Source organism: Lepisosteus oculatus, chromosome 13 (genome assembly GCF_040954835.1).
Source record: "Lepisosteus oculatus isolate fLepOcu1 chromosome 13, fLepOcu1.hap2, whole genome shotgun sequence".
Classification (NCBI taxonomy): Eukaryota; Metazoa; Chordata; class Actinopteri; order Semionotiformes; family Lepisosteidae; genus Lepisosteus; species Lepisosteus oculatus.
The window spans coordinates 28,676,792-28,820,970 of record NC_090708.1 but is presented as its reverse complement, the minus strand read 5'-3'; the positions used below and the strand labels follow the sequence as shown (position 1 = coordinate 28,820,970).

The 144,179-nt window shown below is 40.7% G+C and overlaps 5 protein-coding genes and 1 long non-coding RNA gene across 13 annotated transcripts; 4 read left to right on the top strand and 2 right to left on the bottom strand.

Moving 5' to 3' along the window:
- The first annotated feature begins 3,106 nt into the window (after positions 1-3,106).
- Positions 3,107-6,892, top strand: LOC107079230 (uncharacterized). 4 transcript variants are annotated; one of them, XR_011191480.1, is made up of 4 exons: positions 3,107-3,184; positions 3,297-3,343; positions 5,959-6,048; positions 6,363-6,892. It is a non-coding gene; the product is annotated as an uncharacterized lncRNA (long non-coding RNA). The 4 variants fall into 4 exon arrangements; XR_001480182.1 differs by having other exon boundaries at positions 5,956-6,048; XR_001480183.1 differs by lacking the exon at positions 3,297-3,343 and having other exon boundaries at positions 3,111-3,184; positions 5,956-6,048.
- Positions 6,893-31,505: 24,613 nt separating this feature from the next.
- On the top strand, positions 31,506-37,612 carry urp2 (urotensin II-related peptide). Its single transcript, XM_069197473.1, has 5 exons — positions 31,506-31,753; positions 35,080-35,214; positions 36,121-36,155; positions 36,463-36,622; positions 37,367-37,612. Exons 1-5 carry the CDS (start codon positions 31,657-31,659, stop codon positions 37,396-37,398), a joined length of 459 nt encoding a protein of 152 aa, XP_069053574.1. The 5' UTR covers positions 31,506-31,656; the 3' UTR covers positions 37,399-37,612.
- On the bottom strand, positions 37,609-86,757 carry LOC102683754 (chloride intracellular channel protein 5-like). Of its 2 annotated transcripts, none has more exons than XM_015361826.2 (7): positions 85,790-86,757; positions 74,410-74,519; positions 72,240-72,365; positions 71,960-72,066; positions 44,643-44,824; positions 44,043-44,238; positions 37,609-39,630 (listed from the first exon to the last, which is right to left on the bottom strand). In XM_015361826.2, exons 1-6 carry the CDS (start codon positions 86,570-86,572, stop codon positions 44,077-44,079), a joined length of 1,470 nt encoding a protein of 489 aa, XP_015217312.1. In that variant the 5' UTR covers positions 86,573-86,757; the 3' UTR covers positions 37,609-39,630; positions 44,043-44,076. The 2 variants fall into 2 exon arrangements, with proteins under 2 accessions (XP_015217312.1, XP_015217313.1); XM_015361827.2 differs by having other exon boundaries at positions 44,053-44,238.
- An 898-nt stretch (positions 86,758-87,655) lies between these two features.
- mrpl16 (mitochondrial ribosomal protein L16) lies at positions 87,656-94,254 on the top strand. The gene is made up of 5 exons (XM_006638071.3): positions 87,656-87,891; positions 88,866-88,937; positions 91,526-91,674; positions 92,247-92,540; positions 93,534-94,254. Exons 1-5 carry the CDS (start codon positions 87,834-87,836, stop codon positions 93,723-93,725), a joined length of 765 nt encoding a protein of 254 aa, XP_006638134.1. The 5' UTR covers positions 87,656-87,833; the 3' UTR covers positions 93,726-94,254.
- A 2,995-nt stretch (positions 94,255-97,249) lies between these two features.
- cenpq (centromere protein Q) lies at positions 97,250-112,087 on the top strand. 4 transcript variants are annotated; one of them, XM_015361831.2, is made up of 10 exons: positions 97,250-97,580; positions 98,026-98,091; positions 100,654-100,716; positions 103,138-103,189; positions 104,557-104,668; positions 105,317-105,385; positions 108,808-108,937; positions 109,452-109,571; positions 109,992-110,069; positions 110,899-112,087. In XM_015361831.2, the coding sequence occupies exons 1-10, from the start codon at positions 97,569-97,571 to the stop codon at positions 111,094-111,096; spliced, it is 900 nt and encodes a 299-aa protein (XP_015217317.1). In that variant the 5' UTR covers positions 97,250-97,568; the 3' UTR covers positions 111,097-112,087. The 4 variants fall into 4 exon arrangements, with proteins under 4 accessions (XP_015217317.1, XP_015217319.1, XP_015217316.1 ...); XM_015361833.2 differs by having other exon boundaries at positions 110,830-110,918; XM_015361830.2 differs by having other exon boundaries at positions 97,251-97,580; positions 110,893-112,087.
- Positions 112,088-112,592: 505 nt separating this feature from the next.
- On the bottom strand, positions 112,593-119,991 carry LOC102683338 (C3a anaphylatoxin chemotactic receptor). Its single transcript, XM_015361829.2, has 2 exons — positions 119,903-119,991; positions 112,593-114,253 (listed from the first exon to the last, which is right to left on the bottom strand). Exon 2 carries the CDS (start codon positions 114,239-114,241, stop codon positions 113,186-113,188), a length of 1,056 nt encoding a protein of 351 aa, XP_015217315.2. The 5' UTR covers positions 114,242-114,253; positions 119,903-119,991; the 3' UTR covers positions 112,593-113,185.
- Positions 119,992-144,179: the final 24,188 nt, after the last annotated feature.

The window sequence follows — 144,179 nt, the reverse complement described above, 5'->3', positions numbered from 1 at the left end:
TGGTCAACTAAATATAGTTTTGTATGTTTGTAAATTAATCCTAAAGTAGAAGCTCTGTTTAGTTTTCTTTTCCACTGTGAAAGAGGTGTTTTTTAATCTTTGTATAAAATAGGGGGGATAGGGTATTGAATGCTGTTCTGAAATTTTTTATTTCACAAGTCGTGATGCACCTCATATGTGCTATTAGATTTAAAACAGGAATTTTCCATCCTGGTCCTGGAGGACTGTAGTGTCTGTAGGGTTTCTAAGTCTCATTAATGCTGCAGCACCTGCAAAGCTGGGTAATTTGGTGCAATTAAATCTATAACAAAAGACAGTAAAGCTTGTTAAGACCTGAGTTTCTTTAATTTTAGACACATCAGCTTTCCAAGACATCAGGCATCTCCCTTGTCAGTGACACAGTGTCATTCTTGGTAGAGAGGGTGTTTATAGGAATGTCCTATACTGACGGGCTCAAAGAAATGAACCTTAATAGTCAATATGGCAGCATGAACAGTGAAACACGAACAAGATTTAGTGGTGAACCATTTAAATCTTCAAAACTGATTTAAATGGTGAAGAAGATAATTTAAGTTCCAAGAATTCTGTTATTGCCTAGTTACAGTTTTAAATAAGCAAATTTGTGTCTTTAAAATAAAAGAGGTCTTTGAATGGGTCTTTTTAGTCAGTGTTTTATTATAGTATCTTGTGAGCAGTAGGTGTACGAATGTCAAGAAGGATCAAACCAAATAACGTCGAGTGACATCACAAGAAGCCCTGCCACATGAAATTGAGGTCATTTGCCAGTAGTTTCTCCATCTATGTTCCCAACAGTTTTGACAGAGTTCCTGTCTCTTTTGATGAGAGAAGGAATTATAACATAATGATGCCACCAGCATGCATGACAGCAGGGTCAGAGTTCACTAAGTGATGTACTTTTGAATTTCTTTCAGATACAACCAAAATGATCTACTTTCATTTTGCCTGACCGCAAAACTGCTTGCTTTATGTTTGTGGTATCACTAAGGTGTTTTATAGCACACCTCATGTGGATTTTGATATATTAGTGAACAAGTTCACCATCCTCAAAGAGATATTAAGAGTCTTTGAAATGCTTTTTATACTCTTCTTCTGATCTTTTATACCCTTCAACAGATCTTTGGTTAAGATTTAAGTTAGTCACAGCAAAAGGTTTTAATTTTTATGCAGTTGTGGGTTTTCCAGTTTTCTTTCACATTAGTTTTGTGTTTATGTCTTTCTTCTTGCTTTTTCTTTGTGTGGAGTAGGTGGAGCACATAACAAATATTAATTGCTACTTCAAAGTGTCATGATTGCAATCTTTTGGGGCAACAAAAACTGAAAATTGTGCAAGAGTCTGAATACTTATGTAAGACACTGCCAAACTAACAAATACTGTATGCATACTTTGTTTTTGGGCTTAATATTGTGCATCATAGGTACTTTCTGTTTGTAAAGGCTGATGTTTTTATTCAGGCAGGGCCATGTATTTTAACAGTATTGGCTTTGCAATGGATTATCTCAAGTAGTTTTTTCTTTATAATGTGAAAGATATGCCTGCTGCTGCTGGAGTCCAGTCAGGTGATGTACTTGTATAGATTGTGGTTTAAACCTCTGGTGTTGGGGGACCAGTCAATATATCCTCATTTTATTATATCCACTGAATGTGTTATTACGTCTATTAAAATGTCTACCAAAACATATTTCAGCCATATATTCCCAGAATCTGAATGAGCTCAATTCAGCTGAGCAGTAACTGAGTTAGTACTTCAGATCAGACCAGATGCTGAGATATTGCTTTGATGAAAGCCCACAGAAAAACTTGGACACGCTGCACATGTAGGAGCCTTTCTCTTCCTTTTTCTCTCTGTTCCAACAGGCAACCTTCAGTGACCCAGGCTGTCTGAGATGAAAGATATGATATCAATAAGAGGCAATATTTTTAATGATATAAATTGATTGGGCAGGAAGGGGGTGGCAGGGTCAGAGTTAGCTATTGCTCTCACCCAAGGGTGTCTGGGAATGAATTAATGATGAGGATGGTAGAGAGACATCTGCATGCTGGGCTGTATTGTTAAAAGTTTTCATAAGAAGTCAATTGTACAGTATGAGACAATTTCATGTGTTGACTGCTTGTTCACCCCTGCAAACAAAGTGCTCAGCTGAGCTTCTCTTTGCTCTGCCTTGTTGTTACTCACACTGGATATGCATCACCATCTTTCCTCAGCACTTCGCCACACACAGGCTATGGATTCAACCTTTTCAGACTGATGAACTGCTGTTAGGAATTTGCTCTCCAGACATATTGTTCAATCAAACATGACAGTACAGTATGTCTGCAGGTTAACATGGACGCAGTTACTGCTGTCAGTGGTCATTACAAACTGTTGTGGCAGACTGGGCTGTGGAGGAGTTTCACTTTGTTTCTGGGGAACCTTCTGGCATCCCCAGTAAGTCATACAATAAGGATTCCTAACTAATGCCACACATCTCTCTGCAGCAGTGAGTTGGACAACCTTTCACTTTCACAGATATTCTCAACAGATAAGTGTATAAGCCTATCTTGTCTTATGGAGAAAACCAAGAGATGTTTATTTTCTTTCAGGAAGGGTTAGTCTTACCTGTAAAATAAACCTTTCCTTTACCCTCTACTCCAAACATTAGATACCTGGTCCAGTAGAATATCTTTCTTAATCTGTCTCACAATGATGTTTTATGTGATATATGTACTGTGCATGTCCAATAATATGTTTGTACTGTAAATGTCAATAAATATTGTGTTAATTGTATCTGCCTTGGCTACACTAATTCTTCAATCATGCTAGAACACTCTTTGAATTTGAATGTAAAATTATTTTATCCTTAAGTTAAGGAGCATTCACTGCAAAGAATCTGTCTGTCAGTCCTCCACGTCATCCAGCCTTCTGGTTAGTAGATAAAAAAGTCTGTGGCACACCTTTAGTCACAGACACAGTTTTATACTTATGCCTTGACATTCTTATCTTACAGCAATGAACAACAAGATAGGAAGGTTAATTATCAACATTTGGAGGGTTTTGTGGTATTTATAAGTCAGAAAAAAATGGATTATTAATTGCTGGGGGAGAAAGGGTGATCAGAGTTCTGCTGTGAAAGGTGCTGGAGATCAGAGGCTTTGAAGACATACAGCAGGTGGCTTGCAAGCCAGGTAAGCACAAACACAAACAATGGAGTTGAAATCTAAAGTCACTTTCTTGTTCATTTATATTGGTTTTGTAGTGTAATTGCAGAATTGACTGACTGAAATATTGCCATTGCAGAGTGGAAGGAATCAAAGAAACAGGCCTTCTGCTCTATTCCAGAAGAGGTATTATTGAACATCTTAAATATCTAACTGAACAAATGAACTGCAGTACATTCAATCTGGAGAGTCGGGTAATTCTGTGACTGATGTCACAGAATGCACACAGAAAAAAGAAGAGATAAAATAAATGGGGGAAATGCTGTAAAATATTCTCTGTGCTGCAAAGCAGGTATCAGGTATAAGAAAAGGAAAAAACAGCAATTTTTGAAGTTCCTCTTTACAATTTATCAATGGTCTCCAGCTGTGGTCTCAGTCACACCTCAGCTACTAATTATTTAAATAAAGCAGTACATGGCTTAATAATAGAGATGAAGGTGAACTCTTTTTACTACTCGAATACAACTGTACAATCCCAGCCATGTGTTTCTGCTGCTGCCACCGCTCATCCTCTCTGTGTCAGTCATATTTCCCTGCCGGGTTGTCTGCTGTTCCTGGACTTCACACAACCAAACTGTTGGGAAAACAGGATAACTAGTCTGCAAATTAACAGTCTTAAATATTTGCAATGTGGGGGTACCTGAAGCAAAGGAAACAAAAACAGACGGGTTCTTGGGAAGACAGAGGAACATTGTGATAATAGGAAAAAACACTGTGAACCACAGAAATTTCTTTTTGAAACTGGCTGTGGTACAAAATAAGAAGGTTCAGTTGACTCCCAGCCTATTACATTACAAGACAGACACTCAGATTCAAATTAAAAAAAATCTATTGGTTTGAATGATGAATTGTGTTGCCAAAGCAATAACAATTAAAAAAAAACATTAACAGACATTTGCAAATAACATTAATATTTGGAAGGCTCATTCTCTGTTCCTCAGGTTTTGACAGGAGATCATGTACTAGGCTGTCAGCACTACTGAGTTTCTACTCCCCTAACTACTCTGTGCTCAGTTCTTGGCTTAGCAAGGCTTTATTGTAGTCACTGATTTTTAGGTTTAGCTATTATTTTGTTGATCTATGTTATATGGTAATTAGCAGTGGATATCGTCATACAGTAATTCGTCATTCATCACTGTAAACATTATTTGCTGTTTCTCTTTGCAAACAGAAAACGTTTTTAAAGAACACTGTGTGCCTAGCTTCTATGGGGCTTTTATCCTATTTAGTGTTATCCTGGTCTGTGATAGGATATTACAATTCACTGTCATAAACAGCAATGTGTTGGATTACATTTTCAAATATTTAGTCACATTTTGGGGGTAGGTTTAAACGGATTGGTATTGTAGAGCCTCCTTCTAATGGAGCGGAAAGCCCTGCATTACATTTTCATCTCTCCTTAGTCGACACATCCAGATTAACTGATCTTCCGATCATGCTGTATGTAACTGGATGTGTTTCCCAATGTAGATTTGTGTGTTCCTATAATCAGCCTCTGCAATCCCAAGTTTATAGCAATTAGCGACATAAAGGTGTCAGTGTAATTACAGGGCAATTAATACCAGTGTCTCAGGAACCTGATACACAGACTTCGAAACACCAGGAGAAAGAGGAATGCTTACTGTTTCTCAATTCAATTCAGTTCTGTTTCTCTCTCTCTTTCCCATTTCTTTCTTTCTTCTCATTGTTTGTTTCTTGCCTTTTCTATGGAACTTACTACACTCTGATTTTCTCTCAGAGGTGTTATCTCTTCCTTAAATGGGCACAATTACCTGAGGTGATGATCAATTATTAATGGCAGAGTTAATAATTCATGTTAATTGCTGCATTAAATTTCATTCACTCCCCTCTTAGAAATTGAGCAAAGGTCACAAACTAGACAATAAAAAATGTGACAATAAGCTTTTATTTTGGAGATGAAACCAGGCTGGAGAGTGGCAGTGCATTTCCAGGCAGGGCTACAATCCAGACTCAGAGTATCGGTATCACTGTAAATTAGAAACTATTGTAAGTGATTATTAACAGTCTATAAACAAGTGATGTTCAATGGTATTTACAGTCCTGGAATATATGACTAGCATTGTCTGGAGTCTTGGGTACAAGTCCTGGAGTACTATCTTTATTTGTGTGTTCTCCCCCATGTTCACATGTTTTGGGTTGGGTGCTCTGGTTTCCTCCCACAGTCCAAAGACATACTGGGAGGCTAGTTGGCTTCTAGGAAAATTGTCCCTAGCGGTAATGTTTGCGTGTATTTGTGTGCCCTCCACTGGACTAGCATCCTGTCCAGGGTCTGACATGTTTTGCACCCAGGATCTTTTAAAAAACAGGGAGTTAAGCTTGTTCTGAAGCAAAGCAAGATAGCTCAGAATCACCCTAATAGCACACTGTCTGCTATGGTGCTTGCTTTGTACTTAAGACATAGAACAGTTATAAAGAAAGTAGGTCTTTTGACCTATCTACCCCTTTTGATACTTAGTAGCTAACTGATCCAATGATTCAATCAAGGTGTTTCTCACTCACCCCTGTTATTGGCTTCAATAACATGGCTAGGTACTGCATACTGTTATATGTGTGGGATTATCTTACATTGGGACCAAACCATGAGGATTAAGGCAGTTCATTGGACAGCTTGATATACTGTATGCTACAGTATGACTAAGTTGGAAAGTAAGTAATTGAAAATGTGAAGTGTCACGTCTCCAGGAGGCAAATTATTTTTTCTTCTTTCTAATACAAAGCAGCAGGTTTGACTGAAGCCTCAGCACCACTGGGACCTTAGAGGCCTCTCTCTCTGTAAGAGGAGCACAGGACCACTCAACTCATCATACCAGGTTAGCATAAAAACCTTTTTGCTTTTATTGGTTTTGTAAAGCTTTTATAGAATTAAAAATCATTATTGTTGTTCCTCATATCAAAACTGCTTTCACAAAGTAGAATTAAGCTGCTGTACGTTAAAATATACAGTAAATACAAATTTATTGAATTAAACTGTGAGTGTTTATTTCTTTTGAGTTGCTTTCTTCCTTTTATTTTTTCTTCAATAATGATGCTTGTGTTAGTTGAGGAAAACACTAAGATAAATAATAGTCTAGAAGATACTGATAGTTTCTGCCTTTATCATTTGTACATCTGTGTATCTTAACAGACATGCAGAATCAGGAGCACAGTCTGGTACCATCCATCTTGTCACATTCCATGTTGGGGTCCAACACCAAGGCCTTCTGTTGTCAGTAACAAGGATTCATCCTGCTGTGACTATGTGGTGTGGCAGGGAATCTCTGTTACTGGGGGCAGGGTGCCACCTTGGACATGGCCACTGCACAGATAGGAGACATACAGGGTACTGGAGATGCTCACAAAGCATGGCCATCCAGTATCCGGAGCATCTGCTAGGCTTTGAATCATCCTGAAAGCTCAGGCATTGCAGTGTGTAGACTGTACCTCCTGTACATTTAATCACTTTTCCCGGGCACTTGCTGAGTGTTGTACTGCTATGCATTATAACTGGTCCTTTTGATATGTTTCCTCTGCTGTATTTCCATTTGCCCTTTGCTTGTTGACTTTTGTTCATACTGTAGCCCACACTGAAACTGCAATCTGTATTGTCTGACATTATTGTACAATGGAAACTGCTGCAGTTTTATTGAACGTAGTCCAATACATCAGAAAAACAAACTAGTTTCTTATGTCTTACTTCAAACTTCTTTAAATGGCCTAAATTGTTTTTTTTAGATATATAACATAAGTGAGGCCTTGCTGAGACACATGGAGTGCTTGATGTTTCCTATCCTGTTCTGTACAGAATTCTATATCAACACTTTGGCTTCCATGAATGAGCTATCATTAATGGACACATTATTAAGTGGTTATAATCTTGGTAATAAGAAGGTTTTTTATCATTTTATGCTAATTATAGTTCAAGAATATTTTCATGATTAACAATATGGGTGGCTCAGTGGCTCAGAGGAGCCTTGCAGCACTGGGGCCCTGCGTTCAATTCCTGAGAGCTCATGATGCTCCTGTTTCTTCACACAGTCCAGGGATATCCTGGTAGGTAAATGGGCTTCTGGGGAAATTGGCTATGCTGTAAGAGTGTGCCTATGTCTGCCTTTTAATGAACTGCTGTCCTGCCCAGGGTGTTAAACTGCGTTAAACTATGGTTTGCCGGGATAGGCATCGGCTTCCCCACAGTCCTGAACTGGATTAAGCTCTTAGAAAATGAATGAATGGAATTAATAATAGAGACTATTTTCTTTGTGACCTCGCACAAAAAGGAAAATTGGTAAATGATTACAATGCATAAACGATTACAATGCTTGTGCTATGTATAACAATATAAACTGTGTGCCGATTGTTTGTAAGTGCTTGCATTGAAATGCTATGGGCTTGAAACAGGAGATGCTGAGCAGCTGGAGTAACTCACTGTGATGAGTGATGTGCTGGAGGGGTTCTCAGCAGCACTGTGGTCTGGGCTGTTCTCCAGCTTGCCGGCACAGAATTTCGCCAGATAATTCTGTTTACCTGCTCCAGGCCAGGAAGGAAGTCCTCCTGAAGGGATTTAGGCTTTGATTGTTTCCTGCATCCTAGCCTCCATCAGGCCCCTCCTCTGCCTGCCTCCACAGACAGCACTGGAAAGCAGCTGCAGTGGGGAGAGTATCTCTCCACATCTGCACAACATCTGGCAGCCCAATGCCCTAAGACAGCTGTGCGCAGTAGCAGCCGTCCTCATCGCCATTACCATCTTCTTCTTCATTCATTGGCTTTTAAAAATGACATTGTAATAGAGACATGAAAGTTCTGGCAATCATATTTGAAAGCTGGAGAGGGCTGTAATGCAATTGAGGGCCATTGCTTTTAATTGAACAGCCAGTGAATTTCCTCTGCCATGTAAGCCTTGTTGATATTTTGTTCTCTTTGAAAATTAAAAGCGTAATCACAAATTACATAATATGTAAAGCCAAAACCTAGGCAAAATGTGCTTAGCTTGTAATATATTTGTTATTTAGAAACCTTTGAGAAACCATTAGGCCTTTCTTCTGACCCTATTGTCCAGCCTGTCTGACTCCACTGCAGAGCCAGGCTCTGAGAACAGAGAGCTCTAGCACAGTGAGGTCTCCCTGGGTAGGACAGGAGGGTAATTGAATAAATCCCATCCTCTGGCAGGGGAGAGGGAAGGTTAATCTCTTTCAGCAGCATGTTTTCTAGTATAAACCAGCAAAAGCAGCAAGCTGAGCTGTAGAAGGTGTGTGTGTGTGAATAGCCAGGGTCAGGGAGCCTGTGTGCTGAGTGGGCCTGTTATTTTCAGTGTGATGTAATGTCAGCTTGTTATCCCCCTAACCTTCCCCACCATCAGTAGGCTGCGCACCGCTGCCTCCTGGACAGGCACTCCTGTACCAAGCTCTCCATTCTGCAGCTCTCAGATTTCACCTGTCACTGTCTGCACGCCTGTTTGCCTGCTGTTAATTGCTGGTCCCCCCTAGGGGGTTAATTATTTGTTCTCCTTCTCCTTAATTCCTCAGGACACAGAGAAAGATTGTTTGTTGTTGTTTACTCTATGACCTCATGCAGCCTCCCACGAGCTTGATTCTATGATGAAACAGTGGGCTCTTGCTGGGCCTGAGGTGTGACTAGGCAGGATGGGTCCAGGCTCAGAGTTTGGTCTGTGGCCTAGACAAGTACCAAAGAAAATTGGACACTTGCCCACCAGTAGCAGTACCTGAATTCTTTTATTTGGACTCTCTATGCTGGAAACCAAAGGGAAAGGGTGATGAGAGCATACAGTGCCTTGCGAAAGTATTCGGCCCCCTTGAACTTTTCAACCTTTTGCCACATTTCAGGCTTCAAACATAAAGATATAAATTTTTTATTTTATGTGAAGAATCACCAACAAGTGGGACACAATTGTGAAGTGGAACGAAATCTATTGGATTTTTGAAACTTTTTTAACTAATAAAAAAATGAAAAGTGGGGCGTGCAAAATTATTCGGCCCCTTTACTTTCAGTGCAGCAAACTCACTCCAGAAGTTCAGCGAGGATCTCTGAATGATCCAATGTTGTCCTAAATGACTGATGGTGATAAATAGAATCCACCTGTGTGTAATCAAGTCTCTGTATAAATGCACCTGCTCTGTGATAGTCTCAAGGTTCTGTTGAAAGCGCAGAGAGCATCATGAAGACCAAGGAACACACCAGGCAGGTCCGTAATACTGTTGTGGAGAAGTTTAATGCCGGATTTGGATACAAAAAGATTTCCCAAGCTTCAAACATCCCAAGGAGCACTGTGCAAGCGATCATCTTGAAATGGAAGGAGTATCAGACCACTGCAAATCTACCAAGACTTGGCCGTCCCTCTAAACTTTCAGCTCAGACAAGGAGAAGACTGATCAGAGATGCAGCCAAGAGGCCCATGATCACTCTGGATGAACTGCAGAGAACTACAGCTGAGGTGGGAGAGTCTGTCCATAGGACAACAATCAGTCTTACACTGCACAAATCTGGCCTTTATGGAAGAGTGGCAAGAAGAAAGCCATTTCTCAAAGATATCCATAAAAAGTCTCGTCTAAAGTTTGCCACAAGCCACCTGGGAGACACCCCAAACATGTGGAAGAAGGTGCTCTGGTCAGATGAAACCAAAATCGAACTTTTTGGCCACAATGCAAAACGATATGTTTGGCGTAAAAGCAACACAGCTCATCACCCTCAACACACCATCCCCACTGTCAAACATGGTGGTGGCAGCATCATGGTTTGGGCCTGCTTTTCTTCAGCAGGGACAGGGAAGATGGTTAAAATTGAGGGGAAGATGGATGCAGCCAAATACAGGACCATTCTGGATGAAAACCTGTCGGAGTCTGCAAAAGACCTGAAACTGGGACAGAGATTTGTCTTCCAACAAGACAATGATCCCAAACATACAGCAAAATCTACAAAGGAATGGTTCACAAATAAACGTATCCAGGTGTTTGAATGGCCAAGTCAAAGTCCAGACCTGAATCCAATCGAGAATCTGTGGAAAGAGCTGAAAACTGCGGTTCACAAACGCTCTCCATCCAACCTCACTGAGCTCGAGCTGTTTTGCAAGGAAGAATGGGCAAGAATTTCAGTCTCTCGATGTGCAAAACTGATAGAGACATACCCCAAGCGACTTGCAGCTGTAATCGCAGCAAAAGGTGGCTCTACAAAGTATTAACGCAAGGGGGCCGAATAATTTTGCACGCCCCACTTTTCATTTTTTTATTAGTTAAAAAAGTTTCAAAAATCCAATAGATTTCGTTCCACTTCACAATTGTGTCCCACTTGTTGGTGATTCTTCACATAAAATAAAAAATTTATATCTTTATGTTTGAAGCCTGAAATGTGGCAAAAGGTTGAAAAGTTCAAGGGGGCCGAATACTTTCGCAAGGCACTGTAAATCCAGGGAGAAAAAAGTTAGGAAAGTGGTCAAGTGGGAAAAAGATTGCAAACTGATGTTGACATTTTCTGCCATAAGACCTATAAATTGTTTTTGACAGCTAGAAACACACAGAATACTAAACTATGAGGCTTTTTATCAAAATTATGTTCCCTTTTTTGAAAATGGAACACACATACATACAAACAAAACATAAGAAATTATGTATCCACCCATTTTCTATTTTATCCAATTCAAGGTTTAGGGGGAGCTAAAGCCTAAGCAACAAGCTCAAGACAGAATACACCTTGGACAGGATACAAGTACATCAAAGGGCACACTTGGACACAAACACAGACATGTACACACTCACACCAGGGCCAATATACCCAAAAGCCAATTAACCTACTACTATGTTTTTGGCCTTTGTGGGAGGAAACCAGACAAACACAGGGAGAACATTCAAATGACACAAAGAAATAAAGAAACTGATTTGTCAGTATACAAAAAACAATACATCACAACAGCCTTAGCTTGGGTGTTATAAAACGGAGCTGCTCTCTCAGTCCTCTAATTGAGAGTCAGTACTACTGTATATGGAGAGGAAATGCTTGCTGGGGTCCATAACTGAATCATCAGACAATAAGAACATGAATTCCCAAATTTCCAAGCTGCTCATTCTGTGTCCCAGAGAGACATCATCTTGCCCCATTTTTAATTTTTAATTGCAGTTCGGATATCACTATTAAAAAGAAATATCTTACTTTTCCACATGTTGAAATTAACAGAAAGTGCAAATAAGATTGAAAACAGCAGAAACAAGGGTTATGAGGTTATGAGGTTATGTAAAGCAAACTTCCCAGCACTCTTACTGTAGCTTACTGTTCTCTATGGATTCCACAGACACAGTAAACTGAGTAAACCGAATGAGTAATAAGGCCCCCTCTCATTTGTAAACATTTTCTATATGCTTAAAGAAGTACAGCAAATGTCTTTTAGTAAACTGAGAGATCTTTACAGAAAGTCAGAGACCTCTCACAGTCCTGACCTCTCCATGGCCCAGCACCCACACCCTGCTCTCTGCAGCCCTGCTTCAGTTAATTACTTGTTATCTCTGTTTTGGTTCACAGAGACCCACATCAATTATCCTCATTATCCAGGGGGATATGAATCCAGGCATGACTGCAAACCCAGCACGAATATGCTGCATTCTCCCCAAACTCATTGGAGTAACTCATTAAACCTCTCTGCTGGGTGCTTTTCAATTAAAAATGACATTTTAATTCTGCTTGAAGACTTCAGGGTAGTGAGCAGCACAGGGGTTAGCATTGCTGCCTTATAGTGCCGGGGCTCTAGGTTCAATTTTGGACCTGGGGTGCTACCTGCATGGAGTTTATATGTTGTCATCATGTTTGCACGGGTTTCCACCCACAATCCAAAATCATACTGGATGGGTAACTTGCTTCTGTGAAAACTGACCCTGGTCTGAGTGTGTGCTGTGTTTGGCCTGTAAGGGACTGGCATCCTTGTGCCATTGGCTGGGATACGCTCTGGCTCCCCTGTGACCTAAAATTGGATGAAGCATTTAGAAAATGGATTCGAAGGTAACAACATGTAATATGTGACCTTCATTTTGATGAAAGGATATAAAAATGCAGAATTATCTATATTATGAATACATGCCGAGTTGATATTTAAATACAGTTATACTTCATGCACACCACCTGGACTACAGAAATTCACCTTAAGAGTGTTACCCAACAAAGTATGAGTACAAGGACCTATTATAATTACAAAAGGCTACATTGACACGGACAAAATTTGACACAGAAACAGTCTTAAACACATGTACAGATGGAACCTTGGCCTACAGTATGTTGCGTAGGGCTTGCTGCAGAAAGTCAAACACAAGTTGAGGAAATGCAATACAGTATATAAGTAAGCAATTTGTGAGGAACATTGTCTCAGTATTTGCAGGGCTGTACCTTAGTGTACTAAGAGAGTTAAGGGAAGTATGAAGGCAGGATGCCAATCCCACCAGGGTACCAATGCAGTTCTCCCAATCATGTAATACCCTCTGTAAAGCCTGTCCCTCGCTATGCTGAGATACATTCTGAGGGGGTTTCCCATTCATCCCTCCATCCAAGCCTGGCTATAAATCATCCAAATCTCATTTTAGTCTAACCTGATTTCCAGCTGCATCCTAAGAAAATGGGCGCTATCCCGACTGCGGCACATTGTCTTGACCAATAGGGACATAGAATAGCAGCCTCTCACTTCTTTCCAGTGTGTTGGTGTTCTCTGTAACTGTCACATCACATTCCAAGCTGTATTCATAAACCAAGAAAAACGCATGTTACAGGTGCACATCTTTTGTTGCAGTGATAAATCAGATATCATAACTTGACCAGCATTAAAACAAAGTTATTAGAATTCTAAGTTCTATACCCGAGGAAACTGTAAGTCCCTGCTTTTCCTGTGGGCAAACCGTTGGCACTGTAGCAAATAGATTAAATAAGTAAATTGCCCACAGTTTGACCTCTAGAAAATCTAGTCAAGTGTGCATCTGAAGACTTTGACTGATATTGTTTTATCTACTACTAAAACAATTTATTATATTATTTTATACCTTAAAAAGAAATTACAGAAAATGTATACCTTAAAATGATATTAAAAATATCTAAATTATTTTTAGATAAAGTCTTCTGTACATTATCATTGTTGATATATTGGAATTTTAGGTATTTTTAACCTCACTAAGATACTAAGACCTTTACTGGTAAATGCATGGATGAATGGATTCTGTAGATTTTTTCGATCGGGATGTCTCAACACCAGATCATAGAGAAACCCTATCAAGCAGGTTTTCTAGTCAATAAATCTTCAAACCTTCTTTAACACTGTAATAATTAACTGGGATAAATTAAATGGACAATTTGTAAAAAACAAACTGGGGCTCTCTAGGTAAAAGCCTGGAGTCCCCTGATTTAGACACTTTGCAGCATACATCCCATGATTCATAGCAACGTCTAAGTGCTCCCAAAATCACCACAGCCATAAAACCCTGTTAGACAGAAAAAGCTTGAATTTCAGAGTTTCAATTAGCTTTGCAGCAAGGAAGAAGACAGGAACTGAAGACTTTGTACATCTCCCCGCTAGGAAAGATCGTGTGTACTTTTTGAACAGTAAGACATTAGTCACTATCACACGAGGACCAGACTGTGGGACCAATAAGATGGTAAAGGGTATGAAGGTCTTGCAAGAGAGGAAGACTGGTACGAAAGAGTTATTGACAGTACTGAGAGTGTCCCGGACCATTGTGACACACAGCCCCAATTATACACAACTCTCTTGTTTTGTGTGTTAATCCCTGAATCATTACCATTGGGTTTTTAAAAGTGCAAATCAATCAAAGATATTAAAGATCCAGGATAAGCACAGCTCCTAGCAGAACTTTTCCTCAATCCATTTGTCATAGCTGCCTTTCTTTTCTCTTTTCCTCTGTCGCTTGCCAGAAGAGAGCCCAATAATTTCATTCTTTTTTTTCTCTATGCTGACTTTTATTAAAAAGATCAATAGCACAAGTTTCCAGAGAGTCTCGCTGCCGCATAAGATGGAGATGTCCTGTAATCACACATGAAAAGTATTGGCTGTCATTAGCAAACCCATTGATTGGAAGGGACAGCGGGACGTGTGCTGAAAGCTTTCCCAGTTCCGCCATTGGATGGAGGGAGCCCAGCGACCTCTGACCCCAAAGATAATTATGGTATGGATAACAGATTAGTGTATTAGGGGAGAGGTATTGGACCAGATGCATTCAATATCTCTCCCTTGCTTACATCAATAATCTTCAGGCAGGAGAGCACAGGGCAGGGTCAGGCAGGGGAGTGGAGAGGTTAGACAACTGAAGAGACAGGAACTAAAAGGTAGATAATTCACTTTCACACAAAAAAATACCACCACGTTCTCAAAATTGCATTCTGCATTCCCCCACTGTAATGGCACTGGGGATATAACCACTCAGTGAGCAAAAAGCTGGGATCATTTATGTGGGAGAAATAAGACAACAGGCTCCTGATTCCTAAGTGAACTGTGTGTTTTTTGGTCCTAAACAGACTGGGATTGTTTTTAAATCATGTTCTTAAAATAATAAAATTATTATTTTAGTGTCCTTTAAATAAAGTAACTTATTTTTAAATTCAATCCTTGTTATAAATGTAAAGATATCAATATAATTAATTAATCGATTTTATTACACATACAGGCTACTATATTAATGTTCAGCTTTTACTGCTCTAAATAGGTTCGTATGTTAATACATTTTTGCATTAAAAAGTCCTTAAAATGCAGTTTTAAGGATTTATGTACCAGATAACTTATTACACATTAAGTAAGATTGTTAGGTTTTTTAGACTTTTGTTAACAGCTATATTCCAGGTTGTCTTGTTCATCTTCGGTCATCTTTATGCCAGATCTTTATAGTGGCCATTCAAGCCCCAAAAATACTAGCATTTGATATAATCTTTTTAGTTCATCTGAATTCTAGCGTAGTACTAGCGTAGAACAACACACAAGTATTAAAAAATAGAAGCTTCCATATAGATACAGTATAATAAACAACTTTCAGGTATAATGAACTTTAAAAGCATGTATTTCATGTGAATTATGGTAACTAATATGAATTATCTTTTGCTATTTCAGAGTGCTGAAGGGGAGTCTAAAACAATTCTTCTAACTGTTAAATGTCAAGATCTAGTTAATATTCCTTCCCATAATTCATAGATACAGATAAATAGATGGATGGAGCAAGTTAAGGCAAATCCTAGAGGAAAATCTGTTCAGTCCGCTGAAGACCTAAAACTGGGCCAAAAATCTTTCAGCCAGACAATGACCCAAAGTACAAGGCTGAAGGTACATTGGAGTGGCTTAACAAGTAGAATTGATGTTGAGTTTACCAAAGTTCTCACTTAATCCAATATAAAATCTGTGGTAAGACTTGAAAAGAATGTCCATTAATGGAACCAACCTGAAAGAACTTGAGCAAGAAAAGAAAATAAAAGTAAAGAAGAAATGCTGAAAATTGCAACATCCTAGTGTCAAAAGTGATATTGAATTGCACCAACTGTAATTGCTGCAGATTTTTTAACCATTTTAGGTATAAGCAAAGAAAATTCAATGATTAATGGTCAGCATTTTTCATCTATGTCAGCTATAGTGAAAAGCATGGCCAGATTGCTTGACTTCTGGGTTTGATTGGTCATGCCTTCAGGGTTATACTGTATGCATGTTGGTCATAAACTAGCAGATATGGCAATGCACACATATATACTAAAGAACAGGTACAGAGCTAAAGAGGTATGGATTTGGATATTTTGACACCTAATCAAATTACCTTGCGATATTGTGTAAATTGTGAATGAGTGGACATGTGCACTACCTCAGACTGACTACATCATGTTAAATTCTCAAAAAATTAGACCCTGAATGGTAGTCCTGTGAGAGAGCTGGCCAGCCAGTGTGAGACCTTTTCCATCAGCCATCAAGGTTACTCTAAGCAATCTCCTGTGACTTTGCTTCATTTTCTTTTTCTTACAGATTTCTCTTAGCCACCTGGCTTGCAGCTCCACGTTGAAGCCCCTGTACAATAAAATGTATAATTTATATGTGCTAATGGGGTTCCTCTTAGTGACAGTGTGAGAGAATTAGAGCTGCTGTATCCGATCTCTACCTGCCATGAGATCCCCCTGTGCATGGTAACATATACTTTAATTATTGTTCCTGTTTTCCAGGAGCTTGGATGTCAAGTGACTTTGAGATGTGTCAGAAAAGGCAGTTTGCTCCCTGGCACTGTGCTGCACTGTGCTGCACTGTGCGGCTAGGCGGTTTTCCACACGTCAGCCCTTTTGGCGGTGATTCAATCCAGGTTCTTGTGAGGAAGGAGTGAGGGGGGATCGTTGGGAACAATTTCTAGTTGTCAGTTTTCATTAGCTCTGATGGGCCCCTGACATGTGCCCGCAGTTCTGAGGTATTGAGCAGTTTTGACTGAACATGAGATTAGCTGATTCCCATATTACTCCTTGTCTTTTCTACAGTCTCTCTGCTCTCTGTTCCCTACTATCCTCACTGTACCTACAGTATTTTTTATTTCACCTCTGGATATTCCAATATAAGGATGTTTTCTTCTCTTCAGATGTGAAATTGTGCCATTGCCAAGGTCTTCATCATGCTTAAAATCACAGGACAAAACAGAGCCTGAAGCATGTTGCAGTGTTTTTTCTTAGTAAAAGTAAGTCTTGTCTGTTAGAGATTTAACATGTGCTCTGAAAAGACCCAATAAGACGTGCAAATCTGTATAAATTCTTCCTTTCCAACTCCTCATCTCTGCCCTGTGGTTGGAGTTGCATTTCCTCAGATCCCAGAACAACAGAGACTGAGCTGCACATACAGACCACAGTATCCCACATGAATACCCACACAACCCCACGAAACCGCGCAGACCCAACAAACCACACAACGCAGACACCAGGACCTGCACAAGCCACAGGATAAGTGGCAATAAAGCCTTGAATTAAATATTCATATAAATCAGCAGATATAACTAAACCTGAGTGCTAGGAGTAGTGCTGCAGAGAGATAGAGTCTAGGAGGCTGAGGCTCAGACCGGCCAGTGATAGGGAGAGAGTCCCTAACTCAGTGAACTGCCTGACTCAGCTCACTGCAAGACCTTTGGATACCACCAGCATTATTACTAACAAGCAGAGGTTATTTCCACAATCAATACAGAAAAAAGACAAAAAATTAAAATTTCTGCTGTGTGCTGTGTGTCTTCAGGTGTGCATGCAGTTCCCCACTCATTACTATTAAAATGTAAATACTTATTAACATTTGAATTCCCCTGTACCTGTACATGGTGTTCGTTAGGTTCCTCATAGTTCAAACACAAGACTGAGCCCCCTGTAAGAATGAGTAACTTTAGTGTGAAACTTTGCTCTTTTCCTTTCTCACAGGAACCAGTGATGGGTTTGTTCCTGTGTAAGGTAGGAAAAGAAGACTAGATAAGGTTTTGCTGGGAAATGGTCATGCTTGAGGTATCATCAGGCACATACAGTATACAGGATGTAGATTTCAGGTATTTTGTTAATAAAAAAGGAGAAGATAGTCTATGAGCTTCTGTCCCCAGGAAATATAAATCTCTGCTGCCTTCATGTTTTTTTATAACAGGCTTATTATTAAATTTAACAATAAGTTTATTTAAGCAAGAACCTTTGTGTTAGCTGTATTTTTAAAACAGGGTATTAAATATCTGTAGTTTTTTTAAAACATGGATTTTCTGAAGACATATTACACAATTTTGTCAGCAACTAAGAAAGTGACAGTATTGAATACTACATACTGTAATTAAGGACAATCCCTTTTTATGGGTTTTTGGGCAAGTTCAAATAAACTGTTTGGTTGTGGCTAATAATAGAATGAGACAGCAATGCCTCTTTTTTGAGATGTGGTTTACCCTTTTGACCACACATTGATGGCTAGATGTCATTGTCAGCTACCAGTGAGTTGTATTTGGGAAACGGTGACACACAACTGGTCCTGTGTAGACAGATTATAGTAGGTGGGCTTGCATCAATCGGTGTGTCCATAGCAACTGTGACTCTGTGATCCTATGTTGTTGTCTGCAAGAGCTGCAGAATTCCTGTAACTAACGCTATCTCAACTCTTAATACATCAAATAGATAAATAGATGTTTTGGAAAAAAAAAACATTAGGAATAGAAGTAAGGCTGCTTTGACTAAAATTTTGCTTTGTGCAAAAATGATATGAGACTCCAAATTGGAGGAATTCACTTTGCCTGTCTGTCTTTGGCAAAGGTTCTTCATTAGGGAAGGACAAGGCTAGGTGTTAAAAGAATCAAAATAAACAGGTACGCCAGCAGCCTGTGTACACAGTGAAAGAGGCACGAATGGATCTCTGCTTGTGCTAGGACTGCTGTTGGTTTCGAGTTGTGTTGCAGCACCAGTTTTCCCAGTGGTGGCTCTGACTGGGAGCTCTCTCAGCAGAGTTCAAGGACAGGAGCATGGTTCCTGATGAACTGTGCTGTATCACAAAGAGAGACAGCGAGAGCGAGGGAGGGGGCTGGAATGGGGGGCAGAGTATGCTGAGATAATTTCTTCTCTTTTTCCTCCTTTTCTCCCTTTTCTTTTTTAAAGCTGATTAAAAATTTACAAACTTGAGGGAACCCAGTCCGAGTGCGATAATGATTGATGGCATAACGAGAGTGCAGCAGTTAGCACTAAAAAACACGCTATCAGGTTACTGTCCTCATCGATGTGACACCCATTAGTGTCTGCTAATAGTAACCAATCACTTGTTCTGTCTTCCTCAATTTCCTCAAGGGCCCGTCTCTTCTTCCAGCCTACATTCAGTGGAGGACTGCCTCCTTCCTTCTGTCTCTCTGTCAGTGAGGCCTCCGAGGCTGAGGCAGGTTCTCAGTTTCTGAGTCTATCCTGCTGTTTCATAGGCCGGAAACTGGAAGACATCTGGCTGGTAATGTCCACTTCCTTTAAATTTCATTAATTTTTTCCCCCCATTTTTTTATATTTTGTATTTGTATCATTTATTTTCAGAACTAAACTGGACAGTTTCAGAACCACTATGAAAACTGGTTCTTTTCTTTTAAGTGACAAGCTGTCTTGGTAGATGAAATTGTTTTATTCTAGAGAAGAAGGCTTTGATGATACCTTAATTGAGAGATTCATTGGATTGTGCTAAAAGTTTTATGCTATAGATTCGTGGTTTAAATGGTAATAAATGTATATTTCCAAGAAACACTTGTGAATCATAAGTTTTTTTCCTTAATAACAAAGGAATCTCCAACAGAGGTCATTAGTGTCAAACTGCTAAAATTCTGTTACTACGGTGCTTGGCAAAGTATTCACACCCGTCCCAAGGGGTCACATTTTGTTGAAATACAAATTATGTTTACACATCTTTTCAAAGAGAATATTTTCAATCAGAACTGGTATGCTCAAACTAAACCCTTTCACGGCTAAAGATGTTAAACTACCAGCAAAATCTGCAAAAATAAATAACTAAAACATCTAAAACTATTTTTTTTAAATTGTGTGTATTCCAGATATCCAGAAGAATATGTACTGTATGTGATGATCAATTTCCATTCTTGAAAGAATGGGGACAATTGAATATAAAATATTTCACTGGGGAATTTAGCTAGCCCAATTGTCACGCCCTCTGCAGCCAGAGGGCGCTCCTTCTCTGTCCTGTCCCTAGTTTCCGGTCTGCTATCCTTCCTGTTCCTCACTTTCCCTTGGGCTATATATTTCCGGGTCATGCACTCTGTCCTTGCTCAGCATTGACGTTCGGATGTCCTGAGACCCGCCTAGCACCAGGGCGCCCCACGTCCGCTCCCTGAGGGCATAGGTTTCTATAAGGCATTCCTGAACTCTTTGCACTAATGAGCCTGGGCCCTTTTCCCGTCTTGCCGCTACGCATATGGGTCTTTTTCCGCTCTCCTGCTCCCCACGGTTAGTCCCTTTGGACGTCCGTGACACCAATGTGTTGTATTACCTGTTTTGTGTATATAGTTGTGTGTGCTAAACCCCTGAGACCCCTTATAAAACTTTTCAAGTGTTTGCCATTAAAAGGTTTTGTGCCGTGCTGTCAAATTTTTCTCATGTTGAAATACATTACCATGTTTTCTCAGTTTCATTGGTTCTGTACCAATACTGTCTTGTTCATTACCATGTTGATACCATGATACACTCTGAAATGTGGCACTTTTCTCTGCTTTTCCTGTGGTATATCACAGTAATCCTTTATAGGGTTTGCTGCCTCACTATGGCTTCACCAGAAAATGCTAGCTGCAGAACAGTGCCATCACTATGTCACAGAGAATAACTTCACAGCCTGTAACCAGATCCCCAGTCACTTGTTTTTCCCCGTGTGAAAGTCTCTCCCCAGCTGTGTACACTGGGTCCTGCTGAGCTCCTGGGCCCTATGCTGTGGTTAGAGGTTTCAACACCCCGGCGAACCACAGAGCAGTCTGGTGTGCCACAGATGCCACACACCTACCGTACTATGACAGCTGTCCTGCCTGGCAAACAGTGCCTCTCTGTGGCAGGACTTGGTATAGCACCTTATCCCACACAGTGAATAGTGCAAAACCAGGACTGTGTGTAGCTCCTCTGTTCAGAACTCCTTGCTGTACTGTACTGATACACACAAACCTTCTATGGGCTTTAGTCTCTTTGGGACTCTCACTCACTTCTTTTATGTTTTAATGAATAGCTCCTAACATCACTGTTCCAGGACTCAAGGTGCAAATAATGGCAAAAAAATCTATATTTATTTTGTTTGCTTAATGTTTTGCTTGGCAAAATGAAAAATGTACAAGGTAAGAACCTTTTCACATTTAGTCGATTTTTTTTCTTTTCTAGAGTGGCTACCTTTGTTGTATTTTTTTTCTCCGATTTTGAGACTGATACCTTGACCACATACTGTCGCTCACACACACTCACACAGGCACACTCCCTCACACTTTCCCCGCTAGGTCGTGCCCTTATTGGGTTTCGCGGGTTGGGTTTCAGCCTGACAAGTGGTAATTGATTCCGCTGTAGGTTGGCCTGGTGGTAAGTGGGGGGGATTGAGTTACACTGAAAACAAATCGCACTTTACTGAGCTCTGACCTTCTCCCCTCCACCTCCTTTGTCCAGCCTCTGCTCCAAGCCCTCCGTTTACACCTCTTTACACCTCTTTAATTGCCCCCTCTCTTATGCTTGGTCCCTCCTGTCCTCTCTGCTTGCACTGTTTTTTTTTGCTCTTTCTCTCCCAACCTACTCTCTCTCAAAAGCCCCTCCCCTCTTTGCATCCATTTCTCCAAGGCCGGTTTGTGCTCTGGATTAAGTGTCGTCATGGCATTCATATCTCCTAGTGCCTCTCTCGGCATTTTTAAATCCACACAGAAAACAAATTTTGCACCCTGATTTATTCTCATTTGCTTCTCCCATTGTGAAGAACATATTTTAAATCATGGGCTCCCAATCTTGGTCTTGAAGACCCACACACCTGCTGGCTTTGATTACAATTGAGTTGGATATTGAATTGATGTCTTAATGGACGTATAAATGGTATTAATTTGAATGGTTTGACTGTTTTCAGCTTCTAAAAATGCTGGTGAATGCTTTTTTTTACAATTGCTTTACCAAAGCAAAATATAATCCCAAACCTTTGAGCTCAGAAAATATGCAAGTATTTAAATCAAATAACCTTTTTAGTTCAATTGAGGCTTCAATTAAGTATTTAAGCTCACCTGGAATGAAAACCAGAAAGTTTGTAGTTCTCCAGGATCAGGACTGGGAAATCATTTGTTATCTGAAAGGTATGATATAATGTAGAGCAACAATTATTATTGCCATTATTGTGTTTTTTGCTTTTCTTTGTCCTATTTGGAGGGAGAAGAGTGAAGGACTCTATCTTCCCCTAATTAATATATTCCACTCCAGAACCAATGCAGGAAATAATACGGTGAGAAAGTTAATTAATAAAAATTAGAAAATGCCCACATGAGATTCCAGAAGCTACATTCAGGGAATGTTTTCGCAAGAGGAGGCAAAGGCTTTAATCAGGTGTCTCTAGAGCCTCTGGAGAGCAACCAGGACAATTACTCTGTACTCTTTACGTAGTACTGAAGAAAACACCTTTGAATACCCCTGTGATAGTCTAGTTCATATTATTACACATTGATTTATGCAGTATTAAAATTGTCAAAGTCATTAAACCAGTTCCCATGACTCACACTATGAATTGCCTTGAGGTTAAAAAACAAAGCTTTGTTGATATCAAATCAGAGAAATCTGGGTGCTAGATGCAGTACAAGTGTTACCACTAAAAAATCATTACAAATTCGATTTTTTATTTTTATTTTTCCAAACATAAAAACATTCAATGCAAAAGTAACCATTTCCCAGCACACATCAGTGGTATCCCTTCTAATCAACAACCCCTGATAACATAACAGTCACAGGGCTGTAATAAGGTTCCCTGGTGCATTTACGTCTCTCTAGGATCTAGTGAAGACAGGGAAAGGAATATGGATGCTCCAATCACAGTTCACTTAATAATAATAATAATAATAATAATAAACTTTATTTTATATAGTGCCTTTAAAGGTGGCTTCTCAAAGCGCTTTACAGGATGACAATAACAATAAATAAGAAGACTACAACAATAAATAAGAAGATTTCACAAGATAGGACACAGTTATAATTACAACAATACAACAATAACAATAGAGGAGACTGTGGAAGGTGGTATTAAGAAGAGCAGAGGAGTGAAGAATGGAACCAGTTAAGTAAAGGCTTTTCTGAAGAAGAAGGTTTTGAGTCTGGATTTGAAGGAGTTTAGAGAAGGTGACTCTCTAATATCCTTGGGCAAAGAGTTCCAGAGCTTTGGGGCATAGCAGGAGAAGGCCCTGTCGCCCATACAATGTAGACGGGCTTGGGGGACAGTAAGGAGGGCAGAATTTGAAGAGCAGAGGTTACGAGGTGGGGAGTAGGGCGATAAAAGTTCAGACAGGTATTGAGGTGCCAAGCCATGTAAAGCCTTATAGGTGAGCATGAGGATTTTAAAGTCTACGTGGAATTTGACCGGAAGCCAGTGCAAGGACTCCAGGATAGGAGTAATGTGAACACTTGCACTAGACCTGGTCAGGATTCTGGCTGCTGAATTTTGGACATACTGCAGCTTGTTGAGAGTAGATTTAGATACCCTAGGGAGTAGAGCATTGCAGTTGTCAATTCGAGAGAATACAAATATGTTGATCAGCTTTTCAGCCACAGTTAATGATAGCGTAGGGCGTAGTCTTGCGATATTTCTTAGGTGAAAAAAAGATGTTTTGACAGTATTCTGTACATGTGGGTCGAATGTTAAGCCAGAATCGAATATAACCCCAAGGTTTTTCAATTTTGATTGAAGCTCAAGTACAGAGCCATCTACAGACAGGGTTACAGGACTGGCTTTACGAAGTTGATGGGGGGTACCAATAAGCATGACTTCAGTCTTGTCACAGTTAAGATGAAGGAAATTTTGAGTCATCCAAATTTTTATGTCAGAGATGCAATTAGATAGAATAGAGACAGCCACATCAGTGTCGGGTTTGGTATGGATGTATATTTGAGTATCGTCAGCGTAAAAATGAAAGCTGAGGCCATGTGATCTTAAAAGCTGACCAAGTAGGAACATGTAAATGCTGAAGAGCAAGGGGCCCAGTATTGAGCCCTGGGGGACACCAGACTTGACAAGAGCAATTTCAGACCTGTACCCATTGAGAGAGACAAAGTGACAGCGATAAGTGAGGTAAGACTTAAACTATTTGAGGGCAGTGTCAGAGACTCCAAACACAGTCTCGAGACGAGAAAGTAAGATGTTATGGTCAACAGCGTCAAAGGCAGCACTGAGATCAAGAAGGATGAGTATGGAAAGAGAACCAGAATCAGAAGCTATTAGGAGATCGTTGGGGGATCGTTGGGGGTCACTTGGGGGTTTAATATGTGCTTGAGGGGCTCAATGCAAAGCAATAAGATTAAAATCAAGGGAGCTGTTCGGCAAGCGTCACCAAGCCCCATCCAGAATTGAATCATGCACACCTTAATAGCTGCAGTCAGACAAGCAAACCACCACTCAGAGAAGCCCAAGTTAGAGTCATCATCACATTCTGTTCCCTGTTCACATCCATTAAGAATGTCGAATGCAGACAGGAAAGGTCCCTATTAATAATAATAGATGGACAAAAGCATCCAACATTTTTCATTCACCAACCTCTGGGCACTTCAAAGACATGAATGAAAACATCCCCATACTGTAAATCTTAGAGATTTACAGTATGGGCTCAAATATACTTTCTGAAGAAAACACAAATAGATAATTTGATGGTTAGGATTTTTGTTAGGTAGAAATTGTTATACCAAATATTGTCTCAGGAAATGGCCTTATCTGCAACACTCAAGGCTATGTGCCAAATAGTCACCACTCCTAAAAGTTTAAACCAGGCCTCTAATAAAAAGTCCCACATGGAAGAAATAAATCCCTTTGTTCCAGGCCTCATATCAAAAAGGTTAATTGTTGGTTGTATGGAAAACATTTCCCTCTAGGGGATGCTAGCAAATTGAAATCAGTAATACTGTATGTATTAAACCACATATGCAAGTTTCTGTCATAAGGCAGATAATTCATTCATTTTCTGTATAGTACAGTAGGAAGCACATGTCACTGCATTTAGAGTGCAGTCCCAGGATACAAAGATCCTGTATGAGCTAGCCACTGAGCACCATCCTTAGATGCCTAAAGATTGTCAGTGTTTTAACTTGATCAGTATCTCCAATAGGACTAGTAGGCCCCAAACTGGTCTGGAAAAGCAGAAGGATCCACTAATACCAAATGTTATTCATTATAGCATTAGAAAAGTTCTGGATGAAAGGAGCTCCTTTTTGCCTGTGTTCAATCTTTTGATTAATCAGCCTTTCCATCCTCCTCTTGCTGCTTCTTATATGAACCTTGTGGATTACAACATGGTGAGATACATGCTTTTAGGAAAGACATGGCTCCTATTTCCTGTACTAAATACTCATGTTCTTCATTTGTCACTTTATTGGTTAAGTCTGAACCTCCAGTTACCTTTGTCAACCAAAGAAATTGAAATGACAGTGCCTGAAATAACTCACCAGCCTAAACAAGGACTCCAGCACAGGCTTTCCAGATTCCCACGAGTGTCCAACAGCACTCATTCAGGTATCCTGCAGGATGTTTCCTGAGGAAAGAGTTCTGAACTGTGTGTCCAGAAGAAGCACTCCAGGTTGTACATACCACATGTCCTTGCAGTCCATATATACAAATCTGTTTCCACTGGCTCTCAGCATCACATAGAATGAGCGCTCTGCATTTCAGCTGGAATAGATCATAACAATGTATGGCATAACTGAATCATGGTAAAAGCATTACACTGTCCAGAGGTGTAAGATGGAATTCTTTCAAATCAATGTGAAAGCAGAATGTAGAAATGGGAAGAGTAATTATGCAATAATAATAAATAATTTATAATCATAAATTTATAATAATAAAATGCAAAAAAGAACACAGAAACTGTTTTTGAAGGCAATGCCACATGGTTGTCTTACTCATATCATTCTCATTTGCTCCGCTCCAAAAAACTAAGAGCATTGTTATCTTTGATTGTAGTGGGGGTGGATATTGGTTGCTGGTGTTGCTTATTGGGGCGTTCCATTGTTTGATTTTCCTTTCCTGGAGGGCATTACAGCAGGTGTGCACGATTCAACTCTGGATGGGGCTTGGTGACGCCTGCCGAACAGTTCTCTTGACTTTAATCTTATTGCTTTCCATTGAGCTCCTCAAGCACATACTATACACTCCAGTGGACAACACAACAGTCTGGAAGTTTTCCTTTCCAGTACTGTGCATTTAATTCCTGATTTCCCTGTTTTGCACAGTGTGCATTACCATGCCTTTACTAGCCATCAGGAGTGCGAATCCTGGTCTGTCCAACTGCGCCGCCTCCCCTTGACAGAATTGTCGCGGAGAAGACCACAGTGCCCTCTGCTGCCCATTCTTCAGACTGCACTGCACTGGCAGAGTCCATACACAGGACTGACACAGCCTTCTCTAAAATAAAAAAATAATAATCCCAGAATAATTCCACAACTGCTATGATCACAATAGCTTTGAATCCTACACAGGGAGTTGCAAGATGCTCAGTGGAGCTGGTAGGCCAGTATGTGACCTACACAAGGCCCAAGGTACAGACAGTGAGCCTGTATCACAATGTTTTATGTGATGTATGTAAAGGTTCTATAATATACTTCTACTGTAAATTCCTGTAAATCCTGTGTTTTGTTTCTCTTTGGTAACACTGAATTCAAATATGAATTTGAATTTGAAAGTGGATCTTGAAGGCAAGGGGGAACAAAAGATTGTTAGGTGAACAGTGACATCTGGTGGGTGTTAGGAGTGCTGTATGTCAGTATGAAAATGCATCTCAACCGTTCCCTCTCCACCTCCAATAAGAATAGTAATTATAATGTTATAGCTATTGTTAAATTCACATTTTTTTCAAGAACCTCAAAGCTGGTCTATCTTGGCACATCACAGCCCTGAGACAGGCCTGGACAGGACAACAGTCCATCACACAGACACAAACACAGACCACACACTCACACCAGGCCCAATTTTCCTAGAAGCCAATTAACCTACAAGCATGTCTTAGGACTGGGGGAGGAACCTGGAGCACCCAAAGGAAACCCACGCAAACATAGGAAGAGTATACAAACAGATTCAAAATGCTAGTATATGCTCTCTCAAAAAACCGAGTGAAGTTTGCATGACTTTTTTGACTTGACAGCTTACAATATTATGAAGACGCAAAGAAGAAACAAGACACAGGTAAAATATAGATGATGCTTAAAAAAAAAGAAATACAAAATACTGCAAAAAATGAAACAGGAGTGTCCAATCCTGATCCTAGAAGGCTGGTGTACCTGCATGGTTTCCAGGTCTCTTTAAAACAGCTGTGTGTCAGAACTCTACTCCTCCAGAGGAGTGTTAGAAGTCATTCTCAGCTACAGGCCAGAAAAACTAAATTGGTACATAGAAGTAAATAATTGGTTTATCAACCTGAGAAAGAGTTCAGTTAAGAGTAAGAACCATAAGACTCAATGTCTCTGGAGCACTGGAGTGGCAGACTCCTGGTCCAGCCTCTCCTCACTGTAAACACTCACAGATGAGTTGGGTTTTGGCTCACAGAGAGTTTATTCATTGCAGCCAAAGAAAGAATAAGTCTGTTTTGGGAAAGAAGTATCTGTAATGCTGGAGACCCAGAGATGGCGCCTAGTGTAAGTTAAACAGAGAGAGTGAGTTTGTGCAAGGGTTTGTGAGGGAAGAAGAATGGAATAGAGAGAGAACAAATTCATGTAATCAAAGGGAAGGCTCCTAGAAACTCAAGAGAATGGGAAAGACGGAGTGCTGGCTGACCTATGGAGGTTTAATGAAGAGACGCCATGTCAGACGGTCTGTCTTCTATTTAGGGAAGTGGGTTTGCCAGATGGTGTGCCAGGGCCTTTGATGCTTGGGAAGGCTGAGAATGGGCAAAGAGAGACAGACGGAGCAGACTGGCAGGAAAACACAGTAGAAAGCAACAAAAAAATAGATAAATTGAAAGAAGAATGCATGCTTCTGTATGTTTATAGCATTCTGCCTCAGGGCCAGAGAGACAGAAACTAATCTATGCTAATGTCACATCTATTTTGTTGCCTTCTCTAGTGTTGCATATCTTTGGCAGCTTTTCTGTGACCAATGAAGTAACTGAACTTGAGACAGTGGGAAAGTAACAAAGACAGAGGAAGTGGATGGGGAAGGTGAAGAGAGAACAAGAGAAGGAAAAAAGGAGAAAATGTGAGAAAGAGGAGAGGAAAAAGACACAGACACAGAGCAAGTGAGAAAGAAGAGGTGAGAAAGAGTGTAAAAGAGGCCTGTTCTTCCCCAGGCTCAGTGCACAGAGACACTGAGACAGTTTGGGTAAAATCCAGTCACACACTTTCTATAGGAATCATCTCTGTGCTGACTGCTTCACAGATCTCTTCTCGGGGTTTAGACAGACACAACACTTTAATTAACTCCCTATTCATTGAGTTCTAATTAGTTTCACAAGGATGCTCTGAGGTTGGATTATGTACTCCCAGCAACTGAGGAATAAAAATCCATTCCTTAAAGCACTTTCCCTAATTCTTTATCAGTGTCAGTGCCCATTCTCATTCGTTAACATTTCCACTTCAGACAGAGGCTCAAGAATTCTGCACCAACCTCTCAAAGATTGCAGTCAAGTTCTTTTCTTGATTAAGTCACACTAGATGATTAAGAAACAGGAGATATCGCAATATATTAACATTCAGAGAGTCCAAATTAATTAAAAGCTGTTGGAGGAGATTAGGAAAGTCCGGTGATGACAGATTCTCTGACATCACTGATGTCCTGTGTATCATACTAAAGTGTTACGAAGTGTCTTTCAGGACCCAATGCAGACAGCACAATCCGTAAGGGAGTGAACAGAAACGGGGAGGAGACGAGGAACTGGGCTTGTAGACAAACAGGGGGGCATGACGAAGGTGTACGTGGTAGGGTGTGGTCCAGGCAAACAGTCCAGAAGGGAGTCCGAAGGGAAATCCAGTACAGACCAAAGTCCAGGGCCGGATGATCCAATCTGAGACAAAAAAGACAAAGTTAAAAGCCGGAACGGTATCCAACGAAGGCTCGGGGAGAAAAAGGGGTAACAGGACCAGGCGCTCCAAGTCCCGGAGTGGCTGGATTGGAACGCCGATAGGAGGCGAATGCCCCCCAGACCGTGGACGTAGGGCGACTTGGTGGTAGGTGGGCCTCCAGGCGTTCCATGTTCCATGGCAGAGCCCGGAACAGAGTGAGCGTCTGGCTTTTAAAGGTGGGCTGGAACAGGGAGCAGATGCAGAAAATCAACTAAAATGTGGAAGAGCTGGGTGCGCTTAAGAAGGAGGTATTACAATCATGACATAAAGACAGTCTTTGTAAAGATACAGAGAGCATCCTGCAAATTTAGCCCCACAGAACCTCTCCTACTATTGATCAATTAATTAATCAATCAACCTGTCCAAAGATCTATTCTTTTTTAACACAATTTCAAATTCATCCATCCATCCATCTATTTTTGAACTTTAATTCACATTTAATTCAGTTCAGCTGGAAAGCAATCTATCTAAGCAAGCAACAGACACAAGACAGGGTACACCCTGGAGGAGACACCAGTCCATCAAAGGGCACACAGATATGCACACAATCACTTGAGACCTAACTTCCCCAGAAGTCAATTTTCACACCAGAAAGTCTTTGGACTATGGGAGGAAACTGGAGCACCCAGGGGAAAGTCACATAAACATTAATAGAACATAAAAAAACTGAGGTCTGGTATTGAACCCATGGCCTTTGATTTATAAATCACAGTAACACTTATCTACGTATCATTGGATGGAACACATTGATGTCTTAATTCATTTCAGACCTTTCAATAACTGAATGATTCTCATTTTAAAGGTTTCAGAATAAAAAGTAAAAGACAGGGAAATGGCTAACATACAAAAATAAAAGTGCCAATAAAGGAAAAAACATTAACTAAAGTGAGGTACTGTAATTAGATGAAAACTGCAAGAGTCTATATTAGGTCCACTACTCATATTATTTTATATAGACTTCTTGACTTGTTAAATTTTTAAACTAATAGAAAAGCAGAGAGTTGAACACTGTAGAAAACACAAATTAAATGCAAAGAACTTTAGACACTATTTAGGAATGGGCAGATTCAGAAAAACAAATTTACTATAGACAAGATCATGCCTCTACCATCATGGTTGCCTCTATAGGGTGCTCCTACCTTTTTGTACTGTTCCCAGTTTTATTAGTCTCAGCTGTGTCTTATCCCCTTTTTGTTATTAAAGTCCAGTGTCTCAGCAGTTCTGGGCTCAGCTTTGGAAGACAGACTCCCAGAAGCCCGCCTACCACCGGGCACAGGAGTGGCCTGATGGCACAGGATTCAATCACGGCATCCTGATCTCTGAGTCCAGGTCTTGGAGCACTTTGCCCCGTTATGCTTTTAATCTTTTGTGTTCCTGGTCCCAGTTCCCTGTCCCTGTTTTTAACCATCTGCATCTTAGATGGACCTGCGTCCTAACTACCCCTTTGGACATCCTTTGGACTTGTTCACTTGCACTCCCCTCAAGCACTGGATCACCTCAGTCACTGCCCCCTGTCTGTAACCCCAACCTAACCCTGCTGTGTCATCCCCAGATGTCCTCCTCCAGAGACTTCCGGATTATACCGTCAAGAATAGGGCCTTTAACAATGTATTTCATGGGAGTCTGACCTGGCTTCCGTGACATCTGGTTAATATGAATGTCAACCATATATCATTAAATGGGTTCATGAATTTGAAGAATACTATACAAAAGATTTAGGTGTATAATGTGATTTGCTTGGTTGTCACCTTTAGCAGCAGGGAGAACAGATAAGAAAACGCTAACTAAAAAAAGGAAAAAAAGTGATAAATTGATATACAGTGAAGACCATTCTCAAAGCACTAAATGACAAGTCAAGAAGACCCTAAACTAATGGAGAAGTTAGTGGAAACATAAAGGAGAGTCTAATATTGACAGATATTTGCATATAAGTCAATATATCTCCGAGAACAAAACTAGACCCTGCAATGGAAAAGGGCTCAACTTATAAGCTGGCTGCCTGGTTGGCAGATTCCTCCCCCCTCATTTCTCGGAAGAGGGGGTTTCATGGCGTTGTCAAGAGAGTTGCCTGTCTGTAAGCTTGATCAGAGCCTCCCGGTCTGCCCGCTGTGCGTCACACTGCCCTGGGAATGAGACTCACCGTTGGCATGGGTTAGATGGGGACAATAGGGGAGAGGAAGTGGTGGAAGAGTCCAGCATGACCCTTGACCCCCCTCCCTCCACCAAACAATGCTAGCACCCTCTCCCAAAGTAGAAAGCTGGACGCTGACTGAGCTGTCCCTCCTGTGCAAGCAATGATAAGGCGCTCTTAATGTGTTTGCTCAGGGGATGAGAGAGAAAGGCCTCTGACGCAGAAGGGCCCATTGCCTGCAGTCCCTTTCATAATAGTCCCCGGATGCCCAGCACACAGACAAACACCTCTCCAAATGTCACAGCAATGGATTGTAAAGTGTAGTTTGATAGGCGCTCTTTGTGCCTGTGTACCAGTTCCCCCAGAGCCAGAGCATTTAAATAGCAGGCCCTTACCAACCAGCCCTGGCAGAAATCAAGAGACCACGGTAGACACACACAGTTACCTGACAAGCCTTGAAGACAGGCGCTCAACACTTGAGGGACGACTGTGCACTTACAGTACGCAGAATCTGACAACGACGGAGCCATACCAGTCTCCGAACAAGAAATTAGTATCCAGGAGAAAGGAAACGGACACAATGCAGTGTGGAGTGCTCCTCGGTGCCTTGGTGATGGTGATGGTGTCTGCAGTGGGCAGTGCCCCTCTTCACACTGATACGTTCCTGACACAGGGAGGTAAGACACACCCATGCTACTCGTACACAGTGTCACTACATGCTCCTCACCCAAGACGAGCTGGTGGGGTTCAGATTCCTCATTTTCTTAAATTATTACCTGGCAAATCCATTATCAAAAATCAGCGGTGTTCATAACTTAGCATGATAATGAATCTTTAAGAATGTTTGATTTTTATGCTCATTGTCTTTTTTTGTATTTTATAATGAATAGTACAATTGGTTTCCTGGCACATGCATATTTCCAACCACCACGTTTTGTTAGGACAGCCAGACTGTCACACGGTGATCGTGCCACCATTCACACAGAATGGAATAGTCTCTCCTGATTGGCAACTAGGATAAAGCGGAAGTCATCTGCAAGAGTGGAAACATTACAGCCTTCACGTGGGCTCTTTCTGGAGTAGATCCTACATTAGATAGATCATAATACCTTCTCTCATGGGGAAGGAATAAACTGTGCTGAAGGCTTTGTGCTAGGAAACCACCTTATCTTGTATGTTATGTGGTTTTCTATAGTTTCATCATGCTTTCACTTCATAAGGTTTTGATTTTTTTTAACAATTTGTAATGTACAACATTTTATCCATCTTATTAACAAGAGAAAAAAGGCAGAATAAAACCTGGGTAGGGGTGTAACTGTACCCTGTCAATATCCTTTGGTTTAATTGTGTAATGGTATAGATTTTGCTAGAGACTCCACAAGGTCCCCTTCATATAAGTGCTATAAGAAAATGAATGGCTGCAGAATTTGCATTGCTTGATTCTACTTTTGAGAAGCCGTTATTGTGTGATTTTATGGTTCTTACTTTCTAAACAAATTTGTGTGGCCTGGGATAGAAAGGTAAGATGTGCACATCAATTTCAAAGTATGATTCATAACTTCTTTAAGTGATGCCTTAATTCAAAGCAGCTAATATTTGTACAGCTCCAGATTTTATTTAAGAGAGCCAAAGTGAAATGACCATGCTGTACCCCTGGAATTCAACACACAACCTTATACTTCCAAAAGCATAGCATTGACCACTCCTTCACCCTGCTGTCTACATGCTCCTAATAGGGAATTGCACACTGCTTATGAAATCTTTCTAACCTTTAACAATAGGAAGTAGTCTTAAAATAACAAAGGAACAAGTAATAGGTTTATTCCATGCTGAAAAAAAGAGGAAAGAGAAAACAACGTTTCGGCCGTGGAGCCTTCTTCAGGTGTGGCTCCACGGCCGAAACGTTGTGTTCTCTTTCTTCTTTTTTTCAGCATGGAATAAACCTATTACTAGTTCCTTTGCAGCCTATGCATGCTGACGCAGCTACCCACCTTAAAATAACAAAACCTGTCCAACATCATAGATTACTGTAGTTTTCGAAGTGGTGGTTTAACTTTAAGTGCTGTTTTAATGAGGATGGGTACTATATACTGTACAGTATGTATGTTTTTAAGAATTTAATAGATGTAGATGCAAGCATTTTAGTATTTACCAAATCACTTTTGACAAAGCCAGATTTAATATTATAATCACGTAAAAAAGCAGATACTTCCCAAGGAAATTCTACTAGAATGTTCAGCACATTATTATTATTGTTTACACAAAAGATCATTAACATAACATTTCACTACTTCAATCTAACCCAGGAAAGGCCTAATTTCATTAAAAAAATAAAATGATTACTTCATAAATTATGCCAATAATGTGACTGCACAATAACACAGTCAAGTGTATCTTATTGTTTGCCATTCATGGAGTGGAAAGATAACAATTATTATTATTGTTGTTGCTGCTGTTGTTATTGTTGTTGTACACAATATGAAAAACTCCAAAAAAGCAAGGAACAAGATAATCAAAACAGTGAGGCAAGAATGTATAAGAACTTGTAATTTTCCTGGGAAGCTAGCAGTTGTGCTATACAGTGATGCTCTTAACTTTTCTTGTTTTTAGTAAGCTTTTTTATATTTTCCTCTACTTTTCTATGGTGAGGCTGTATCCCCAAGGCCCATAATGATGCGCCACCACAACAAATGTAATTATTCTGCAATATTTTCTTTATTATTCTTAAATTTTCTTTAATTATTCTGCAATATTTTACTGCTTTATCCAATAAGCAGCTCTTATGGGCGAGAGCCCATTCCAGCCAGTAAGAGGCACAAGGCAAGATACACCCTGGAAGAGATGCCAGTCCATTGCAGGGTACATACAGTACATACACAAACACACACACACACCAGGGCCAGTTTTTCCTAGAAGCTGATCAAGTTAACAGTATGTCTTTTGACCATGATAGGAAACCCACATGAATACGGGGAGAAATATATAAATGACACAGACAGAGCATCCCAGGAACTGAACCCAGGACCACAGTGTTGCAAAGCAACAATCCTAACCACATTCCCAATCCAGAATCCCCTGGCCATTGACCACTTCAAGCCAATTAAACACTGTAATCTCAGTCTGCCCTGAGTACGATTTGGCCCCAGCAGTGATACAAACAAAGACTGATTCCAGGCCAGGACTGCCTGCATAGCAACCACACCACATCACTATTCACATGGTAAATAACAACGTAGTCAGGGAGTGGGGTGGTGTTACGAGGCTGTGAAGTTTAATAAGCAGTGTTGTTGGTTTAATCCTGGTCTGCCTAGTGGAGTTGATCCTTATTGTACATGCAAGGGGTTAATGTAGAGAATATTTCACATACATTTTGATGACAATTTGTCGGTCTGATCTGTTTGGTCAGTATCAGAACTATAGACCTTAGGACAGCCTAACAAACTTAAAGACATATGACACTAAAGACACCAGACGCTGTCACTTCAGTGATGAGGAAGTTTGAAAGCAGCGCTTCATAATTATCCATTCAGGGTCATGACAACCTCTTTAAATGGAAAGTGATTCAGTCCAGCTGAGTAGCCATGCCAGGGGTTAAAGTGATAAGTACTACCACAGAGCTGTAGGAAGTTTATATACAGTACAGTACATGCAGAAATTATGAGTCAGTATTGTTGAATGATAAGCATGCAGTAAAAAGTATCAAATGAGAAAAATAAAATGCTAAATGTTTGCATTCTTATCTTCCTCGTGGTTAGTAAGGTTACTTCCTTCAAATTGTTGTTAAGGGCTGTTTTGTATTTTTTTTGTGCTGGAAGTTTCTTACATTAAATACATGATATTGAATATCCTGGTGCTTTGTTCTTTGGCTGATATTTAAAACTGAAGATCAGATAAAGTATTTTTGTAGCACAAGGTCTTGATTCCATAGTTTGTCTCTGATCTCTTCAAATTACTCTAGATTAAAAGTCTTTGCTAATTGAGAAATTTGTGTTCTCACATCCAGATGAGAGGAAACCCCATGTCTCCACGGAGAATGGTATAGAGCAGCTGGAGAGGATCCTGAAGATTCTGTCTGCACTGGAGGAGATTCACAGGAATGCTAACATCACACTGGGCACCAGGATCACTGGAACACGGGGTGAGGGAGAGGAGGGAAAAGTGAGAAAGGGAGAGGAAGTGTGAAACTGGGAGAGAAGTCACAAAGATATCAAGACAGAAAACTCTTCCAGGTTTCTTGGTGGATCTTGCATTGCTCTATTACAATCCTGGCCTCCTAATAATCCCCATCTATGAATTGGCTACATTAATCTGCTCTCCTCCCCACTGATAGCTGATGTGTGGTGAGCGTTCTGGCGCACTTTGGCTGCCATCGCATCATCCAGGTGGATGCTGCACATTGGTGGTGGTGGAGGGGAGTCCCCATTACCTGTAAAGCGCTTTGAGTGGAGTGTCAAGAAAAGCGCTATATAAGTGTAAGCAATTATTATTATTATTATTATTATTATTATTATTATTATTATTATTATTATTATTATTATTATTAATTATATGGCTGAAGACAAGTTCTCTTAGCGCTAGCTAATTGTGAAAGTCATCACTAGAATGGAGGTGGACTGGTGATGTGGCTAACATCATGTCCAGTTTACAACTGTTGAGCCCTGGATACAATGGCACCTTCTGTGTGCCAATTGCATGTTCATCCTTTATTCACATGGGTTTTCCCCAGTTATTCCAATGTCCTTCGACCTCCCAAGTTCATGATCTACAGTGTGTTTGACTGGCTATTCTAAACTGTTCCTATATTTATGGCCCCGTAATGGTCCTATCAGTCTTTCTTCGTGTCCTGTGCTGTATGTTGCCATGACACTAGAATGCCTACAGACTGATAGATGGAGTTCTGTGCTCTCTGATTTGTACTGTGAATGGAGAACAGTGACTCATTTCCTTTAGGTGAGTTTGGAGACAAAGTTAGAAGACATAAGAGTGATCAGTGAGTAACTGCATTGTGAATTCTGTGCTAACTAATCATTCTATTTTCTCGCAGCTAATTTCCGCGCCGCGGGGAAGAGAAACCGAATGGTAAGTTTCTGTCATGCTTCTTTCTTCTATCTGGTGCACCTCTGTTTCATTACATGCCAATAGTAACCTGCCCCCATTCTCTGCTTTCACCATTTTTACTCAGGTATAATAAAGGTATAAGGTATAATTTCTTAGTTCTGTAGCTAAATAAACAAAAGCCTGAAAATTAACCCAAGAACAAAGAGCTTGATGGGTGCAAACTTAAATACCTTCCACAACCCATGGAGAGTATAAAGATTTCCTGTTACAGCAATAGCTCTGTCTGTTCTCCTTTCTCAAAAGTGTCTGTATTGTGAATCTCTGACAGGGGGCATCAGAAGAAACTCACAGAGCTGCCACAGCTCCCCCTGTGGATGAGACAGGAACTGCAGCACGTCCAAGTGATGACCTCGCTGACTCCCAGACCTTGCCAGGGAGAAGTTTCAAGAAGTCCCTCCCTCAACCACCAAAAAAACCCAATAAACGAGGTAAGTAACACCTTGAGTGAGTTATATTAGTGTTCTATATTCTATCATTACATTCCAAAAATAACAGAGTGCGCATTATGTAGACTGTTTTACATAATTGTTATTTAAACTGTTTTATATGCCTTTTGTTAGAAGCCCATACCAGAGTTACCTTGGATAAAGCCTATAAATTAACCTCATTATTCTAATTTGTATTATTGCTTAACTTCTTGTGTAACTAGATCATAAACAGCTGCCCAGGCTCTCTGCAGTATTCAAGGATCTGTACTGGTTTGAGTGTAGAGATCCATGTTGTGTAGGGTCTATATGTATGTCCTTGAATTACAACTTATTTGTTTTTGTGGTGTAAACAACTGGTACAATGATGTAATTACGAGTTTGGGTGGAATATCAACCAGAAGATCCTGTCATTCTCCAGAACAGAGTTCTACTATTGATCTAGTGCCCCTTGCTGATGTTGCAATAATGAAAAATTAGAACAAAATCGAAGCAGAATGGGAGAGTTGAGGTGACTGTGTCCACTTGTTGTCCTACTGTATATTCCCCATCTCCAGACCTAGGTTTCCACTAACACTCCACTTTTTTGATCTAATAAGTAATATATTTAATGAATTATGCTCTTTGTTGCAACCAAACCAGTGAAGTTCCTTTAAAATATTACATGTCTGAAAGGCAGGGAAGAAGTTGAACTTAGTGTTGCTTTGTCTCACTGTACTTCTCTGTCTCCTTTTCCTTTTCCTACAGTCTGCTTCTGGAAATACTGCTCCCAAAACTGACTCCTGACCTTTGACCCAGGACACTCTCTGAAGAGTCCCTAACTCAGCACTTAGCAACGACGGAGAGAGCGCTAACAGCGACCTTTTCAATAGGCCAATAATAACATTACTGACATCTGTCGGCACACTGTATGTCCCAGACCTGTGTACTGCCACTGTACTGTACATCAACCACTACTGCAACCTAAAGATCAAATAAATGTTACAGTATAAAAGCGAATAAACAGATTTTTATTTTTATAAGATTGCCAGGTGTCACTTGCAGAGTTTATCAAAGCAAACAAACAAAAATGTTGTAGGCTCTGTTACCAAGGCTACAGTGTCTCATGGCCTGAAGTAGGGAATTTATTTGGATCCTACCCTTTTGAAGAAAGGTCTCTCACTCTCTCTTCTTGTTTGTTTCCTCTTTCCACTCTTTTCTGTTTCTCTTTTTTTTGGAAACTGACACAAGTTCCCTATCAAAGCACCATGCTGTCCAGCCCTGTAAAACAGTTTCTTCTGAGCACTAAAGCACTGAACGTGTGTCCAGGCAGTTGTCAGTCCTGACATTACCCCAACAACTCAGTAATTCATAAAACAAAGCCAAAATGCCAGCAATGAGTATGCTCTGGGAAAAACCAATAGAGATGGGTAACTGGCAGCTCCCTGCTCGCCATGTGTCTCAATTAATGCTGCAAGGGGTTGAGACCTAAGTCTGAGCACACTCAAGCTCTCAGACTCTCCTGTCCCCCTGGTGGAGTCTTGGTGATTCATGAGCAATAGAGATGTGTATTACAGCAGCATTCTTCTTTTCCACTTGGAATGGTCACCAGTATAATTTATCTCTCAAAACCTTTTGATTAATAAAAAATGTAGGGTTTTCATGCCCACATTTTCAGGCAGACCTAGAAGGTGTAGGTGTGAATTTCTTTAAGGAGTTGTGTTGAACAACATACTGTAGGTTACAATCACTTTGGATCTGTAACATTTCTGTAAAATCTAGGATTTTTTTATCTCACTGTGTATCACAATTCAATTCTATACATACAGTCCTGGGGCCTATATGTAATAGAGATGTTTAATAACACAAGGCTTCTCAACACTAGCTGTCCACATGGTACTGATTTATCCTGCTCATATAAATTTGCTAAAAAAATCTACAAATCCATGTTTTACATGTAAAATTCACAAACCAAGTTGACAAACTGCCAATTCAGGCAGAGGAGGCTGTGTCCCACTTTCCATCTTTTTGGCCATTAATACTAATATATCAGTCTTCTTTGTTGTTCAAGCAGTGGGATTCCTCTTTTACCTCTCCCTTCCACAGTTTCAGTAATCTTTCCATCTGTGGAACTTTGAAAGAATTCATCATTTGAAAAAATGCATCAGAAAACTTCAACTTTGATCACACCTTACACTATTCTCCCTCACATGTAAAGATACGTACTGTATATGTTATTTTTCTGTTCTGCTTTTCAGCCTGCAAGTAGTCTCCATTAACATTTGCAGCCTACACCCTTACACTGCTCTTCACTCAAACTACAGTAAAAATGTATGCTAACTACAACAAAGAATTTATTTAGAATAGTAATTTATATGCATTTTATACAGTCATCCTAACAAAAATTCGGGACTCATCTTTTGCAAGTGCCTTAGCTCTCCTACTTTTTATTGAGCATCTTTCCATCAACAGTCACACATGCTACGTTATTGTATCAGATGATGAGTTTATCATTAGTATATCAGACAGATGTGCCCTTGAATTACATTCCCAAAAGGCCTTTAGATTTTTTAAACTTCATTAGTACTACAACATTGGAAAGTCCTACTGCATTTAAACATGTTGTCCATTGTGTGCTCATGTCTGAATAGTATAATAATATTCAATTTTTCGTTGTGTAACCACACAAGGATTTAAACCACTTTTTAGACTGGAGGACTAATCAACCTAATATTTCTGAACTTTTTTTGGGATGGTTTTTGCTTGTCTCATCTTTAAAGTGAACAGGAAATTCTCCATAAAAAGGACAGTGAGCTATGTATCATGAGGAAGGCTTGACAATGACTCATGAGGTTGATACTCTCTTTTTTTCTTTTGCTCTGCTGATCTGCCCCTGAACAACTCTGGTCTTTTTGAGCTGTATGAATCACTTGTCCTCTGAAGAAGATGTGGAATGTTGATGGCAAGCACAGATCCAGGGATCCTTCTTCATGTCTGTGGCTCAAACATCTCTATAGACTCCAATGAATTCACTGTAAATTAAAACAAAGAGAGCTGAAAACACAGCCCTTTGAATCAAAACAAATTTTTGTGTTAATGTTCATCTTCACAAATCATCTACAAAACACTATTTGAAATATATATTTCTTTTTTTATTTTGTGAGATTTGTAAGGCATTTACACACAGGTTGCTTAAGTTGTGTTAACAACCATACCTACATAGATATGAAACAATCAACTCAAATTTGCAAACGTTGCATTAGGCTGCTAGTTAAAAATAAGCTTATATATGAGAATACATTTTTATACATACTACTATTCCTTAGAAAGATATAAAAGTATCCAAAGGAATAAACAAGGAAATGACATAAAAGAAAAATTAGAGTATCTCGATACTTCTTGTTAGCATAATTCTAAAATTGTATAAAGACGTATATATATCATGTATATTGTAGGGTATGAAATCTGAATTGTCCAGAGATTTGATTCAAACAATGGCCTTTAAGAGTGTCTTGTATGTGAAATTACTGATATTCTTACAATCTGAAGAGACCTGGGGGAGTGGGAAGTTTCATTGTATCAAGCCCATTTTACATTTTACATGTTGCAGCAAATATGTCCAACCCTGTAAGTGGAGGGCCACAGTGTAGTAGGTTTGACCGTCTCTTCAAATTATCATCACCTAAAGCAGGGGATCCCATTCACCTGCGGGGTGTTGCTCCAGCCAAGCACTCAATTACACAATTGAAAACTTAATTAACTTCATAATAGGTATTAATATAATATACATATTAGGTATTCATTTGATCTATTTGACTCTTTTCAGCTCTTAATCATATTGGAGGACACCTTTGAACTATTGCATTTCATAAGTAAAATAAAATCCCAAAAAAGGTGGACATATCCAATCGAGAGACTAATTTGTTAAATTAAGGCTGTAATTAGATGATTGAGCTCAGCTACATGAAAACCACCAGGTGTATGGTTCACCAGGACCAGGACTGGGGACCTGTGATCTAAAGGACTGGGAAAAAAATTAAAAAAAGTTCAAATAAAACAATAATTAGTGGAACTGGGCAGATAACAACTGTGCTACAATGAAAAACTGCAGACACAGAAGTCATCTAGGACCAGAACTGGACATTCCTGTGTGGGACACACAGCAGACGTTGGGGAAATACAATCATGCTTCCATCATATTTGTGAAACAGACTGACATCTGGTTGCTCCAACTCTCTCTTTGATTCACGACCTTTCCTCTTTCCACTATCAAATATCTTATAGACAGAGGACAGGCAATACAAGAGGCAGTCCAGTACCTTGGTTGTGTGTAGTATAGACAGAGGATAGTCTATACAGGCCAGTATCTTGATGATGTTGAGTATAGACAAAGGACTGTTGGAGCAGTTCAGTACCTTGATGAAGTGCATGATAGATAGAGGACAAGTATTGGAAACAATTCTACAGATCTAAGTTGTGAACCACATACAGTGCCTTGCGAAAGTATTCGGCCCCCTTGAACTTTTCAACCTTTTGCCACATTTCAGGCTTCAAACATAAAGATATAAATTTTTTATTTTATGTGAAGAATCACCAACAAGTGGGACACAATTGTGAAGTGGAACGAAATCTATTGGATTTTTGAAACTTTTTTAACTAATAAAAAAATGAAAAGTGGGGCGTGCAAAATTATTCGCCCCCCTTGCGTTAATACTTTGTAGAGCCACCTTTTGCTGCGATTACAGCTGCAAGTCGCTTGGGGTATGTCTCTATCAGTTTTGCACATCGAGAGACTGAAATTCTTGCCCATTCTTCCTTGCAAAACAGCTCGAGCTCAGTGAGGTTGGATGGAGAGCGTTTGTGAACAGCAGTTTTCAGCTCTTTCCACAGATTCTCGATTGGATTCAGGTCTGGACTTTGACTTGGCCATTCAAACACCTGGATACGTTTATTTGTGAAACATTCCTTTGTAGATTTTCCTGTATGTTTGGGATCATTGTCTTGTTGGAAGATAAATCTCCGTCCCAGTTTCAGGTCTTTTGCAGACTCCAACAGGTTTTCATCCAGAATGGTCCTGTATTTGGCTGCATCCATCTTCCCCTCAATTTTAACCATCTTCCCTGTCCCTGCTGAAGAAAAGCAGGCCCAAACCATGATGCTGCCACCACCATGTTTGACAGTGGGGATGGTGTGTTGAGGGTGATGAGCTGTGTTGCTTTTACGCCAAACATATCGTTTTGCATTGTGGCCAAAAAGTTCGATTTTGGTTTCATCTGACCAGAGCACCTTCTTCCACATGTTTGGGGTGTCTCCCAGGTGGCTTGTGGCAAACTTTAGACGAGACTTTTTATGGATATCTTTGAGAAATGGCTTTCTTCTTGCCACTCTTCCATAAAGGCCAGATTTGTGCAGTGTAAGACTGATTGTTGTCCTATGGACAGACTCTCCCACCTCAGCTGTAGTTCTCTGCAGTTCATCCAGAGTGATCATGGGCCTCTTGGCTGCATCTCTGATCAGTCTTCTCCTTGTCTGAGCTGAAAGTTTAGAGGGACGGCCAGGTCTTGGTAGATTTGCAGTGGTCTGATACTCCTTCCATTTCAAGATGATCGCTTGCACAGTGCTCCTTGGGATGTTTGAAGCTTGGGAAATCTTTTTGTATCCAAATCCGGCTTTAAACTTCTCCACAACAGTATTACGGACCTGCCTGGTGTGTTCCTTGGTCTTCATGATGCTCTCTGCGCTTTCAACAGAACCTTGAGACTATCACAGAGCAGGTGCATTTATACAGAGACTTGATTACACACAGGTGGATTCTATTTATCACCATCAGTCATTTAGGACAACATTGGATCATTCAGAGATCCTCGCTGAACTTCTGGAGTGAGTTTGCTGCACTGAAAGTAAAGGGGCCGAATAATTTTGCACGCCCCACTTTTCATTTTTTTATTAGTTAAAAAAGTTTCAAAAATCCAATAGATTTCGTTCCACTTCACAATTGTGTCCCACTTGTTGGTGATTCTTCACATAAAATAAAAAAATTTATATCTTTATGTTTGAAGCCTGAAATGTGGCAAAAGGTTGAAAAGTTCAAGGGGGCCGAATACTTTCGCAAGGCACTGTAATCTTCAGATGGGGAGCAGTCATTGGCCAGGATACAAGTGATACATTCTGTAAAGCCTGCAGGGCTGTATGAATGATGTTCTTGGAATTAGCCTAATGCACATGATAAAACCATGGAAATACAAGAGACTGTGGCTGTCCAGGCAACACTGGGCTAAATTAACTGAACATTCTGTTCAGTTTACACTGAAATTAAAGGCATGGTCTGTTGATAACAGAGAAATCTCAGTATTGCAGTGTTCTGCCTGTGTGCGCAGAAGGAATAAGTTGGTTACACCATCATAGTCTAGGGTATTCCCCTCCCCATATGGGTCAAAACATTTCCACCTGCCCACTGGCAAAGATGAGGCAGCAGTGGAAAGCCAGAGAATTTAGTTAGAATTTGCTAGTACTCCTGCAGACTACTACTGGTACACTGGAAAATTTTGCTCTGGAAACTCTGACAATACCCCTATTAATTATTATCACTGTATTGTTTCTCATATTCACTGTCTCCAGCATTGCTGGCTCAGAGGAAAGAACTGTGTGTAGATTGCAGTGGAGTGCTGTAACACTCCGTGTAAAACTCTACTGTGGTATCCTGTGTTAAATGGACAGTAAAGTGGAGCATAAAACAACATCATAAAACCTTTGTAAAATACAAAGATACAGAGTTAACTAAAAAGCATTGTAAAGAAAAGTTAATGTGTATTATAAAAGAGAACTAACAGGATAAACTGTAGCATGAAATTTGAAATGTAAAATGTTACCACAGTAATTGTTTTTTTTTTATGAAGACTGGCAACTGTATTTGTTTAATTGAAAAAAGGAACCAACAATAAACAAATAACACAAATGTTTTCCTAGGGTAGATTGGGAACACATTCAGCTGAATTTGATGCCTGTGACACCACTGCAGGGGAGAAACACTATTATCAGCCTCTCTGCAGTGCCACACGTGCATCTTGTGGGTCTGTTAATGCCCTCCGCTTGTCCAGGGGTATAATAGGTGGGCAATGAGCATCTTTGATCCACCACTGCATTGTATGAAGCACAGAGTCAGCCTTGTCAGATCCACAGCCCTCAATCCTAGCCTGGTCACACGATGACACGCTGGATGGGAAAAGCACTTTGGCACCCCAATGTTCCCTTCTTCCAACACTTAAAATAATAGACCAAATGCCACATAAGAGAGAAAATTGGATCTCTGTGCAACATGATCTGTGGTTCCTTAAAAAATGCTGCTAGCAGCGCAAAAGGATTGGTCTTCTGTCCAATGTGTTTCAGCCGGTGAGAGCAGAAACCAACGCACACAGACATACAGGGTCATAAACACCCATCTTACCCCCACCCACATCTGTCCCCTTGCCCTCAGCCGGCTATTTGATCCTCTTGGCCACATCCAGGTAAGCAAACTCAATCTCGCGGTCGGCAGGGCAGGTGTTGATGAATTCCTCTCTCAGGTACGCATTTTTCAGGTAACGCCACACCCCCATCATGTCCGCTGGGATCTCGAACTTCCGATATTTCCTGGCCACTACCTGGAAAAACCCCACAGGACTATGAGCATGACCAGGCAGGGAAAAGCTCAAGTTTGTATCTCTGCCTGGGTTTTACTTAATAGTTTCACTTTTATCATTTTTTCTTAAACATTTGTAGGCTATCATGAATTTGGTTCTTTTTAGAAATTTTTATAAAGACAGGATCTTGGTTGTACACAGTATAGACCAACAACAGGTAATAAAACATTGTAGCCTAATAATGTGCTATATAGACAGAGGACAGGCAATACAAGAGGCAGTCCAGTACCTTGGTTGTGTGTAGTATAGACAGAGGATAGTCTATACAGGCCAGTATCTTGATGGAGTATAGATGAAGAACAGATGGAGCAGTCCAGTACTGTACCTTGATGAAGTGCATGATAGATAGAGGACCAGTTCAGTACCTTGATGATATGCAGTTTTGGTAGCAAGTTGCAGTCGGCAAGTGTAAGCTCATCTCCATCCAGGAAGCTGCGGGTGGATGGCCCCGGTTCCTCTGTGCTGTCAGCATCAATCTCTTCAGGCAGTGGAGTGTTCAGGTGGTCATCCAGTCGTCGCAGTGCCTTCAACAGGGCCTTTTCTAGGGCTTTTGAGGAACAAACAGATTTAATTCACATAGAAGAACCACATTGCACTGTTAGTGCGACTCACTTGACTGGTAGACCAGTCTGCACTTTCAGCTTTGTATTGACAGTCAGACTCAAGCTGAAGAATATATCAAGAGGGTCCAGTTTCTAACACCATCATTCTCATTTTTCATTTTCATTTTCGTTTTTTTTTCACAATGTAATGTGAAACCCCTTGAGATGCACCATCTCATTTTCAAGGGGACCCTAGAATACATAAGCAATACTTAAACAAAAAAGAAATAAACAAATTATAACAAAAAAGAAGAAAAAGTAAAATAACACAAAGAAAGAAGAAAAACAAAAGTAAATAAAAATACAAACTATATAGATGCCATGCAAATGGAATAAATAATATCTGGAAATTAATAAGAGTAGAATTATTTCAATACAAGAACCTTCAGTTTTTTAAATACAAAATTAGTTTGTTTTAAAATACACAAATTAAACTCTGTGATCTTAATTCAAAGGGTAAGTTATGAAGTAAGACACAAGATGTAAAAAGGGTTAACTTAAGTTCTGCCTGAAAATTAGACTTCTAAGCAACAGGAAAGGGGGTTAACTGATAAGGATTCCAGATGCAAGCTAGGAACCCCCCTGGGTGTAATCTTAAACTGACCATTTGGCCAGGATCTCTTAACTGGCCAAATACCATGACCCCCCTCTTCACCATAAGGCCGAGTGACGTCAGAAACGGAAAAGAAAATACTATATAACCTAAAAGTTTGTACCGGCACATTGAACAATACTTCGGTTTTGTTTTTTCATTTGGGAAACAAGACTTCGGCTTTATTGTTCCTTGCATGCAATAAACTCATCTGTTTAACTCGGGATCCAGAACCTTATTCTTTCTGTTACAACAATTGTGGCATAGTCGGCTGGATGCTCCAGAAGGCACAGAACTTCCCATCGGCAGGAGAGACGGTCAGCACGCACATTACTAAGAGGTAAGGACTCCTCTTTTATTTAAAAGTCCCGACTCTCTCTGACCAATTGGGAAATCTCTGCTCCCTGCGAGAATCGCCCGAAATGACGGAGTAAACGTGAGTTCCTGGATACCTCTGGCCCGGGGAAGACACCGGTAATGGGTATGTAATGGGTGGTTTGCTGTAAGCCCAGAAGTTGGTCTGGCAGGCGGTGATTTGCGGTATGCCTTAATTGCACGTACAATATGAAACTGGGTGTCGGGTGTATGCCTTAAACTGGTATGTATGAAACTGGTGTCGGGTGTATGCCTTAATTGCACCGGGCTTTTGAATGGGTTTGGACCTTTACCGTGAGGCTCAGGATCGGTGTGGGCCTTAATTGTTCCCGGGGTTCTGAACCTGAGTGGTGCCTCAAGGTAGGCATGTAATCCAGGAATGGTTTGGGCCTTAATTGCACCTGGAGTTCTGAGGCTTGAGTGGTGCTTTGAATGCACATATAATTCAGGATTGGGTCCTGAGAGTAGCTACGTCTTGATCGTGCACGGATAGGAGTGGCATGGTTTTCTTTTGTTTTGTTTTAAAGGGAACAGGAAAGACGTAGATGATACATGTATGTTTTTCGTGTTTTCCTCCATTTAAAGGGAGCAGCAGAGACGTAGATATAGATGTATGTTTCTGGTGTATTTCTTGTTTGTGAACATATACACATGCACGATACATAAACCATAAACACACCTCATAATAAAAGAGCAAAGCACTAAGTAGCAGGATTTAAAGGATGTTGAGACCCGAGAATCGCCCTGATTGAGCTCAGTGTGTAAGTCCACCCAGGGGCAAAAGCAGCGATGCTGGCATTCTGGGGATGGTGAATTACTGATCAAGGAAGGGGGGTTTCAAGGTCTCGTTTCTTACCTGTGAACAGTGCGGTGTAAGTCCTCTTTAAAGTCTCTGTGAGGCATTTAGATCTGGAGGTAACAGACGCCCTTAACTGAATGAGTGCAGTAATGCACAGGATTTTCAAGTAAAAGCATCCCCGTACTGTATGAGCTGTTACCTCACACAAAGTAAACTCTTAAAGAGACTGAACATGTGTGCTAACTGATGGTCTGAGAAAGTAGTGTAAGGGTCCGTTTATATATCGGAAAAGTGTAAATTGACGGAAAAGAAGGAGAAAAATATGGAAAAAGCTGAGTTTGTCAGAGGGAGTTTGGGGCAAAGAAGCCTGTAAAGAAAGCATATGAGTATTGATTGCCAAAAGCATAAGCATGTAGCTCCCACCATGGTGCACAGCCGGCACCAGTGGTGGCAGATACATGAGAAAAAAAAAGAGAAATTGGGATGTGATTACTAAAAAGTGTGTTTACGAAAAAAAACTGAAAGAAAATATACTTTACTCACTACAAAGAGTATGAACAAAAGCGAAAAGAGGCAGTGCAGGAGAATCAGAAACTAAAGGAAGAATTCGTTCCTGGTCGCACTGCACTAGTTAATGTGTTACAACCGTCAACTAAATTATATCCTGTTCTCCCATAGGGGAACAGACAGGCAGGAAATGAAAATAATTGGGATCAATTCCCACATATGGAGACGGGGGGGTCTGAGTGGGATGACATCTGGTACGAGTGTAATAGAGACAGAACAGGGACTCCCCTCTTAAAGGGAGGGTGCCCGCAGATCTGTACTCTCACCCGAAGTGGGAAAGGACTTGATGTAGCGGGGGCTGGCGCTGTTGATGACAGCGTCACTCTACCTGTCTCGCACCCCGTCGAGGGGGTCCGCACTCACACCTACCTTCCCTGATTCTCCCATACGATCAAATCCAAAACCGGAAAATATTGACCAGTTGGCTAAAGAAGTACCGCATCCGAAATTAGGAATGCAGTGAACCTGGAGTGCGCTTCAGGAATTAAAACGATTCATGTAGAAGTGAAACAAAATACAGCGCATTGTAGTACGAAGAGAAAAAATATATTCTCGATGTGTATGTGTGTTTTATGAATTTGTGTGCCACCATGTATGTGTGTAACTGTGAGTTTTGGTATACTAAATGACGGTGCGAGTGTGTTTAGCCAGGGGGACTGGCTAGAGACGTAACTAAAGAGACTTGACGAAAATCAACTTAAGGAGATTGGAAAATATAAGAGCGTCTGAAACGTATAAGTACAGTACAGGTGGACGTACAATGAGTTAGATAAACAGTTTTTGTATGCATATACAATTCGTTGTAATAGTGGAAACAAGTTGGATTTATTTGAATGTCTCGAAACCAGACATGCTGAAATGCTGTAGGTTTAGAATCAAGACTGGGGAGAATAAACAGTCTTGTGAGAAGATCTGTTTACCTAACGATTAATAATAATAATAATAATAATAATAATAATAATAATAATTGCTTGTACTTATATAGCTGTAGCGGCAATGCTTGTTAATAAGACAGAATTAAGTGTTGCTGTGCTTTCCCAAATGAGGCCCCATCTCTCTCTTCATCTCTGTGGTGCCAATGAACGAGCTGAAGTTTCTCCAGGTAAAAACAGGCAACACAGAGCTCCAAGACTATTCTAGAGAATTCCAGTAGGAGAATCTCTAAGCAGAATTCCAGGGGTGCGAGACAATTCCAGGGTAGGACGGCCCAGGAGGGCAGGACATTCTCGCAGAGCGCCTCCTGACCATCCTGAGACAGCCCGGACAACCACGGAACGGCCAGTGGGTCCAAGTGCCAGAACTTTCCTTTGTTCTAAGAGTCTAAAGAGGTTGCCAGAGAGTAACCAAAGGATCCACCCGAGGTTAGCACCAGCAGCAAGCCTCGTGAACAGGTCGGAACTGTGGACAGCTGAATCACTATTCAGAACTAGCGCTTCATCAGGAATGAACCGGTCCTCTTCCTGACTTGCTGGGACCCACAGTCATCTTTTCTCCTGTGCACAAACTTTGCTAGTTAAAGCCAACACTAACTAGCCGGTCAGTGAGCATCAGCAGCGCACCGTCGCAAGCAACACAGCACAGCCTGGCACGGAGCCAGAGAGCCCGCAGGAGATCTGAATCCCCAGAGACTGGATGAGTATTCAACTTCAATGCATTACTGCTCAAGAATTCAATTGATATCCCAACTAGTTGATATCAATTTAATTCCTAAGAGTTATGTACTTGTTTTGAGTATCTAATGTAGAAGTTATAACCAAGTTCATTTACGAAACGATCTTAATATATGTAACTCTTCGTGACTGATTGAATATACAGTATACCTTTTGTATTCTGATAACCCTCTCGATAAGATCTGTTAGGTTTATATGCATATTTTATGTATTAATAAATGTATTCTTGTGTTTTAGTACCTGTGTGCGTTGTTTGAGTTATACCGCAAGGTTGGATTCTAAAGCCATTAAAAGAATCATTTTGTGAAATGCCCAAACCCTACAGAACTGGTGCCTTGTGAGAGCACACTACATAGTGCTTTTCTGGACACTCCACTCAAGGCACTTTACAGGTAATGGGGACTCCTCCACCATAACCAATGTACACCCCTACTCTCTTCGAGAAATGCTCTGGGATTTTTAATGACCACAGAGAGTCAGGACCTCGGTTTTACATCTCATCCGAAGGACGGCACTTATTTACAGTATAGTGTCCCTGTCACTACACTGGGGCATTAAGACCCACATGAGCCGCAGGGTGAGCACCCCCTGCTGGCCCCACTAACACCTCTTCCAGCAGCAACCTTAGTTTTTCCCAGGAGGTCTCCCATCCAGGTACTGACCAGGCTCACACCAGCTTAGCTTCAGTGGGTTGCCAGTTGTGAGTTGCAGGGTGATATGGCTGCTGGCAGATCTAAGAGATTAGATCTTGTTAATCCCTTGTAGCCTTCCTAAATCTGTCCCAGTCCAGTGCATAAAAGGAGTTAAACCTAAAATGTACTGTAAATAGGGTGTCAGTTTCTCTGTTATGGGATACTGGAGCACTACTGTCATCCTTGTTTCACTCCTCTGTTCAACAGTGTGCTACAGAGTAATGTATATGGGGAGACGGCAGGAGGCCACGGGAGTATTGGGGCAGCAAGTTTTACTTGCTGAGTACCAGATTTTAACATTCACGTGGATTTATCACTCGAATGTGGGTGGTTTTATCCCAGATCTATTGGGTTGGAATATGCATTACAAAGAATGACTATCCAGAACAGGGAATCACGTGGCTTCAACTGACTGTGATCACTCAGTATGTTGATGGTATTCTGATTGCTTCCCCTGACGAGGAAACCCACAAGTCTGAGTTGCTTCAGGTTTAGAGTGCCTAATATTAAGCAGTTATGATAAGGCCCTTTTGTGTCAAGCATTGTGTAATTTTAACAGGGCCTGGGTGCAATGTTTTTACAGGGTTTTACGTTTTAATAACAATGAATAGTCACCTATGTGTTACAAAATAAACATTTATATTGATTTGAATCACGTTTTGATTTAAATCGTAAACGCGCGTTTAAATATATGTGTTTAAAGGCGATATATAAAAGCACTGATTCTTATGGAATGTGTTCCGCTGGGGATTCAAAAAAAATATTTTTTTTAATCGCGTATCTAAGGAAAATAGCAGTATAACTTTGTTCATGCGCATCATTATACAGTATCTCATTTTGTATTTCTATTAAAAAAAAAAATCGTTTGCCCAGCCACTATTGTTGTTATTGTTTTTATCCTGTAAAGCGCTTTGAGGAGCACAGCTTTTTCACCAAGTAAATTACTTTTTGACACCATCCTTACACAAAGCAGAAACTGATTGAATTTTCCGATGACATACTGTACAAGTGCAAAGACTACAGATTTTAATCGTCTTTTTTCTGAACCAGGGAAAATCTGATCATGTTTCTCTATAACAATAATAAAAAAAAATATTTTACATATCTCCTTTAAAAGTGGCATCTCAAAACAATAAAGTAGATGTAAGCCACAGATTACAAAGTAAATACCCAGACAAACGTAAACGCGTTTTTAATAAAATGCTTTCATTCATTCAACAGAGAGAGAGCGTAAAACCTGAGTGTAACAGCTGTTCCTTTTTCTGATCACTCGCTCTCTGAGATACATGAGAATCCAGGCTTTTTTATCAACGCTTTCTTTTCCGTATACCAGATTTTATGGAACCACTTCAGAAGGGTGTCAGCCAGTCAGATTCCAGGAATCGGTACTTTAAAGGAAAAATACACACCGGTACTCCATTTTAAGCATCGAAGTATTTAACTAACATGTGAAATAGCGTGTGAAAAAGTGGTAGTTTTAAGCTTTTCTGCTAATATAATATGGAATCGCATATCTAAAGAATTAAATAACGATATGATTATATTCGTGTACTGCGACAGGGCTGTTTCGCCTCTCTCTTCATGTGACTGTACCAGGAAGAGGATTTCTTTCTATTCGAAATGTGTATTTTAAAAGTTTAAGAAGTAAAAACCTTACAGCGTACACAGATTTCTAAACTGATCAGGATCGTTATCTTTGTCTTATGCATAATAATGTTCACCGCTCTGTCCAGCAAATTAATAATAAACTTTATTTTATATAGCGTTTTAAACGAATAAGTAATTAGATTGCTCATAAACCTAATCACTTGCTTTTTCTTTTTATTTAGGCTCAGATTTCAACTATAGATCATATTATTAATAACCATAATAACAACCAACCAACAAAAACAACCATATAAACATAATACCAACCAAAAACATAGATAACGACCACAATACAAAATCAAATATATCAAACCATTATACTCTCGCAAGTCCCTCCAATTATCATAATCCCGCCCCTTATGCAAAAAAATCCACCTCAATTTTCAACATAAAGCATTAGACAAAATCAATACCTCAACACTCCATACTCAACAACGATAATTCACAAACAGCCAGAACATGTAACTCCACATTCCCAAACAGGCCTCATTTCCATAGCCCTGCCTCTTATGCAAAACCAACATCCCTCCCCTGGGGTTTGTAATCGTTTTTATTTTCAAATAAATTTTAGCAAAGTCATGTATTTTAAAAATCTTAAGATATTTATATTTATGTCTTTAGTGGTTTCATTAGTGAAAAAGGCTAAAAGGGCTTTTATGTAAACCATGTTTGCTATTAATTCACTCAGGGCTAAAGTATGTTAATTGTCTTCAAATGAAAGAAGGGTTCCTTTCGCCGTGGTCGGGTTGAAATTAGAAGCTTGCCACGCCCGGACTGTTACACCAACGTATTAGCATGTTAAAGCGATTTCATTGAGGAGCCTCACCTTTCTTAACTAGTACTGTACTTCCTTGGTTTTGGAGGGGGGGAGGTGTCTTTCGCTGGAAATCTCGCCTCCTTCTACTTTGAAAATACCTGTGAAACCGGTTTAATTCGTCACAGCCAGCACTCCTGCAGAGAGGGGGGTTGTACTTGCAGTGTATACAGTAGATGGGAAACGCTGCCCACGTGTTATGCTCTTCCTTAATTTCTAAGCCGGAACACATCATTATATCTCATTTTGTATTTCATTTAAAAAAAATCGTTTGCCCAGCCTAACAGTATTGTTGTTATTGTTTTTAACCTGTAAAGCGCTTTGAGGAGCCACTTTTAAAGGTGCCATATACAATAAAGTTCATTATTATTACTATTGTTAATTTGCTGGACAGAGAGGTGAACATTATTACACAGAAGACAAAGAAAGCGATTTACGTTGCATTGTGCATTGTGCTGCTGTAATACAGTTTTAAATAATTAAAAGTCTAAACAGTATCAGCTTTATTTATGGGTTTTAAATAAAGGCGATTTAAACGCGATTTAAATCAATATAAATGTTTATATTGTTACGCCTAGGTGACTATTCATTGTTATTAAAACGACTTAAATTCGAACATGTTGTGATATTTAGAAATATAAATTTGTTTGGTGCGAGTGAGGTTTTTTCCCCCAACAACCTTCCAGAGGAGCTATAAATATTTTAAATAAGTACATACAGTATTGCTCATAAGGTCTGCTATTTGAGGTCCAGTTATTTAGATGCATACACCTTATTTTATCTCAGCTTTTCAGCTGAGATACACAGATCATACATAAACAATGCAGTAAAAAATGTCTCATCAAGTATTTAATCATTAGGTATAACAGTTTCCCTTTAGGCCTCTGAAAACACCACCTTCTACCTTGTGAATACCAGTACCTCCTAATTGTCTAAAGGCTTTATTTAAAAAATTAAATAAAAAAAACTGATGTGCTGAAACAGTACAATTAAACACGCTCTGCAGAAAAGGGGATGGTTGTTAGGTCAGCTACAGTTTTACACGTACAGTACACATTTGATTTCATTAAAATTATGAGGTACCCTGTATCTGCAGGACTCAAGAGGCTCTCAGTCATGTCACTTTGCAGTTGATGTCTCCTAGAGGTTCCTAGATTCTTATTGTAAATAAAGGAACGGCATATAGTGGGACTTTTTTCAAAAACGGGGAACAAATTTCAACATCCGACTGCACCGAGCATACACATATTGGTTCTAGGCTCCTGAATTACCTTTGGTCCCTGGATCATTGCTTTTAACCATTTACACAAGGTTTTTACTGTAAAGCACTTTCACAGCTCAACATAAATGGACCTTCTGGGGCACAGGCTTTAAAGGAGCTTTTTTAAAAAAACAGACTTTGCCTTTCCTGTTATAAGCTTTTCTTTTAGCATATGACAAGCATGCCCTTATTATGGCGATATCCTCCTAAACATTGGAGAAATAACTCTAGAAGTTCAATTAAAACAGAAATGCTTCAAATCACTTGAGATACAACAAAAAAGTGGTGTATTAGAAAGTGTGTTAAAAATGTAGCTAGTTTGTTTTCATACCTTAGATTATAATAAAACCTCACCATTTAACACCAACAGGTGTTTGTCACGACCACCAGCCAGCGGAGATCAACACGTAAGCGAGCCAATCAGCACCAGCAGCGGATTACTTCTAACAAGCGCCGCCGCACGAGTTAACACACCTGCAATTGCTCTACCGTTCGGCACGCCAGGTTATTTATACCATTCGTACCTGATTCCCGTTGCTCGGTATTGAGTTCTCTTCTTGTTGCTCAGCCTAGCGTTCTCACCCCTCTTTTGCCTTCCTGGAATTCTGCCTGCACCTTTTGCCTTCGGACTTCGGATCTCCTCTCGCCCTTTGGATTGTTTGCTATCATTGCCTGTTTTGGATTTGACCCTGTAGCTCTCTTTTCGACTACGATTCTGTCTCACGTTTTGGATTGTTCGCCACCAGTGCCTTTACCGGATCTCGACTTACCTTCGCCTTCGGACTACGGCTCAGCTTCTGGATTTGCTCGGTACGTTTACTTACCTCCCTGTGACTCCTGCATCTGCATCGGATCCTTTTCACCTCTACAGAGCATCGTTACAGAATACCGAGCCCGATTATGGATCCCGCAGACGCACAGACCCTTCGTTCCCTTCTCCCGCAGCAATCCCAGACCATCGCCCAGCTTCAATCTTCTCTCCAACTGCTCACTAACCAAGTCGCCTGGCTTTTTTCTTCCCCTGTTTCGCCGGTTCCCGCACCGATTCCTACAACGCCTTTTTTACAAACACCTGCTCCAACCACCGCGGCCCCGCCCACCACTCCCTCAACTTTACCATTTGTTCTCCCGGAGAAGTATGACGGCAATCCTGCAGGCTGCAGGGGCTTTATTGCCCAGTGCTCCCTGGCTTTTCAGCTGCAGCCTGAGCGTTTTTCTACTTCTCGACAGAGGATCGGATTCGCACTTTCCTTGCTCACAGGCAAAGCATTGGATTGGGCTGCAGTATTGCTTGCTAGAGGAGAGCAGCTGTTCTCTGACTTTCAGCTTTTTGCTGACCTTCTCCAGGCGCGTTTTTCTCAAAGCAACCCGGATTTGACTTGCCTTCGGCTTTCCTCTCTTCGCCAGGGCGACAGACCACTGCAAGATTATGTGGCTGAATTCCAAGCCCTCGCCACGGAGTCTGCCTGGAACCCGGAAGCTTTGGTTTGCCTCTTCGCTAAGGGTCTCTCGGAGGATCTAAAGGACCACCTGGTGCTCATGTCCTTACCAACCTGGTCTCTAGAGGCGGCTATCACTGCGGTAGTTGAATTGGACACTCGCATTCGGCTGCGGAGAGCGGAGAGACACCCAGGAAGCAGACCTGTGAGGCCCATGGGTCCTCCCCTCGTGGCGCCCACCCTGCCACATGCACCCCTGTCCTTGGAGGAAAAGGAAAGGCGCCGTCAGGAGGGGCTGTGTCTGTACTGCTCTGCGTCGGGTCACCTGCTCGCTACTTGTCCTTTGAGACCCCCACATCCACCTCGAGCTCCCCCACTGCCTACTATTAGTGTCAGTAGTGCTGTTTTTTCACAATCCTCTTCAGGGCCTTTATTCCCAGCTGAGATTTCCTGGATGGACACGCACCTTCCCCTTTCGGTTTTGGTGGATTCAGGGGCAGCTGGGAATTTTATGGATGCCTCTTTTGCCAAGAAGTGGGATATTCCTCTTGCTCCGCTTTCACCCCCTATCTGCATTCAAACGTTGGATGGGTCACCAATCGCTCCTGGACGTATTTCCTGGCAGACCATTCCCCTATCCCTTACTGTTGGTGCCACTCATGTGGAGGACATTTCACTCCTTCTCCTGGACTCCCCTGCTTACCCTGTGATCCTGGGCCTTCCCTGGCTCAAAAAGCATGATCCCCACATCTCCTGGGCCAAGAATGAGATCATTGCCTGGAGCCAGGCCTGTCGTGACAACTGTTGTCGTCCTCCACTCAAGGTTGCTGCTTCAGTAAACCTCTTGGAAGAACACTTTATTATTCCCCCCCAATATGCACATTTGAAGCAAGCCTTTGACAAACAGAAAGCTCTATCGCTCCCCCCTCACCGCACCTATGACTGTGCAATAGATTTGCTTCCAGGAGCACTCCCACCCAAAGGACGGATCTACCCGCTCACTCAGACGGAGAATGAAGCCCTGCAGGATTATATCAAGGAGGCCCTGAATTCTGGTTTTATTCGTCCCTCCTCGTCCCCAGCCTGTGCTGGGTTCTTCTTCATAGGGAAGAAGGACGGCTCCTTGAGGCCGTGTATTGATTACAGAGGCCTGAACTCCATTACAGTCAAACATCCCTACCCCTTGCCTTTAATCCCAGCCGCTCTGGAGTCCCTACGTGGAACCTCCATTTTCTCAAAACTAGATCTACGAGGGGCTTATAATTTAATCAGGATCCGTGAAGGGGATGAGTGGAAGACAGCCTTTATGACCACGCACGGCCACTATGAATATCAGGTGATGCCTTTTGGACTCGCTAATGCCCCGGCAGTCTTCCAATCCTTCATAAATGACATCTTCAGGGACATTATTGGAAAATTTGTCTTGGTATACTTGGATGACATCCTCATTTTTTCCACCGACCCTCAGGAACATGTCCATCACGTCCAGGAGGTCTTGTCCAGACTCATCGACAACCAGCTCTACGCCAAGCTTGAGAAATGCATTTTTCATGCTTCTAAGATTCACTTTCTGGGCTACATTATTTCTCCTCTTGGAGTCGAGATGGACTCAGCCAAGGTGGCAGCTATCAATGATTGGCCTGTGCCACGTAATTTGAAGCAAATCCAACGCTTTCTAGGTTTTGCCAACTTCTACAGCCGATTCATCCGGAACTTTAGCTCCGTGGTGGCGCCCATTACGGCTCTGACCCGCAACCGTCGTAGTCGGGGTAAATGGAATCCGGAGGCTAACCAGGCATTCCTGCGCTTGAAACGTCTCTTCAGCTTCGCTCCTCTCCTACGGCATCCGGATCCCTCCCAGCCTTTCATTGTTGAAGTTGATCGCCTCCCTCATCCATGTGCTTTCTTTTCCAAGAAGCTCTCTCCTGCTGAGGTTAACTATGATGTGGGCAATCGGGAACTCCAAGCTATCAAGCTGGCCCTCGAGGAATGGAGACACTGGCTGGAGGGGGCTCAGCACCCCTTTGTCATTATTACGGACCATAAGAACCTGTCCTATATTCAATCTGCCAAGCGCCTCAACTCGCGTCAGGCCTGTTGGTCACTTTTCTTTTCTCGTTTCAATTTTGTTATCACTTACACTCCTGGCTCGAAGAATGGGAGGGCTGATGCACTCTCTCGGCTCCATGATCCCCCAGACCTGGACGACACACCTGAACCAATCATCTCTCCTAACAGAATCGTGGCAGCGATTCATTGCTCCATTGAAGATCAGGTCAGGCGTGCCCTCAACGGAACTACAGTTCCTCTGTGCTGCCCCCCGGATAAGCTTTTCGTCCCGAACAACTTACGTTCTGCGGTTTTGCAGTGGGGACATGATTCCCGGTTTGCCGGCCACCCGGGATGCAGACGCACTCTGGACCTCCTCACCAGGGACTTTTGGTGGCCTTCCATGCGATCTGATGCAGCAGAGTACGTCCGGGCTTGCCCGGTCTGTGCCAGGAGCAAGACTCCGCGCTCTAGGAAGGCTGGCCTCCTTCACCCCCTTCCAATCCCACACCGCCCTTGGTCCCACATAGTTGTTGACTTCATTACGGACCTTCCTAACAGTCAGGGTCATACGGTAATCATGGTGGTCTCCGATCGTTTTTCCAAAGCAGCCCATTTTGTCCCCCTCCCAGCATTGCCCACAGCCCAGGAAATGGCATCTTTGTTTGTACAACAGGTCTTTAGGATACATGGTTTGCCTGATGACGTTGTCTCGGACAGGGGACCGCAATTTATCTCGGCCTTTTGGAAGGCTTTCTGTCAAACTCTAGGGACTCATGTATCTTTGACTTCTGGTTATCATCCTGAGGCCAATGGTCAGGTGGAAAGGACCAATCAAAGCCTCCTGACCTTTTTGAGAGCCTTCACCTCCAGCTCACAGGATGATTGGTCATCACTACTTCCCTGGGCAGAATATGCCCACAATTCTCTTACCTCCTCCTCCACAGGTCTCTCTCCCTTCCTTTGTTCTTTAGGTTATCAGCCCACTCTCATCCCTGTCACACCTCCACTCACGGCAGTGCCGTCCGTGCAACAATATATTGCCAAACTGCGAAGGACCTGGAAAATGGCGAGGACAGCTCTTATTAAGTCAACCCAGCGCCACGCCAAATTCGCCAACCGACACCGCAGACCAGCCCCTCGTTTTCGGAAAGGACAGTTTGTTTGGTTATCTACACGGAACCTACCTATACATCAGCCTTCCAAAAAGCTTGGGCCTAGATATATTGGTCCCTTCCGGATTCGTTCCCGGATCACCCCGGTTACCTTCCGTCTTGCTCTCCCCCCTACCCTCAGAATCCACCCCTCATTTCATGTCTCCCTCCTGAAACCTGTTTACCGCTCGCCCCTTGCGGCTCCCCAACATCGCCCGCCACCTCCTCGTCGCATTCAGGGGCGCCCGGCTTATACGGTCCACAAGATCATTGACTCCAGATGGAACCGCGGTACCCTGCAGTATTTAGTCGACTGGGAAGGTTTTGGTGCCGAGGAGAGATCTTGGGTTCCAGAGAAGGATATTTTGGACCCTACACTAATCAGTGACTTTCACAGGGACTATCCTAATCGGCCGTCTCGGGCGTCGGGAGCCGCCCGTGAAGGGGGGGGTACTGTCACGACCACCAGCCAGCGGAGATCAACACGTAAGCGAGCCAATCAGCACCAGCAGCGGATTACTTCTAACAAGCGCCGCCGCACGAGTTAACACACCTGCAATTGCTCTACCTTGCGGCACGCCGGGTTATTTATACCAATCGTACCTGATTCCCGTTGCTCGGTATTGAGTTCTCTTCTTGTTGCTCAGCCTAGCGTTCTCACCCCTCTTTTGCCTTCCTGGAATTCTGCCTGCACCTTTTGCCTTCGGACTTCGGATCTCCTCTCGCCCTTTGGATTGTTTGCTATCATTGCCTGTTTTGGATTTGACCCTGTAGCTCTCTTTTCGACTACGATTCTGTCTCACGTTTTGGATTGTTCGCCACCAGTGCCTTTCCCGGATCTCGACTTACCTTCGCCTTCGGACTACGGCTCAGCTCCTGGATTTGCTCGGTACGTTTACTTACCTCCCTGCGACTCCTGCATCTGCATCGGATCCTTTTCACCTCTACAGAGCATCGTTACAGTGTTTTCTTGAAGTCTGCTAGCTTCAAAGTTTATGGTTTGGCTTTTGTGTACAATGATAGTGAACTGCATTGGAAAACTTAAAATCTCTCGCATTAAATTGGCTACAAATGCAAGAATTCAACCAGATATTCTTACTTGTAAAATGTCTACTGTTGCATTGCAGTTAGTTAATGTAGTTAGTCCATAGTCACCAATCTAAACTTTATTGTTAAGCTTTAATGATTGATGTTGTCCCAGTAACCTTTAGAAATACTATAGTACTTCACAAATGCTTTGTGTGTTTGGAAATCTTTTGAGTAAAAGCCTTATAAAAATAGGTTTAGTTTTCACAGGACATCACAAAGAAATAGGATGGTATAATTCTTATAATTGGTTAGTGACTGTACTTGGAAGATTATGGACTAAACAGACTTCAGGGATGCCAGTGGATCATTGTGCTATTTGGAATTATTCCAAAAATCAAGTGACCTCTTTGCTGTAGTATCTTTAGTATTATTTATTTAGTATTGTAACACAACAGGGGCTCAGGCGGGCACCCTTGCCACATTAGGTCGGCCCCCCACCATCAGGGGCTCAAACCCGGGACTCCCGCGTCACTCTGCAGCGACCCAGCCCGGTGAGCCAAAGAGAGATCTCTCTACAGCCCAGTAGCTGTAGTTCTGCTATCACAGGGAAGGGTGGTGAAGTCACCTGCTCTGGTACGCCGGCTCTTACACAGTACCTGTCGGCCGTAAGCGTTACACTCTCCCCCGCTTAAATCGCCGTCCCCGGCGAAGGGCTATCCCACCCCGCTTCTGACACCAATGTAACACAACGGGGGCTCAGGCGGGCGCCCTTGCCGCATTAGGTCGGCCCCCCACCGTCGGGGGCTCAAACCTGGGACTCCTGCATCTCTCTGCAGGGACCCAGCCCGGTGAGCCAAAGAGAGATCTCCCCGGCTACCACTCCCAGCATGCCCAGCGGTACTACGAGCGCCTAGGGGCGCTTCCTCCTTACCACCAGGCGAGGGCGTTACAGTATTAATAAAGAATAGATTTATTAAAGTCGTGCGATGTGTAAGCGGGATATGTAAAATAATGTAAAATAAAGTTTTTTATTATTGTTATAGAGAAACATAATCAGATTTTCCCTGGTTCAGAAAAAAGATGATTTAAATCTGTAATCTTTCCACTTGTATGTCATCGGACATTAACGAATACAACCCCCTCTCTGCCGGAGTGCTGGCTGTGACGAATTAAACCGGTTTCACAGGTATTTTCAAAGTAGGAAGTACAGTGTTAACTGGTAGCTAGGCTCCTCAATGAAATCGCTTTAACATGCTAATACGTTGGTGTAATAGTCCGGGAGTGGCAAGCTTCCAATGTCAACTCGACTCGATTGGAAGACAATGAACGTATTTTAGCCCTAAATGAATTAATAGCAAACATGGTTTACATAAAATACATTTTTCCAAGAAAGTTTATAATAACACGATCTATAGTTGAAATCTGAGCCTAAATATAAAGGAAAAGCATTTTCAGAGAGCAATCACGTTGTGTTTATGTAGAAAAAGCGATTAGGTTTATGAGCAATCTAATAACCTATTCGCTTAAAACGCTATATAAAATAAAGTTTATTTAAAGATGAATGATAAGTGTCGCAGTTTAAATAATTTTCGTAGGAGGGCTTGGACAGATTCCAAGTGCATTTTTGCAATTTACGTTGCATTGTCCAATGTGCTGTTGTAATACAGTTTAGAATACAGAATACATTCCATAAGAATCAGCGCTTTTATACGCTATATCGCCTTTAAACACATATATTTAAACACGCGTTTACGATTTAAATCAAAACGCGATTCAAATCAATATAAATGTTTATTTTGTAACGCATAGGTGACTATTCATTGTTATTAAAAAGACTTAAATCCGATCATGTTGTGATATTTAGAAATATAAATTTGTTTGGTGCGAGTGAGGTTTTATTTAATCTCTGACCAAGGGAAACGTTTCATTTTTTCAAAGAAATGTTTGTTAAAAAATAGTCATAGTTCCATGGGATTCAATCACAGACCGTGTGATATGGAAGTCAGGAACCTAACAGCGCCACCAGCGCGGTCACATGCTGAGGGCTGAAAAAGCCCTACAGAAACATTATCGACAGACAATGTACAGATTTGATAAAGCTATCAAATAATGTAACTAGGCACAGAACAAGTTTACAGTACAGTACAATAATAAATGCTGACCATGACTTTAGAAGCATAAATTACCTTACACTCAATTTAAACACAAGCTGTCTTTAGCCCTCTAAACTGGTTCATACAGAAATGTAGAGATCCAGGCTCAGAACACACAGCTTCATTAGCGAATACATGAAGCTAATACACGAATATGCAGGACAACTAGAGAAGACGTTTTACAGAGGATGGATTTTTAGAAACATCCCATCAGTGACATCACTGAAGTCAACTCCTAGGTACTGTAACTGTCGTGTGGATAGTTTCACAAGAATCAGACAAAGGTTTAAGCATTGCTTGTTCTAGATAAAACTAGATAAAAAAAACAACAACCCATAATGTACTTCTTTGCGGCTCTGTTTGCCCAAATCATATATTCACAACGTGAAATCTAGAAAATAATATTACGTAACCAAAATCCGCAATATGGAAACAGAACCTGTGTAATTGTTGACAGATGATGTACTCGTAACATTTTTACAAGACGAACTACAACATTTAAAAAATGACTTGTATGTACTTGATATCTCTAATCAATCCACTGCACTGCATTAAAACAAAACGAAAACTAGAACGCCCTGGGCATACCGTTTCGCGCTTCTTATCAGTTGCTCAAAAGTAATTTGACCATATGAAATGCATAATATAAACCTAGAAACATATACGTGAGTAGTATTTACGTAGTATCGGTGTCAAGACATACCTCTCAAATACTGTAAATCAAGTTAGAAATATCTCAAGACCGATTCTGGTCATAATGAAACGATGTTTCGTGTATGTTTTCTTTAAAGTACCGAGACCAGCCATATACTGTATGTTTATGTTCCAAAATTAATATAGTTTATGGCCTTCACACGCGTTGCAGTATGCTCCTATTCTTTTTATGCTCAGCTACTAAGATTTCCCTTCAGTGGTAAAATTCCATATGAATATTCAATACTTAAACGGGCACAGTTAATATATACATATACATACTGTATACAGTACAGTTTGCATACGGTAATATGTTTATGTTCCTAAATCAATCTCTTTTATGAGCATGTGAAAGGCATAGTGAATCGATTCTCAAAAATTACTGTACTTTGCATGATTGGAAAAAAATGCGTGATTGCGAAATGCTGTGGTGTTACTTTTACAAAGACGGTCAATGAAAAAAGGAATGTGGACCAGTGCAATACTTTGAGTTTACACTTACAGCTTGTCCAAGGTCATTCATTATTAATACTTTTAGTAATATCTTCGTTAAAGACTTTGATGGCGACAGCTCAAACATGAGAGGTTGAACTTTATTAGCTCCACCTTGCGGAAATTCAGGATACTATTATTTTGCTAGCGGTATTTACCGGTAACTCGTGGTAGACTGCGTACAGCGTACCGGAAAATAATGCGGTATCGCCCGCGCATTTTGAATGGCTGCATTTGTATGTGTAAAAAATAGGCAGTCCTGACGTATGCCATATTTTATAAGGGGGGAATGAAGTAAGACACAAGATGTAAAAAGGGTTAACTTAAGTCAGTTCTGCCTGAAAATTAGACTTATAAGCAACAGGGGTTTATGGTAGGAAAGGGGGTTAACTGATAAGGATTCCAGATGCAAGCTAGGAACCCCTGACTTAGTAACTCAGAATTCTGACTTAGTATCTCAGAATTGCGACTTAGCAACTCAGAATTCCAACTTAGTAACTCAGAATTCCAACTTAATAACTCAGAATTTCGACTTCGAATTATCCATATTTCATTGTCTGTCCTTTTGTTATTGTAACGGATTCAGGTTTTAGGGCTTGTGCTTGTACCCTAGTTCGTGCCTCGCTCCACTGGCTTGAACCTGAGTCTTGTCAGCTGAGCTAAAGAAGACCTTCTTTTTTAAGTAAAAAAGGACATATAATGGAAATACGTAAAATGTATGTTTCAGCTTTTATAATTGTGAATTCATCTGGATGTGAAGTGCCTATTTCTGCATCTTATTTCATATTCTGTCTCCGTAAATAAAAACTATTTTTAAAAAGCCGACCGTGCACTATTCCATCCGGGTACTATGGAAGCCTCACTGGTGGAAATGGGATTCTATAAAAATTAGTGTAATTAATTTGATTTTTATCAGGGCACTGTACAAGACAAGTCTTCAGGCTTATAGATCCTATGATCCTGTACGATTCATGAGAATAGTGTAACGGAATGGCTGACATACAGGTTGTACGATCTGGTTACAGTGTGGTGACGGCACCGCCCTCCCCTGCACATAACAGGGATGCTAGCCGCCAGGGTTAAAGAAAGTGTTCTTAAGCTCAGCTGGCAAGACCTGGGTTTGAGCCAATGCAGTGAGGCACGAACTAGGGTGGGAGCGGCGAGGGCACATGCCCTAGAACCCGAATCCGTTACAATAACAAAAGGACAATGAAATCTGGCTATTTCGAAGTCGCAAATGTGAGATATAAAGTCAGAATTCTGAGTTGCTAAGTCGCAATTCTGAGATACTAAGTCAGAATTCTGAGATACCATACCGCATTTTTTTTTTACTCCCTGGCGGAAACGGGCTTCCATACAAATCAGATTGTTTGTAGACAACCACTTTTGCTCTAAATCAAAATCAATTTGTAAAGAAACTTGTAAATGTAACAGATTTGAGCTAGAGATGTAAAGCAAAGGATTATCTCCTTAGAAATGAACGCTAGATTTTTTCTATAATAAGGATAAGTCATTTATACATAAAGAAAAAAGCAAAGGACCTAAAACTGAGCCTTGTGGGACACCTCTGTATAATTCAAGGATTTTAAATGTATACCAATCAATGCTTACACACTGCTGTGTGTTACAGAGGTATGCATTAAATCAAGCCAGACACTATTTTTAATTTTCTTAAATGAATATCATGATCAACTAAATCAAAATGTTTGAAAAGTTGATAAAAATTGCTGCAGTTAACTTTAGGAAACAACCATGAAAGCTGTATGCTGTGTGCCCTGCTGACCAAAAAAAACCAATTCTCAGGTTTTTAACAAGTGTGACAGTGTGGAAAGTAGGGCTGTGCCTCACAGCTCTAATATCTCCTTAATACATCTGAAATAACAACAATGTACTTTTTGTGCCAGCTAAATATTTTTGACATATCTCAGCTAGTTCTAATACAGTTTTACAGATCCATTATTGAGAGCTGCTTTAACTGCTTTAACTGTTCAGGGATGAGTTTCCCAAAAGCATCGTAGTGCTAAGAACATCTTAAGATCGATCGTTAATTTACGAGTGTTTCCCAAAACCCATCGTAATCTACGTGCTCCCCGACCCACTCATTAATCACTAAGTGCTTCTTAAACTGGCTACCTCTTGCGCCAACCTTAACGACAGAGATCGCCAGACAGAGCACATTCAATTCACGTCATGGGAATTCTCTGGAAATATAGAATACTAAGATTTTATATGAAAGAGTTTGATATTTTGTTATGTAAGAGGAAATTCAAAGAAAGAACATTTATTTATACAGTAATGAATTTATTAGTCATCTTTGTTATGGGTTCGGTAATAGGGACCGAACAGTAAGTGAACCCACTTGCAGGAGCGAACAAAACCAAGTCGTAATCCGAAAGCAAACCGTAATCGTAGGAACGAGCTGAGAGTCCAGGGGAAGCCAGATATCCGAAAGGGAACGAGTACCGAAGCCGAAGCGAGATCCGAAGTCGTAGTCCGTAGAGCAATCCGAGAATCCAGGGGTAGCCAGTGATCCAAAACAGAGCGAAAGTAACCAATCCAAGCCGAGATCCGAAAAGCCGAAGTCCAAAGGGAAAAACCGCAAACCGAAAGCAAAGACGAACACAGAGTAGAAGTAGCGCAACCAGGAAGCTCGAAAGGGAAAACCAATACTGAGCAACGAGGTAGGGAAGGACAGGTGTTTAAGTAGGATGAGACGGGGGTGTGGTGGTGAATGGGAAAACTGATAGGTGAACTGATGGATAGGGGCTACGCCTACTTCTGCCTCCTCCGTTGCCGGGAGGCAGGGATCGTAACATTACCCCCCCCTCTACGGGCGGCTCCTGACGCCCTAACGGGACGATCCGGGAAGTTAAGGTGGAAGTCTTGGATGAGGTTGGGGTCCAGAATATCCTTCTCCGAGACCCACAAGCGCTCCTCCGGACCGTAGCCTTCCCAATCGACGAGATATTGTAGGGATCCACGAGACCATCGGGAATCCAGGATTTTATTGACCGTGTAAGCAGGGAGTCCATCAATTACTCGAGGCAGTGGGTTTTTTTGCGGTTTAGACAGGGTGGATCTGTGAAAGGGTTTAAAGAGGGAAACATGGAAAGTAGGGTGGATCCGAAGGGTAGGAGGCAAGGCCAGTCGGTAAGTTACAGGGGTGATCTGGGCGAGGACACGAAAAGGACCAATGTACCTGGGAGCAAGCTTGCCAGAAGGTTGCTTAAGAGGAAGGTTACGAGTAGATAACCAAACAAACTGACCACGTCGAAGTCTGGGTGGGATACGATGGCGCCGATCAGTCACCTTCTTCTGATGAGCTGAGGTGCGAAGAAGGGTGGCTTTGGCCTTCCTCCAGAAGGTCTTCAGGTTAGAGATGTAGTCCTGCACCGAAGGTACCTCTGTGTTGGGATGGGAGTCAGGGATAAGAGGAGGCTGATAACCTAAAGCACACTTAAAGGGAGACATGCCAGTAGATGTGGTATACAAAGAATTGTGTCCATACTCTGCCCATGGGAGCAAGGACACCCAATTATCATGGGTAGAGGAGATATAAGTCCGTAAATAGGTCAGCAGTTCCTGATTGATTCGTTCTGTCTGCCCGTTTGCCTGAGGGTGATAAGCTGAGGTAAGTGAGACTGAGGCGCCCAGTGACTTACAGAAGGCCCTCCAAAATCGGGAGACAAACTGAGGGCCCCTATCAGAAACAATATCCTTAGGGATGCCATGCAGTCGGAAGATATGTTGTACAAACAATTCTGCTAGTTCCCGAGCTGTAGGTAAGGATGGTAGGGGAATAAAATGGGCAGATTTGGAAAAACGGTCTACCACCACCATAATAGTCGTGTGTCCATGGCTGGGTGGAAGGTCAGTAATAAAATCTACTGAGAGGTGGGTCCAAGGACGGTCCGGGATGGGTAAGGGTTGAAGAAGGCCCGCTGCCCTCATCCGGGAAGACTTCATTTGGGAGCAGATAGAGCAGGCCTGGACATATTCCTTGACATCCTTGGCCATAGTTGGCCACCAGAAGTCTCTGGAGATGAAATCCAAGGTACGGTGGAATCCAGGGTGTCCAGCGAAGCGGGAGTCGTGTCCCCATTGTAAAACTGCCGATCTGACGGAATTAGAGACAAATAACTTGTCCTGAGGGCACTGAGGAGGTACCGTCTGCCCTACCAAGGCTCGTCGGACAATTACCTCAATGTCCCATCTTACCACTGCCAGGAACTTACCAGACGGGATGATGGGTTCTGGAATCAATTCGGCCTCAGGGGGGTCGTGGATCCGTGAAAGGGCGTCTGCCTTGATGTTCTTGGAACCTGGAGTGTAGGTGATCAAGAAATTAAATCTGGAAAAAAAAAGGGACCACCTAGCCTGGCAAGGACAAAGACGTTTGGCCGACTGCAGATACTCCAGGTTTTTATGATCAGTGTAAATTAAAAAAGGGTGATGAGCACCCTCTAACCAGTGCCTCCATTCCTCCAATGCCAGCTTAATGGCCAAGAGCTCACGGTTACCGACATCGTAGTTCATTTGGGCAGGGGATAGCTTCTTAGAGAAGAAGGCACAGGGATGAAGAATCTGTTTTTCTCCATGACGTTGGGAGAGAACAGCACCCACACCATGGCCAGAAGCATCCACTTCGACCACAAAGGGCAAAGTTGGATCAGGGTGTTTTAGGATGGGGGCTGTAGTGAACAGGTGTTTCAGATGCTGAAATGCTTCTTCGGCTTGAGGGGTCCATTTGCCTTGTTTAGGTCCTTTACGGGTCAAAGAGGTTATGGGATTGACCACCGAGCTGAAGTTTCGAATAAACTTCCTGTAAAAGTTAGCAAAGCCGAGAAATCGTTGAATGTGTTTGAGATTCTTGGGAGTGGGCCAATCAGTAATTGCCGAGACTTTACTCGAATCCATTTCCACCCCCTCCGGTGAGATGACGTACCCTAAAAAGTGAATCCTCGAAGCATGGAAGGTACACTTCTCTAGTTTGACATATAGCTTATTCTTAATGAGCCGGGAGAGTACTTCTCTGACATGGAGAACATGATCCTGGAAGGAATCAGAAAAAATTAATATGTCATCTAGATAAACCAAGACAAATCTTTGTAGGAGATCACGAAAGATGTCATTAATAAAAGATTGAAACACTGCTGGAGCATTAACCAAACCAAAGGGCATGACCAAATATTTGTAATGTCCATGGGTTGTCATAAATGCCGTCTTCCATTCATCCCCCTCCTGAATGCGGATTAGGTTATAGGCCACTCGTAAATCCAGTTTTGTAAAGATCTTGGCTCCATGCACAGGCTCAAGTGCTGCTGGAATTAGAGGCAAAGGGTACCGATTTTTGATGGTGATCTCATTGAGGCCACGATAGTCGATGCAGGGACGGAGCCCACCATCCTTCTTTTCCACAAAAAAAAACTGGCACATGCTGGTGAAGTGGATGGACGTATAAGCCCAGCCTTCAGAGAATCTTGTATATAGACTTTCAGGGCCTCAGACTCAGAATTGGAGAGTGGAAAAATACGACCTTTGGGAGGGATAGTACCAGGCAAAAGGTCAATGGCACAATCGTAAGGTCGATGAGGGGGGAGGGCCAAGGCCTCCTGCTCATTAAAGGCTTCCTGTAGATCAGAGTATTGAGGGGGTATGGTAGGAACCCCTGAAGGGGACGTCGCCATGAGTGCAATCTTCACGGGTAGGCGACAGCATTTTCTAATACATCTGGGTCCCCAAGCTACTATCTCTTTACGGGACCAAGAAATGTGTGGGTCATGCTGCTGTAGCCAAGGAAAGCCTAGCACCAGAGGATGTGTTGGGGTCTCAAGGAGATAAAACCAGATGTCTTCCACATGGGTGGCGCCTATCTGCAGGCTTATAATTTCCGTTTGGCACCTAATAAGTCCTGGAGATACAGGGGAGCCATCAATAGACTGGACACGAAGAGGGGTAGACACCAGGGTCAAGGGTAGTTTCCAAGCTCGAGCGATGGCGGCGTCTATAAAGTTACCCGCCGCCCCTGAGTCTATAAAAGCAAGAAGAGGTCTCCTTTCATTACCCCAGAATAGTGTAGAACAAATAAAAAATCCTGAGGAAAGGTGAGGGAATTGAGTATTCTCACTCACTTTAGGATACTGAGAAGGTGGGCGGCGCTTCAAGGATGAGTATGCAGCAGGGCAGGCCGCTTTAAAGTGTCCAAATTTCCCACAGTACAGGCAGCGACCCTCTCGTTGGCGCCTCTCTCGTTCTTCAGGGGTTACCCGGGTGCGGGCTATTTCCATAGGTTGTTCTGAGTCGGCAGATCTGAAAGGTGATAGCCGAGGAGCCTCTAATATAGGGGACCAAGATCTCTCAGCACTCCTATGGCGAATTCTGAGTTCTAATTGCAATACCTGTGAAATAACTTCCTCCAAGGTATTGCCCAATTGCGGCATATTTACCAGATGGTCCTTAATTTCTTCACTGAGAAAAGAAAAATAAGGAAAAGAAAAATAAGGACCTCATCGTTCCAGTGAGTCTCCGCTGCTTCTACTTGAAAATCTATAGCATAATCATCTACAGACCGACGGCCTTGGTGGATGGAGGAGAGGCGGAAGGCAGAGTCTTGGCCAACTATGGGACGACAAAAAACCCCCTTAAATTTTTCTAAAAAAAAATCATAATCCTGAATTTAAGGAGCCCCGCGATCAAGCAGAGCAGTAGCCCATTCCAAAGCGCGGCCGGTTAGCCGTGAAATTATGAAGGCGATCTTGTCCTGAGGAGAAAAAAAAGTCTCCGGGTGAAGCCTGAGAACCAGCACACACTGTTCTAAGAAGCCCCGACATTTCATAGGGTCGCCGTCAAACCTGTCAGGTGGAGTTAGTGGAAGAGGTCGAGGGGCAGGTGTAGGAGCTGGCGGAGGCGGAGCCGAAGCGGCAGCTCCAGCGTTGCTTCCTCGATTGCCGATGGGCGGCATTGCAGACAGGTGCGCAGAGATCTGTTGGACAGAAGCCTGGAGCTGGAGTAAGGCTTGTCCGTGCTGATCCAACGCCGAGCGAATCTCCTCTTGCTCCGCTGGGTCCATGTTAAATGGCTCAGTATTCTGTTATGGGTTCGGTAATAGGGACCGAACCAGTAAGTGAACCCACTTGCAGGAGCGAACAAAACTAAGTCGTAATCCGAAAGCAAACCGTAATCGTAGGAACAAGCCGAGAGTCCAGGGGAAGCCAGATATCCGAAAGGGAACGAGTACCGAAGCTGAAGCGAGATCCGAAGTCGTAGTCCGTAGAGCAATCCGAGAATCCAGGGGTAGCCAGTGATCCAAAACAGAGCGAAAGTAACCAATCCAAGCCGAGATCCGAAAAGCTGAAGTCCAAAGGGAAAAACCGCAAACCGAAAGCCAAGACGAACACAGAGTAGAAGTAGCGCAACCAGGAAGCTCGAAAGGGAAAACCAATACTGAGCAACGAGGTAGGGAAGGACAGGTGTTTAAGTAGGATGAGACGGGGGTGTGGTGGTGAATGGGAAAACTGATAGGTGAACTGATGGATAGGGGCTACGCCTACTTCTGCCTCCTCCGTTGCCGGGAGGCAGGGATCGTAACAATCTTGGGTAAATTTCATATTCATAAGTCAAATGTTTTAATAATACTCCCTCTTTTAGTACTTTTGAAGTGGGGTTTAAATTGTATTTAAATTCCATAAAGAACGTGAAAAATGCCAAAGCAAGGAAAACATTTGATATATGTAAAAATATAATTTGGTTACATAAATATTTACCTCATTACCGTTGGCAGTTAATTGTTTTTTGTTCTATTTATGTTTTCTTTCTTTTATCTGTATTTTTTTCTCTACTGTTTGGGAGCTGTGAGGGCATATGCCCAGAGAACCCCAATCCGTTACAATACACTTAATTAAAAAGAAAGGCTAAGTTTTATACTTGACTAGATGATATTATTTTCAGGATGAAATGCAGCAATGCATTAAGTTAAATCATTGGGCCTAACATGTATTTATAATGTAGCGCCACGCAGGGCTCTTTAGCCATGGGTACGCAAGGCGGGCTGAAAACAGCACCTGGGGACTACCGGACTATAGTGGGATGGAGGCTGAGATACTGTCTCTTTCCTTCGTGTGTGTGTTAGTGTAGGTGCAGCGCTGTAACCCCCGTCCCTGTGTGTGTACCTTTCCCGATTCGAGTTAATAAATGTGTTGTTCAACCCCATTCCCTGAGTCCCACGCCTGCTCCATTCCATACAGAAACCCGCGGTCGATACAATATTTAAAGTTTGAATACCGTTTTATGTTCTGTCGTGATTGTTGATAGTAAAGCTTAGACCTACTTGTTTTTAAATTTGATTATAGGTCCTGTATTTGTTGAGTGACACATGCCAAGCATAGTAGTTAATTTTTCCATTGAGTTCCAATACACCCAATAACTATAAATAATAACATTTTTTTCTCCTGAAACACTGTGATTCTTAACAATGTCAGTGTGCCAAAAAATATTGCTTTAAATCAAAGACGTCGTGCAGGACGCATACACTGTCCACGCAGTTGATCTTGGTTTTCTTTTACGGCATGTCAGTCGTTTATTTTATTTTCTCTTAAAAACAATAAGGGTCCCATTTTGTGCCTACAGTATCTATACGCTTTCACTTAAATGGTTGTTAAATTATGATGTCAAGTTTACTTCATAATCCTTTTCACAACTTTATTTCATCCTACTGAAGGACCAAAACCGACACCATATAATAAAAGTAGCTCGTACGTACGTACATTGTAAAGTTGCTTGTTAGTCTCTAAGATTAATCATTTTCGGGGAAACTCACCCCAGTTTGGCAACACATGTGCTCACTCCAAAGCCAAACTGCAGTGTGTCGTTTGCTTTGTGGAGAAGGTCATTGGTTATCATCTGCCCTCTACTGGCAGCCAATTGTACTGATGATTTGTACAATTCTACAGAACTACAGAAACTTCACCATGCTTGCGTCAACTCTGAGCTGAAACTGCCCACTGTAACAGAAAGAACTAAATAAAGATATCAGTAATATGTATAATCATGAATATTTTTGAAAAATTAATACATGGCCAAATAAATTCCCAAATGTCTGATTATCTTAAGGAGTTTAATTTATTATCACCATTTCAGTCTGGTTTACAACCAAACTATTCAACCACTATGGCATTAATGAAATGAACCAATGTCTTTTACTCTTCTTCTGATGAAGGTCAATGAAGGAGTATTTCTGTTTTTCACAAAACCTCACTCACTGCATTGGTCAAACTGTTTCAGTGTGCTGAAGACACCAGCACATTAATTTGGTCTTATCCTGTTGAAATAAACAATAGTATTATTATCGAAGCTTCAATTGTTTTATTGCTATTACAGTATGAATCGAGCAGGTGTTTTTAAAAGATCCACTTTCATAGATTACAAGTCTATTCCAATCTATTATAAAACTTCAGCCAATAATGAGATCTATAAGTTAATTGAGACCTTGGGGAAAACCAGAGGACATTGCAGGTTGAACAATCACAGACTACAGCCCTGGAGCACAGCTGTCCTGCCAGGTTCAGAAGATCAGAACCTCACAACACCAGTGTCCAGCCCTGGAGTACAGCTGACTTGCCTGGTTCAGATGACCAAGACCTAATAACAGACTCTTACTGTCATTGGCATCTTTCCTGGTGTTCTTGATGTAGGCAGAGAACTTCGCAAAGACATCATTCCCTGCTGAATTGGACTCTGGGTGCTTTGCTGCCAGCTTTGGGTATCTATAAATAATTAAACAAACAAGATGAAATTCTTCTTCTCAGGAGAATAATTAGTTAAAATGTCTTGACACATTAAAATCTAGAAAGAAAAGAAGAAAGACAGATTGACAGCGAGAGAAGGAAATTAAGCATATTGATATGTGAGAAAAAGACAGAAGAAAAGAGAGTAATACCGTGGAGGCACCAGTTTCTCCTCCAAGAACTCCTCGATTTTGTTAACATCAGTCTTCACCTCTCCATTAAAAGTCACAAATGGAGGGTTGGTCCCAGGAGCCAGGTCCTGTAGGTCAGCTGGCTTCCTATCAGAGACACATAGTGGTCATCTCTTCAACATTTAGGGACTCTGATCAACATACATACTGTATATATAAAGTTACACAGTGTCTAAATTCTCCATCTCCTACAGTTTTTTACAATTATTTATTGAAGTTGGTGGTCCAGTAGGTGGTGCTCTTCCCCCTGGACCAGAAATTAAAACCAAACCAATATAGTGATTGGAGACACTGTGCTGTAGTCTATTCATAATAACAGGAATGTCAATCCCAGGTTCCTGTTTAAAATTCCTCTGTGGATTTTCACAATCTGACCAGCCTATAATAATCACGTGGGAGGAAAAGCTGTATAAAACCACAATGAATTTGGGTTAAAACATACTTTTTTGCAGTGTTCCCCAATGGTTCAACCAATCAAAATGCACTCGTTCAGAATGCAGATTGAGTTCTACTGTACATGTTGTAGATTGGAGCCTTGTTTCATTAGCAGATTGTGACCTCCAATCCTATGTCAGGTAGTTTCAGTTGGCAGGACCTCTTAGCTTTTTGTGTAACAGTGACTCTTAAGACCTACGAGGGTCTGCAATCTTCCCGCGAGATACACATTGTAGAGCACACATGTTTGAACTGAAAACTAGCTCAGATACAAGAACAGAAGAAAGGTTATATACAGAAGGAGGCCATTTGGCCTATTTGGTTTATTTGGACGCTTATGAAATCCAGTTGTTTCTTGAATGAAGCCAGGGTATTGGCTTTAACAACATGGCCACATAGCTTTTTCCATACTCCCACAACTCTTTGTGTAAAGAAGTACCTCCTGTTCTCAGTTTTAAATGCACTTCCATGTAGTTTCCACATGTGATATTTGGTTCATGTTTCATTCATTCTGAAGAAATCTGTTGGGCTGACTTTGTCAATGCCTTTGAAGATTTTGAACGTTTTTATCAGGTCCTGTCATAAAAGTTCCTTCAGCCTGTCAGTGTATGACATTTCCTTAATCCTTGGAATGTATCTGTTTAACTCTTTTCTCTACTGATTCCAGAACAGCAGCATGTGTTCTATAATCAGGTGACCAAAATTGCACACTATATTCTAACTAGTGGATTACACAAATTTAATATAATATTCCTTGATTTGAATTCTACACTTTTAACTACATAACATTTTTTCCTTTCTAATGCTTCCCCATATTGTCTAGATAAATAATGTGTCAATATAATAAGTAGCCTCTTCTTGTTAATTTGCTGCATCTACAATGTTTACTAATTATTTAATAACAGTGCACTAGATTGACAGATACTGATGATTACTTAAATAGTTCTACCAACATGGAAAATTAGTTTAAGTTCTTTCAACACCTAATACCCCATAGGTTTCAATTAGTAAAAGAGGAATCCAGTGGTGAAGATGGGTTATAAAGCTGTAATTCACACTACCTGAGGTATTGTAACTTCAATTGTAACATGATAACACAAGCTCCTGCTCAGTTTGTGGACATTCCATGCCTGAGAACTGCTCTGGCCATCTGATCTCCACTCAAATGGGGCAGTTATTCCCCTTCATCTAGCAATTACAGCCATACTGGTATCTGGGACAGGGAAAGTCCCTTTCTAAATCAACAGAAGAAATTAACAGAACCATTTTGAGATCTCTAGGACAGGGTTTTCCAATCCTGGCCCTGAAGAACCACAGACTTGCTGGTATTCATTACAGTCAACTTACCTAAGTAAAAAAGTATGGATTTTGTTCTACTTTTGAAATGCAATATGAAAATGTATTATATCAAACCTTTGATTGAAAAAAGAAATACTTGTTTCTTTTTTTATTTTATTGTACATATGAAATAAAATTGTTAAAGATTACCTCCAAAATGTTTAAAAGCTGAAAACAGTCAAACAGCTCTTATTAATATCAATATTAAGTAAATTAAGTCTTCAATTCTGTAACTGAGAGCTGAGCTGGAACAGAATTTTCTAACAAAAAGCAAAATGTCAGACTTAAGGACTTAAGTGGTTGAGCCTGCAATGAGGGCTGCAATGTCAATAGGTCATCCAACCAGACAGGCTCTCACCTCTTCAGGTCGACAGTTGTGACATTGAAAATGACACCTTTCAACCAGAGGATCATGAAGAGACGCTGGGAGAAGGGGCAGTTCCCGATGCTCTCCCCATCACTGCCAGCCTAGAAAGAGAAAAAGGGGAGGGAGGGTTAATGCAAACATTCTGATAGACTTGATTAGCCGCTCACTGCACACAGACTCAGCAAGGTGTAAGGAACGGGTGAGTGGAGAGGATGCAGACATTCCTGGCTAACTGAACAGTACAAACAGTAGTTGAAAGATGGATAGGCAGAAACAGAATTCAGAAACAAAAAAATTCTGACACAGACAGAGACCTGGGTGACGCATCAGAGTGACAGGACAAAGAAAATCACCTGTGACCGACAATGCTTTCTGACACAAACACATGAGTTTATTTGCCTCTCACACAGACTCCTAGAACCACTTATTTACTTCTTCACAGAAGACGTATAAAAGAATACTATACAGCACAGAACTCAAGAGCAATTATAGCACAATAACAAGGGCCATCTGAAAAAAAAAACAATGCTGCATGAATATAAAATCTTACCTTTACAAAGAGCTCAATTTCTGGGAATCCAAACTTCTTTCCTGCTAAATCAAACCAGGCCATAGTGGCTGGTTGGCTAGCGGACAGTGGCTGTTTGTGCCCAGCAGCCCAGTGGCTTTGAGAGGGAGGCGGTTTGCATTCTAAAGCCATTGCAGGCTGTCCGGGGACATCTGCAAGGCCAGAGCAGACAGAGGTGGCTGAAGGGAGGGGTTAGGGGTGTGTGGGTGGATGCATGTGAAGCTATTCAGGGCACCACAGCTCCAAAGACAATGACCTACCAGCTCCTTGTGACAGAATTGCGCACCAATAGAGAAGTCATTTGGATGTTGCTCTTTTAAATTGTGTTCTTTTCTTTTGTGAGAAAAGCTGGTCATCCTCCTTCTGACAAGCACTTTAAATTATGTTACCTCCATTAAATGACTGAGAACCTCATTTCACCACTAGGGAAGAGAGTAAAGCTTAGGGTTTCTTTCTAATCAATGAAGTAAAAGTTGACAGTACTATTGACTGTTCTTTTTTTAGAAAAAGGGAAAAAAATAAATATAAAAAACAAAACTTAACTTCTGGAGGACTGGCTTCACAATCATTCAAATTATGCAATGCAAAGCAGCCCATACATAGAAGCCTATACATACTGTAGAAGCTACAGTTCAGTTAGCAACTTGAGCTTGAAGTTTTATTGGAGAATAACACAAGAGAAAGTGTACAACATGGGGCTGAAAAGTCATGTCCTCTTCTCTGTTGTGCTGTTTTGGTGAGGCCGGTTCTAGCTGGTGCTGAGCCTGCCAGTGCAGTCATCCACTGGCTGAAGCACAGTGTTGGAATCTGTGGTTCCTGTGCCCACACACTGGGGTTGGGGGCTTCTGACAATAGACTCCCTGTACCCAGCAGAAAGAGGAATGCCACGGTGAGTACTGTTCTGTAATGTTCTGTAGTGTTCTAGAGACTTGTTTTGTTTAGTAGCATTTTGTAATGATCAGTTCTGCTCATCGCGCTTTAAACTTGATTCTTTCTGTTAAGTGCTGCTTCAAATCAAAATAGAAAGTTTATTTAAACAGGAGTTTAAAACCATTTTTCTGTCCTGTTACCATTACAGTGCTGTTTTCATATGCAGTAGCTTTATTTCACTACCCCTCTCTTCTTTGCTTATTCTTTGCTTCTTTGGTATGCTTCTTTGCTGTGATTTTCGTTTTTCTAAAAGGAGCAATTCCATTGTGCCTTTTAATCAAAGAGTACTGCTTTAATGCAAATGTGTAGTAAGGTCTGGTTTTTCTTCATTCAGTCGCACATGTTACTTAGAAACTCATATGAATAATGAAGGAGTTTTTATCAAAAGGAGATTTTTGCAAGTGGATTTTTATCATTGTTGGGACGGTTGTGTAGTGCTCAATTCCGGACCTGGGGTGTTATCTACGTGGAGTTTGTATGTTCTCCCTGTGTTCATGTGAGTTTCCTCCAGGTGCTCCAGTTTCTTATTACAATGAAAAGACACAGTATATATGTATATCAATTGGCTTCTGAGAAAACTGGCCTTGGTGTGAGTGTTTGCATGTTTGTGTCATTAGATCAACTAGTGTCCCATCCAGGGCTTACCCTTGCTTGCAGGATAGGCTGCGGCTCTCCATGAACCTGAATTGGATGGAGTGGATAGAAAATGGATGGATGCATTTTTAGCATGGTGTAATCATGAAACATGTCAAATGGGGGAAATAAAGTGTTCTCTGTTTCCTATAACTATCCTTATTTTAAGTGCCACGAATATAAAATCCCACAAATGCTCTGGGATGAAGTAGATTTAAAAAAAAGCCCAGAAGTACCTTCAGCCCTTAAACACATCCATCCATTCTCACAAACCTGCTTACTCATGAAGGAGGTGACACTCTGCCCTCTAGTGGAAATATCACAGAATGACAACTCGGTCTTACAGACCAGAAAGGCAGTACCAGTTGAACTTAAAGTAATGTGCATTATTGAAACTTCTCATGATTGGCTTGGATAGAAACAATATTGGAAGGATATTATGAGCATGGAGTGACAGGGAGTTGTGGGGAGCAGAGAGCTGTGCAATCCTAAAGACCGACTCATCTGTGAGGGTGCTGGGAAGGGCTCATTGTACTAATAAGCATTATCTCCAGTCTTGAAACATGGACCCGATACACTAACCTCCATCCCTCTCAATAGCACAGAATGAGCTCAAGCTGGAAGTCTGCAAAATAATCATGTATAAACATATATAGTAAATATACTTTATTTTTTTGAAAATTTATTTACTTTGGATTAAGAAAATAAATGAAACCTTTAGTCACCTGACTTTACAAAGCGCTTTAAGAATGTACTTCAGATAAAGACGGATTCAGTTGATGCAGTAAAAATAGAGCTGATTGATCGATTAATTATCTCATTAGCAAAATGTTTCAGATCACCAGGTACTTCAACTCCTTCTGAAGATAAACAGCTTGTGTTTGTAATGTCTCCAGTAGCTAATGTGAGAATGTGTGCTATATGGTAAACCTGTCTATGCTGTTTGTGTTTTTCTGTCAGTGGCTCAGAGGAAGAACATTATCAGCTACAAGTACAGTCAAAAGCATTGGCACCTCTTGTCTAAATTAAATTAATTGATCTGGGTGTAATTTGTAATACCTATTTGGATATACATGGATGAATTAATGAATATGTTGTTCAAATGAGTGGCAGTGCATATGTTTGTGACTGTATATTCTCCATTCATACCCACCCAGGTCCCTGCTTTAAACAGTCGGTAACAGAGAATGAGCTGGTGATAAATCAGATGTGCTCAATCAGTTTTAGGTATTTATACAGTATCTACAAACATAATATGGGATCCTTTATGTGCAGCAAAAAGTATGTAAAAACCAGCAATATTAACAGAGTTATTACAACCTGGATTAAAACGGAACTGAATGTGGTACAGTACACTGCAATATATGGTATTGACATGCTTGTATGCCTACTGAAAACTGAAGTGTTGAGTTTAAGAGGTGTACTAGTACAGTATTTATTAGTACACTATTAGCAGTATAGTGTAGCTGGTAGGTCTGTGGTCTTGTGACTAGTTGTGGGTTCAGGTCCACACTGTTGTACCTTCAGTAAAGTGCTTTATCCTAGTTGCACCCGTCCACCCAGCTGTATAAGGGGGGACCAGCATTTCTGGGGATGATTCCTAGGAGGGATCAGAAGTCTTGTGCACCTAAGTTCATTTAATGCTACAGAAACAGGACAAATTCTGGCTCAATGAATAGCTATGCCCGGGATCTGAAAACTATATTCCAATGTGCCATCCATCTATTTGCTAACTTCTTCTTCTAATTCAGGGTCACGGAGGAACCAGTGAGTATTTACTCTGGTAAACAACAGGCACAAGGAGGGCACAGGATCCCAGTCCATCACAGGGAAGATATACTCACACCAGAGCCATACACCAGAGTATGTTTTTGGACCACCGGAAAGAACTGGAGCACCCAGAGGAAACCCCCATGGACAAAGGGAAGAACATACAAACTCCATGCAGATAGCACCCCAAATTCACAATGCAGGGCCCTGGCACTGCAAGACAGCAGTTCTATCCACTGTGCCTCCGCCAAGTACCAGTATTCTGTTATTTCACTGCGCTGCAAGTGTGGCAGCACAGAACGCTTATCCCCTCCTACCCCGCTGCCTGCCACCCACCATACAGCATTGTGAGGGTGTTAATCTGATTAGAGGTTTGAAGTAGGAATGCAGAGCTACCTAGAGATTAGCCAACCGCAGCTCCATCCCCCCTCCCCAGGAAATAGAATAGGGAAGTGTGTACCTCCAATCTATGTTGTTTTTTTAATACATTATTCAGAATTCACAAACAAGTACAATACAGTACAAAACCCTACGTTACAGTTATATGTCTATACCTCTGATTAGTCATTGCCATCCAAAAAAACGAGTCTCTATTCCTGGACTATTATGTGGTCGTCTGATTTGTATTGATGTAGCCCAGTTCTTATTTGCTGGATTGAACCTTTATTAGCTTAATTGCTCAAGATTAATGCCACCTTCACTGAATGAAAACATTCATAAAACCTGAAAGACAGGGTTTTTTCAGGATCAGAACTGGAGAGCTTTGTCCTGTACTCCCAAACAGACTGCTGATTAACTGCACAATATTTTTTTTTAAATCACTATATGTTTCAGTGGTAGACTGATGTCGCGACAGGGTTTAATTGCGGCCACCACCAATTATGAAGCAAGGAGAGCAGCTGCAGAAGTCAAGGGTAACCGCAATCATACTTGACCAAAGTTCTGTGGTACTGTGGTATGGATCTGCAGTTATCATACTAGAGTCCAGGATAAAGTCATTTTGAGGTCCACATAGTCTCCAAAACATCCAATATTATCTCCCATAATCCCTGAGAAGAAACATTCCTATCTCTGTGACCCTGAACATTCACCTTATAACTCTTTAATATTTGCAAATTTGTATCATGCAATGCTGCTTTTAATATCTTATTTTTTATATGTAGCCTTCTCTCCCAGAAGCAACCATCTTAAGGTCTGTTTTCAAAAGTAAATCTCAATGACAAGCTAAAGAATAGAACTGCAGCTCAGGCATGGATGGTTTTGTTTTAACAGTTACTGCCTTTTACAACAGAGATATATGTACTAGCAAATTTGCTAGAATTGAAAACAGATGTTGGTGAATGAAGTCAGAAGAGCTTTTATTTTGCAAAGGAGTATTATCCTGGATTGTATAATATTGGATTTTTGGTTAAAATTGGATTTATATCGGCTTTGTTATTTCTGTATTTCAGTTTGCTTTGTGTCAGTTTGACTTAAGGGGCATCCTGTTTGAAAATGATGAGTAGAAAAAGAAGGGCACAGCTCATCCTGGGGTGTCTGGGAAGCCTGGGTGGGGAGAATAGTCAAGTGGTTCCAGGCACCCAGTGGGAACCCAGATACATAAGGCACTTTTATTTTTTCTGTCCAGAACACAGCCAGCACAGAGTCTTTAGCAAATCTGACAGGCCTGTGCACGGGGGCTCTGACACTGAATAGACAGTCCATATGCAATGTGAACAGACACCATGCACAATGTATGCTTAACACCCCCCTAGGCAACTCCTACTATTACCATGTCAAAATGCCCCTTATGTTAGCATTAAACACCAATACCCCAATTAAAGCAAGTCTTTTGGGCTTTGAGTTGGTACTTAAGGGAAACGAATGGAAGGATCTAAGTGAGGAAAAGCACTTGTACTGTATTTGCATTGTATTTGTAGATAAAGCAATGTATTTATGTTAGACCTTCAGTGGAGTGAAAAAAATAGAAGGTCTCCTCTCACAGGTCTAAAATAGGTTGTTTTTACCAAAACATGTACTTTCCTTTTCTTCTTCTGCCGCACAAAGAGTTTCTTTGTTTGTGGAAAAGCTTCAAAAGGACCGAAAGAAGGCATTAAAACATTTTTCCCCAAGCTTAAAACATCCAGCTTGGTGCTGGGCCATGTTATTAAACAGGGATTTAGTCCTGCGCTCTAAAGTATTGGTCCATGTTACTCCCACAAACACCAGTATTGGCTTCTCTGTGAGAATAGCTGCATGGGATCCAGGCCCTGCTATAGGTCACCAAGAGTCTGCATAGCAAGGCAATGACTGATATGGTTCAATCCCAGAGACTAGTCAGAGCCATGAGGCTGCACTCAGTTTTTAAACAACATATTCCTTTTACATTCAACTTCTCCACCATGTTTAATTACATTTTTAACACTAAGTGGCTTGCAACTCCAATGAGAAAGACATGCATTACTACCAAGAAGAGCATTACTTATGTTAAAATGTATGACTTTAAGGAGCAATGAGACAATGCATAGGCCAATAGACTCTTGGCAGCAGTGTATTTTAACTCCTGTGTGAAAAAAACCCTGATAACCACAGCAGCCCAGATCCAAGAAACAGGGTGCACTGTAGGATCCTAACAGAGCAAATGAAGACAAAGCCTTTGTCTTAGCTTTTGTGAAAGCATACCGCACTGCATTTGTAAGGTCTGGTTGAAGCTTTCCAGTAGTTGCTTAGAAGATGTAATTTAGTTTGACTTTTCCACTTTGAACTATGTTTTAACATACTGCACTTCTCTATGCTTGATTGTGTCTTTCAGTGCTTTTTTACATTTGTGCTTTTTTAGATTTTGTTCTGCTTTTATCATGGAACTTCACAGGATACTTGTATAAGATCTGTTCTAAAGTCTTATCTATTAAATATTCTAGTTCCAACTTCAGGGCCTATCAAGCTTAATTTTTTCAGGTGTATAGTATGACAGTCAGCTGAGATTGTGGGACAGTGTTCACTCAGAAAACAATATCATATTTCTTGTCTTTTTCATTCCTTTTAAAATCTTTAACTTTCAAAAATAATTAGTATAATAAAATTGGTTTCTGTTTAATTCTTCTATGTAAAATAGATGTTTGATCAACCACAGTGACTGCAGAAAGCTTGAAGGAGTTTCTGCCCAGTCCAGGCATAAAGGTGAAAATTGGCATCATGGGCAGCTGGGAACTAGCAGGCTCTGGTGCCTCCTTGTAAACTGGGTTAGTGCCTAATCAGCTGAATATTGCTGCCCTCTAATTAAGACTCTTATTGGCTGTGCCAGCTGTTTGTGGGTGGGCTGGGTGCTATTTAAAACTCTGGTAGCTAGACTTTGGGTGCAGATGCTCATCCCTTCTTGGTAAATTAAAGGAGGCTGCTGAGCCGCTGTGCACAGACAGAAACACACCCTGCAGGGCGTGGAGTGCAAGGCGGCCAGGCTTGACACCCCCACTCCCTACTCAGTGTGCTGTACAGCAGCGTGAATAGAGCCACTGAGTTCAGAGCTCCTGCAGCCTCCACACCGCTTCAGACATGTCTAGCTGACAGATAGAAAGAAAGGAACGGAAAGAAAGAAAACAATTCTTAGAAGAATTCAGATTGATGAGATGAATGTGGTGAATCTTCATTTTCTGACAAATGATACTTATTAAATACACCAACACTTGTGAGGACATGTGATTTTTTATGAAAAATATTTCTCCCATTCCTTTCTCATTGTCTATTTAAATTTGAATATTTATCAGCTCTCACTCTTTGGCATACTTTTATTCAACAGACACAGATATGGATTTATGTAGGGAAGACCTTGTTTAACTAATTTTATGGAATTCTTCCCAGCTTAATGGTTGAGGTCCAAACTCTAGGTTACATTTGATTCACTTAGCTGCCAAGCCTTCAAGATGGGCCAAATAGTCCCTCTTATTCTTATAAACAGAGATTACTGTGTTACAGATAACATTCTCAGCACAATATATAATAATGCTTCACTTCTTGCATTTTCTTTAAGAGTGTGTTTGACATCTTGTAGACCAGGGCTATCCAATCCTGGTCCCGGTGAGTGTATCTGCGGGTTTTCATTCCACAATATCTCTTAACAGGCTAAACTAGTTGGATACTAGCTTAACTGGACCAATTTAACAGGTTCTACCAATTCTTCAGGTTCTGCTGCTTTAAACAGACCTTGAAAACCTGCAGACACACCAGCCCCCCAGGACTAGGACTGGGAAATCCATGCTATACACTATTTCCATTGGTCACTATAAGCACATTTTACACATTTTGTGAGTATGTAGATGAGGTTCCATTTAGGTCACAGGTTTCCACTTCTTGGGTATTCCAGGCTCTTACCTGGTAATCACGCTAAAATATGTATTTAACTTTACCTCTTGCTGCGACAGAAACATGTTTCATATGTTAACGTATACTACAACATTGGGAGAATTCACATTCCCTCCTCTGGCACCACTGGATCCTGTCCTGTCTGAATCATTATTTGTGTTGATTCCTCCACCAGGATTCATGTTACACATATTTGTGTGGATCCATTAATGATGGGTTTGGTGAAGGGATGGATTTTGACTTATAAGTCAGTGTCCTTGTTCTCAGTATTTTCGTCATAGTTATTTTACTATATTTCAGGGTTTCTTTGGTAGAAACTCAGAAGAGAGTTTCAATTGTGGGATTCTCCAGCAACATCCCTGTCCTTTACTCTTCATCTCTCTCCACCTGTGTGTGTGTTGGTTTGAAAGTGAGAATATGTGTGCTTGAATAAGTGCAATAGACTGGATTGACCTTGTGCTGTGCTGTCTCTAATGCCGACACTCTGTGTCTTGTTCAGTGGCTTATCCACCTGTAGGTGTTGGGATATGAGTGTCTCCAGCTACTTTAAATCTGACACACAGATTGACTAAGCTCCTGTCTCTGGCTGTAATCATGGCTGTCAGTTGCCAGGGTGATACGGGCACTCATTTTATTGCAATTTCAGGCAATATGGAGTGAAGAGATTCTTCTCAAACGTTATTTTCTGCATGCCTTCATGTCTCTCCAAGAATTAGAATCCAGTATGTTTTGGATATGACAAATATGCAAATGGAAATAAAGAAATACATTTTTACTTGAAAGGTATAAAGTTCAATCGTGACCTGGCCTATTAGTTTCTATGTTCTCCCTGTGATCGCATGGGTTTCCTCCCTTAGATGAAAGACATATTGGTAGTTTAATTGGATTCTGGGAAAACAGGTCCTCATATGAGTGTGTGTGAGTGTGAGTGCATGTGGTTTGCTGTGGAATGATGTCCTGTCCAGGGTGTGCCCTGCCTTGTGCCTATTGCTTGCAAGGACTGGTCAAGACCATGAATTAGATGAAGCAGTTAGAAAATGAATGGATGTGGATGAAGTGCATCCCCACCTAGGTCATAACCTCATAAGGTGGATAGAAATAAAACATTGTGATCATTTGCTGCAGCATTAAGGAGAGCAATATCTATCCTGAAAGGAATAAGCTAGAATCAGACCACTAAGTTTGACTCACTTGAAGTTGTTGTTTGCAGAAGTATTAAAACTGCATTTGAAAATAAGGCTAACAATGAGAAAAATATAGTTTTTTTAATTTAAAAAGCTTTGATGTTGTGTTGTTATTTGCTGTCACTGGAGCTGTTATTTCTGGTACGACACATCTAAATCAGAGTGCCTTGGCTTTAAAAATGCTGTAATCAAGCTACATACTGTACTGTAACTACATGAACCTTCTCATTAAACAAAAAAATTGTTTGGTGTGAGATAATCTCTGGTTTACAGCACATAGTCACTCACATTTGGTGGTTAAACATGCACTATTTCTCTTCTGTTGAAGCACAATCCTTTGCAGGCATCAATGAGTGAGCTGACAGCCTTTTGTAATGAACACTACTCAGCATTCACTTTAAAAAAGCAACATTCCATTATTTACAGTAAATATTGAAATTCAACAGCAACGGTTTCACACACACCAAACATACCTGGATTTCTGCAGCTAAGTGCATTGCTTTGCAAATAAATATATATCACAGAAATAATATACAGAACACAATGCATTTTTGGGATATGTACTGTATGAGGATTAAATGTTCATGAAATAAGCTTATTTCGAAACATCCCACAGAGAGCTAATCCTGGTAGCCCAGAAATTGAAGTGTTGCTAGAAATGGATTTATAAAATGTCCATCAGGAGATTAGTAACATTACTTTGGTAACAAAGGTTTTGAAACCTTAATGTGTGTTAAAATAGTGAGTGGGACTTTTTCACTCAGATTGAAGAAGATTATGAAAATGGGCCTCAGGGGTGAACAATGTCTCTGAACTCAACCAATACCCACAGTTATATACCCCTGTACCTAAGGCCTGGTTATGGGGAGACCATTCGTTACTCAGAACAAATTTAACACCTGAATACTTTAGACAGATTTCACCCACCAGTACTCTGATGGAAAGACTCAGGTCTTGGAAAACTTAATTTTAATTTTTAACAACCCAAAATAAATCATTTGTAAATGTACACTGTACTTAATATTTTAATCACAACATTTTAACTCTTATGTAAGAAATTAATGGCAATGATCTTTTCATTAAACAAGTGACTTCAAAATGCAGACATTGTGCAAAGACTACTAACCCATCACATTTGTTATCTGCAAAGCAACATACACTAATAATTGGCCCTGCCTTGCTCAACATTATGTGAAACAATAAAGGTTTTTCAAAGCAATTATGAAAGAAAATCCTAATTTTATCCATACCTACTAGTGCCATACTTTGTGGGATTTTTATAGTTGTCTTGTTATACACAAGTAAAGATTACGGGTAATATCACTGTCCTAACCAATTAACTGCAATTATATATAAATACAAAACCTATTGTTTAACTGGAAACTCCTACTTGTTTTCTCAAATAACAATACAGAGCCCACTGTTCAAAAACCCAGCATTTGAATACACTACAGCCCACCACCCTAAGACTAAGCTATTAAACACATTGCAGATCTTTGCCCTAGTGCTGGATTCCTGAACACACTACAGTGCAGCTCTCTAAAGCTGAGGTACTGCTTTAATACTGTGCTACTAAATACACAGCAGCAAAACACTTTAACACTAAACTGATTAAGAAAACACTACATTCTACTTTTTAATGTTGAGTGGCTGAATACCATAGGTAGCTGGATACTGTTCACACCTGAAGAGGGCTTCACAGCCAAAACAATGTTTTTTCTCTCTTCTTTTCAGCATGGAATAAACCCATTGTTGTTCCCTTGAATACCATAAGGCCTACTTACATTATAACACTGTTCTAACCATGGTATAACCTACCAATCAAACACAGAGCAATCCAGCAATCTTAACTACTGAAGCACTCAAATTCTCTGCCTTGTACAATAAACCTTGTGCTAGCAATGTTGATGCGATTTCAGACCCTCATGGAAAATAAAAATGGTACTACCTTGACATACAGTGAGATGTCGTACTCCTGAGGTTCAGAACCACTCTCCTCCCTGAGTGTCCCAGGACCTATCGCTGCTTCCTGGTTTGGTGCCTCCAGAACTGCTTCTCCCTCAACAACCTCTTCCTTCTTCCTTGGTAGACCATTATCTTCCACCTCCTTCTGGCTGTGTTCTGCAGTAGACTCAGCCTCGGCCTCGACCTCATCCTCACTATCACTGCTTGACTCCTCACTGCTGCTGCTGCTTTCCTCCACTGCTTCCCCCACTCCCTCCTCTGCCTCTCTGGGCTCCCTCTCCCCCCTCTGCAGGTATTCTTCCTGCTCAGTCTTCCCCTCTTCTTCAGTCCCCTGCTCCTCTCCTCTCTCCTGTCCGCCTGGGATGCCAGAGGGTTCCAAGATGGTCTCAGATGTGGCAGCAGTAGGCCCAGCCTCCTCTCCCTGTGTATTTCCACCATTAGTCACCTCTCTCTCTAAAGAACCAGTGCTCTTCTCCATTCCTTCCACTGTCTGTTCTGCTTCCGCTGTTGTCTCATCCTCCTGTCTCTCCCCCTCTTCTTCTGTGCCCTCTTTCCCATTGGGAGTTTTGTTTTCTTCAGTGGGTGCACTGCCTTCTTCAATCTCCTCGGCTAGACAAGGACTCTCGTCCTGTGCCTTCTCTCTCACCTTCTCCCCTGCCAAACTGTCCTGCCACGGCTTCTGCTCTCCAGTGCTATTGGTCAGGTCTCCATTGAGAAACTCTGACTTGGGCCCCATGGTGGCCACATCATTTTCAGTCTGGGCCATATTGCTGGGATACTGTGTCTTTCTGCGTGTGTGTCTGTTATAATCTGTTTGGTCAGTGTAAGTGGTAATGTGCAGGTCTGTTTGTCTTCTCTGGCTGTTTCTCCGACTCCTGCCAGTGTTTCTGTGTCCCTGTGGTTACTGTGGCTTTCCCTTCCTGCCTCTCTCTCTCATGCTCCCTCCTTCTTAGGGATTATCTAGAATTTCAGACCCTGATCTCCACATGACTTCTTTGCTTAAATCCTGTACTTCAGGGTCTTGGTTATTCAGGCTGATCCATTTAAAGGGACAGACACATCTCCATTTTTAGTCTTCCATCTCCGACAGTGAGCTCCCTCAGTACACAGCTGAGGAAAGCTTTCCATGGTACATGGGATAGAGGACAAATGTCACTGAACCCTTTCATAAAGAACCAAATGAGTTGTGAAGATAAAAAGGAATAATATAAAAAACATATTCAGTTCTGGTTAGGCAGAGGTGAGATAGCCACCTAACCTACAGTATCTTTTATTAAAGACACTTTCCTGTACCTATAAGAGGACACACTAGAATAAAACAATGAAATACTAATATCTGATAATTATTTACACCTCTTTTATGTGACTGACTGAAAAGCAACAATAAAGTATTATTATTATTATCCAATTCAGGGTCATGGGGGAGCTGGATACACCTTGGACAGGATGCCTGTCTATCGTGGGGCACACGGAGACACAAACACATACACACTCTGACCAGGGACAGTTTTTTTTTTTTTCCAGAAGCCAACTAACCTACCTGTGTGTTTTGGGACTGTGTAAGAAGACCATGCGAACACGGGTAGAACATACAAACTCCATGCAGATAAAACCACAGGAATAGGGGTTGTTAGCAACCCTAATCATTACACTCCCATCATAATAATAATCATCAGCATCATCTTTAATAATGATCGCTTTGTTATCATCAGTTTTTAAACACGAATATCTTGTTTGTTGTAAGGTGAATGGAAAACGGATCAAAGCTGATCAATACGTGGTTTTTATTAAACATTTGAACAGAAGTTGTTAACCGGAACTTTGATTCTCAGTCTGATTACAGCAACGGACCGGTTTTTAGACGGACCGGATTTTTAGTAATAATGGCGGCGACCTTGGGGGTGATAATGTGAATAGAAGTTGCACATGAATTATCTAACGCGCTTAAATCTGATAGTGTAAAGAGTGTGAAGGAGGCAGCGGGAGGAACAGTTTAGAGAAGCGGTTTTAAACTTTGCAATACAAGCATGATCCCTCTGTTAAAATCGGCCGTCCAGGTATTCGCCCGGAGCACTGGGTGCACAGGTACTGTACATTTAATAACTGCGAATTAGCTCAGACAGTAATGTAGTTTGACCTCCCAGATTATATCGTAATTATATTATAGTGTCTCCAGTGTATGCTCGCTTGGTATGGTGAAGCTGCATTTCAGGCTGTACAGTATGTCATAGACCAGTTGCACTGGGCACACTTCTGTGGAGTGCAGATTATTACTGTATGTTTCAATTGATGCTGCTGCTTTAGCTGCTTCCTTTTAAGCGGTATAAGGAGCTGCTACACATTCAGTGGGGGAATGCTGTTTTCGGTTTTAAGTTAACGGTAATAAGGTATGCAATTTTTTCGAATTTTGCCTTGTTCTGTAACTTAACCTCCTGACTTGAATGTCAACAAAAAGTACTCTATAATCTTTTACAGAGTTACAGTTAGAAATTAATTCATAGTCCTAATTTCCACTGTGACCCTTGGATCAAATGTTAAATAAATAGCTGTTCTCAGTGTGATCAGTGGCAGGACCCAGAACTGGTGATATTGGAAGGTGAAATTGTGAACTAGTAAGATATATAATAATGAACATTTTTTGTTTTAATTTTATTTAATTTATACATGTAAAATAAAATATTTTTGTTGGCCCATTTTTATTGACTTCTTTATCGACTGGATTTTGTGAGGAAAATAAACAGTTTAGTACAGGTGTTATTTTTGTAAACATTTGTGTCTGAAGGTGTCTGATTTTTCTGGGGCCTGATGACCCCCTCCTCCCTAAAATGATTTCACTTTCAGCAAAAGAGTCAGATTAAATGTATTTTTTAAGTCTTAATGTAGTTACCCAACTAATGTTTGTGTTTTTCTGCTGTAATTCAGTTTTGAACAGCAGAAAAAGCCACCATCAGGTGAAGTGCAGTTTAAGAAAGCCCATGGCATTGGCTGAGGTATTGGAGATATCTTCACTTGCTCCTGTTCTGGATAATAAAATGTTCTTGCTTCTCTGTGTTTTATAGGGCTCTTCCAGAACCCCCTCAAGGTTCTCTCTGCAGGACTGAAAACATATGCCCCGCCCCCTGATTACAGTGGTAAGACTGAATGAAAGGCATCATTGTCTTAATGCCATGTAGAAAATAGGAGTGACTGACAATAGTGTCCGACGCTGTGTGGAGACCAGGACTGACTCCAGTGTCCGACGCTGTGTTGAGACTGGGACTGACTCCAGTGTCTGACGCTGTGTGGAGACTGGGGCTGACTGACTGACTCCAGTGTCCGGCGCTGTGTGGAGACTGGGACCGTCTGACTCCAGTTTCTGATGCTGTGTGAAGACTGGGACAGACTGACTCCAGTGTCCAACGCTGTGTGGAGACTGGGACAGACTGACTCCAGTTTCTGATGCTGTGTTAAGACTGGGACAGACTGACTCCAGTGTCCGACGCTGTTTGGAGACTGGGACGGACTGACTCCAGTGTCTGACGCTGTGTTGAGACTGGGACTGACTCCAGTGTCTGACGCTGTGTGGAGACTGGGGCTGACTGACTGACTCCAGTGTCCGGCGCTGTGTGGAGACTGGGACTGACTGACTCCAGTGTCTGGTGCTGTGTGGAGACTGGGACCGTCTGACTCCAGTTTCTGATGCTGTGTGAAGACTGGGACAGACTGACTCCAGTGTCTGGCTCTGTGTTGAGGCTGGGACAGACTGACTCCAGTTTCTGATGCTGTGTTAAGACTGGGACAGACTGACTCCAGTGTCTGATGCTGTGTGGAGACTGGGACAGACTGACTCCAGTGTCCGACGCTGTTTGGAGACTGGGACGGACTGACTCCAGTGTCTGACGCTGTGTGGAGACTGGGACGGACTGACTCCAGTTTCTGATGCTGTGTGATTGGGACGGACTGACTCCAGTGTCTGATGCTGTGTGGAGACTGGGACAGACTGACTCCAGTGTCCGACGCTCTGTGGAGACTGGGACGGACTGACTCCAGTGTCTGGTGCTGTGTGGAGACTGGGACAGACTGACTCCAGTGTCCAATGCTGTGTGGAGACTGGGACGGACTGACTCCAGTGTCCGACGCTGTGTGGAGACTGAGACAGACTGACTCCAGTGTCCGACGCTGTGTGGAGACTGAGACAGACTGACTCCAGTGTCCGACGCTGTGTGGAGACTGGGACAGACTGACTCCAGTGTCCGACGCTGTGTGGAGACTGGGACGGACTCACTGACTCCAGTGTCCGATGCTGTGTGGAGACTGGGACGGACTGACTCCAGTTTCTGATGCTGTGTGAAGACTGGGACAGACTGACTCCAGTGTCCGACGCTGTGTGGAGACTGGGACAGACTGACTCCAGTGTCCGACGCTGTGTGGAGACTGAGACAGACTGACTCCAGTGTCCGACGCTGTGTGGAGACTGGGACAGACTGACTCCAGTGTCCGACGCTGTGTGGAGACTGGGACGGACTCACTGACTCCAGTGTCCGATGCTGTGTGGAGACTGGGACGGACTGACTCCAGTTTCTGATGCTGTGTGAAGACTGGGACAGACTGACTCCAGTGTCCGACGCTGTGTGGAGACTGAGACAGACTGACTCCAGTGTCCGACGCTGTGTGGAGACTGGGACAGACTGACTCCAGTGTCCAATGCTGTGTGGAGACTGGGACGGACTGACTCCAGTGTCCGACGCTGTGTGGAGACTGAGACAGACTGACTCCAGTGTCCGACGCTGTGTGGAGACTGAGACAGACTGACTCCAGTGTCCGACGCTGTGTGGAGACTGGGACAGACTGACTCCAGTGTCCGACGCTGTGTGGAGACTGGGACGGACTCACTGACTCCAGTGTCCGATGCTGTGTGGAGACTGGGACGGACTGACTCCAGTTTCTGATGCTGTGTGAAGACTGGGACAGACTGACTCCAGTGTCCGACGCTGTGTGGAGACTGAGACAGACTGACTCCAGTGTCCGACGCTGTGTGGAGACTGGGACAGACTGACTCCAGTGTCCGACGCTGTGTGGAGACTGGGACGGACTCACTGACTCCAGTGTCCGATGCTGTGTGGAGACTGGGACTGACTGACTCCAGTGTCTGGCGCTGTGTGGAGACTGGGACGGTCTGACTCCAGTTTCTGATGCTGTGTGAAGACTGGGACAGACTGACTCCAGTGTCCGACGCTGTGTGGAGACTGGGACGGACTCACTGACTCCAGTGTCTGGCGCTGTGTGGAGACTGGGACGGACTGACTCCAGTGTCTGGCGCTGTGTGGAGACTGGGACGGTCTGACTCCAGTTTCTGATGCTGTGTGGAGACCGGGACGGACTGACTCCAGTGTCCGACGCTGTGTGGAGACCGGGACAGACTGATTCCAGTGTCCGACGCTGTGTGTAGACCGGGACGGACTGACTCCAGTGTCTGACGCTGTGTGGAGACCTGGACGGTCTGACTCCAGTGTCCAACGCTGTGTGGAGACTGGGACGGACTGACTCCAGTGTCTGGCGCTGTGTGGAGACTGGGACGGTCTGACTCCTGTGTCTGACACTGTGTGGAGACTTATTCTGTCTGACTGAGTGACTCCAGTGACCGACGCTGTTTGTCTTTTCTTACTGTTCCAGTTCTCTTTAAGATAACTTTGATGTTGTCTTTAATTCAGTAGTGTCTGTTTTTTTCTTTTTACTTCAGGTGTGGTACTGCCTGAGCGCCCAAAACTTAAGTTCATAAACAAGGTTCCCAACCTCAAAAAGGCCAAGAGAGAAATGAAAAGATTAAGAGACATCAGGGGACCTGCAACTAGGGGAACTACTTTCATGTATGGCCAGTATGGCATTGTGGTGGGTATTGGTAATGCATAAATATTGCACACAGCATCATTGGTAGTATTGGAGTGGGAGATCCTACTTTTGGTAACACAGATCATAGCACCCTCACATATGAAACACTCCTAAACAAGACTGAAGGTCCAGGAGGGTTTCTGGCTTTGTTTTTAAGAAAAAGCATCAAATCAAACCACAATATTTCAATATACTAAACTACACATTGCACGACTAAACTGGTAATGCCTATCTGCACTCTGCACCTCAGGTTCCTGACTACCACCTAGCTACTACTCCTGCCCCAGAGTGAGATGATGTGCTAAATATGAAGCAGACAGTGTGAAAAATCACATTCATTCCATTAGCCAGTAATGAAACTGTATACAAATGTATTTGTAGCTCTTTATGGTGCCCTCTTCATGCAGGCCAGGTTACTACATTCCTACTGTGGAACCACCTTCCACAGTAGCAGTGGATATTTCCTTTTCTTCTCAAGCACGTCTTCCAGTAGTTAAATCTGTATCATATTAAACTGGTTCTAGGATATACTTGGTTTGTCTTTCCTGAAATGATTTTTCTTTCCATCCCAGGCTATGGGTGGGGGTTACCTACACTGGGGTCACATGGAAATGATGAGACTGACCATCAACAGGCACATCGACCCACGAACAACCTTTGCACGCTGGCGGGTCAATGCGCCCTACAAGCCCATCACACGCAAGGGGCTAGGGCAGCGCATGGGCGGAGGCAAGGGTGCCATAGACCACTATGTGACTCCCGTGCGCTGCGGGCGGCTGGTGTTGGAGCTTGGAGGGCGCTGTGAGCTTGGCGAGGTTGAACCTGTTTTGATAGAGGTGACCAAGAAGCTGCCTTTCCCAGCCAAGGTCAGCTGCTCTTCCTTGTCTGTATCTCAACCCAGGCCACATGGCAAATTTCAAGTCTAGCCCATTGCAGGTTGTTAATACAACCGGAAGCTTATTTGATTATATCAATCTTGCGGATAGTCAAGGAAATAATTAAGGAACTATTCTGTTATAAACTTATTTTGGAAATGCATTAAGATTTGTAGCCCTAGTCTAGATCAGTGTTCTCCATTCCGTGTCTTGTGGTTTTTGCTCCAGCTGAGTTCGTAATCACAAGCTAATTGATTTCTATTTGGGGCATATTTGTAAGTTTGCTTTCCTGTCTTAAGAGATCAAGATTTGCAATTGCTATCAGGCCTGTGCCATTTTCTGAGTTTCAGAAGTCCCCACAATGACATATATGTTGCCTTAATGTAAGCAATGAGACTTTTGCAAAAGGAAGAATGCTCATTGTGGACATGCCTGATACAGTGTCATTCCCACCTGTGGTTGTGTCTGATACAGTGTCATTCCCACCTCTGTCTGTTCATATTCAGTTGATCAACTAGTTGAGTAAGAAATAATAGCAAGCAAGAAATGTGGTACCCGTGTTTAAACAAGCATGCAGGTCAATTAAGTCTTCAATTAACACCGAAGATTTAGAACTCACCCGCATTGATAATGTACACAGTGTTCCTTCAGTAGGGTAGGGAAGCACTGGTCTGTTAGACTTTCAAATAGTTTGTTAAATTTGAAAGTGGTACAAAAACCAGTGAGCAATGAAGTCTGTAGCAGCAACAGCAAAGGCATTAGGCACATTTTATGTATTTAGCAGAGGAAATAACAGCTTAACCTCTGTATACAGAGAGTTGCTGGTGTGTGTAGGACACTGACTAACAGTTCTGAGAGCCTATTCCTTGGGATTTGTCAAAAACACATAAACTTGTGGTATCTGTGGGAGAGGATATGAGCAAAGAAAGGGGTGTGGTGGGCCACATGAGGTTTGTAAGCTATCTTGTGTCCCTGTTTTGGCAGGTTGTGAGCAGGGAGAGTCTGGCTGCCATGCAGCAGGAGGTGAAGGAGCGCGAAATGAACAATCAGAACCCCTGGACCTTCCAGAGAGTGGCTGCCTCCAACATGTTGGGCATCCGCAAGATGCTGAGCCCATTTGACTTGCGGTACCATGGGAGGTACACTGGCAAGTTCTACCTGCCGGGCAGAGTGTGAGTGATCACCTCTACCACGACCTTCACCTGGCAGGAGACTTGTGGAAAGCGGCTCCAGCAGTGGGAATAGACGTCCTCCCATACACACCACCTTGCAGCTACTGACTGTTCAGTAGATACACCAAGCTGCTCCTGACTTTGTCTAAGGTTTAGGGGTCACAATCTGGGTGACAGACAGTCCTTTTGTCCCTCAGTTGAACAGTTATGGACACTTACATTGTCAGTAGCTGGGTATTTAACACACAATGCAACAGATATTTTTCTGCTGGGCAGCCCTGGGCAGATGGAATTTAAAGACTGTCCAGGACAAAGCCAATGATGTATCAGAAGCTGGGATGGGTGTTTTGAAAAAGATGCTATTATTTTATAATTGAAGTGCAGCTTAAATGCGCTAAACCTGTTGGCTTTTGTCTGCTGTAAGGGACTCCATTATTATTTTTTTTTTATTTATAACTGGATTTCTATTCCTTCTTCAGAATAAGATGTGCAGTTGAAAATAAAACATCCCAGCCTGATGTTTTCCAAAGAAATGTCTTTTGTATTATTGTTACCTACAAGCAGGTTCTTAGTGCTCCCTATATCAGATGTTCTCTTTGTCCACTGCTGGAGAGGATGCTCAAATGCGGAATGGTCTGTAAAATTCTTTCTGGTCAAAACCATTTATCCTACGTGGCTGTTCAAACAACAATAACTAGGTTTTCAGGAGCCTTCAAGGAATTTTTCCCCTGTAACCAACATTTTCAGCTTTATACATCCACAGTGTTATTGCATCTTACAGCTGGTATAAAAGTGTTTGCATGAGAAAGTACTTATTGATACTACCTCACTGTCTTGGCACTATTTTTTTCGGCATTTACCTCTTCCCTTTCCCAATACCCTTTATATCCATCCATACGTTTTCTAACACTTTATCCAATTCAGGATCTGAAAGCAATGGGTACAATGCAGGATCGCCCCTGGATGGGATACCAGTCCATTGCTGGGCACACACAGACACAAACAAACAGCTTAACACACTCACACAGGGCCAGTTCCCCCAGAAGTCAGTTAACCAACAAGTACGTCTTTGGACTGTGGAAAAAATCCCAGAGCACCTTAAGGAAACCCATGCAAACACAGGGAGAACTTACAATACGCAAAGACAATCACAGCGCTTCTGTGCCACCATACATATACAGGAGAATTTCTCTTTGACAACATACTATTACAGCAGAGCTTCCCCTGACATGACATTACACCATCATTCCCCATAACGACTGCCTTACAGCCCTCAAGCACACGCTGGACAAATGCGCAGTGCTTGATCCACCCACCCACACCCTGGTACGCCTTGCAGAATTGGTCCTCACACTGAACGCATTCTCTTTCAATAATCTTTTTTACGAACAGGTCAGTGGAGTTGCCATGGGCACCAGAATGGGACCCAGCTATGCCAACATTTTTGTCGGCTGGGTAGAAGAACGCTTCTTCGCTTCCTACACTGGCTATGTCCCTGACCTCTACAAACGATATATTGATGACTGCGTCGGTGCCGCCACATGCTCCAACGATCAGCTTGAGTTCTTCCTGCACCATTTCACCAACTTCCACCCGTCCCTCAAATATACGGTTAACATATCTTCCACTACTCTTCCGTTTCTAGACATCAACTTCTCTATCAACTACCCCCGATTGTCCACTTCAGTTTATTACAAACCCACGGATTCACACAGCTACCTCCTGTACAGCTCATTTCACCCCAACCACACTAAAAAAACTCTCTTCCTTTTTCACAGTTCCTTAGGTTACGACGATTATGCAGCGACGACATAGACTTCGAGAACCAAGCCCTTGAAATGTACTCATTTTTCATCAACAGAGGATACCCCAGCAGTGTGATTGACAGGGCCCTTGCCCGAGCCAAAAACACGCCCCGGACCATCAACCCGATCAGGAACTCCTGCCGTAACAACCGCATTCCTTTGGTGCTTCCTTACCACCCTAACACACTTCCTATCCCCAGGACCATTAAGCACAACTTTTCCATCCTACAGGATGATCCCTCCATTGGGGCCCTCTTTTCTGATCGCCCTATCATCTCATATCGCCGACCACCTAATCTGCGTAACCTCCTTGTTCACAGCTCCCTTGACCACCCTCAACAACCATCCACACCAGACACTTTCCCTTGCAACAGAGCTCGCTGTATCACCTGCAAGTACACAGCCACCACCACACTCATTCAAGGCCCATCAGGACAATTCCGGATCACCCAGACAGCATCTTGTACCTCCAGCAACCTTATTTACTTTCCTTTGCAGTCTACGCATGCTGACACGGCTACCCACCTGAACTACTTATTTACTGTATCTCTTGCAGTAAATGCCCAGCCATCTACATTGGAGAAACAGGAAGGAGACTCGGAGACTGCTTCAGAGAACACGTCAGGGCTGTGAAGATTAAAGATCTCTCCAAGCCCATTGTTTCTCATTTCACCTCTGACGGCCACGACCACTCTAATCTCTCCGTCTGTGTTCTCAAAGACGGTTTTCCGAACTCATACATCAGAAAGACCACCGAAACTAAAATTATTCTGCAGCTAGGATCACACATTCTCCCTTCCCTTAACGACAGACTACTGTTCTTTTAAATTTTCTCCATTCATTGGAAGTTTCATTTCACACCTCTCTGCACCTATTCTGACTTCACACCTCTTGATTGGCCTCTCTTTCTGTCCCCTGCTCCCGCCTCTCACTCCTCCTCCCTCCCAACCTTTTTTCTCCCGCTACTTTACCTTTGCCTACTGCCCTGTCTCTCTCACACCTGAAGAAGGCTCCACGGCTGAAACATTGTGTTCTCTTTCTTCTTTTTTTCAGCATGGAATAAACCTATTACTTGTTCCTTTGCAGCCTATGCATGCTGACGCACCTACCCACCTGAACTACTACCAATGACATTATCTGTTTCTGTGATGGATTAACAGTGAGTGTAACAGTTAAATTAAGAGTAGGGAAAATAGCTTTTCTATTGGTGTTTTTTTAATAGTTTTGAGACTAAAAGCTGGTCTAACTAAACACTAGAACTTGGTGCCCAGAGTTCAGTAGGTTTTTATATGTTCCCTTTACATTTCTTCATTTGGGACAGGTTTTTAACTGAAAGGATTAAGTTTTAGGTAGACATGTTAATCTTTCCCCACTCCCTTATGCTATTGATAACTTAAAGGGACAGAAAACGTCAGATTCCAGAACCCCAAGACTGTTATTCTTATAATAATAATTATAATTAATAATAATTGCTTACACTTATATGGCGCTTTTCTGGACACTTCACTCAAAGCGCTTTACAGGTAATGGGGACTCCCCTCCACCACCACCAATGTGCCGGATAATGCGATTCTATCTTGATTTTGCCTAATTCCTTTTAATATGGACTACTGGAAGCACATACATAGCATTGTTGGCTCATTCAGTGAAAAAGCACAATTTTGTAGGAAAGAATAAAATCAAGTGGTACATTCCGGATGAGGTTGGGTGACGTCACCCAGGTTCGTCAGCGTTGGTCCTGACAGATTCTGCGCAGCTTTGAAAAGTTGCGGCGGGAGACAGAGGTTGAATAACTCGACATTTATTTAACCAATATTATTCTTGTAATTGCTACCCAATATGTGGCTATACAACGCATAAGCTTTTTAGTCGCCCCCTGTAAAATTAAATGCAATTCTTTTGGTGAGTTCTGTCCAATAAGGTTTTGAAAAAATCGTTCTTCTTGAAACCGCGTCTGAGATCAGACCGACAGCTGGCAGTGGCTGCAGGAGTCTTGCATCCAGTGACCGTAACGTAAGGCAAGACCAGTGTTAGCCACGACCATGGTGAATAAGGTTAGTGTTCGGCGTTTTCTCTGCATGAAATTCGATCAGTGTCGATTTAATATTTGCAATTTTTTGCTTACATTGCAGTAATTGTAGATACAGAAGTTGAAAATATGAAGCAGTGTAATTTGGATATTTCCTTTTCTGTCTTTATTGAACTCAGCATTGTAATATTCTCACCTATTTCGGTAAAAGCGTTGCGTATCAATTTATATTTTTATTTTTGCTGGCTTTTGGTAACGTTCATTTTGGCGCTGGCGATAACAGCTGACACTGCCTCATGTGTTGCTTGAAAGTCGGACGTCTCAGAGGTCGTGTTTACTACTGCCTCGCTGTCCTAGGATTGAGATCCGTAGTGTTAGCACATCCTGACAGATGGAGAACACAGGAACAATTAAAGGTTTATTCCATGATGAAAAGAAAAGAGACTCAACGTTTCGGTTATGGATTTCAGGTGTGGGGAACTGCAGAAGGGGAACACGTCTTTCATCGGCACATCCGGATTGCTTTAACACGCACGGTGAATTATGGATCCGGTGTTTTTCAAGTACATGTAAATGTTTGCGAAGCTTTTGTTTTCCTCCACAGCGGCAGTTTTAACTATACTGTACATAGTTTCTAAATACAGAGTTTGAAAGAAGTTTGATTGTAGAAATTTCTGAAACACGTAACGTTCTACCCAAATGAGTACTAGCTTTCATCTGTAAATATCGTTACACAGGCACCAAGTATTGAAAGTCCATTTCCTTAATCAACGAAACCTTTTAACAAAGGAGAACGGAGTATTAGCTAGTTTATGTATCACACCATTATGTTTATGAATCAGTTCCAAATACAGATGTGATCAATAAACCAGTAAACAGTATATGTCAATAAACAACTACTCGATATTTATATACTATACTGTATATTGACCAATACATTTGGCTGCATAAACTAGAGCTATACAAAAAAGCATCCCAACAAAACATTTGTCTGTATATTACATTTATCAAACTAAGCTTGATTTCCATATTGTCACTTTCAATAAAGTACTAGGCCTAAACAATCAAAATTGTGTAGTATAAATCAAACATAATATTCTAGTGTTTCTATTGATAATGCTAGTCCTAAACAATCAGTTTTGCATTACACCAGCTAATCAGCGTACTTTGTTAGTTTTAATCAAATTTTAATTTGTAAATTTGTATGCTAGCAGACCTGTATACTTTTTATGCTAATGCAGGTAACCTTCAGTGATGATAATAATAATTCCTTACACTTATATCGCACTTTTCTGGACACTCCACTCAAAGCGCTTTACAGGTAATGGGGACTCCCCTCTACCAGCATCAATGTGCAGTCCCCATCTGGATGATGCGACGGCAGTATGTAGTGTGCCAGTAGGCTCACCACACTCCAGCTATTAGTGGGGAGGAGAGCAGAGTGATGAAGCCGATTCATAGATATCGATTATTAGGAGGCCATGATTGGTAAAGGCCAATGGGAAATTTGGCCAGGATGCTGAGGTAACATCTGTACTCTTTTCAAGAAACATCCTGGGATTTTTAATTACCCCAGAGCGTCAGGACCTCCGTTTTACGTCTCATCAGAAGGACGGTGCGTTTCTACGGTATAGTGTTCCTGTTGCTATTAGGACCCACACGTACTGCACGGTGAGCACCCCCTACTAGCCCCACAGACACCCCTTCCAGCAGCAGTCTTTTTTCCAGGAGGTCTCCCATCCACATACTGTACTGACCAGGCTCACACCTGCTGAGGTTCAGTGAGTTGCAGGGTAATCCTTAAAGTCATATAACAGTAAACAAATACACTGGCACAATAGCAGTATGTAATGCAGTTAAATAAGAGCTAAAACTTTCCAGAGAATCAATAGGTTACATTAATCAATAAAATGTGTTTGTAATACAAAGTCAGTATAGAGTGTCAGTCATTCATTGTAGATATGGTTTTACAGGATTTTTTTTTTTCCAGAAAGTTAAGTTATCCTAAGCCTGTGCCTCATCTGTGCCTGCCCAGTGGTGATGGTGTCAATAGGTATCGCTGGGGCTCTGTTCAGTGTCTCTTGTTCTTATTACATTGTTGAATTTGTTAAATTTGTGAAAGGTGTTGCATTATTATTGTGTTGTTGGCCTTTTGGTGTTGCTGGCTCTCTTGTAGCAATTGTTAACATTAAGCGAGTGATACAGGAATAAAACTAAAATACAGCCTTTTGACTCTCAAGGTTGATAGTTTCCTGGGAATAATACTGGAGCAGGGTCATTCTGGGCTTTGATAGCACCCCAAGAATGATTGTGGGGTAGGGTCGTTTGGTGCTTAATAATGCCCCGAGAATGGCCTGTGTGTCAGTAACAGGTACACCATGAGCATGTATTTGAGAATGAGGGTTAGGAGAAATCTTCATCTGGAACCACCAGTATGATATTGTGTATATTGAATGTGCAAGATGAAAGTGGATTACCTGCGGTGCTGCTTTTTCAAAGGCAGATTCATTTGCTGTTCATAGCTGTGAGAGGACTGATTTTAGCCAAGTGAAGCAAGCCATATGGGGAAGAGGATATACCCCTTGTAGCAGTTATTAAAACATTTAGATTTCAAATTTAGATATAGGTCTGAGGTACGTGAAATAGGAAAACCCTTGGTTCAAGAGCCTTCCTCACTCCCTGGAGAATGCACAGGTTGGTATCAACAATGATATCACACCATTTTTTGTAAACCGGAATAGGTGAGTTAAGGGCTAAGAACCCACAAGAAAGGGCAACCTATTCCAAATTGCCAAACATTTCACAAGTTCACAAGTTCAAGGGTCTCCCAGAAAGCAACTGTCCATTGATTCTAATGATTGAGTTGATTTAAGAGAAAGCTACATTTGAACTAGATTTTTAAAACGAGAGTGATACAGTGTGAGCTAGCAGCCCCATTCTAGCAGTGAAAGTTGTCTCTGCAGGATGTTTATGTAAACTTGCCCTTGTTTTTGTTTTCCTAGTACACTAGTACCTAAAGGGTGTTCAGCCTCCTGCCTGTGGTTTGTAGTGGCCTCTCTTTCTGTCTCTTCATTCTCCCTTCTCCTCTGATCGTGCAGAAACCTCCACGAGCCTCCGGCAGGCCTGCCGGCCCTACACCTTCACGACAAGTATCCTCACAGGTGAGAAATGGTGAGAGAGGGATGAGTGACGTTGTTACACAACTCAGTGAAGTTTTGAAATGAGTGGATTATACAGAAAAGCCCTACGGACAACACAGCAGTGACACAGATGTATGTTTTCTGCTGTGGCCTGAACACAAGCATTTCCAAGGGTTTTTTATGCAGAAACGTCTATGTGAAAAAGGACATAAATGGCACAAGAATAGTTCTGAAATCCACATAATATTTCTGCAAACATTCCCCACGCAAATTTAACCAAATATACAATAAACCCTGTCATGTACATCAAACTAGGCGTCTTTGAAAACCTTGAAATCAGATTAGAATTGCCATGCAATGATTCTTAGATTTTTGTCTGCCTGCCAGTACAAATTTTCATTCTTAATCCTTGATGGTGGATTTCCTTAAAAAGAGATGCCCTTGATTACTGAGTTCATAGTCGGTGAAGCTGCAGCCTCTTTAATTTAATGTGAGCCTTAAGCACTGGGCTCAGACAAAAGCAATTTTGAAGAAGCAGAAAGGTAAAATAGGATGGAAACTAATGAGCCTGATTGCTTATCCCAGGAGAGCACTGTTGTCTTCCGGGAGTCTAACATATTTATTCTCATAGCTGAGTCAGAGGAGAGCTCTAAGTGAAGTGTGCAAATGTGTCCCTGAGTGATGATGAGTGTGTGCTTCCGAGGACAGTAATGAGCTCCCTGGTGGCGTGTCTGTATCTGTCTGCTATAGCATTCATGGTGCTCTGACTTTCTCTGTCCTTCACACAGGCAGTGCATTCAACTGGACTGCTGGACCATTGTGCTTCAGGTTTCATTCACTCTCTGCCTCTCATGCATATCTGAGTGCCATCCCTTTGCCTTTTGGCTCCTGTTCACCTCATCCCTAATTTTTCCCTCAGGTATATTCAGATGACACGCTGTTTTCTAACCTTTAAGGGAAAATTCCAATATGGTCATATACTGTATCTGAGACATTTTCTTTAATAAATATATGCATTGGTGGCACAGTGGTTAGCATTGCTGCCTCACAGTGCTGGGGCCTTGGGTTCAATTCCAGAGGTGGGGTGCCATCTGTGTTTTTGTATGTTCTCTCCTGTTTGCATGGGTTCCCTCTAGGTGCTCCAGTTTCCTCCTATAGTCCAAAGACATACTGGTAGGCTAATTGGCTTCTGGGAAAATTACTCCTGGTGCGGGTGTCTGTGTGTGCCTTGTGTTAAATTGGCTTCCCATCCAGGGTGTATCCTGCTTTGCACCTGCCGGGATGGGCTCCTGCTCATCCGCAACCCTGTATTAGAAGAAGCAGTTAGAAGTTGGATGATATATATGCATTTTACATGCATCTGATGGATTGAGTTTGACATCATATTTTTTTTTCTTTTTTAAAACATAAAAAGTAATAAACCTGTTTACTTATTATGTAGCCACTCAGTTTGAAATTTCTGGTTCTCAAGTGTCTTGGTTCCTTAAGGAATCCAATCACTTTATAAAGAGTTAGACATTCTCTTTTGATATTCTAACCTACAGAACCATTCATCTGATTCATAGCCCAGCTCTACAGTGCTCTGCAGGGTTAGTGCTGACAGGAAGAGCAGTGTTTTTTTTTCTTTAACATCATTGCAAAACCTACAGGTGCATTGCAAGTCTAAGGAGTCGCTGTTGTGCCAAGAACTGAAAGAATTTTAACCAACTAATCTCAATCCCACACTATAGCCAATAGTTTTCTTTCTCTTGGGGAATCCTAGTCATAGCTGACAAGTGATTCAGGATTGAGTTAGCATGTGGCCATGTGGTAGAGCCCCATAAAGTTAATAGAACAGTACTCTCATAATGATCATGATCAAGATCATGTGAATCTTCCCCCAGTCACTTGTTCATTTAAAATTAATCAGAACTGAAAAGCCCTATCACTGTTCAGAATTGGGAACCCCTGAGAATGTGGAGGGGAGAATGTGTTTTGGGTGCTGCTATGTAAATAACTTTTATATGTTTGCAGGACAAGCTCCGTGTTGTCTTCCCAACTTCCTGTCTCATGTAACAGCAATTTAGAATTGCCATAACAGGAAGTAGCATGTGGTGTAAACTGTTTTTACAGAATAGCATTGCCCAAGATCCAGTCCTGGGCTACGACTAGCGGTTGTTGTTTTATTTCTTTTTACACCACAAATCATCCTACATGTCTAATGTTAAATGTACCCCTATGTTTGATATGACATTGAACATGTTTGCATGTTTCTGGGTTAGTGATGTACAATTTGGACATAAGACGATTTTGAACACCTTGCAGGGGAGTCTTTGCTCAAAGCCCGATTTGTCGGTGGGTCACCAGGCCTGCACAATCCATCGCTTAAAGGCTCTGTGCAGAAGGAGCGCCAGGAAGCAGAAAAAAACCTGGAGATTAAACACTGTATTTTTTTTTCTCTAGGTGGCAGTGTCCAAAGGGAAGACCCAGCGTAGTGAGCCCCAGAAAAAGAAAGGTGAGATGGAAATAAGAGCTGTTTGGGAGACAGGGGGTGCTTGTGTTTGGATTGCTGTAGCCCTTTCACCAGGCCTGCCTAGCAGTATCTGTATTTGCTAATCTGTATGTTTGAAATAAATGGGAGATTATGAATGTCTGCCTGGGACACTAACTCCAGCTTCTTAATGACTGTGGTCAAATCCCTCGCAATCCTGTTTGTATTGATAACTTGTATTTTATCTTGTAGATCCTATCTGCAAGGATGGATGGGTTTCAAGAGATAAAGCATAATAAACATTTTTTTCCAGATACTAGATACCAATATTTGCATAAGTATACATCTGGGAAGCAAACAGACTCTGCAAAATTAAACTAAAAAGAGTGTGTGACTGCTTACAGTCACAACTGAAAATGCTAATCTAGCATCTAAATCTTGTCTTGCGTGCTTGCATCAAGAGGGGGCGCTCCTGCAACACTGCTCTGTGTGATGTTGTCTGCCTTCCATTTACTGACTCCAAGCAGTTCAAGGTTCTAGCCCTTGCCTATTTTGCACAGCTTCTCTAATTATTTAAATGAAAAATTATTGATGCAATAAAACCCTAAACACTTTCATTTTGCAAAAAGGATTATTTGCTGTAAAACCCTTGTTTGCTGTTTTTTCTACAAAGGTTGGGCACAGGTTTGTCAGAATAGTACACTGTAGGCTTTAGCAAGGTCAAGAAAGCATGCTCATCTTCTATCAAGAATTTCCTTTGTCTCTACATGCCACAAAAAAACTTGCAGTCTACCTTCTGTACGCTCCTAAGAGACTACCGCCCCCATGTCTGGGACACTTTTCCTAGGTTTGTCAAGGACTGAAACACATCTAACACATTTTAAGAAATTTGCTTTTTTAGTGTTTGAACCAAGTCTGTGTTTATCTCTACCTTTTTTATCTTTTTGCACAGTGAATTAAATGTGCTGTATTAAGTCTTTTATCAGGACCCTGAAGTGGAAGATCAGGTTTCAGTTAATGTCATATTTGAGTTCAAATGTTGTAACTGTTAGAAAATAATATAATACTTCTACTAAAATTCCCCCTTGTTGTACAGTAGTAATTTAAACTGTTTTAATAACCTATAAAGCTTTCATATCTTTTTTTACAGCTCTGTTATTTTGAGTTTACATTGCATTGAGCCAAGTCAGCTAAGTAATAATTACCTTAGATCTAACTCCAGAGAGATCCAGTATTAACAAGTTAAAAAGTTTTTTCCAGGTTCTCAGATTTTATTTTTTTGCAGAATGCTGCTACACAGCAAATTACAAACCTTTGTTGAATCAGAGACTTGAACTTCAAATGGTTTTCCTAGCTCTGCATGGTTGAACTTTTCCTGTGATTCTCTCCAGTGTGTTCCGTGGTGCTTCCTGCTGGAAAGAAAGGGAAAGTCTTGAAGGATTGGAAGCCCTTGCCCAAATCCTCCTTGCAGTATCTAAGCGAAACCCTAAATATGGCAATTTTGTAAGTGCTCACAACACACTGCTGACAACACGCTCTTCATCCCTTATCTTATCTTGACTTTCAGACTGAACTCTTGTCAATATATACTATAAACAATTTTAAAATGAATTCATTTATTATTTACTTGTAGAGGATGGCTTTCTGGCAAGAGTAGGTTCATATATGAAGAGTATCAGGAACTGAATTTTATTTAATTGTTTTTTGACTATTTTAAAATGTTTGATCATGCCTGTAGTGGAGGAAAGTAATGATCTGAAAGCTGCTTTTGGATGGAATTCTGGGGGCTCAGTCCTTTTTACAAGACGATATCTTGCAGGGTAGACAGTATCTGCCACATGCGGTGCAGATGTGCAGTTCAGCATGCTGAGCCGGTAGCAGGACTGAGGGAGTGGTCAGAGACTAGTTGTAGGGCGGTGGTATCTCAGTGTCTGATGGTCAGCCAAAGGGTCTGAGGGTCACAGAATCACAATAATGACTATTCAGTGGAGGACTATAGTATCTCACTGGTCAGAGAGACAGACAAAGGATCTGATTGTCTGATTTCTTCCCTTTATCTGTATCTCTCATCTTCCATTCATTTCTCTTTTTCTTCTCATTGCTCTCTCTGCCTCATTTTGCTTTTCCTCCTGCTCTTTCTCTTTCTCTCAGGTCAGTGTTGTCTTCGAGCCGGAAGGATCGAGAAGAGCTTCAGAGACAACTCAACAAGCAGAAGGACAGGTGAGGGTGGTGCTCTCAAGGCTGTGTCGAGTTGTCACTGGACAGTGGCCCGAGTATAGCCACTACACTCCTTTTGCTTGAAAGATTATAACAGCTCATAATTCATAACAACATAATGACAGCTTCATAGGCTACATGTGCTGCCAGTGTAGACTTCAGAGTTCTACCCATTGAACGGCTGCGTAACTGGACATCAGATGTCAATAAAAATTGTGCGTAGTGTAGATTAGCCTTAAGAGTTTTTTGTGGGCAGTGTAAGCATGTGGCAAGTTTGTAATGCCAGCAACTTATCTTACATTTTGTTTTCAAAAGTGTTGTGGTAAATAGTATACTTTAGGTGTAGCTTCTGGATTGCAGAATCTCATGGGGACAGAGACCTTTGCTGTGTCACAGTCTGGTCCACAGCAGCTCCAGTCTCGCAAAGCTCTTTGCTGTGACCCTGAGAACCATGACTTCACATTGCCTGCCAGATCAAGCCTTTCTCTGTTCTTTTATACAAAGCAATTTCACTAACCTGTAGTACTGATCAGACACAGATTCAAAAGCTAATTTCACCACACAGTGGTGAAAGGTAAGTGAAAGGGACCTCATTTAAACTTTGACTCATAAACATGAGAAAGGTTATAGATGAAAGTAGGCCATTTGACCTCTGTAACCTTTTGGTAGTTAGTCTATAATAGCTAAATGATCTGAGGATCTGATCCAGCTGTTTCCCGAAAGACTTGTTACTAATTAGAACCTTTACGATACTTTGTGACTACTTAAGGAGTCGATAGAGACACTGGGGTTTGACCCAAATAAGCTAATTTTCTTTCCATCCCCACCCTTGATTTTTCATTTGTGGTTTCAAGTTAAACTCAGAAATTACCCATACAGACAGGATACTATAAAAATGCACAGAACGCATCCGCATTTGTCTGTGTTTAAAAATCAAAGTGTGCAGAAAGTGGAAGAGTTGTTGATATCTTTGAAAGTTTAAACATAAGAGTTCCCTCTTATCTCCCTGTCTGCAGTTAAGAACTCTAGTACTGTTGTAGAAACTACATTGTCAATGAAGGACCAATGTCTGTGGAAATTTCTTGCTGCTGGCACATGTGACACCATCATAGTATTATGCCATTTAAAAATTAAGAGGACCAGTTAGCAGGAGTGATACTGAAGCAAGCTGAGCCGTGTTCTTGATATTAAGGCATTTTAGCGTCCCAGCATACCTGTATTATATGTTCTTAATGAAAGCATTGATTAACTAATGTTTGATTAAAACATAAAAAATGTAATGTCTGTTAGAAACATTAAAATCAGTGTGGAAAGTTGTGGGTTACTTAAAATATCATCATTATGTTTGGCTCAATTTGTGATCTCCTCCCCAAGTCTTATACTTTCTGAAATCAAATGTAAATGTTTCAGGAGACCATTAATTTCATTTTGGAACCATAAATAGTGTACATCACAAAGCAGGTCCATGTCATGGAACTTTTTGAAATGTTATTTTTTTCTGAATCCGTATTGTGGCAAAGCTAAAATTGTGATTCTGAGCTTCTTCCCCAGATTCCACAGAATGATTAAAGCTTTAATACAGGATGTGATCAGTGACACTGGCAGAATGGAAAGTATTAGTTTTAAATTGTTCAGCTTGAGGTAGATTAAAGAGCTCAGATAACTGTGTTTTGCAGTCTGTTCTCTTTTTTTTAACATGCTTATCTGTGGAAATCAGTGTTACACTCAACAGCAATTTGAGTTGTTTAACATTAGCAGTTTGGGTTTTTCCAACAGGAGGTCTGTGTACACCAGGGGTCTATATAATATAACCAGAAATAATGCCTTCTAGTTTTTGTTCCATCTTATTTAGTCAGTTGAATAACAGGATGGTTACACGTTTCTGGGACTTTTCTTAGTTCTATACACTGTTATTTAAAGTATTCACTTCATTAAAGGCACTTAAAACACTTCAGAGCTTGGTAAAATTACACAGTTAATTAGAATTGTGTCCCTAGGTCCTCTAGAAACTGTTTCAGACCACTGCTGTAGACTTGCTTTTGGCAGAGCTGCATCTCTAATCTGTGAGGGGACTAATGGTCTGACTCCCAGAGCATAGCAGTTTGGTTTCCTCCAGGTTTGCCAGGTGATGACCCCAGTAAGTTCGTAAACCAGCACCACGTGAAGGATGTTGTGCATTTGACACACTTCTAAGTAAAGCGGAGAACCAAGGGAACAGTGGAGGTAACCTGAGATTTAGAAATCTTGTCGCATGTTTCCTCTTTTTCAGTAAAACTGGTGGAACAGCCGGCAGCTTGTAAAACTGGAGCGAGTCACAGCTCTGTGCAGATTGGAGTATGCTTTTTATTACTGGGTTTCTAATTTTTGAGAAATTGATAAATTTTCATTTTGTAGAAAAAAATCATTAAAATGTTTCCATATTACTTTTTTATAGTAGTTCCTGTTTTACTCAAAGGATTTAGACTTCTGTGCACCATGTCATGGTGACATGATTTTTATAAAAACCTTTCGAGATGGTTCTTGCCATGAAAGTTAAGAAAACTCAAGGTTAGAGTTGCAGTTTATCTGGTGTAAGTTCTGCACTCTGAATTCCAAGTTCATAAAGCAGCCAGGCAGTGTGAACTTTGTGGCAGTGCAGGAAGCACTAATGGCCTAGGCCCAAAATGCTTTGCTGCAATGTATGGCACTTGAGGGGCTAAAGAGCCGAATATGGTATCGGTGGGTTTTTCTTGTCTTTTTGAACATCATCAGGCAACATTGAAATGTGAGTCATTGGGGAAAAAAAAGGCACTGTACATTTTTACAAAATAGACAGGTGGCTACCTTGTTGATATTTAAAAAGGAAAAGTTGTACATTCTTGTGAAAGGGAAAAATATTATCAATTAGACAATGAGAATAGCCAGTTTCCCTGTCTCCATTTTAGAATTCCAATTTATTAATTCTTCTTTCTTTCCTCTGCAATAAAACATAAGAAAATCACAGCTGTTGTGAGTGAAGACAGTCCTGTTAAAACCTCCTACCAAAGGAACAAAGCTCCTCATCTCTCTGTGGTCCTGATTGTGCACTTTGTGTTTTTTTAAACATGCTTATCTGTGGAAATTAGTGTTACACTCAACACTTATTACAGCAATTTGAGCTGTTTAACATTAGCAGTTTGAGTTTTTCCAACAGCAGGTCTGCCTACACCAGGGGCCTCAAAATAATGCCTTCTAGTTTTTGTTCCATCGTGCGTAGTCCCTCCTCTGCAATAAAAGGTAAGAAAATGACGGCTGTTCTGAGTGAAAACAGCCCTTTTAAAACCTCCTAACAAACGAACAAAGCTCCTCATCTCTCTGTGGTCCTGACCTGGGATTGTACAACTTAGGTTTTTTAAACGTGCTTATCTGTTGAAATCTGTTACACTCAACACCTTGTGTCTCTGCAGTTTTCTGGCTCACTGCGCACAGCTGAAAGTGCCCTCTACAAACCAGGGTGACATGAGAAGGATTAAACAGCTTCATCAAGTAGAGAAAGAGAAGCTTGATATTGGCAAAAACACCCTCCACAAACTAGAGGTGACAGATGGCTGGGGTGTGAAAGGAAGGGGCAGGCCAAGGAAATCAGTGAGAGGGTTAATAAGGGAGTTATGCTTAGAATGATAGATAGCCCTAAACAGAGAGATATATAAAAAAGTGAGACTATATACAGGAAGTCATTCTGGTCACATAAAAGATTACTACTGTTAAGGTCAGTCATACTATGGTGGTTTCACTGACCTTTGAATGTGCCACTAAGCTATTTGTCTCTATAATGTGCAGCGTTGGCAAATCTAGTAGTTAAAGGTGTCAAATGACTCCTGCTTGTGCAAAAAAAACTTATCTTTTTGGCTCTAGGTGGTAGCGGGTGCTTGTAGTGTGATGTGTGTGGTACTGTACTAATCAGTGTTGCCAGGACAGTGAGTTGTGTGGTACAGTGTGCCTGTGTGTTGTGTATAATGTTGTGCTGTTCTATATTAGCAGGACAAGGTGAGCTGTGTGGTACAGTGTGCCAAAGTATTGTGTGTGACACTGTGGTGTTCTGTATTGGCAGGACAATGTGAGCTGTGTGGTCAAAACACTGGAAGAGATGGAAGTTGAGAAGAACAGCCTACAAGAAAGGATCAGCACTCTCAGGGTGCAGCAGGAGAAGTTGGAGAGATGCACCCAAAAGGTACTACAACTCAGGGGGTCTGATTTTATTTAAAATTAGGTAAAAAGTTACAAGGTTGAGCTTAATGGAGCTTACAAGCTGTTACATTGGTCCGTTTGTTCCAAAAAAACAAACCATTTGTACCATGAAAAAAACAGTTGGACAGAGAAATCTTAAACTAGTGTGATTCAAATATTTATAAATGGTTATAATACATTTTAACATTAAGTAGAGCTTTTGCTTTCTCTTGCTGTATAAGGTTATTTTGCATAATACCTCAATTAAAAAAAAATATATTTGTGCTTTGTAAAAAAGAAATGCCGAAATTTTAAATGATTGTGTGAATTCTAAGTTAAAAATGAAAGCAAAATTGTCTGAAGGCTGGATAAATGAACTTCTGCTTCCTGGGTTTTACTGTATGTGCTTTGTGGTTTCTTGCAGGTGCTGCCGCGGCCAGGGCCTGAAGCCCTACAGCTGCCCCGCCTTCCTCCCCGGAGCTTTACAGCCCCCCTGCTTCAGGTACATCGGCACCGCCTCACACCCACAGATTGGACAGTCGGTCCTAACATCCCACACAGTCTCAAGAAAGATACTGAGATCTCCTTAAGGCCCTGATCATACACACACAAACAACTGTAAATTCCTTTAAGACACTAACACAGTGTAAATTAAAGCTTTCAGAGCTTTCTGAGTTCTTCGCAGTGTTATCAAGGTTTCACAAGTCCTTGATCAGCTGTAGTTCTAGACTGCCTTCCCTAATTTAAAATGAAGTCCAGTGGTTATCAAGAGTCAGGATGTTTGAAAATACTAATTCGACCCTTTTAGGAAGAAGAAACAGTGTATGGTTACAAATGTAGGACTTTGAGGTAAAACTAAGGTGAAGGTGGTGTCACAGTTAATGTCACCGTCACCCCCTAAACAAATATGGTATCTCAGTGACAGAAGTGTCATGAATTCAGGTCTTTTCATTTGCAGCTGGTGAATGAATTTGGGAGGGATCCTGATCATTAGTGAACCGTGTCTGGTGGGCCATAGTTTCCTAACCACAAACTGCACTGCAGCTCCAGTAGTCCCCCACCACCACATCTAAATACTTTGGCTCTGCTGTTAGTGGTCCTGTGGGGGATAATTAATCGCTAGAGAAATCTTCCAAGTAGTGGAGACAAGCATTTAAGAAGCTTCAGAAATGAATCCAAATGCTGTGATGAAAAAGCTTTTTAGGTAGAAAAATGGCAAGATCTAATGGGACTAATGATCTGTTCTCTTTATAACCTTGAAGTTTTAGGGCATTTGCTCTCTGGCACTCTCTCCCCCTGCCACCTGATGGCTCATGTTTTGGCAGGAGCAGATGATGAAGATGTTGCCCAACCCCGGTATAGCTCTTCAGCTTGGACAAGCCCTGCAGGCCTCCAAGGAGATGAAGGACATCATGGCCTTTCTGGAGCTAGCGCATGACCAAGTCGACCGCCTTGAGCACTACTCACGGTCTGGGCCTGAGACTGCCTCCGAGGGCCAGAGGAGCAGTAGCCCTGAAGCAGCACAGTAGCCCGCAGCCTCAGTGTGCTGCTGCATTGCGGGGCCTAGTGCTGCCATTTCCTCTCTTACTCTGTGAAACTGTCTTCCTGCTCTACAGACCACAGAGGTTTATATGTTGGTTAGAATATCACCATGGTTTTTTGTTTACAGACTTAGTGGTTTCTGCTTTGTCCTTTACTAGGTTTGGCTTAATTTTATTAATTTTCACAATAACAAAGCCTTTCTGAAATATCATAACACCTTCTAAAGCCACTTTTCACTGCATGTAATAACTGCTTCCATAGCAAAAACAGGGAACAGAGCACAAGGGAGCCTGTGGGAACTAGAGCACTGCAGACCAAGGGTACAGAAATGCTGTATCCTGTTCTCTATCAGCTGTATATCATCCCCCTCATTGTCCCTCTGCCCCTGCGACATGGTGAACCTGGAGTGCTGTTTTACTCAACTAAAATAACCTTGTGGATTTTTTTTTTCCTTCCAGGGTTAAACACGTCAAAATCTTAACTTGTCGATTATGACAAACCCTTAAGTCCTGAGTTAGTAAGGTTATTCTTTCATAATAAAAACAAAACTAGACAGCCGTTTAGCATCGGTCTACAGAACATAGTCTAACTGGAACTATGTTCCAATTCAGCAGTTTTGTTTTTTTACCGTAGATCTAAAGGCGGCAGTTGACAGCAAGTCAGAACTTTTTGTCCCATTTGCTTGGAATTTATCGAACTAATGTTTTGGCTCAAAAATGTTCCTTTGTCAAGGCACTATATATTCAATCCTTCTTTTAGATGCAGAAATCTGAGTTTTTTCTTGCATTCTCCTTTTATAACACCTATTTCCAAAGCCTGCATTCTTCACACTAATAATTTGATATATTTGCAGATTATATATACAAAATCAATAGAATCAAACCCTTTTTATCATATTGTCTTTCATTTGCTGATGATTTGTTGTTAAATGTGATATGTAGAAAAACTTTAAAATAAAGTTTGTGAATGTGTCTTGCAGATCATTTTACAATCTCATATACATACAGTAGTTTATTTTTCTTCTGAAGTTGATACGTCATAAGAGGATCAACTGTACTTTGCCCCTCCGTCCTTTCATGTGTTCTCCTGGTGTAGTGCATACATGCACAGAGAAATGTAGGCTGAATTAAACTGGTCTGGAAGATGGAATTTCTGAAAATTGCATTCACATCCATCCTAGAAGACCACTGGCAAATTGAAAAATGTTTTCTATAAATTGTCTTTAAGGTAGTTTTTCTTACATTATATGAAACTAGTTCTGTAAAAGGATTTCAGTAGAGAGTATTTTAGCAGTTTGCTCTATAGGATTTGATCTTAAAGTGGTAGAAGCTGCATGTTTGTTCATTCTGTTGGGAATTACCCTGCAAACAAACATGTTTTCAGACGTATATGTAAGGTAGAGAATGTGTAGTACCATTTGCACAATTCCAGGGAATTCTTCAGATTTGATTTTTGGTTTATGAATTTTACTGAGGACAAATAATGTGATTGAAAAAGTAATATATTAACAATATATATCTTAACAATGAATACAGTACATTTTTATACTTCTGGGATTAAAACTATTTTGATAAGTATCAGTTTCTCTGACAACCTATTTCAAGGCGTTTTAGAAGTTTGACAGCAACATGAAAAATGAATTATTAAAGCTACAGCAGGTAATGCATTAGTATAGTTTAAAGCTTGATTCAGTTTACAAAGAAAAAGCAAATGGAGTATAAGTAAAATATCTGAAGAAAAATCTTTGATCCTATTCAACAGCTATTTTTTAGGTATATACAAAACTTAAAAAAAATCTGTCAGACTTCAATAGTTCTGCTGTAAATATTCCACTGTGGTGAGGAAGAAATAACAAAAGGTGTGGCTTTTATTCTGAGGTATTGCATGTCATATTTCAGATATATTCAAAATTGGTTTTAAAGTCCTTGATTGCTGTGAATGTTCTCAAGGGGCCATGCAGATGGCATTCTAAACAAAGGAAGAGACAAGTTGTTTAGGAGACTGAGGGGCGGGCATTGGTAATTTGCAAAATGAGAGATGCTAGTCTGCATAAGGCGAGATGGGATCCGACGTGGGCTAGACCAGGGAATTCCGCTCTCGGAGCGATTTCCTGCGGCTGTAGTCGGAGGTCTCGTCATTGAACACGCGGTCTATGGCAGACAGCAGCGAGGCCTTGATGGTGTGTCCAAGCCCCTTCCCTACAAACACATACAGCACAGGGTTCAGGGCACTTTTTATGTACACCAGGTACAGTGAGACAAAAACTCCTTTCCTCAACGAGATGTAGAAGGGGTGGTGTGTATCATCCCCGTACAGTGTCTTCAAGAAGCGGAAGGTGAAGTAAGGTACCCAGCAGGTGAGGAAGACAAGCATGGTGAAGAAGAGCACCCGGTAGAGCTTGGTGTATCGTGGGGAGGTGGGTGTGGGGCTCATGGTGCCCCCTGTCTTCCAAGCGGTCAACAGCACGGCCAGGTTGCAGGTGACAAAGATGAACAGTGGCAACAGAAAACCCAGCAGTGTCTCGGTGATGAAAAGACCCTTGCTGGGGTTTTGGGGCGTGTTCTCCATACACTGACTGTGGTTATTATAGGGGATGATAATGCTGGTGAAGAAGTATGGGAGGCTGAGGAGAATGGAGACCATCCAGAGGATGCCACAAACCAGTGGGACGACCCAGGGCGGGCGTTGCAGTCGGTACCACAGGGGGTGCAGCAAGCACAGGCAGCGCTCCACACTGATGGCACACAGTAGGAAGGCATTGGAATAGAGCCCCAGCACACGCAGGACCATCACTAGTCTGCAGGTGGGCAAGCCAAAGGGCCAGTGATAATTAGCAGCCAGGTAGCCCAGTGCCAGGGGGGTGCGCAACACCAGCAGGAGGTCAGCCAGTGCCAGATTCACCACATACATGCCAAAACTGCCACTGCTTCTCTTCCCCCCCCTCCTGAGGCTCCTCACTCCTAGCACCCATACGACAAGCCCATTGAGAGGAATGCCCACCAGGAAGATGAGCGTGGTGACCACCATCTGAACCACACGTGCAACCTCTGTGGATGGATCTTGGGTGTTGTTTCCAAAGAGTGCAGCCACAGTGGGTGAAATGGGCACCCCAGCAGTCTGGAACACAGCCATTGAGGGAGTTTGCTGAGGACAGGAAAGACAGAAATCGACATATAAGAAAACTGTCAAATTCAGAACGGCCTTTGCAAAATGTACAAAGAATCTTTTTTCTAACATAAATGGAATCCTCACATGAAAAAAAGTAAAGTAGAAGTGGTAACAACATTCTCGCAAAAAAAAATGGAAAAACCCCGTTAACCTCCATCTGACTTTTTTACGTTTGGAACATGGCACTACATTATGCAAATAATATATTGGTACTTTTGTCCAAAATAAAAATCTGTGCTCTTGTTTTTAATGTCACCACCTCCCCTTAGGACCAGTAAAAGACTAAGAGGCACGAAACCAATTTAAGATCAGGAGAGATGGTCTGTAGGTAACCAAGCTTTACATTTATGGTCACTGAGGATAAATTTGTACATTTTCTCTCCTGTAAGGAATTTAATTGTTCATTGACAGAATTCAATTAGTTCTGTAGGACAATATAGGAGGCCATCAGAACTACAAAGTTGCCTAGTAATTAAATAACAGGTCTTTCTCTCATTAGATTCTCATTTCATGTCCTGGCTCTCACTGACTCACTGCATGTTACACTGAGCAGTTTAATTAATCATTTTCAGATCCATCCTCTAATACAGAAAACTGAGATTCTCTGAATGATTTTGCAGCAACTGTTGACGCACAGTTTGCCATTTTGTCTCTCTAAATTACTTTTGATCAGAGAACCTGATGATTAATTTATGTAATCTTAGACATTTTGCATTGTTCTACTCATAACTCAATGATTTTACTTAGTTAATGCACAAACACGTCTGCAAAACTATACGACACTGGATTTTAATTTAGTACCTTATCTTAATAGATTAATCTAGATTTCGGAATAGAGAAATCAAAAGCAGTCCTTTTGCCTTATGGATGTGTAGAGAGGAACAACTGAAATGAGTCAGACTGGACTGGTAAGTGTAATAGATCTGATTTTACAATATTTCATATTGGCTACTTGTGTATAGTTTGCCTTGAGTTGAGGTAATCTGTTTTTTCAACATTTTTACCAATGTGAATTAAAATGTGTCAAATGGCAAGCATTGTTTTCTCCCACCCAAACTAAGATGGATTGGTAACATTCAAAGCTGTTCAAATAGAAGACCCTAATGAAGGTTTTGATTGCTAATGCTCATAATGTGCATATATTGGTCTAAGATACTAGAGATTTTTTCATGACACGATGCCTTTTAAAAATATTCAGGTTCTTGCAGAGTTTTCACATTCTGTTGAGTTAAAGATGGCAGTCATGACACTGTGTAGCAGAAATAAATATTTGTTCTGCATACAACCTACTCCACATATTCAAATTGTCTTCCAAACATATGAAATGAAGAAAATCTGTAATACATTGTAGATGTGAACCAATGGGCCATAAGTTGAACGAGCAGAAAAAAATAGAAATAAATTAAAATCCCCGTGTTTTAAATGAGCTTTCATGACACATAAATGATAAAATAGCTTAATTAAACTAGATCAGAAGAAAGACTTTTACAGTCACATATAATTTGGCTGATGTCTAAATGTTGAGACTTGGATTTTATTCATTGCCTTTTGGGGATATCAATTTGTGGAGAATTGAAATAATAATGGTTAGATATTCTTCTAAAGCATTTAATATATTACTGAATTTTATTTTGGAATGGAGTGGAAGAGGCAGTGCTGTAAGTTGTACCCGGGTCATAATTATTCCCTTCCTTTGCTATTTTAAACCAAAATTCAGGTGCACAGAATTACTTTGATAAGTCAATCTATTCTGTTGGTACTGTATAATGATAGTGATTTAACATGAAATCACATGATCTTAGAATAAATGCACCTGTTTCTGTAAAGTTCTTTGGCCAGGTAGTAAAATCAAAGAGCTACAGTATGAAAACAACTCAGAGAGTCAGAAAGTTGTAGAAATGCACAGATTAGATGAAAGGTATAAAACAGTTAAAAACTGAATATATCTTAGAACAGAAAAGACTACTCCACTGAAACACTGCTTAGGTTAGGCTGTTCCTCCTAAGTATCAGCCAGGCAAAGAAAACATTGGTTAGGGAATCCACTGTGAGAACCTTAAATGAGCTTCAAAGTTACAGCCTCAGCTGAGATGGGAAAAAATGTCCATTGGTCAAGAATATCCTAGTCATTCTACAAAGAGAGCTTGTATGGAACTTAAAAAGGTAACAAATCCCACTTGGCATTTGCAATAAAACATTAAGGAAATACTGCAAACATTTGGCAACAGATCTTATGGCCAGACAAAACAACATTTGGTGTCAGTGATGTCATGCATGGTTGTGAAAACACTGTTGTAGTTCTGCTTTTCATCAACTAGGACTAAACTTTCAAGACTGATGCGAACATACTGTAGGTGGAGTAATGGTAATGTGCTGGGAAAACAGTAGAGGAAAACCTGCTTCAGACCAAAACCTGGGAGAAAACTTCAGGTGGAAGCTACGCTAGAGTGGTTTAAGAATAAGAAAATATGCTTGAGTGGCCCAGTAAAAGTCCTGACATTTACAATCTCTTCAGTTTTAGCATTCCAGTTTTAAATAAAGTATTTAATTTAAAAATGTGTATGCCACATTTGTTATTTTACAAAATGGTACACTGAAGGGGCTTAATTCTTTTGCAAGGCTCTTTGTATATAAATACCTGCAGTTCAAAGGAGATAATTCGCAGCATTCAAAATAATTTATCATTTCGTCAGCGCATTGCTTTTTCCTATTGTGTTCAGAATGCAAGAATGCCAAGTATTCAATGTACAGTAGATTCCTTCTTTATTCCATTTCTTAGACTTTGCATATTGCTTACATTAAAAACCATTATTTTCACTGAATGTGGAGATATTTTATCCCCAATATTTATGGTCAGACAGAATGTGGAATAACAATGTACAGAAATGTAACAAAACAGTGGTTAAGTTTTAAATAAATCGGGGAAATATTTTTGGTAGGTTAGGATAATAATAATAATAATAATAATAATAATAATAATAATAATAATAATTGCTTACACTTATATAGCGCTTTTCTGGACACTACACTCAAAGCACTTTACAGGTAATGGGGACTCCTTTCCACCACCACCAGTGTGCAGCATCCACCTGGATGATGCGACGGCAGCCATAGTGCACCAGAACGCTCACCACACATCAGCTATTAGTGGGGAGGAGAGGAGAGTAATGAAGCCAATTCATAGATGGGGATTATTAGGAGGCCATGATTGGTAAGGGCCATTGGGAAATTTGGCCAGGATGATTCAGTAGTTGTGTCATTCATAAAAAGCTGGTGTGTTGACTGTTTCTGAAGTATTTGAGGAAATTACAAAATCATTATGTGTGATACATTACTTGCAAATTTCCAGTGAGCAATTGGTTAGTTTTGAAAGTAAAGGCTGGAGGATTTAAAAGGAGGTCTATTATGGAGAATTAATGTCACAGGGCAATGGTGCATTTTCCGTTGTAATGGAGACAAGCTTCAGTCCCCTCAATGAGATTCTTCAATTACCAAATAGAGAAAAACCTTTCTCTCAGCTACAGGAAGGTAGTTCAAAGTAAGGTCTTTAAGTAAGGTCACACTATTTTAAGTGTGAGACTTAATAAACCTTCAAACAAATATACTGGTACTAAAAAGGGAATCTACTCTTGCATTGACAGAATTCAGCGCCTGGTTGCAGCAAATACAGGGACTTTAATAATAGCATTTAATAGATATTGCTATTAAAAAGTTAAAGAACAAAAAAGGTTTACTGCTTCTAAACACCTTGTGAGTATAGGGCATTTTTTTTGTTCTAAAATAATTTTGACACCCAGAGAAGACCATCAGCTTCCTGCTGTTAGCTGCCTTGTTCTGTTGTTGCTTCCTGTTTTAGTTTTTCAATAATTTGGCCAAGGGCTAGTCCCACATAATTCCCCTTTCCTTCCAGGTTAGACTCCAGGTCCCCACAAAACTAAAAAGTTAAATGTTAGAGATGAGGGTGATTGGATAGTTTAAAATGGCTTATTCTCACATTAAAGAGATGGTTGTTTTAAGTAAGCTTTTTAAAGATCGTAATCACCGTAATCACTCTGTGCAAAGTGATTTTACTCTTGAGCATTGTTTTTTTTTTAATCCATTGAAGAAATATATTGACTCAATTTCTTAACCCATTTGTGTAATAAAATTTCCTTTGTAATAGTTTTCTTACAACGAAGTGTCACTGTGGCTAACTCTACAATGTACAGTATGACTTTATGGTGAATGAGTAGACAATATTCTAAAAAAAGGAACTTCTGGTCGGATTTGTAGCCAAGCACTGACATTTCTCACATTCTTATATTGTCTCTGAACATCCATATATGTTTCCTGCCAAAGAAGTAGAAATTAATTGCTGTGTAATCTGGCATACGGAGGAACTGGAACTGGAGCTGGAGGGGTACTGCAGTGTGAATCTATGTCCTGGTGTTCTGCAAATCATTGTGTAATTTGAATGGCAGGAGGGTGGGGGTGTTTCAAAAATAAAAAAGGAGAAATCTCACATGGAAGGGAAAAGGTTTTGAAAGGAGGAATTGTAATATCTGCATAAGATGAAAATGATTACTGCATGTAGGCGAGTTCTTTGAATCTTTAGAAAAGAAACCTGTATCTTGTTGATCTAGCACTGGGGTGGTATTGAGCAAGTAGAATTCACTAACAGAGGAAAGCTTTGAGAAAAAAGGAGGTAGAATTAACAGGAGAAATGTTGCAAATCCATGTTGTTCCGTTCAATTTTGTATAAACAACTCCCAGCATTGCTATAACATACGTAATACAAATTATTATAATTCAATTGAATTAAATTCAAGCTTTAATGTCCCCTAGGGGAAATTTGTTTTTGTATTACACATTTACTGTAATACAAATTGCCACAGCACTCCTTACCTTGTTTCATCGCAATCCTGTGGTTCAGTAGTTTGGCACAATGCTCAAATACAGCACTTTGGCTTTACAGTGTTGCACCACATTTCTTGTCTCTAAAGTTTGGCTCCATCCAAATGGCCAATTTGTTCTCCCCTTACGCTAAATTGCACTTTTCCAAGTTAGTAGAAGCAAACTTCTCAAAACCCAAACAAAAACAGCTGCATTAGCTCCTAATTAAAAAAAAAAAGTTAAAAAACGTGTATGCTTTCAGAAAAAAACTATAGACCTCAAACATTTAGTGACAAAAAGAAACAAACAAAAGAGGTTCATTGTGTGTTGCAAGGATTTCTTATAGACAACAAAACCAGATTCAAGCAGAGTATATGGGCGATCAAAAATCATAGATTGCATTGTATTAATAGCACAAAAAAGAGCCGCCTTTATCAATTCGGCAATTGTAATTGATGGCAATCACCCTGATCCATGAGCAACTTCCAGAACTCAAAGGAAGGATTTTTAGTCCCTGTAAAAGGGCACAACAGTATGTGCTGGTTTACATTTCAGCTGAGCCCATGGTAACTTCACTTGGCCGCTTAACTAAACTGTCTCCAGAATCATTAGAATCAGAAAAGTCCCTTATTTGATTTAGGTTTTTTGTAATACAACCTATTTATAAAGAAGCCTGTCTCTGCACAAGAAATGAAGAGTAACACAGATGACCAACATGCCTGGGTAGGGAACTGCTGGAACAGGTGAGTCTTACCTGAGTGTGGAGTGCCGAGTGTGAGCCACCTGTTACTGCCTGCCTGTGAAACTGTCTGTGAGACTGCCTATGAGACTGCAAATGCACCAGCGAAAAAGCTCTTCAACACAGGAAAGAGAAAGAGTCTGCATTTCCTCACCTACATTTTCACAACAGTAGAATCTGTGGGTCCCTGGATTTCTGAGCATGACACATTGCAAAAGAAAGGTTTGTGCAATGCTGTTGTCTCGACAACATTCGAATGTAGCTTATCATGATGGGTGTGCCATGCACCTCCCCCCAAAAATGGGTATTTAAAGTGGGATAATTTGTTCCACCTCAAGTTATGTTTAACAATCATTGTAAAACACAAGATAATGAAACCAAAGATTGGAAGCAAAGACTGAAGAATGGAACGGTGGCTATTACAATCAGTTGTACAACAGACTAATTAATCAATCAACTAAATTAGTCATTCAACCAGACGTTTTTTAGATGGAACTTTTTTTCATCACCTCAAAGCAATTAGTTTAATGAAACAAGGTAGAGTTAGGCTGTGGAAATTACTGTGAAAAGACCTGTTTAACCCCTAAAGGGGTTCACACTCCACATTTTGGTACAAAACATTTAATTATTAGACACTTAAAGACATTTTAATATTTGGAAGAAACTAAATCACAAGACAATGCTAAACAAAATCATTATTACTTTTTCGATAGTTTGAAAAGACCGAAAAGTTAACTGAATTTTAACTGGAAAACCTTTTGCTGCACCCAATAATTGACTATGAAACACCAGATGAGCTTTTGTTGAAAAAGGTGTATGAAATCTGTATAAAATATGAGGTAACATTAGTAAAAGGGGTGCAAATTACAGTTAATGAGAAATGAAATGTTAATAGTATAATCATCTATTAACACTTTAAGAAACTGATATAAGAAGTAATACGAGAATTTAATTTAACTGCAATTTATTGGAAATATGCAGTGAATCACTTATAGTGGTAAGGTCTACCTAGGTTAATCTTAATGATTTGCTTTTATAGTTCATTAATTTCTAAATGGAGAGCCCCTCATTTGAAGTTTAACATTTGCACTAGTTGGTACCTTCTATAAAAGGAAAGAAACACACTGTGAAGTAAAAGAAAGATACTCTCTATTATAAAGTGTGTCCAACCATCTAGATTCCAGCTACTGTACACTACCAAAACATTGAAAGCACTGACCCCAGAACTGAGTAACCTTCACTTGGGAAGAAACACTGGCTCATCTTGGCTGCTGCTTTCCTGAAAGAGTTTATCTATATTTTGGAGATTTTTATACTGAAAAGACAGAAGAAACATCCATCTATGCATTTTCTAACAATTCAGGTTATTGGGGGAGCCAGAGCCTATCCTGGCAAGCAACAGACAAGCACAGGACACTTACACAAGGGCCAGCTTGATTTTGGACTGTGGAGGAAATCAGAGCACCCCAAGGAAACCCATGTGAACAAGGGGACCATATACTGTACAGACTCCACCCACATAGCACCTCAGATGTGGAATTAAACCCAGGAAGCCAATGCTAACCCCTGCACTACCATGCCTCATTGAATAAATATTTCACTTGCAATTAATACAAATTCACAAATGTATTATTGGGAAAATGACAAACTATTTTCTGAAACAGGTACACTGACATTATTGAGAGCATTCTGACTGCTTTTATAACTGTTTGATTTGGCAACACAACGTTTTGCTCTGCAGAGAGGTGTTATTGGCTGTCATCTGCCTTTTGCTGATTATTTGTACACTTCTAGAGCAAGGAAAAGAGCAGGAAATATTGTTGAAGACCCCTTCTAGCCAGGTTACCACTTATTTCATAAACATCCCTCGGAAGACACTACTGGTATAAAAAAAAAACAGAACCACCTGGTATGTGAACAGCTTTCTTCCATAATTCCTAGTTATATGTGCACTGTTTTAATTAAATCTACCAGTGTTCTTTGTGAATTGTATATGTAGAATGATTTTGTAGCACCAAGTACTCCAGAGAAAATTCCTTGTGCAGTAAATGAAAGGTACTTGGTGAATAAAGATGATTCTGATTCTGATAAGCTATACATGTGATGCATATGATGCATGCTTTGCACAAGTTTCCAGGTGTTGTCTTGTGGGATTCTGTCTCAGTCTTCTTAAATTAGCACAATTAAAAACTTGGGATACAAGGGGCAGACACAGAACTGAATAAGTAAAAGCACTTCTGAAAGAAGTTCTGAGTCAGGATTTGAAAGTGCTCAGGGAAGGTGACTCTCTGATACCTATAGGGATAGAATTCCTTTGGGCATTACAAGAGAAGGCCCTGTCACCTACTTTATGTAAACAAGCTTGGCAGATGATCAGGAGACCAGGGTCAGTTGAATGGTTGTGAGGTTATGGATAAGATAATAAGTCAGACAGGTATTGAGGTGCCAAGCCATGAAGACCCCTATAGGTGAGGATAAGGATTTTGAAGTTGACATAAAACCTGATAGGAAGCCATTGCAAGGACTCCGGGACAGGAATCACGTGACCACTTGTAGACAACCTGGTCATGATTCTGGCTGCCAAATTGTAGGCATGCTGAAGTTTGCTCAGTATGGATTTAGATAGCCCAGCAAGTATGACATTATAGTAATCAATTCTGATAAAGACGAATGTGCTGACCAGCTTTCCAGCTACAGAGATGACATAGGACATAGTCTGGTGATATTACTGAGATGTTAGAATGATGATAAGGATGTGCCTGTTCACTGGTCTCTGAGCCCTAGCCAATTATTATCCAAGCTCATCCCATAAATGTTCTGTGGGGTTCATGTTTAATAGCTAACAGGACCCTCATAGTCTCTTTCCCATCTAACAAGTATGCTGTTGTTACATGAAAAGCATGTCTTCTGGAATGTTGTCTTATCAGAATGAGCCCACAGGAATGGCACCACTGCTGAGGTGAAGCGAGAAGCAGATTTATGAGGCATTTAGTGAACCCACATGCTGGTTGAAGGACAAATAAGACATGAAAACCTGCAGTGTGCAGGCAGCTACAGTATGCTGATCAATAAGGCGACATGGGGCTGTAGCCAGCTAGAGAACCAGAAATTAAACACAGTCCTAGATGTTGGACAAGCAGGTGTGGGTCAAAGCCTACTAACCTTTTATCTGGATATTCTGGATCATTCATCCATGTCTTGATCTGGATGCTCTGGTATCTACTCATCAACCTAATCCTTACATAAACTTTCACAATATCAGGTCTATTCGAATTTGTTTTCCAACAATTTTCTTCTGATTTTTTCATTTTTATGAGTGTTGCTTAAGAACTCCATTACCCATTACAGCTGCAGTCTAGTGATAAATTGCTTGTTTCTGTAAGAAACTAGTGAAGTTTCAGTTACATGTCACTCCACCTTGGCACACCAGCTAACTTCACTGCATGTAGTCTCATTGACATAAAATTGAACAGAGATCAAGGGACATTTAACAATCTGTTAATTTACTTGCTATAAGTAGCATACACTCATATTGTTATGCATTATGTTTTTGTTTTGGTGGGAGCCAGTAGGCAAAAAGAAAAATAAATACTACATTTTTTCCACACCGCTCAGAGTATGCAGCCGAATGCAATTGCTTTTCTGAGTTTTTCAATCTAACTTTGAATACATCAGGTGCTGGATTTTTATTTTTCTATTCCTTTTCTGAGAATACTATATTCACTTCTAAATGTATTTCACCACTCAGTTTCCTGCAGTCTCTTTTTAGCAGTTCTAAAATAATAATTAAAATGAAACTCACCACGTTCCTATTAATTACCTTGCTTTTTACATTTGGTAGTTTTCTGTCCCATTGTCATGCATATCATCAAGAATCACAAAGATCTAGAGTTGTTCCCTCTGGCCTTAAATGTTGTTAGAGTGTACTTATTTGCAAATAGGATGTAAGAAAGGATTCTTGACTTTGTAATCAGGGTTTGGACTGCAAGACATTTTTTAGCATCTGCACACTGTAAAGTCTGAAGTTCCTGTATGTTGATTGGCTCTCCTTACCAACTCTTCTATTGTAACAAACTGAGTTTGACTACTGAAGGTCTTGAAATCAGTCCAAGGACTCACATCAGGAATCTATTATTTTTTATTAAAATCCCTGAAAGCTCCTGTTCTCAACTTGCGAAGGTGTCTTTGTTTCTTTGTTTTTATCTTTGCAGATATTCTTCCAATTTCTCCTAGTCTGATGCAGAAAAGCTAATTTATTATAATAATAATAATAATTGCTTACACTTATATAGCGCTTTTCTGGACACTACACTCAAACCAGGTAATGGGGACTCCCCTCTCCACCACCACCAATGTGCAGCATCCACCTGGATGATGCGACGGCAGCCATAGTGCGCTAGAACGTTCACCACACATCAGCTATCAGCGGGGAGGAGAGCAGAGTAATGCAGCCAATTCATAGATGGGGATTATTAGGAGGCCATGATTGGTAAAGGCCAATGGGAAATTTGCCCAGGACGCCGGGGCTACACCCTTACGCTTTTCGAGAAACGCCCAGGGATTTTTAATGACCACAGAGAGTCAGGACCTCGGTTTTACGTCTCATCCGAAGGACGGCGCCTGTTTACAGTATAGTGTCCCCGTCACTATACTGGGGCAATAGGACCCACATGGACCGCAGGGTGAGCACCCCCTGCTGGCCCCACTAACACCTCTTCCAGCAGCAACCTTAGTTTTTCCCAGGAGGTCTCTCATCCAGGTACTGACCAGGCTCACACCTGCTTAGCTTCAGTGGGTTACTAGTTGTGAGTTGCAGGGTGATATGGCTGATGCATTCCATGTCTTTACCATGCTTGAATATTGAAATACTGTACAGTGTTTGTTGGTGTATCTAAATGTTCTTAACAAGTTGCAGAACTGTATGTTAAGAACTCAGCAGCTTGGATTTTAAATAAAGCGTAAGAATATATCTTTTAAGTGCTATAATGCTTTCAAATAATTTCTTAAAATTCAATTTTACATAGTAGCTTTTGGGTGGCACTGTGGTGCCGTTGTTAGCATTTCTGCCTCACAATGAGTTCAATTCCTAAGATGTGATCTGCATGGAGTTTGTATATTCTCCGCATGTTTGTCCAAAGACATACTGGTAGGATAACTGGCTTCTGGGAAAACTGGCCCTGGTGTGAGTTTGTGCCCTATGTTGGACTGGCATGCCATCCATGGTCACTGTGACCCTGAATAGAATAAATTGTTAATAAAAGTGTTGTGATGATTACTAATGTATAATTGTTATTTTGGGAAATTTGCGATTGTATACTATTGTGTGCTTTTTCCACATTGTGAATAAAACTCATTATCAGGTGATTTACACATTTGGAAAGTCAGGAATCTTTGAGGTAACACTGACTTGCAGTGTCATTCATATTAAAGAATTATCTCTGTTTTCAGTGCTTTGACTCTTGATGGAGCCAAAACAGGAGATAGTTTTGTATTAGAAACACAAAATTAATTATCTCTAATTAGGTAACCATATTCAGCCTGTGGAGTGTTTTACTGTATGAGTGTGGAACATTTGCAGCAATTACACAGCACTATTGCATCTCCTGCATGAGGTACAGTTTCACAATTGCTAGAAATTGATAAATCATTACATATAGTATATATTTTTTCCCTTGTGGTTCTTGAGTTTTTTCCAATAAAAACCTCAGACAAAGGAAACCATCTTACTGAAGTTGTGTAATTCTACATAAGAATTCTGTAAGAAGACAATTAAGGAAGAAGAGTCTAAAACATCAAAGAATGACAAATGCAAATGAAAGCAAAACACTCCTTGTCTTACAGCATGTTTTGCAGATTCTATAAAAATCTAACTATTTTTTATAGTCTGTCAGTCATAATTTCATAAAATGTGACATTTAATTTTATGAAAAAATATGTTTTGGTCAAAATGGAAAATTTTGTCCAATGGGTCTTAAAGTGTGCCATTGTTTAGGTTTTTTATGAAGGATGTGTGATATTACATTTGGAGTGTTTTTAATGTTAACGTTCTAATGTTAATGCTCACATATTTTGTTTTTATATTTTTAATTTTAATTAAAGCATCTTTAAACCATGAAGGAGAAGCAGGATTAGTATAAATGTAATCAAGAAGAATGTCTAAATGTTAGTTAACATAAAACATTCCTTTTTCTTTCATTTGAAATGAAGAATCTCTTTAAAAAAGATCCTTTTGGACTGACACACATTGTATGTGTATGTGTAGATTGTATTGGCCAATTTTGCTGTATAGTTATTAAGACTCTATTTTCCTATTTGAATCCTAAGAAACACTGTTTTCCGGATTAAAATGAAAATCCCTTCAATTTATTATATTAGCTGTGGACAAAATGATTTTCATAAATGTTAATCGAGTCCCACATGTGACATATTTTTCCAGTATAAGGTTTTTTAAGAATCACACATGGGAGGAAGCCACTCAATCAATCTCTGGGTCATTTACAAAACTCAATACAGATATATTTTTTTCCATCATCAGTGTGTTGGTCTTTTGTTCTCATAGTTCTCCCAACTTCAGACACAGGGTCATGGCAGAAAAGGGGCAGCACCTGTACAAAGCATGTGGGATAAGGGATCCATGCTAGCAAGGAGCCGGGTTTGATATGATCAAATCTGACGCAGTTGTACAGTTTGAATAGCTGTGAACATCCCTACTGTGTCTCATGAACAGCTCCAGAAGCCTGAGTTATTCTGCCTAAATGTGTGTCAAACACACTGAGCTGAAAAGACCTGTTCAGTCCACTTTTCTGGACTTCTTGTTCCTTTCCAATCCAGCTCAAAAATGTCTTGAGTGTGATTCATGGCCAAACTTTGTGTTGACTAATTAAAACTATTTTCTCTTTCTTTACTTTCCAAATACATTTTCAATACAGCAAATTATTGCTCTGAAGCTACTGAGCCTTGCCCTCCAAAATAATTGGGGGAATTCTAAAAGGGATTTTGATAAGGAAAGCTAATAGTATTTCTATTGTGAACTCGAATTATAATTTATCAGGAAACGAAAGAGAATAATTACAACTCTTAAGTCTTTTTTAAGGTCAATGCAACTCTGCCCTCTTGGGTGAATTAAATAAATTAAACATCTTTAAGGTGAAGTAGCACAAGTACTGGGACCACAGGCTTACAAGTGTCTCTTGTTGTTTTGGGTAATTAAGCTAAGAAAAGAGCTGTGAGCATCCTACCATGGCTCAATTAGGCCTCAATGTTTGAATCCATGGCTGCAAGTCCAAATGAAAACCAACAACCTTTCTGTTAATAAAAAGAAAGACACAATTATAACGATAGTCCAGAAACTGGGCAATGCAAACCTTTCCTCGAGTAGTTTATTGGTCCAAGGAACGTGCGCTTCAATTTCTTAGTACTTAGTACTTGTTTCACTATACTGTAGTCCGTTTTGACAATTCCTTCCAGGACTACAGTATAGAACTTTGTAATCTCCACTATTCAAAACCAAGAGGTTCCTATAGCCTATCTTTGTATGACATTAATTTGAGGCCATACTACATACTACAGTACTACAGCAATTCCCTTTTTGACAAACAGGAACCAAATCTGTACAGTACTTTTGAATGAGCACTTTTGTATAATTTGAACATTACACCTTTTGACCTAAATGGTATTCTTTTCTAAAATATATAAATATATCATTATATAATATTGGTCTTTTCCACAACTTCAGCACATTGTCTGAATGGCAACATATAGTATGAGGAGTCCACAAACTTATAATACTTTTCAATATGTTACATCTTCAAACTTGCCTGTCTGCATGTGATACTTTTTATTTGCATTTGCACCTGAAAAGAAAATGAAAGCAAGCTTTCCAACCTTTTCCATAACTTTTGAGCACATTTATCAAAATGACCTCCTCTCATCTGTAGACCGACATTCTCCCAACATGGTAGCAGACCCTTCTGTTTAGATGTCTAAATTTGAAATTTGAAATTTGAAATTAAGCACTTTGTTCCCAAGACTTTTCATTTTTCCTTAAAAAATAAATCACCAATGGATTTTTTGCTAGTAACCACCATTTTCTTTTTTCCTGAGGAAACCGGATAGTTTACGAGGAAGTGTATTTCAATGTTTTACCAGAGTAGACAGGAAATGTTTCTTCACACTCTTTCATGGCAACAGCATTTTTGTATAAAGACACTGCACTATCGCACAGGCTGAGAAACAGTGTCACTTCAGCTGCCCAAACGGATGGCTATCTGTGCCCACATCTACAATGCCCATAGATGACAGGAAATCTTTGTCTTGCAATTACATTTTAAATTACCAGTTTTTAGAATACACCAGTTTCTTGACCATCATCAGCAACAGAAGCATTTCCATACATGAGTACAGTTTATTACAGTGTTTTTACTGATGAGTGTTTCTTAAATAATAAAATATAAATCTAGTCCAGCTAATGCTTTTATTATTACAGAAGAGGCCTGCCAAAACAGTGCAAGAAAATACAGTATCCATATCTATTTAACTTTTACACATATTACACATCATCTGCAAGTACATTAGGCATTTGTTATGTTATTAATAAATAACATTTTAATTGTCACTCTCTTACCTGCTGTAAATATAGCAATTTTCATATGCCCATAAGTCCATTAATCAACTTTGTCCTAAACACTGAAAGATCAAAGCACAAATCTGTGATATCAAACTGTACGTTTTTCATACCATCCTGAAATCAGTAAAAAAATGATTTCCTATAAGCACTCGGCTGGTTCAAGTAAAAACTCTTAAAGCTCTGAAATAGCTCATATCTTAAATCTTCTGTATGTCTCTTCCTCAGTGACCTAGAAAAGGTGTGAGATGTTATGTTATGTACTATGCTATTAAAACACCTACAAGCACCTAATACTACTTCAGACAGAATAGGGAACTCTTTCTGTCACTCAGGAAAAACTATGTTTATACATTTCTAAAGGGATGAAATCTGGAGTTGATAGCCAGTCAGTAGTTGTGAGGGATGTCAACCTTTACGACCACCGTTGTGCACTTTGTTGAGTCTCAATGCCTCTTCCTTTTTCTCTATTAAGAAGCAGAGGAAGATAAAACTTGCAATTCCTTCATATCTGATTAAACCATCATCACTACAAAGACCTCCATGTCAGCCACACTCTGCACCACCTCCTTCACCTGTTATTCATTCACAGTAAGTCAATTCAATCTCTTCATTCTATATAGTGCACACGAACTAAGCAGAAGGTGCACTTTCTTTGCATGTATGATGCTATCAAGCTTTCAAGCAGTGGCAATTCTCAGTAACACTTGCCTGCCTTTCAAATTGTTGAAAAACTGTTACCACGATTTAACATGATTTGGTCAGTCTGCAGAAGGTAAGGCTGGACTTGGTCAGTACTGGGAGGAGAGATCTCTAAAGATATCTGCTGCACGATATCTGCTTGGTAGGAGGCACTCTTCTCTTCTGACAGTCATTTTCAAACTTACTGTATGTAGTAAATATGGTGTATGGGAAACACAACTGTCAGTCTCGTCCTTCAGTAGTTTAGAAGTGCAGATGGAATACAGCAATAAGGGCAATAATTTCATAGAAGTGCAAAGGTGTTTATTGTGAGAAACTGTGTTCCCTAAACTCCATAACCCCCCCCCAAAAAAAAACAGTGCAATATACAAACTAACCAAAGGGACAAAAAACACAACATGAATATACTATATACATTCATTGCTTTTAAGAAACAGATTGCTATAGCCAGCTCCTACTCAACAATACTGCAAGCTTCCTACTACCTTCTTTCTTCTATCTTGAGAATTTCCTTTTCTAGGTAAAACTCCTCCCCCTAGAAGATTCCACTACAAAGCAAAAAGGAATTATACAAAATAATGATCATAATTCTGATACACACCTTTCTGCAATACATAATTTAACAATTAACATATTATTAACAAAAATAAAATACCATTAATTCTTCTATGTACAACACTACCTCCACATAATAATAGTATCTTTTTACGTATTGAACCAGCCCTGGAATAGGCACCACTAAGTCAGCCCCTGTTGCTATGCCATGGTTTGGGTCCCACAGGTTACGGTAGAAACCATTTTGGCAGTGAGAAAAGAAAACAAGGTGTTTATTAGAAAATGTGAGTTTTCTACTCCACTTAACAGCACCAGCAATCCATTACAAACACCAATGTAGCTATATTAATTTCACTTATAAAACAAAGGAAACTGGTGTTCGGTTTGAGTTAATATTTAGTTTTGACCATACATTGCAAGATCATCAGAGGTTGTGTACTAGAGACTAGGTTTGTCTCCAGTAACATCTTGCTAGTCCTTGATTTCAGCCTAAACCCTACCAAAATGACCGATGAGATATGTAAGGAGTCACAGTGCTCTCTAATTAACAATAGTGAAATGTCGGGACCATTATTTTTGGGTTTAAGGACTTTTGGAGTTTGGTGTGAGAGCAAATGAATCTAAGCATATCCCCACCACTGGGGTGGTATTCCACACTTCTCAAGGAAAATATTGTGCAACAGCTGGAGTAGTTGACTGTATACTCTATCTTGTAATATTAGGGAGAGACTTTTCCTTATTTCATCAGCTCTGGAATAGTAACCATAAACAGGTAATGTAACCCATTTACTGTCTTGAAGATACTGTAGGCACTACTTTGGAAGCCAATGAAGTTCAGGAAGGAGAAGACACAACAGGGCCTCAGCCTGACATGGTCCTATTGAGTACACAACTACCAGAACTAGAGACAATTGATCATTGTGTAGTAAAAATCCCATGGCATTTTTTTAAAAGGAGTGTTAACCCTGGTGTACTAGTGTTACTGTTCCATAATGGCAGTTGCACAATGCCCAGGTGGGTGTAGCACTTCTGTAGTGGATGGAGTGAATCCTCTCTGATTCTTTTAGCACTTTGGGATTCAAATAATTTTATAAATGCAGAGAATTACTTAGTTATTATAAACATGTGAGTTCACAAAATTCACTGAGATGGGACATTATATCTATGAAGAGAACTATATTCTGCAAAAAATCCTATTACTTTAAAGTACAAATCCCTGCAATATGAGCTGTGGCCTGGCAGCTCAAAATATTGCTTAACATCCTCGTGAATGAACACTAATCACTGGATCACAGCTCAAAGATGTCAACACTGTATCTGAGCACCAAAAGAGTGTGTTCAGCATTTAAGGAAACAAGTACATTACATTATTTTAATGTTTGAGGTCAGATCTCTGTGAAACAAAGAAACCTTCCCAGTTAGTTGTTTCATTGCTCTCATCCTGGGAAAGGTCTCCGGATTTCAGTGCTCCACCTCCACAGGATCTTGCTGACAAGTTAAACAGACATTAATAACAAAAAAAAGTCCTCCAGCGACACCTACAGTACAGAGCCAAACTGCTTTCTGTCAATCAAGAGGAGGCCATTTGTTAGTTGGTAGATAATAATCTATGAACCTCATCCAGATGTTTCCTGAGACTTTCAACAGCATAGCTGTGTAAGGTTGTTCCAGACCTTTAGGTAAAGTGCCTCCTGTTCTCAGCTTAAAAAAATGACCTTTTACAAAGTTTTCCACTGGTGTCCTTTTCCTACAATTCCAGTCCAGTGACTGAATTGGACCTGGAAACCAGTGCTTCCTAAATCCTACCCCCCATCCCTTGCACACACAAACATGATTGCTCTATTACCACTGCTCTGTACACCACTGTGAAGCAACGGGTTTGGTTACAGCTACTGTTGTGTCCACCTTGCTGTGAAGAGGTGGGACGTGCGCAGCTGTAGTGACTGCAGGCCACAACTTTGCCTGATACTGATTGTACTGATTATTGAGGAGACAGTGTATGTGGACCACCTGGCTGTAATGTAATATGAAGTCACACAACGGCAGGAGTTCAGGGATATTTAAACCAGGAGTTCCAAGGTTGAATAGGAAAACAGGATCAAGAGACCTCTGCTGGAAAGCACCAGATGAAGAACTGGAATGCCAGATCTCCAAGGAGAAACTGAACAGACCCCATGTCATTTCACAGCTGGTTGGTTCCCTGTAACATGCCCTACTATTTCACAGTGGGGCAGACGTAACACCCTGAGTAAATAATTGAAAATATCTAAATGCTTACTTTGGTGCTCTGGTATACTTGAAAGTCCAAGCAAAAGAGAAAAAAACTGAATGCTTAAGCAACTGTTACTTGTATTATAAGAATATTAAAATATCAATAACTGCTATTTAAAATTAGTTAATATCAAATTTAAAGCACAGAATGAAATATAGCTATGAGGTATAGTATGTTTAAGGAATGCCTAGATTGTGACAATGATGCTACCAGTAAGGAGGACTTTGTTTCTTCTTTCTGTTCAGCAAAGCTTTACAGTACAAAGTGCAATCCTCAATTCCACAAAGATATTTTGCTTAGAATTTGCTTCCCCATGACTTTAAAAGAGTGTTGGAATCCTTTAAAATGGCTGCTGTTTAGCATTTGTCTATTGTGGTGGTGAATGCAACAGCAACGGGGAACTCCTTATCCCTTTGAAATCAGATAACAAACATAGTGATGACCAAGTTAAGTATCACTTTTTGCCACTTACAGATACAGGGTGGTAAAGCAATGATCAAGTACCATCTACTCCACTTAACAGCACCAGCAATCCATTACAAATCAGCTTTAACACTCCCCCAATAAGCACACTGACCATTATTGATTATGATCTCCAGTTTCAAGTGTCAGGTTTTGTGTGCATAGACATCTGTTCTTCAGCTCCCTGTCAGTTCACAGGCATCTTCTTCACTATTCTGGAGCTCTGAAGTTGAATCGCTGCCTGGAATTCTTCTTCTCCAAATCATCTTTGTGTTCTATACAAAAGGCAAGGAAAGAAAGAAAACAAGCGTTACGGACATTTTGATGAAGAAACTTTCATAGGGTACAATGTCTGCATGCGAAACAAGGGTCGCTGTTCAAAGGTTTTTTATGCTTCATCATTAATATCACTGTTCCATAAGCCAGCATGATACTCTGCCTGCCCAGTTATAATATTCAGGCACTTCTGTGGGCTTTGTGGGGAACAAAATGCCAGTAAATGCATGACTCAAGAGCTGTAACTTCAGATTATCGCAGTTGTCAATCAGAAAGACAGGAGTAGATGGAATAAGGTGCTTTGGATCAGGCAAGTACTCAGAAGCATGTGGCAGGTGCGGGCTATTTGAGCTGATAGCTTGATACTGTAGGTATGAGACAAAGGTGAGAGCGATCAAAGAAGTCTGAATGACATTTTTTCATCAATTATTTACAACAAAACAAACATGCTAGATGGGCCAAACAGTCTCGGCTTGTTTGGAAATTTTCTTACAATGTACAATGCAAGCAGGGGAGTGCTGAGCAGGAACTAGAAGGTGATGAGAGTGATGGATGAAGTCTGAATTGCTTGGTGAAAGCTGGTTTCACTGCTGCAGGAGCTTGGGAAAGAGAAAGAGTAGACAGGGTAGAAGGGTAGAGTATGAGAGATGAGTTGCAAACCCACCACTGTGTAGGAAGTGAGAAGAGATCAGTGATACAGCGGGTAAGCAACAGGGCCTCTGATTGAATGGCTGGTCTTGACTAAACCAAACTGAACTCACAGCCTTAGAACCTAATGACTAGGCTGAACAGCTGTGTAGCGGCGAGGCTTATTAATAAGACAGAATTAAGTGTTGCTGTGCTTTCCCAAATGAGGCCTCATCTCTCTCTTCATCTCTGTGGTGCAGCCACAGAGAAGCTATTCAGGCAGGCTGATTTAAAGATGTTTTCTTTTGAAAAAGAACAGCTCCCAAATGGGGATTCACTTAGCTAAGGCTGGCTATCATGATCAATGGTCATCCATTATGTCTAGGTATGTCTAGGGAGTGCCAGATGGACATCTGGACTGCATTCCTAAGTGTCAGTAGCAAGTGACTCATATCTCACCTTGATCAACCAATCAGGGACTGGTAGGGCCGAGTAACCCACGTGGGTCTCTGATGCCCATGAAACTTTCAGCCAATGAACGAGCTGAAGTTCCTCCAGGTAAAAACAGGCAACACAGAGAGCCTGGAGAAGAAGAATTTCTAAGGAGAATTCCAGGGGTGCGAGACAATTCCAGGGCAGGATGGCCCAGGAGCAGAAAGGCTCCCAAGGGCAGGACATTCTCACAGCGCGCCTCCTGAACATCCTGAGACTCAGCCCGGACAACCACGGAACGGCCAGTGTGTCCGAGTGCCAGAACTTTCCTCTGTTCTAAGAGTCTAGAGCGGAGGTTGCCAGAGAGTAACCAGAGGATCCACCCGAGGTTAGCATCAGCAGCAAGCCTCGTGAACAGGTCGGAACTGTGGACAGCTGAATCACTATTCAGAACTAGTGCTTCATTAGGAAGGAACCGGTCCTCTTCCTGACCTGTTGGGACCCACAGTCATCTTTTCTCCTGTGCAGAAACTCTTGCTAGTTTCAGCCAAAACTAACTAGCTGGTCATCAGAGAGCATCAGCAGCGCACCGTCGCAAGCCGCATAGCTCAGCCTGGCACGGAGCCAGAGAGCGCGGATTGGACAGCAACAGCCTGCAACTGTTTCTTTGTGCCCACAGGAGATCTGAATCCCCAGAGATTGGATGAGTATTCAACTTCACTGCATTATAGCTCGAGAATTAAATTGTTGTCCCAACCAGTTGATATCAATTTAATTCCTAAGAGTTATGTACTTGTTTTGAGTATCTAATGTAGAAGTTATAACCAAGTTCATTTACGAAACGGTCTAAATGAATGATATACTGAACGTATGTCCTCCTGATATATGTAACTCTTCGTAACTGAATGAATATATATCTTTTGTATTCATATAACCCTCACGATAAGATCTGTTAGGTTTACATGCATATTCTATGTATTAATAAATGTATCCTCGTGTATTAGTACCTGTGTGTGTGCGTTGTTTGAGTTATACCGCATGGTTGGATTCTAAGGCCATTAAAGGAATCAATTTCATGATTTACTGATACAATTAATAATTGTCCCAGTAAATGCCCAAACCCCTACAGAACTGGTGCCTCGTGAGAGCACACTACAGCTGCCTGTATCAAAACCACTCTCTACTTTCATACTTACGTACCCAGACAATGACAATTCCCAGCATGACAAGAAAGGGCACTGCAGTGAAATATGATCTTCCTGAAATGGGTTTAGGAGACGTTACGGATGACTGCTCCTCTGCCACCAACCCTGTGTCACAAAACAAACTCTTTATGTGAGACTGACAGACCTGACGACTGCAACAGGACACTTGAAACTGGACTCAAGTAAGACCCTTCAGAGCCGGAGAAGTGCTGCAGGATCATGCTTTAAATACTGAAGGTGTTACAGATTCTCAGCCCTCACCTTTTGGATCAAGCTAGTTCCTAATTAGGAACAAGTAATAGGTTTATTCCATGCTGAAAAAAAGAAGAAAGAGAACACAACGTTTCGGCCGTGGAGCCTTCTTCAGGTGTCTTCTAACACACCTGAAGAAGGCTCCACGGCCGAAACGTTGTGTTCTCTTTCTTCTTTTTTTCAGCATGGAATAAACCTATTACTTGTTCCTTTGCAGCCTACGCATGCTGACGCAGCTACCCACCTGAACTACATAGTTCCTAATTATGCTTTTATGCTTCATGAAGGTTTACATGGGAAATTAACAACAATATTTGTAAATCTTATTAAGGCTTTATTATTTCAGGCCTCAAATAAAGCTTAAAAAACTAAAGTTAATGATAGTATTTTGGATTTTCAGAATTTCAGTGTTTCTATAGTAATCCATGAAAAACTCATTTTCCATAATCAACCAAGATCTATTACCAAGATAAAATTTTTTATTCAGGTATTTTGTAACCGTGACTTGTTTGTCTGGTAAAGCATGTTAAAGTTTTTTCTTCTACTTTCTATATTTTTTCTTCTAATAGAAACTTCATCTGGCAAAATAGGAGACAACAACCTATTTTCTGGGACTGATTCAGGCACAAGCAAGTGCAGTGATAGAGAAGTGACTCACGGATAACATTCAGTTTCAGGACACCCAGAGCTCGCCCCCTCTCGGTCAGCACGTGGCAGGTGAAGTTGCCGCTGTCCTCGAGTCTCACGTTATGAATGAGCAGGGAAGCGTTCTCGCAGATGTGCTCCGCCAGCTGTGTGCGGCTGATGAAGCTGACGTGCTGCTGAACAAAGGGGATGTCTTGATCAATGTGGTGCACGGTGTAGGAGGCCTCATCGGTATGTAGCAGCCACTCAATGGTAAGTATCTGGGGTGTACCTTCCTTCAGGCTTGGGAAACTGCAGCCCAGCATGACATCCTCCCATTCTCTGACCTCCCTGTGAGACCACACATTAACCTCCCATTTGCCCGGCACTGAGAAACAGAGTCGATAAACAGGTATTGAACAGGTAAACGCCTATGCCAATGACAGCTTAATTAGGAACTTGATCATCATATTTATGCTTTGAAGTTTCCCATTTTAGGACTTTGGTATTGCTTTGTGTTTACTATAATATTAAGAACCATGTGAGTATCTTACTCAGTGTAAACAGATGCCATGGAATGTATTTGTAGTTAGCTCTTTGGTTTTTGATTGTTTTTTTTCCTGAGCTTGGGTGCCATTTAGTCTTCTCCCTCTCAGTGCAATATTTTGTACACAATGACTGGGTTTTTCACAGAGGTGACCGCTGATCTCTTCACAAGCAAACTGGTCTTTATGCTATAAAGTACCTGTATGCTCTCACACTCATCTCCATTGGGGACATAAGAAAGAAGGTTAATTTAACCTCTTTTGTACACTACTATGAGCTGTAGAACTCTGTTCTTTTAACATCAAAAGATAACCTACCACTTATCATGCCTACATAATGCACTGTAATGGGAAAATGCTGAAATTATACAGCACCTAGAGGCAGGCAGTGATGGGGTACTCACAGGAGTAACAAGAGAGGATGATGAAGACATATGGCATCACGCCCAGTCCTCCTGTAAGAAACATAGTAAAGGATTAACAATAGGTCAACTGTCCTAGTAAATGATTGAATGAAAAATGACACTTTTGTATAGAGCCCTTCACATAGGCACATAGGCATGGGAGTAGTCTGGACTCACGTACCCCCAATATTTTGATCATGTTATCGTTAAAGCATGATAATCAGTTTTTACTTGTGTTTAGGAGATTTCCATATAATTGCATTTACACTATACTTAATATCTATTTAATGCTCAATAAATATCTCTGACCTTGAATCCATAGCGAACTTATCTGACTTTTAGTTAATTATAATTCTGTTGATTTGTCCATTAATAACTTATAAAAGAACCATGAGCAGCTGATATTTGATTGGAAAGGTACTGAGACTGATGTCCACTGCTAATGAGTGAACCTAAATGGAGCAATGCATTTCAGAAATGGATAAATTCATATGGAACACCAGTCAAAAAACCAACAATCTTTAGTATCTGAACTCAATGTGACTTCTGTCAGTAATACAAAGTGATTTGCCAACAAGCTTAATGATAGGAAGGAAATAACACCAGCACCTGAGCAAAACTTAAGAAAGATTGGACATTTCAGGAAAAGTGTATATCGACATTCATGTGAATCATTTTTAATTAGAAGAAGGGAAAGGGTTGTTGTAAAATGTATGGGTAAGGAAAGGGGCTTACTGAAGTTTATTCCAAAAGTGGAATATGCATTTACCTAGAACGAATTGGACAGATTTCATCATGGGATAGAAATTTTCAAAAGCAACTTACTGTAACCAAAAAGTTTCCAGAAAAATAATATATATATATATAATGAAACACAAAAAGTGTTTGTAATCGGAAGGTCTGTTAAGAAAAAAAATCATTTGTATTAACGGAAGATCCATTCTACTGCACGTTAAAGGCAAATTAAATAAGTGTTAACTTAATTGATTAAATTGAAGACAATAATATTATTCAAAGAGACATTTACCATTTAGATGAAATCACTTTCTCAGACCTTACAAATACAGGCATGCACACTATGACTGTAAAGGGTATAATTCTAGAGCAGCACAGATTCCAGTTGACTGGATGGGGTGTATTGTATGATAATGACTTTCATACGATACCTGAAAATGATAAATATCATATTATAATTAATTATTATTAAGTATTGAGGTGTGCGGTTTCTCTCTTTCTTTTCCTCTTTGGTTTATTGTCTGTCCCTAGTGATCACTTATTGTTTGTTAATTTCTTGGTATAAGGCAAACAATGTGATTATTTCTATGTTGCACTTACTAGATAAAGAAAACAAGAGCAGATAAGAAGAGAAGCTGAGAAAAGACAAAAAATATTTTCTTGTAGAGCCTCTGCAAACCTGCAAACAGGCCCATCTTCTTTGTTATTTTTTGTCTCGCTGGGACAAGCTATTTTTTCTTGATAGATTTCACTTGAGTAACGCTAGTGTACCCATTTTGGATTTATGGAGGTAAGCTTCTTTTTCAATCTATGAACAAGTTATCTATGAAGTCACTATTATAAGCTCTATTCAAAATGATTATGCTGTTTTTCCTCTAGTAGCTAGCTTGCTACTGTAGATGTGTTGATAAAACATTCAAATGGATAAGATCACAAAATCCTAAACACTATGCTCTGCTATTCATCCATACTTTCTGCTGAAAAAATTGAGTTTGGCAGTACTTTACATATAATGATCAAACCTAGGAAGGCTTGATATATATTACCTGAAGAAAAAGAAACAGAATGCAGCTATATTATGAGAGGAAATATACATTAAATTTGAATGGATATCTGAACCAACATCAATCACACATCTCTGCACTGATAAGAAATCCGCTATACATCCAGGTGGATGCTGCACATTGGTGGTGATGGAGGGGAGTACCCATTACCTGTAAAGCGCTTTGAGTGGAGTGTCCAGAAAAGTGCTATATAAGTGTAAGCAATTCTTCTTCTTATTATTATTATTATTACAATATGAAGTATCCTGTATAAAAAGCCAGGAAAGAATCATCTGTATTTGAAAGTTTGATTAATGCGTAAGAAGTTAGTCTTTTTAAAAGTGAGAGTTGCTGTATGTTGTATGCATCTCAACGTGTGTTAGTAATCAGAAAAGAATGTTCATTAATTGCATTTAGTCATTGAAGTTTATTTAATGTAGACAGCCGTCTGATTATTTAGTTAACCAAGGAAATATTTTCATAGTGGCAACATTCTATAGTGCATGCATGTATTCCTTTTTATTTTTACAGAAGATTGCGTGCAGGATGAACGTGCTGTGACAAACCTGAAGCATAGGCATGTCACTTTGTTAGCATGATGCTAGCACGGCATAATTATCATAACAAAGGATAGCTAAAGATCTGGTATTTTATTGACTCTTATAAGCCCAAATCCAGTTTAATTCCTTCTCTATGAATAATTTTGAAGAAGTTAATTAAATGAGTACAGTTTAAATTGCTCTTAAACTAAAATAATGTGGTGATATTAATAATATTCTAGCAATATGTAGGTATTTATTATATTGTAGGTAACCCATGCAGTAATTTGCCTATAGTTTCTGCAAACTCTGTATTTATGGGGGCCTCTGCTGGATAAATTAATAACAATAACAATTTCTGAGTATCTTGAAAATTGTTAAATACATGCAAGAAAGTATCATTAACAGGGCCAGGACTGACATTCTTAATAGAAAACTCTTATATAATGTCTCTGCATTAGATGATTTATTATTACCTTCTATTGCACAATTATTTACTGTATCTGACTTCTAATCTCTTTAACATACTTCACATTGTGCAAGATGGACCTGTGCTTTTTAATAGAATGTGTAAAAAAACATAATCATGTGGTAGAATATTTGGTATTGCAATAGTGGAAGTTGTGAACTGATGACATTATTCTGTTATAGTCTCATACATTTTTGTGTCATTCTCAGATTTGCAGTACAGTAATGAAACCCCAATTTGTGTAAAGACCAAAGAAAACAGTCCATTATTCTATTTTTAAGATTTGTCCAATTATTTTTGTAAGTGTTTTAAATGTAAATTACTTCATGGTTCTTATATTTTCTTAGAGTAACCGTTAAGGTTCCTTGTCTTTTCTAAGCATTTGTTCCTTGCTTAACATTTGCCACACAATTATTATATGAATTTAAATATTGTTCAAATGGAACTGTCTTAATTCTGAAGTAAAAAAGAACTAACCTTAATTTCCTTCATTAAATATTTTTTATATTTTGGAAGTTTTAAAATTAAGCTAAATCTTTATACATTTTATTAAACTAAATGTAACTGTGTGAAATGTGACTAAAACAAATGCAGTTTACTGTACGTTGACTAAAAGAGAATGATTTTACTCAAATTTTAGATAATTTTGTAACTAAAATGTACCTAAATCTAAGAGATGTTTTATTCAACTTGACAAAGAATATGATTACAGTACATCAAAACCTGATGACTACATTAACCCTGGAAATGGAAATAACTTAAATCGCAGGAGTTCAATATGATAAGATTCTGCTTACCACATTTTTTGTATTAATGAAACCTGTGTTGTTGTAATGAAGCACCAAAGGATAAAGCTGTCTATGCTCATCACACAGCGCACCATACACAGGAGAACATGGCAAATAAGCAAGGTGCTGACTTTACAAACCAGCTCAAAAGCAGAGGTGTAAATGTCCAACTGAGAATTGCTAAAGTCTGCTAGAATGAAGTTCAACAAAACAGAGTAAGCCTAAGGCTTCTGGAAAAAATCGTGCAGGAAAAAGCAGGTCCTGAGAGTCAGACCACAAACCAAGACGCTTTACACTGTTCATTACCTATCAAGGAACATGTTTCAGTTACCTATTAATTCCTACAAGCCTCAAATCTTAAGTTTGAAATATGTTAATGTCAGGAGGAAAGCTTATAACTTGTGACCAAAGACACAAAAGAGATAAGGGAGGATATGGATAATAACACCTATATTCGATATATGCTTTTAAAGTCAACACGAAGTACACACAGAGGTTGACGATGATGAAAAGAAGACATTAGTACCTTTCCATTTTGTGCGTTTCATTGGAGGGCTTGTTACATGACCTATCCCAGAAACCTAACAGCAAACAAACTTCAGTTTACCATATTAAAAGTTAGTGTTGCGGAGAAACACTATACAACCAAAAAAGAATATGGAACAAGTAATGGGTTTATTCCATGCTGAAAAGAGAAGAAAACACAATGTTTCGGCTTCTTTGGGACAGCTTCCGACCTGAAAAAGAAAATGTCATCTTAAGCCGTTTGTTAATGATCGACTTACTTAATCTCACTGGAAAAGGGTTTACATATATAGTAACAAGTTCGTTTTTAAAGAAAAATAACGACAGCTGCCAAGTGCCTTTTTTTTTGGTATGCAGTGGTTTGCTCTGAAGAATTTTTTTCTTGAACTCTTTCACGTCCAATCATTTCCACTGTTTTGAAATAATTGCAGTAAATTATTTTCCCAAGTAATTAAAACGAGCTTGATGATATAACATCAATCTAAATTATTTCTATAATTTAGAGATTTAAATTTAAGCGGATATTAAACTGCAACCAAATGGTGTATTAATTGTGTAAATAGCCTGACAACCGCACCTCAAGTTTTCTTTTGAAGCGCAGAGAAGCTTCCGCCTCTTTTCCACAGGACGTGTCGGAGAGATGACATGTCCGCTTGCACAGAAAATGAAATTATTTGAAAGTAGGTTTTGGAATAATGTTTTCCAGGTGTAAGTACAGATGCAGCCATTCAAAATGGGTGGGGTATTTCGCGGCATACCCCGGTGGGCGTGTCGCGGTATCACGCGGTATCACGAGGTTAATCGCGTCATTTGACTTCATGCCGGAAACTATCCAGCGTCACCTTGTAAAACAGCCAGGGGGAGCTTAACCTCTCATGTACAGCATGTGAGCTTTTAATTTTGAACTGTGTATTACAGCATGTTAATCATCAGTCATTAAAATGTTGGTATATTTTATGAAAGCAAGATTGCTCAGTTTGACAAAAGTACACAACCTACCTTTATCAGAAATATTTATGCATCAAAGCCTTTACCGAAGATATTAATAATAGTATTAATAATGAATGACTTTGGACAAGCTGTATACTCAAAGTATAATTTCTTTAGCACATTTGTACAAGCACTTGGAATCTGTCCAAGCCATACTTTGTCAGGCATTTTGTTTTACTTCAACGGGCATAAAAACTCCCTTGCTTTTAACAGGACGTTTCATAATTTCTAACTACAAAAATGATTTAAAATGCGACACTTATCATTCAACTAGAGCTTAAAATATCACAAGGATCCTCAAGAGCACAGCAAAGACTGTATTAAAAGATACTTGTATGAGATACATGAGAATCCAGGCTTTTTTATCAACGCTTTCTTTTCTGTATACCAGATTCTATGGAACCACTTCAGAAGGGTGTCAGCCAGTCAGATTCCAGGAATCGGTACTTAAAAGGAAAAAAACACACCGGTATTCCATTTCTCCCTAACGATTTTAAGCATCGAAGTATTTAACTAGCATGTGAAATAGCGTGTGAAAAAGTGGTAGTTTTAAGCTTTTCTCTAATATAATATGGACTCGCGTATCTAAAGAATTTAATAACGATATGATTATATTCGTTTACTGCTACAGGGCTGTGTAGCGCTGTTTCGCCTCTCTCTTCATGCGACTTCCCTTGTAGCCCACTGGTCTACATACCTGATTATCAACTCACGGGTTGTGTGTTCGAATCCAGCTGGTGTTGGACTTTTCTTTTAACAAACATTTCTTCGAAAAAATAGAATAGCAATATTATGGACAATCAATTGACTTTTGTATTTCAAAATATCACAACATGATCAATTCTAAGTCATTTTTGATAACAATGAATAGTCACCTTCTTCCCTTCTGACAACGGTCCCTGCTTCTGCTTCCTGCTTCTATTGTGTGTCTGTAATAGAGTACATTTTTATAGAGAAATGGAGGCTGGACAGTATGCGTTACAATATAAACATTTATATTGATTTAAATCGTGTTTTGATTTAAATCGCAAACACGTGTTTAATTATATGTGTTTTTTTAATCATAATCAGGCTAATGCAACATAAATTGATACAGTATCTTTGTCTTCTAAGTATCTTAATAAACATTCAGCATAGTTTTCTACCCGTTTAGATTTATATTTCTTGGGATTTTGGGATCAAACGTGGAAGGATTAGATTGTAATCGTTTTTATTTTTCAAATACGTTTTAGAAAAGTGTAATCTATACCTGCCCAGACTGTACGCCTTCCTAAACCCCGCCTTTCAGTCCTGTCCTGCTCTTCCCCGCGCACCCCAGCCGGGCGCTCTTCGGCCTCTGCCCAGGATGAATGTATATTTTGATATTTACACCCGGCGCGGCACCGAGGGATTTATAACTGCATTTATAACTTAGTTTTTAAAATTAGTCAAGCAATATGAAGCATCTCCTTTTACTTTTAAGTCCCTTAAATACATTGAGCACAGCTTTCTCACCACGTAAGATTACTTTTTGATACCATCCTTACACAAAGCAGAAACTTTCCGATGACATACAGTACAAGTGGAAAGATTACAGATTTTAATTGTCTTTAATTTTGTTACGTTATACGTTTTAGGAACGTTTCATCTAAACAAACACCACAAAACTATTCTCGATTCTATTTCTGAATGTTATGTTACACCTACAGTAGTTCACTGCTTTAAATACATCGAATTAAGACACCCAAATTAATAATGTAACATGCCACTGTTTGTTCATGAACAAAATTATACTGAGATTTCCTTAGATACGCGATTAAAAAAAAAAAACATTTTGAATCCCCGGCGGAACACATTCCATAAGAATCAGCGCTTTTACAGTATATATCGCCTTTAAAGGTGGCTTCTCAAAACGCTTTACAGGATAAAAACAACAAGAACAGCAACAACAACAATATTGTATTTCATTGCAGTTTGAAAACCAAGTAATAACTTAACTATATGTGCAAACGTTTCATATGTTGCTGTTGTGAATGCCTGTGGAGTGTATCTTATTTGCCTTGCGTCCTGGTTATCTCACTCGCCCTCCCCCCCTCTCTCCCTCAATTCAATTCAAGTGTTTTATTAGCATGACAGATGGGTACAATCAGTGTTGGGTATTTACTTTGCTTTGAGATTCCACTTTTAAAGGTGATATATAAAATTTTGACTAAAATAAATTGATATCTTTGTCTTCTAAGTATCT

Coding starts and splice junctions, on each gene's coding strand:
- urp2 (XM_069197473.1), top strand. CDS start 31,657: ATGCAGTGTGGAGTGCTCCTCGGTGCCTTGGTGATGGTGATGGTGTCT. Junction 31,754..35,079: donor TACGTTCCTGACACAGGGAG/GTAAGACACACC, acceptor TCTCACATCCAG/ATGAGAGGAAACCCCATGTC. Junction 36,623..37,366: donor AAAAAAACCCAATAAACGAG/GTAAGTAACACC, acceptor CTTTTCCTACAG/TCTGCTTCTGGAAATACTGC.
- LOC102683754 (XM_015361826.2), bottom strand. CDS start 86,572: ATGGCCCAGACTGAAAATGATGTGGCCACCATGGGGCCCAAGTCAGAG. Junction 74,520..85,789: donor ACATCTCACTGTATGTCAAG/GTAGTACCATTT, acceptor TTCTCTTTCTAG/GCTGGCAGTGATGGGGAGAG. Junction 72,366..74,409: donor ACAACTGTCGACCTGAAGAG/GTGAGAGCCTGT, acceptor TGTCTCTGATAG/GAAGCCAGCTGACCTACAGG.
- mrpl16 (XM_006638071.3), top strand. CDS start 87,834: ATGATCCCTCTGTTAAAATCGGCCGTCCAGGTATTCGCCCGGAGCACT. Junction 88,938..91,525: donor CCCGCCCCCTGATTACAGTG/GTAAGACTGAAT, acceptor TTTTTACTTCAG/GTGTGGTACTGCCTGAGCGC. Junction 91,675..92,246: donor ATGGCCAGTATGGCATTGTG/GTGGGTATTGGT, acceptor TTTCCATCCCAG/GCTATGGGTGGGGGTTACCT.
- cenpq (XM_015361830.2), top strand. Junction 105,386..108,807: donor CTCAACAAGCAGAAGGACAG/GTGAGGGTGGTG, acceptor GTGTCTCTGCAG/TTTTCTGGCTCACTGCGCAC. Junction 108,938..109,451: donor ACACCCTCCACAAACTAGAG/GTGACAGATGGC, acceptor CTGTATTGGCAG/GACAATGTGAGCTGTGTGGT.
- LOC102683338 (XM_015361829.2), bottom strand. CDS start 114,241: ATGGCTGTGTTCCAGACTGCTGGGGTGCCCATTTCACCCACTGTGGCT.